Source organism: Cupressus sempervirens, chromosome 6 (assembly GCF_028749045.1).
Source record: "Cupressus sempervirens isolate cs-2001-9-10 chromosome 6, ASM2874904v1, whole genome shotgun sequence".
Lineage (NCBI taxonomy): Eukaryota > Viridiplantae > Streptophyta > Pinopsida > Cupressales > Cupressaceae > Cupressus > Cupressus sempervirens.
The window spans coordinates 429,034,958-429,179,136 of NC_143123.1; the positions used below are offsets into that span (position 1 = coordinate 429,034,958).

Here is a 144,179-nt window from a genome sequence, read left to right on the forward strand (position 1 = left end):
TCGGAGGGTTGGCAAACCACACGCTGAGAGAAATAGGCCAATCAAGGTAGTCATGCTCAGCATTAGCGACAAACAAAATCTACTTAACAAAAAACAGCTCTTGTGGGGTTCTCGCTTCGTTTTAGAGGAGGATTTAACTATGAGACAGCAAGTAGAAAGAAGGATGGAAATGGAAAAAATCAGAACAGCTAGAAATGAAGGCAAAAGAGCTTGGATGTTCAAGGGAAAAGCAGTTATTGCTCATTTTGGCCACCGCTACAATGAAGGGCAGCAAGAAGGCAACAAAGGTGCAACAACAAACACCTTAACAGGTAGCGATACAACAAGATCCATAATCACACCTAGCGATAATAACTCAACTTTGAGTCTTTCGCATCAAAATAAATAGCAATCAAGCTTAACCCAGGCGTCCTTAAGTTTCATTTGTTGGAATTGCAGAGGTTATCCGTGGAGACGTGGGCCTGGGTTAGGGCCTATTGCGGAAGGCAAAGACATTATTTGTCTCATAGACACACATGAGCATGAGGGATGTAAGACCCCATTGTTTGAAGGCTACTGGAAGATGGCAGTGTGGAATGAGGCAGCGGGAAATGGTAAAGGTCATGGAGGTATAATAGTTCTAGTAAAAGAAAGAGAAGGTCATGTCATTCAGCTGGAAAAGACTGATTCTAATAAACAATTTATATGGCTCAAAATCGTGGAAAATAACACTCTTCTCAGGATTGCAGCTTGTTACTTTGCTCCACAAGTATCTAAAATTTATAAAAAGTGTGGTTTAGATCACAATGACCCTTATGCTACATTAAAGAAAGATGATGTTGTTTTTTCACAAAGTGGGGATGTCCTTCTTTTTGGAGATTTCAATGCTAGGACAGCAAATTGGCAAGCAAGTATTTTCAGCTCCGAAGTAAATGATAACCCTATTTGGCTCACAGAAGAGAGAAATCATCAATGGGATAAAATATCCGAAGATGCTAAAGGCTGCAATCATTTTGGGGAAGAATTGATCACTTTGTGTGGCACATTTGATCTAATAATCTGTAATGGTTTGGCTAGATGGGCTAAGTCGGGCAATTTCACTTGCAACACATACAACGGGGCAAGTGTGGTAGATTATGTAATCTGTTCGCAGCATTTGTATAACAATATTGAAGAAGTTGAAATTGGAGAGCACATTTGGGATCTCAAATCAGATCATAGACCGTTGTACGTAAATTTGTATTGGGCAAAGGATAGGCGGATTGGGGTAAAAATCCAAGGCCCTCAACACCCACCTTCTCAGGGCAGAATTTTGTTAACTTCAGAAAATAGTAACACTTTCAAGGCTACTCTTGAGGAACTTTGTATGGGACACCCTATGTATAAGCATGGTGTTAACAGTCATGATTTATCAAATCTGATTCACGAGGCTCTTTCAAAATGCAAGAGAGCAAAAAATAGAAAATCTGAAACTAATTGTTTTCCAGCCAATGCATGGTTTGATAAGGAATGCAAGAGGGCTAGGAGAAATCTAAGGGAGTCAAATAAAACTAACCTTGACATTAAGACCTACAAACAGATCCTAAAGAAGAAAAAAATTGATTTTATGTCCACAAGGAGAGAGGAGCTAATTTTCTTGGGTAGAAATAACCCCAAATGTTTTTGGAAAGAACTCCAACCAAGGAGGAAGCAAATTGAAAATAATATTACTGCCACCCAATGGTTTGATTATGCTAAGAAACTTTATGAACAAGAGGGTGGAGTGGGACAGCCACCTTTGGTCAATGATACCACAAATATTTTTACTGTGCAAGAGATAGAGACAGGGATTAAGAAGTTGGGTGGAGGCAAAGCAAAAGACCTTGTTGCGCTTCAAGCTGAATATTTGAAGTGGGGTATGAAAACTCTTGCACCGCACATCACTGAAATCTTCAACAAAATCTACCAGGAATGGTTTCCGAAAGATTGGACAATCAGCCTTGCAATACCACTTTTTAAGAGTGGTGATGTTAACAATCCCTCCAACTACAGGACTATAATGATCAATCCCCTCTTTGCTAAACTTTTTGGCAGTATGATAGAAACTAGGATCAGCAAATGGGCAGAAAAAAATCATAAACGTGCTAAAGGCAAGCTGGTTTTAGGCCAAAGCACTCGACAGTGGATCACTGTGTCACTCTGAGACACATTATTGAAAAAGAGTGGGAGAAAAAGGAAGAGGTTTTTTGTTGCTTTGTTGACTTCAAAAAGGCTTTTGATACCGTTCCGAGAGACAAGCTTTGGTTGAGGGTGGAAGAATTGGGGATTCCTAGTCATCTCAGAGCTGCTGCTCATAGAATGTACGAAGAGGTGAAAGTCAAAATCAGAACTTCAGATGGCATTTCAGAATGTTTTAGGAGCGATATCAGGGTCAAACAGGGCTGCCCTTTATCCCCTACTTTATTTGGTTTATATATTGACAAACTGGAAGAGTGGTTAAACACGCAAGAGCGTGAAGGCATTCAGCTAGGGGAATTTGTTATAAAGCTACTCCTATATGCGGATGACCTCATTTTAATTGCCAAATCTGCTTGTGGTTTGCAAGACCATCTATCTTCTCTTGAGCGCTTTTGTAGAATGGTGGGGATGCAGGTCAATATCAGCAAAACCAAGGTTATGATTTTCTCTAATAATAAAAAACAGCATCAACATGAATTTTATTACAATGGAAGTGTTCTCGAAGAAGTTGCGGAATATAAATACCTTGGCATCGATTTCAACAAAAAACTAAGCTGGTCTAGCTGTAGGTATAAAAGGACATTAGGTGGATGGAAGGCTTTCTACGCTCTTTAGAATAGGTGCCATGAAGCGAAGTTGTGGGATTGGAAAACTATTCAAACCTTGTTCGGTCTTCTTGTGCTGCCAGTTGTTCTTTATGGGTGTGAATTATGAGCCAACAGCACTACTATAGCACAATGGAAACAAATCAAAGGAATCCAAAAGTGCTTGATTACAAGCAAGTTTAAAATTAAAAGCACTATTCCATATGACATCATGCTAAGTGAAATGGGGGTTGCGCCTATCAAGGCACTTGCTATGGTTCGCCTTTTAAGCTATCTAAAAATAATCGAAAAAATGGAAGAGGATAGATGGCCGAAAGTTGTCTTTAGGGACACACTATGTAAGCGAAAAAGGACATGGATGCAACAAAACATCAAGTGGATGAGTAAATAGAATATTCATTTCAATATGTGCCCCACAAATAATAATAAAATAAAGGTCTTTGTTATGGAGAAATTCTACAAGAGAAATTGGGGAAGTGAGATTGGGAGGAAGAAACTATATTATATAAATGAGTTCAACCCCACTTGTGATCAACTCGAAAAAGCGTACATAGGAGCCAACATTTCTTGGAGAGCTAAAATTCTTATTGCTCAGCTAAGAACCAACTCTCACCAACTTCGTTGTGAGACCGGGCGTTGGAAGAGGCCAAAGGAGGCTTGGGAAGAGAGAATTTGCAGATTTTGCAATTCTGGGAAAGTGAAAACTGAACAGCACTTTATTCTAGAATGTGAGGCCTACAAGGATAGCAGGGATAAGTTTGCGGATACTATATGTGACAGTTCTTGGCATAACCTGTTCAACGAGGAGTACATTGAGCAATTGGGGGGGCTCATCATTAGTCTACACAAGAGGCGAACAGCGCCACTTAAGTCTGCTTGAGTTGTCTTGCTGTCCCATAGGCTATTTTTAGCCTCGTGGACGTTAAAATTTTATCTATCTATCTTCATTTCACATCAGTGTGTCACATCAACTAATGATCTTCTTCTTATGAAGTAAGGACAATAGTTTTCAACGATGAAGCCAACTAATTCTGGTTATGTTGTGATATTGCTATCAAGATTTAATTCTGATTAGTTCATAATTGCTTAGGTAAATTTCATAATTGCTTGGGTAAATTTTGTGCGCGTGGGAAGTTGGAGAAGTTGACACCAAGACATCATTACAGGGTAGGGCACAAAGTTCTATTTATGATGGCCTCCAGTTATGGTTTTTTTGTGGGTGGAGTTAGTCTTGTTAATAGGAAGCCACGGAAGCCAATTTTACAGTTTCCACTGAGCTCCAACAAAAGTCTATGCTACGACCTGTTTCCAAAAGGAGACTAAAGGGTCTACTCAAAATCCGCACAAGGAAGATGGTGAACATAGTGATAGGTGTGTTGAGAAGTAAACTTCAGGAGCATTGGAAGTGGAAAATCAATTTGGATATTACTTCCATGGTTTTGGCTAGGGGGTTGCAGCTTGAAGAAGATGACACATTGAAATTGGTGATGTTTCGTTTATTTGATGAGGGAATGTTGTTGGAATGGATTATATCCTGGAGTGGATCATTCTTGGATGGTTAACTGATATTTCTGAATGCTATGCTTCTGAGGAAGATGTGAAGGATTTGGATATGTGCCCTTTGTGCGTTGGTGGGGCAAGAATGATGTGGATGCCTATCTGCAAGAACGTTGGAGTGCCTGGTTGGTGTTAAAAATGGAGTTGCAAGACTGAGAGGAAGGGGTGGCTCTGAAGTTTTCAACTCAAGTCCCAAGGAGAGGTCAGTCGGAGCGTCAAAGAGGACAAGTGCTAATGGCGATGTCAGGCCATCACCCAGTGCAGTAAACAGAAGAGGAAATGTTTCTGGGCAATTTTGGTGAGGTCTATGCCATTTTTGCTTCTTGTATTCGAGCTTGAAGATTGTTTTTCTGGAATGATGTGAACGTAAGAGTGTTTATGGATTCTTTTTGGGTCATCATGCATTACATGGATAGTTGTGGTCGATTGGGTGAATGATGATGGGCCTGTGATATGTGTGGTGAGGTTGTTTCTGCGTTGGTGGAGTTTTGTGCGAATATAGTTGGTTTTTGTGATTGTCAACAAAAATGTTGAAGGGAGGAGGGAAGAGCCTGAATTTTGGTTTGGAGGCCGTAGCCGCATTGATCGGTCTTTATTCTGGCCAAGAGGGTCTTTTGGGCTGAATTTGATATCAAGTTGTAGCAATATATCTATAGCCCCTGCAGTACCTCTCTGGGTAGGATAAATAGTTTTTGTTGGTAGGATGGGATTTGAAGCAATATGTTGTATATGCTTATGTAATTTCCTTTATATTAATAAAATATTATAATGTTATTGATTAAAATATATTTTATTTTATGCATGTATCATTTGGGGTTTGCATTAGTGTTTTTACCTCCTTTATTAAAGATTGATCTCGAGTACTTTAATTTTTATTTAGTCGTTCAATAACATTCATTTATATACTTTCTTATTTGTTGATTCTCTCTTATAGGTAGAAAGTTATTTGCATGCAGATAATATTGGGATAATATTGGGCTTATGGGAATTCACCAATCTTGAATTCTAACAATTGTAAGGCAGGAGCGATTATTCTTATGATATTACTATAAGAAGAAGAAACTAGGAGTCTCACATTTCAAATGAATGTTCCAATCAAAAATCTCCAATTTAAATAGTCTACTTTGAATAAATATGAATCTAATTTTTCAGAATTAGAAAGAACACCATCCAAAAATATATAAGCTTCAATTATAATGCGATCTAATTTTTCAGAATTAAAAAGAACACCATCCAAAAATATATATAAGCTTCAATTATAATGCGATCACATAAAATCAATTCCCTATTTCCAACACCATCCCAAAAGAAAATTAACTTCAACTATAATCCAATCACATAGAGCGAATTCCCTCTTTCCTTTTAATCTTCATTTTGCTAATTGAACCCACTGTAATAACACCACCGTGTTTTGGTACCGATTTTTGCCTTGTCCCATATGTATACTTTGGTCAAATAGTTTGCGTTCATTCATTGATAAATACCAATGACTTGCTAATCATGAGAACTCAGACTGCTGATTACTCTCTAATCATGAGAACTCAGACTGTTGATTGCATACTTGCAAAAAATTTCAGTCTGCAATATGTGTTTGAAGCATATCTATATTCAGTGCACATAAGAGATGGTATTCTTACAATATGAGTGAAAGAGCAAGAATTATTAAGCAATGAATGGCAATAAAGAATTAATGATCAATCTGACCTTGATTTGCCAAGCTCGGTGTATGGTTAAAATCATAATATCTGATAATGAATTTATAGAATCATCGAACATAAGAACTAGCATAGAAGATATGCATCTCAAAGTAGTCCACACCAAGGCATTAGGAAGCCAAGAGACCACTAATATTGCTTGGGATTTTTACTTGTTCAACTCAGAATTCAGAATTCATATAGCATATTGGAACCATATATGCAACACTAGTCTCTTGATTTCAAATGACAGAGTCTACGAGCCTAGGCTAGGAGTAAGGCTCTAGAATAAGACTTGTACTATTACAAAGAGAGCTCGTATAATTTTCTTGACAGAAACATTGCTTCAAATTCATCTTGCGCTCACAAGTGGCCTCTGACAAGAATATCAGGTGCCTCAATAGTTAGTGTAACTTCGTTTTAAATTCATCTAGTGGCCTATATATCAAGGGCTGCCACCTTTAAATATATCAAGGGCTTAAATAAGGCCATTTTTAAATATTTAAGCTTGAAAAAAAAAAAATCAATTTTGACTATTTAACAATTTTTATTTAAGAATCGATATTTATAAGGGAAAAGAGCAAAACTGGTAAGAAAACCAAAATTGTGTGAAAAAGTAAAATTAATGTGAGCATACAAATGACTAGATGACACAAAAAGAAGAGCAAAAATATTGTGTGTAAAGAGGAAGAGCAAAACTGTTAAAGAAACCAAAATTGTGGGAAAGTGGAAAAATTTATAGAGCAATATGGGTAAGGAAATCATAATTATGTGGACAGCTAAAATTGATGCGAAGGTATCAATTGTGTGAAGAATAATATTCAGTTGAAAATACTATAAATAATAATAATAACTTTCCATGTACATGACTCAAGGGAGAGAAAAGAATCTGTGAGATGACAAAATTGTTGAATTTCGCCAAACTCATTTTCGTTTTAGTTCTGATTTATGCAGAATGTGTTCATTTTTTGACATGTGGGAGAAGCGCATGTGAGGTACTCGTATGTCGATGAGGTGGGGGATTCATATTTTCAGACCCCCACCTCATCACATCCTCGCATGTGCTTCAAACCCCCAATGAACTTCTAATCATTATTCAAGATAGAAAGGAAGGAACATTAGCAAGATTGAAGCAAATGTAATCTTTGCACTTGGTTCTAGCATTGATGGAAAGCTTACAACAAGACATAAATGAATTGTCAAATCTAAGCAACCTCTGGTTAGGCCGCTTTCAAATGAACAAAGTTTTCAAAAGTGGCATAAAATTTAAAGCACGGACAATAAGATTCGACAAGTTTAATGAAATGGGTACCTGCTGAGGATGAATATACACCCTTTCCCCTGTTATAATAATATCCTCTGATTGCTCCAGAGAATTTACGATCTCTACACCTTGCTCGGCATGTTGGGCACAATTTGTGCAAAGTTCCAGCAATTTTTTGTACGAAATGCACGCCTCTGAGATTTTCTGCAGCTTTCTTTTCGCAGTCTCTGTTTGTACGAATCTCTGTGTTCTTGACGCCTCTTCTGTAGATAACAAGGGGCATTCTGATTTGGGGGAAATGTGGGCATTTTCATGGGGCAGATTCAGGGGCGGCTGGATGAAATGATCGGAGAAAACAATTGATTTGAGGAAAGAATGGAGATGGGAATGTGAGGAGAAAGAAGTGATTTGAGCTAATTGACGGTGGTGCAGGAAGTACGGAACGTGCTTCTGCATAAAGCAACTGTGTGGAGGCAGGATTGAATCTTGAGAATGGTGAATGAAGGGTATTATTCCGTGGAGGTTATTTGGGGATTTTCCAAAGACCAGGGTTCTTATTGCTCTTATTCCCTGCTTTTTGTTTAAAAAGAATGACAGATTTTCTCTTCGATTACAAATTTATTACCTTTTCTTATTGTATTTATGATTTTTTATTGATATTAACAAATGAATTAAATATCTAATATTTTATCAAATTTACTAATTTAATATTGAAAAAGATACCAGTTTGTATTATAAATTAATATTTCATCTTTTTATGCTTTGAAAAGTTATAGTAGTGTTCAAAGGAAAACATATATTTTTGTTTCTAGATTATTAGACATTAATTTATAAACATAATTTTGTAAATAGAAAATTGTGGAACTTTTTCTATCGATATTTAATATATTATAAAAGAATATAATCTCAAAATTGACGAGGTTACCAAGACTTTTATATATATATATATATATATATATATATATATATATATATATATATATATATATATATATATATATATTGGCGAACCTTTGTGATTTCTACTTGATAGCTATTAATAATATTGTGTTTAAGTAGTGAAGGCTTAGACCTCAAAATAATGCCCTCAATACAATTTAAACTTATTAACATGTAATCATTAAATTTATATTTCAACTAAAGAATTAAAAAGTACATATGAGAACTACTAGAATGATCCTAATCTAAAATTATGCATCCACCAAACTAAACAATTTTTTTAATTAAGTCTAAATACTTATAATAAAACAATTATGATAGATTTTGTCTTTAGACATTCTTTTCAAGGAATGAAAGCTATATGACTTGTACATGAAGAAAACATTCCTACATGGAACCAATTTTTTATTTTTTATTTATTTTTATGAATTAGATAAAGCTTATAGCCTATGTAAATAACATATCTCTATCACACAACAAATATTTTCTTTGTTTTTATATTGCTCACGTTGGTTTGTATTTCTAGAAAATAAATATGTCTTCCCCTTCATAACAAAATGATAGCACACAAGTACTTTTTGGGTAGACTTTTGTGAATCAGATATAGTATGCAATGTTTGAAATAATTGAATAAATTTATTATGTAAGATTGCTTATAAAAGAACTTTTAAAAAGTACTTAAATTTTAATTTTGTATGATAAATAATGCATTAGAAATAATGAATTCTTATTTAATATTTAATAATATTTTTTATTAAATTTTAAATATAAATAATTAAATAATTTTTAAGAAGCAATTTAAATAGAATTTAATTTTATAATTTTTTATATATCTCACAAAATAAATTTTAACTTAAAAATTTATTAATATAAATAATAAAAATATGAATAGAAAAAATAACAAGTTTGCTTTTAATCCAAACAAAATATTCATTAGCAAATGGTGGCCATGTGAGACAATAATAGACAGAAATGATTAAAAAGGTTTAGAAAATGAAACTCGTTGCATATCAAATCGATGAAATCTTAGTCAAATAGCATATTATATTTTATAATATAGTATATAATATAGTATATAATTTATATTTTATATGGTAGATCTATTTCTTGGAAACAAATCTAATCAAATTTTTTCTTTTTAAAAGAAATCAAATCTAATCTCTTAAAAGCCTTATTGCTACTGTAGAACACCAAAATCAAAATTTATGATAAAAATTTTTTGCTTTTTTTGCTTTTAACAAAATTTACTTATTGATATGATTTTAAAGGAAGAAACTAAAGAAATCAAATTTTAAAATGTTGTTTAAATCTAAATATTAGAATTGTCATTTACTTTTCAATTCAAATTCACCAATATCATTAATTACAATTGATTGCCAACAATATCATATCGTATTTAAAATAGAAATGAAAGTTAATTACTATTATCATTTTTAGGAACTCTGAAAAAAACATCATACCTGCTACAATTTGTAACAGTATAAACCTTTGAATGCTGAGCGGCAGAGACGAGAAATTCTTGATTTTGTGTGATTGATGAATACCTACATTCATTTAGATAGAAGAGTTAATGGAAAATTTATGTGTCTGAAAACTCTTCTTAGCCTATTAAATTTAATCTGCATTATAGATGATATTTATTGCCTTATTTATATTCTATGTTGACTTTGTAATTTCCCTGATATGAACTAGAGAATGCATGGGAATATTTGGAGATGAGAAAACTATTCACCATTATAGCATGAGAATATTTAAATTGTTCTTGCTACTTCCATTTCAATTATAATCTTCCAAATAAAAGGAAAAATATACATAAGATAAACAAAATTGCAATTCAAACCACTTAAGAATCCAAAAATGATTTTACCTTTCAAAAATCATAAGAAGTAAGCAACTTTTGTAATGTATGCTATGGATGAATTCCTTCTTTCCCCTTCTCATGGCTACAACGATTCCAGATTGGTTTGGAGATTCAATAGAATTTTAGTTTCAAGAATAGTTATGGCATCAATCTAAATTCAGTTCAAACATATATAAAATGAGCATTAAGAAAGTATACCTGCAAAAAAGAAGACATGCATTGTTTTAGAACTGTGATGTGTAAGATGTGGAAGCAACAATAAAACATGTGTCCTTGACTATGCACATGCAAATGACATCTATTTTTTTAACTTCGACACATGCCAATCATATAAACCTACCACTTTCCCAGCTCAATCTAATTTTTTGTTCAAATTTTCAATGAGAAAAATAAAAAGACCTCCAGAAAAAATGAAGACAGCCAATTAAAAAAGAGGAAAAGAAAATCATAAATTCAAAATTGTTTTTAGAACATAGGATAAAATAAGTTTGCACTATTTCCAACATACAAACTAATAGAAAAGAATGCTATGAAAACTATAGTCTCTACCTAACGACGGGACTAATAAACACAGTGCAAGCATTTGAATGAGAAAGCAAAATTATTAATACACACAATAAGCCTGGAAGCTAAGAAATTGAATCCAACCTAACTTACAAGTCACGTAATATAAATTGTAAAATCTGTAAACAAATTTGGATATAGCTCTTTCTGCCCGACACTATTGGCTTATTTGTGAAAAAACTAAAATAGACTTGAAAGAAATATGAAATTCATATTTAAACTAGCCTATCATAGTAGATTACAAAATTAGAAACATGTTTAGGTCCGCTCATAAGGTGCATTTTTCTGACTACACACACATTACCTTTCAAAATAACCATGACAAGGAAAAAAGAAGTTGCAAGAGGAGCATGCAACTCTAAGAAGTTTATGTATCCCCTTGAAAGAGTCAAGTGAGACAAATGAGAAATTTCAACAGAAATATCAAACCCAAAAACTCCCATTATGAACTTTTTGTCAACTCACATATGTACCAAACTCAAAAAACTTTGCGTGCTCTATGATCTTTGTGTGCAGTGACCAATATTGTTACTTCAATGAGACCAAAAGAAACTATCCACAACCTTAAGTCAACTCCAAACTTTCCAAATATTTAACACCGAAAAATTAATAAAAATCTAAATATCCCAATGACGGTTGCATGACAAAAATAGAAACTTTTGACACCTTGAAAATAATCAACTCTATTGGCCAAAAATATACAGGCTTATGTCCCTTATAATCCACAAACTATATGAATATGTGTTAATGTCACCTTCAAAGGTTTAATTCATAATTGTATTGTCCCTTAATACTCTTCCCATATAGAAGACACAACTTAACTTACCTTCAATTATTTAATGCTCAACCTAAAAATAGCAATTCACACAAGTATATGTAAGATGAACTATTTACCCAATTAGTATCATGTCTCCCTTTTAGTAAAACTTCTCCAAATATTTTGACAAAATCAAAAAATTACACAATATCTGTTACATCCCAAATTTTTGATCTTTTTAAATAATCTTACAGTTGCTGCAATGATTAGTCAAAACTACCAGATGTCATGATCTTGTGAAATTGAAGTTATGGTTAACAATTCCGTTGTGATACTTTTTAGTAATTGTTATTGTTGTTTTTTGATATTTTGATTTAAAATGGAGGTTCATGTTATTATTGTGGAAATGTGCATTTTGGTTGCAGAAGAAGACGAAGGGGGAAGCATTGCTAAACAGGATTCAGGGAATGGGGCACCAAAACGAAAATGTCCATCAACAAGTTATCAAGTATGAGTTCTAACCACCTTGATGAAGGATTTAACGACTAGACAACACAAAATGTACCTTGGACAATCATGAGCTACCCAGTCAATTCTTAAAACAAGTAAACATTTAAATAACTATTGGGAAGAGAGGTGTGACCTTCTTTTGATTTTGTTGTGACTTTAAGTTGTTGTCAGTATGTGAATCTATATATTGACACCATGGTATTTTAACACCTATAATTGCACCTACATGTATGGCATATATACGTACATGTGTGTTTATAAATAATATATAGTGAATTGCATGATTTTAATTACACACACATGTATATATACATAGGCATAGGTATACGTACAATCATAGGTGACATCGAATAACATGATGCCAATGTATAATTATATTTTGTATATGCATCAACCTTGAGTAATTATAGTTATTTGTCTCTCATCAATTCCATAATGTTGACATATTGCCACCACCATATCAGTCATAATCTTCTTTTAAAATTTATTTTAAAGATTCATGAGTTACTTTTGCTCAATGAAAGATCATGTCACATGCCTCCCCTTTCTTGTCATGGAGGGAGCGTGCAATATTATATGGGAGCATTCCGCAACCAAAGAGTGTTTCCTCGTTTTCGTACCTGTCTTTTTCATAATCATAAGTACTATGAATTCAAGCAGAGATACATATGTGACATTGATATACCATTCTTCTTGTTGCTTATGTGGCATTGATAAGCCTTCATTCTTGTTGCAGTTCAGCACCATCAAACTACAAGTAATCAACGTTTTCTCAAAGTCCAATAAGCAAGCTTAAGAGTGAGCTCTTGGTGATGTGCTACAATCACCATGTGAGAATCAATATCCAAGTCATGCTACCATCTGCCATTGTTCTACTTTTATATGCATCATGTCTTCTTTCAGACTTATTGATGTTAATGAATGTCCATACTAACATCCTAAATTCACAATACATGGATTCAAAAATGCCAGTATTATTCAAAGGCATGATTAATGAATTAGAGTGCGCTGTGTTATTTCTTTTCATGCTCTTTTTTTGTCTATTGGGTGATGGATGTGATACAGACCTGGTCAACTGTCTTTTTTTCCACCTTTATTATTTTTGTTTAGCAATGCGTGTGTGCGTGCGTGCGTGAGAGAGAGAGAGAGAGAGAGAGAGAGAGAGATTGTCCTAATATTACTCAGTAGGTCAGACTTATACAATGATATAGTCTAAATACCACAGAGATAAGAATCAGACTCGAGAAAGGAAATTGAGTTACTTAAAAGAGAGGCATTAGTATATGTTGAATACACCCTTGTGTGTGTGTGTGTCTGTGTGTGTCTGTGTGTGTGTGTGTGTGTGTGTGTGTGTGTGTGTGTGAGAGAGAGAGAGAGAGAGAGAGAGAGAGAGAGAGAGAGAGCTTGTCTTAATATTACTCAGTAGGTCAGACCTATACAGTGGTATAATCTAAATACTATAGAGATAAGAATCAAACTCGAGCAAGGAATTTGGGTTACTTAAAAGAGAGGCATTAGTATATGTTGAAACCTCCCAGGGTACACCCTAGACCAAGAAGATCAAGTACAAATGGATGTGGAGGAGAAGTACCCCTACAAAAATAATTTAAATGTTAGAATAAGCACCGTTAAACAAATCAAAACTATACAAGTTGGGTCAACTCGTGATTCTCCAAATGTGTGTATGTTCTGCTTATCAAGTCAAGCGGTGGGTAATCGAGCTTATACACTACCCATCTAAATCGTTGGCCAAAGGTTAAAGGCATGCTTACCAAATTTGATCACCAGAGGTCTAGGTGCTAGCTGAGAGAGGGGAGGTAAATGTAGGATATCCACTACCTTGTACGTTGCTTAGCTAACACTCTAGCATTGAGATGCTCAAATAGCTGGACCATGATGCCCCAAGCCTAACCTCAAGGTAGGGAGGGTCTTTCTTGTAAGAGATTGTGTGAGTATAAGTTAAGATCTGCAGTTGGGAGGCTAAGCCTATTTCACTGCTTCTCCTCTACACCAAATGTTGAGGCTGGCACAACACATTATCATATTCGATACTTGTATGATTCTTGAATTTGAGTATGTTCTCTCATCTTATTTTCATGTTATGCTTGTTGTAGTATTAAATGATTATGGTAATTATGGAAGTTATATTAGTTTATTTTCATGAAAGGAGGAAAATGATTGTTTCTTAACTATTGTTTACATTTCTTGTACATTGAACTCAATTATTAGTTTTCCTTTCTAAATGAAATAACAAATATAATTTTTTTATGCCATTCTATTATGAAGGATAGATTTATCTATAGAAATAATCTTTATTTTTTCTAGCATCTCAAAAATAGTATGTTACAATATCAAACCAGAAACAACAAAAATCTATATTTGTATCCCAATATATTGGTCCTAAAGTCAAACTATACATTGAAAACCATATTAAATATCAGTCCTAAAAAATAAAAATAAAAAAATCAAGCTATGAATTTTACTTAAAGATTACAATCTTGTTTTAGGAAACATATGAAATACCTTTATAGTTACGAGTAAGTCTTTAATGAGATCTTCACAATTTTGACCAACTATGAACTCCGTCATGAATCCGCCTTCAAAGATGTCATGAATCCACCTTCCAAGGATGATAGATTTACATCCAATCCACAAGAAATCTTGACAGTTTCCATCTTTTCCAAAACTGAAAGTCAAAGCTTCTTGAAATTCTCCAAGAGAAGTTTTCTCTTGGTATTTCTTATTTCATTTATTTCTCTTTATTATCCCATTTAATTAAAATAACTATTAATTATTCACTAAGCTTCATTAAGATCATTTTAAGAATATTAAATAATTAAAGTAGGTCATTATTAAATTTAATAAGTTTGACTACTTAAACTTTAATTATTTAACTGAATGCTAATGTCCCAAAAAGAGACATAACATGCGTGCCCGTTTGAAGATCTAAATTGGAAAATCAGAATTAATATTTGAGACATTGTAGTATGTGTTGTATTAATGATATGATATGATAGATTTTAATGATGTCCACAAGACTAAAGTAGCCTATGGGACCCACGCAATCACCCTCCCGAGATATGAGCGAAACTAGTCAGTTGCAAAGTTTTGGTTAACTTGTCTCTCCTCTGAAGTTTGATAATCAAATCCGCTGTTCTCTTCACTTGATCTTCCTCGAATAGATAGTTGAAGTCCTTGTTCTACAATATCTCTGAATAAACAGATCTGATGACGTTATATGCCAAGCACTCCTTGACAAAGTGCTGCTCTATCTCAACTGTTCCCATATTACAGAACAAACAAGTTCTATATGCTCACTTTTCTTTTGGAACTTGCCATCTACCAGTTTCACATCACAGCCGATGTGAACTAGTTCTAAGTTGTGCCATCAACATTTTTGCTTTCCAATTAATAAGTGCTCTTATATAAGCCTTTTCATCATGACTAGAAGTGGGATTAAATTCTTTAATGTAATAAGATTTTTTCCCCCATGTGTGTCTTGTCCATAGAATATTGCGAAATTTTTCATTGACACTTTTTTATTTCTTTAATGTTATCCGGGCAAGTTTGGATGTTGATATCCCATTTTCTATAATGTTAACATATTGATATATTTGTGAAGAATTACTGGAACTTACTGCTCTAAAATTAAGCTACGATAACTAAAACTCCGAACGATAATAATATCAAGTAAACTCCCTTGAGCGTTTATCGGAATAAATTCTCACTCTTTGATGAGGATATTTAGAGGGCAATTTATTAAAAAACAGAGACAAAAGTTGTTCCCTAGAAATTCCTTGTACATAAATAATGCGGCTCAACGCATCTGTGATGTAACCACCACACTATACCAGCTGTGTCTGCGTACAGCACATTTCCATGGAAATCTTTAAATACAAGCTTTAGTGATCCACGAGTAAGAACTCTCCATGTTACAACAACATATCCCTTGATTATTTGCTATCCGGACATGAATTCTACCATTACAGATGGGTTTACTAATTCAAGAGACTACTACTCTTACATAGAACTGACAAAATAAACTTGTAATTTATATATCAGCCTGAGAACCCAAACGAACCCAAACGAAGTCTATGCAATATATGTCTAGGTAGCTACTTATTGTTTATTTTATAAATGAATCTTATCAAACTAGTAAGACAGTCAGACACAAAAAAGTAGAATTTATTGTCATTCATTATTAAAAACCGCACAAAAAAATTCTTTTGTATTTTCATCTCCAGCATACACTTAATGGGGCTTCCTGATTGAAAGGTTCCTGTGAAAATTGCAAAAACGCAAAATACAAGAAAATAGAGCATTCTACTAGCTTATAGTTTTTCTTTGTAGTACAAAAATGCAAGACATGCAATTCAAAATTCCATAATGCATCTTAGTAAGGATAATCATAGAATTCTGAAAGATAGCAGTCCAGCGATAGTAGAAACACACTTCAACTACTACAATCTCAAGAAAAATAAATGATTTCATTGTAAGAAATTAAAATGATATAAAAAGCAGCTTCCTTGCCTGTTCCCATGCACATGACACGGCAACATAAACCTCATTATGGATTGTGGCAATTAAAACATAACTACTGAATATGGATCATGGAACCTATATTGTAGGAGTGTAGAAAAAAGCCTCCCATTAAACATACTGCATATTTGTCGCAATCTGGACTGCATAATATTGAAAACTCTAGCTCCACTCTCTTGAAAGTCCTCACTCGTCAAGAAGGCTTTAACTCATGCATGAACTACCATTACTTTGGAAGACATTTTCTGCTTGTGTCTTCCCACAGATATAAGTGAACTGTAAACCAATGATTTGTGCACATGCTGACACAACAGTTGGCATCTTGAGCAAATTCCAGTGCGCTACATCACATGATGTCAAACCAAAAAGACACATCTTTGACTACCAAAAAGTCCAGTTTGACATTAACAGCCATGACCGCGACAGATGGTAAACCCAGCATCTCCAGACTCATATTTAAGTTCTTATCAAAAATGTTCGCCACGTGGTACATGACATGCTTTGCCTGATGCCTATAAAATGCCTCCATTACTTGTTATGCTGTCTTCAGGTTTGACTCTTCTGTAGAAAAGCACATAAGCAGCCGACGACTTTATCCTATCTTCACTAACAGGAGAAACGTGGCTGTCGTCGAAATTATACCACCTGTTCTCTTCTATGAGCTAGCCATGTGCAAAGAACATCAGATCAAAAAGAAAAAAATAATTAATAATCTAATCAAAGAAAACTCGATTCAACTCAATTGGAATTTTTAATATTGTAAACAAAACCCAAACACAGAGATACTCTTAAAGAAACCTTTGCTTAGAAACAGTGCATAAAGAAACATGGAAAAGCATGCTAGCATTTTTTTTTAAATATCATGAAAATGGTAAAATACTTACCTTTGCATAAGCTGTGTAATGACCACCTCCCATACTTCCATAATGATTACTGACTGCATACAACTCATAAATATTTGACTGAGGCCCATTCTTGTAAGAAACATATCTTGTCAAATCAAGATCATGAGTAGGGAAGTTCACAAATGTATCCAATTTGTTTTTCAAAAACCGACTATATGAAAACCTTTTCAGATGAACAACCAGGATTTCAGGCAATCTCCACAAATCCAACTTTTTACTAGCCTGACGATGTTCTTTGCAACGAGGACAGTACCTAGATTACAAGCACAATAATCCAAATTTATAAATGGCACACAGACTATGGCTAAATCTCCAGGATCCTGATCCTTGAAAAAGAAGACTAATCCCAACTTTGGAATTTATAACAGAGCAACAGGAAAGCTATCAAAATTACAAATACCAATAGCAACAGTAAATAACAAAATGCAAATTACATTTAACTCACCACATGTCATCTGGTCCTAATGGCTCCTCATTTAAGAAAGCCTCCAAGCATGTATACAAAGAGATTGAATCCTGACTCACTCTCTTTGAGGAAAACCCAAACTTGAAAACTTCAGATAACATGTCAAGCTGGTGTGTATCATATTTCTCCAGCATTTGCTCGGACCAATGTACCAGGATTTGCAATCGCCTAGAATTTTTCCCCAATGGAATTGGCTCGTTTGCTTCAAGAGAAACCTCTTTCTTTATACCCTTCTCATCTGTCACGAAAAACCTGAACGAAGGTTCATTGGATAATGTACAACTAGTATGACCATTGGGTATGGTATTATCTACATCATTTAACAGACTTTCAAACTCATCATCAAGATTTCCATTGCTTGGACTCGGTTGATCACAAGATTCTTCCATCTGCACATCATCACTTGCTCCTGTTTTATATCCATTTTCCTTTTCTGGTACATTTTTCATTCTTGACATGGGAGTGAGTAAGGTCAGAAAAAGAGCCTGAATATCAGCTCCAATACGAACACCATCCAGAAGGCTTGTAATAAGTGGAGTGCCAAAAGGTTTCCAGGAACCAGTACTTTGACTACTGAAATATTCACTATCATAAAAAGATGCTAATTAGTAGCAATGGTGGTCACTTCTTGAAAGCATATTGACATTGATCATTATCAGAATACAACAATTGCCAGTAAACAACCAAATGCATGATGAATCCAGTAAAAATTCTAGAACTGCAAACCAGATCAAAAAGGCAAAACGACTACTTTGACATCTAAAAATAATTAATCATAAGATATCCGAGTAATAGATCCCAAACAGGCCATACAATATTAAGATTTAAAATGGAAACTTCAAGCTAATGTGAAATGGCTCACAACTTTATTCCCCTCGTCAAATTGTCATCAGAAAACTCCAACAGAAAAAGTAGTTACAGAGGTGTAATTTTCCTATTAATGATGTGGTTTGTTTTTATATTTATGACCCTAACATTAAAAAGTTTGCTTGAACACAATATGCGAATCAAAAGATTCAATTCAAGGTGTCTACATGTACTCAAAAAACATGAATTGGATGGTCACACAGTACATTTATAAAGAAAAATGTACACTGGGAAGGTAAACCCAAGCTAGCCCCTTTAAGTTTGAGCCCAAAAAGCAGAATTAACAAATATTGATCCTAAACTTGAGAGAACTCTGATTAAATGTGTCATAATTGAAAGCGAATTATGGAGTTCATAAAGGTAGGAGATGTTGCTTGGATGCCTCCCTAAAAGAGGGGTCATTTTTGGTGGCATCCACCCTGATGAAGACATTTAGGGGAGGGCTTCAAGAAACTTATCTCTTGAACACACCTGAAATACCCACATGTCTATCACATCAAACACCTTGAAGAACAAACACTTGTCTTGGAAAGTCAGACCATTAGCTTTAATCCTAATGATGTGCCCCACCCATACCCCAAGCACTAGAAAAAAACCATAAATAATAATATGGATCCCGCATTTACTTCGAACAAAAGTCAAAAGTCTTTTAAATCCTTAAGGCAGCCCTTGGCAACTTGGATCTACTGGAACTGCACATTTTAATTGCTCAAGCTACTGAAGATTTTGCCGAGGGTACTTTGACAAGAAATCTCCTTGAAGACAATTTGAAACCAAAATACAAGCAAAGCCCCATTGGATGGTTTGATTCGAGGGAGAACATTCTACAGCAATTTTGGACAGAGGAGCTTAGTAATTGTCATATGAGATGAAATATATCGTGACAACTTCAGTTCATATTCATGTATCAGAGATTAGACAAGAAAATATCAATACTTGCAAAGTAATATCATCCACCACATCTTGTCAAGGAACCGTCCAATCGCAGATACATTGACACTGTTTGCGTCAGTTATGAGGGTTTGGCATTATCATCTGAAGAAATACATCATTGTATACAGATTATGACTAGCATCGGATGCATAGAACTTATGTATATGACTCTATGGTGAGGTTTCATTTCTTTGACCGGCAACTGAGGTAACATACAATCCATCAATGCCCTGTTAGATGGATTCATTCAAGGGAGAACTTTCATACATCCTCATTTCAGCTGCCATCATCTCCTGCCTATTGGGAGTGTGTTCGTCCACAGAAGTCCTGTGCCATCAAATTCAATACTCTGTAGTTATTAGAAGAATTGCATTGACATTATAAAGTATTTTCAGATCCTTACCTGTGCTAATCAATGATAATGGTTAGTTTCATATGATTCAATGTAATTCACTAAGTTGGCCTTGAGCACAGACTGTGATAACGGCTTGCACATTTTTGAGATCTGTTGCAATTGTGATAAACAAACAAATAAACTATTTGGAGGATCGATTTGGCCAAATCCCATTGATAGGATATTATAGGAAGACTACAAAATATTTGGTGGCCCCTTGTTGCATACATGCTATGAACAATGCACTCTAAGCTCATGGGCAAGTTGGTTGGATCAAACAGGTTGATAGTACAAATCTGCATAATTTTCTCTAGAACTACCACTCCACATGCACTGCTCTTGACCTCCAAGAAGAAAATTTTTAAACCTATAGAGATCATATATGCATCATACTCATTCTCTTAAAGAGGATGCTTGAATTGCAGGAGGCATTGTAACTAATTATCATGACAGTAAGGTGGAAACAGTGGCCCCTTTCTAAGTCAAATAAAGGGAAAGAGGGCAAAGAAGATGGTAAACAGTGACATTTTTTGGATTGGTGTTATAAATCATAGTTCCAAGAATCACGGCGATTCATGCGATTCACGCGATTCGGCGATTCGATTCAAGCCAAACGATTTTTTGTGAATCGGTGAATCGAATCAGCGATAAAGAGTTTATGAAATAAGTTACTCACTAAATTTCAAGGGTTTTTTAAATTTTCCGATTCATGGCCGATTCGATTCCGATTCATGGCCGATTCACGATTTGATTCGGCCTTGCCGATTTCGATCCGATTCCGATTCTTGTTACTTTGTTATAAATACATGGTTTCTTATCATTTTCTTAAATCTTCAAAAGACATCAAATACGAGTAAACTAGTACACCTAGCCTTCAAGAGTTGTATAAGTATGTTAACAATATTCTTTGCCAAAACAAAAGCTGTACAAAAATTAGAACTAAATAAAGTACCCTACAAGGTGTGCAAAAATCAAAGTTAACACAGTTGCGTGGAAATAACCACTAAAGCAATATATTTGAACATAGTGGCTTACATGGGAAAAGCCTTTTGGGAAAAAAAAAACCCACACTCAAAAGCAAGCCAAGGCATTATTCTATAAGCAAAGGTTACAATACACTTGTAAAGTCTAAGCCTTTACAAAAGTATTGCTAACTAGAGAATCAGAATAGCTCCTATACAACAATACCTACAAAACCCACAATCAAACCTCTTTCTCAACCACCCAATAAAATAAGAGATGCAATACATGATGCCATTCAATATTATTATGAAACTATGGGCTAAAACCACCCAAAATGTGGTTCCCCACATTGTAGTTTTATCATCAACATATTTAGCCAATCATTCAATAGAGGTGGGTGAAGCTAAATGCTCCCTTGCACATGGTGTAATGTCCCCATTTGTTGCCAGCATCAAAATTTCAGGGATTAGCCTAATATTGGATCCTCGTAGGCTAATGAGGATGGTTAGAGGGTCTTCTAAGGATTGATTCATCTCCAACATTCAGGGATTTATGGATTTGGCCTTCGTTCGATATCATTTGGACTCCATTTGCCATACTTACTATGTATAGAAAGTCAGGAGTAATAGAGATGAACCCTTTCTATTTTTAGAAAGTGTATTTGATCACATGGGGAATTATGAGGAGAGATTCCTATTTCAGACGGCATGGCAATCAGACAAGTATTTCAAGATATAATAAAGTTGAAGTGACTTAAGTGATTTATTTAAATATTTTAATGTTATTATAAAGTTATAACGTAACTTAAGTGACTAAAAGACGAAATTGGCTTTTTATCCCACATTGCCTAGTTGTTTGTGTCTTCCCTCATATTGAGGTTATAAAAGAGTGGAGCTACATTGGGATGGACACCATGAGATATGTTATTATCCAAAATAACAAAGGTTGCTTAAATGTGACTGGATTACTCTCGAGGACGAAACCCCTTGGGATAATTGGAGAAGTTGGATGTAACCCCAGCCTCTTGTTGGAGTCTTTATTTTAGAAGTGGAGTGCAATACGAGAAATCACATCACGTGGAATTTGCTCCAAGTAGTAAGTTACTAGCAAATAGGAGCAGATGTGCATTCTGAAACTAATGGACATTAGCATAAGTTGATTCTCAGTATAGGGCAGACGTGAATAGTATAGAAGCAAGGAAATCACAGGGGTGTTAGTATCAACATGATTGACTGTCAGCAGCATGGAACTCGATAAAATATTATCCATCATTGTCACAACTTGAAGGAGATTGTAGCGTTAAGCGTTTGGGAGGAATGGCATTTGATTTATGAGAATGGATACTCCATTCAGCAGGTAGTGCATTATAAGCTGGGTGTATTAAGTTAATAGTAGGGTGCGGCATTGTTGAAGAAGGCTACAGTAGCTTACAGGGGTTCACAGTCATCATAAGGAGTGCTAGCAACTACCTTCAGCAGTCTGATAACACACAGCAGACAAGACTCCCTTGTACGTGCGTTACTGGCCACGACATCAGGCATTTAGTCCGGTCACAGCAATACCAGTATTGACTGCCGTAAGTGACAGGAAGGAGATCGCAGACCAAACACCTTTATTACCAGGTTCGGCTCCAACCATTAACGCAGGGGTAGCAGTGGTATTGGTGTGGAGTGTACCTGAAGTCATACTCACACAAGGGCAGACCCAATTGGAGGCATACTGGCAGCCACACCTCCATTATCATCCAGGTTCCATTTTGTTAGTTCTGTATGCATTAAGTAAACATCCATTCTCTGATTTGTGTAGACGTTCAGAATACTACGCTAACATCCTTCATATGTATGAAATTTGGGTAGTCTATTATTCATTGTTTACCTCTGAAACACATTATGAATGCTGAACCTTCTACCGTACATGTTACATTGTTAATTCTCTGTATCATGGTGGGATTGCATTAGCTGGGTAAATCAGTTGGTTATCAATTTCAATATATTCTGAAATAGAACAGCAGTTGCCCTTGCTGTACGTGTTAAGTTCCTTACAGTGGTATCAGAACTTTCATACCAGGCTGCACACAAACTGTTTGACAAAATTCTGCTAGTCCACAATAGGTAACTAGACTATTACACAAGGGGACCCAATTTTTAAGTTGACAACACAGACCTTGTTCCTTGACAAACCACATTAGCCATTCTTTTGTCCTAGGTCTCTATTCCTTCATACAATGTTAGTATTAGTTAAGTGAGGCTTGACCTAAAGGATCTAGTACTTAAGTGAGGAGAAGATTGATAGAGACTTTGGGGATGATTGGATGCAGCAATTGGTCAATTGTGTTTGAGTTTTGAATGTAATCATCACTTTATATATATATATATATATATATATATCCTATTCAGCATTTTCATTGTTCAATGCAATGTATTTACTATTTCAAAGATTCATTTGTTATTTCCAAGTCCTTATATATTTTCTTGCAACTAATTTTTGAAGTACTACATATATCTGTGCTGCTGTCCCCAAATCTAGGGACTTGATCCCCTCATTACTAAGAACCATTGCCCTATTTTGAGACTTCGTGGAACCATGCATTAAATAAGTGAGGACCAACAAACAGAGCACACCATGACAGAAGCATAAGTTGGATATTCATATTATGAGGTTACGAAAAATTGAATAAGTAAAATGTGTCAAGGTCTCTATCTATTGCAATATTGTTACTGAAAGACTAATCATGGTGCATTCAGATTGTTGAGTAACATGGATCAGTTTGTGCAAATGTAATTACACTGCCATTGTTATTTGTGTGTTCCAAATGCAGATCCCAATCTCTCATAAATATAAGAGTAGGTGACATGTCTCGTGAAGAGACGTGTCTCTATGATTAATTATTATTTAATATATATTAACAATATAAATCACAATATAACATATGTATTATATATAATATATTTGTATAATATATTATATATGTATATATATAATATAATGTATAATATAATATATAGAATATTATATATTTATAATATTATATATATATATATATAGTATAATAATATTATTATTATATTGACAGTGTATCTTACAATGAAATCAATCCAACTGTAGCTATAATCTTAACACTCCCTCTTAGCTAAGGAGGATTTGTTATGGAACACATTATGCTCTTAAGCACATGGAGATATATCATCTCAATGTGATATTCTTGGAATGGCATATTTAAGGATATCAACATAAATCCATCAACACACACACACACACATATATTAACATATATTACATATGGAATTGGCTTCAATTCACTATGAGGCTAAATTTATCAACACTCCTTTAACAAAGAGGGAATTGAAGCAATTTATTTTAACTTTAATATAAGTTTAAACACCACCTTAAGTGTGGTCTATGATAATAACTATGTCATGGTGTCTGACAAGATCCGACCCAAAGATCCATAACAAATTGATTTTCATGGTGTCAAGCAAAATCTGGCCCGAAGAACCATGATGAGTTGGCTAACAAGGTGTCTCGCAAGATCCGTCCCAAAAAACCATGATGAGTTGGTTATCAAGGCGTCCGGCAAGATCCGTCCCGAAGAACCATGACAAGTTGATTTTCATAGTGTTAGGCAAAATCTGGCCCGAAGAACCATGATAAGTTGGTTATCAAGGTGTCCGGCAAAATCCAGCCCTAAGAGCCATGATAAGACTTGCTCCAACACATTTGGTGTTAGGAGATAAATCAACTATTGATAAGGTCCTCACCTTACACTAGTGACCTCACACATATGAAAGGTCGTCACCTTTCATAACATATCATATGCAAAATAGTAACCCCCATAAACCAAGCCAAAGAGTGGTGCAAAGGCTTTCACCTCTATTGTCTCTCACACAGAAGAATGCATTACAAGGAATTTCACTTTGAACTTCTCATAAAGAAGATATCATTCACAACGGATTGCACATCAAGATTCTCCCTCTAAACAATGATCCTGAGAAGTCAAGTCCAATAGTTACTCCCTTAGAGGCTCTCTTCCCCCAAGGATTCTTGTCAAACTCACTCTGAATCTGATATCAATCTTCTAATAAGTCAATACTTCCCTGTGATGCACTCAAGAGTAGGCCCATCAAAATCATGCAGTCACACACATGTATTTCTAGACTCCCTTTGAGTATCAATCTTCTAAGCTCCTGTGTTGCCTTCGAAGAAGTGTCATACTCCCTCTTAATGTAGAAGGATACTCATAATCTAAATCATCAAAGATGTTTGCTTCAAGAGTTTGCACAATTCTGGTAGTATGTGTACCAACGTTTGTTTCCTACAAGAACATCTTCAGACATAAAGGGAAAAAAAACAAGGCAAATAACTCTTCTAGTATGTATAGAACTACAAATATGAGAGATACTACAAAGAGTAGATGAATGTAATACTCAAAGGTAAGAATACGTATCTTCCCATGAGGGTCATGTAACATCTCCTTTCTAAAGATGGTTCAAGTGGGAATGAAACATTGGTTATTATAACGGAACATTGGTTATTATTCCCCCACAATGTAAAACTCCCACTCTTATATCATTGAACACTTTTGCATCACATCAAACTTCAACTTGCTCTTTTCATCCATAAAAGGTCCAAACATTCACTAAGCTTAATAGTAGAAGCAAACATGTCCTTCCAATTTCTTAAACTCCTACACAATACGCCAATATCTTGATTGAGTATGATTGTGCCACATGAATGAATCTACCACTCATCCGTCGAGTTTCATTCATCAAAGATAGACTCGTATATGGTTCAAATGAATTCTTAAAAACTTCATCAACGCTTCACAATAACTCAACTCATTTGTTCTTGCAAAATATTTGTTTGATCTTTTCATTAAACCTATATTACGCACATCTTGCAATGTGTATTCCAAATTTATATCATTGATGAATCCATCACAACGTGGTTTTAATAGGATCACTACAGATGCAATTGAATTGCATTCTTGGTATATACATGGATAACAGTCCTCTTTAACATACTCCCACATTTTTGGTAAATCTCACATATATTTAATTTCCAATTTTAACTTCTGCATATGTAATTGTCCCAAACTAGAGCTCAACTGATATTCTCAAAGCTCAATATATCTGGTTACTTGTGACAATACCTCATTAGGTGTTTATACTTCTCGAGATATAACATTGTCATCTTCATGTTGTTCAGAAGTGACGACTTGCAGAGTTTTTAACTGCCACCAAGTGTAATCACTGGAAATATAGAAGGCACTCTAAGTACTGAAATGGATTACCAGACTCCTCCCGAATATAACTCTCCCACTTCGAAGAAACATTTCTAGCTACCAACTCAGTCTCATAATAGCAATTATCAAGTTCTTCTATTCTTATGCTTCCTGGTCCATCTTGAAAACAATAGGGAGATTGTCCAATGCAATTGAAGCATAATGATTTTCTATAGCATAACTATAAAAGTTCAAGTGCATTAATCAAGCATGGAATACTCATTTTTAATTTGGAGAGAACATGCAATCAAAAAAGAGTCCCAAATGACCAAATATGCACCAAACAAGAACCACAGATCCATGGACTTGGAATATGCTGGAATACAAATCACCGCTGTTGTTTCACCATCAAATGCCTTTTAAGCCTCTCCAAACTTTGCAGAATCAGTTCCAAGTATTTTGTAGTGATGTAAGAAATTGTGGTGTCTTGTTAATAATGCCTGCAGGAAACTTTGATGCCTTCAACTGACTATCACCTGCAAACTGTAATCACTACTAATGTAGATCCTTTCAAGAATAAAGATTGTGTGAAGTTTCCAATCATGTCTTCCATCACAAACATTTCATATTCCAACGCAAGAGGCATAAAATGAACTCCTCAATGAATACGATCAGTGCAAGTCTTGTGGAGAATTCCTTATCGTCTAATCTATGATTCTAATTGTATTGGACTCCTTAGATTAATCATATTACTTCAAGACAGACTTATCACTTGTGATGACTAATGAATAAGCTGTAGTCATTTCATATATACTCTTGCTCTTTATGATTGATTGTTACATTTACAATTTTCTGATCATCTCATTGACTATCACTTGCTTCATAACTAATAGTCTTTGCTCATAAAATATATATTTTGCATCATGTCTTCTCAATTTGTATTCTCAATTTGTATTCAATAATCTTTTACTATCGAGATGACGTTTTATCCAAACATTCCTTCCACAGTCCGTGTAAGTGCAGCCGATCTATTTTCGACATTATTGCCTGAACTGAGAAGTCATAGGACCTCTGCCTCCTCCTCCAGAAACATTTTGGATCACATCGTTCCAGCCCAATCCAATAGAAACATGCAGAGTATTCAACTGGCATTGTTCCCAAGATGGATGAATGTTGACTCAATACATCAACATCAACCATGATGAACTTTTGTTCTCGGCAGAGTTATCCCAGATGGTTTGAGTTTGAACACCAATTACATTTGGAATCAGGAGCTTATAAAGTTTACAACTCAAAATAACAGAAGCTCACAGTGAATAAGATTAAGTTATCTCTGGCAGAAATAAATGAATAATATCTAGAATAAACATGACAGTCCTTGACTGCTTGAAATCATTCTTGGTACTATATTTGTGCAGCAAGAAAGACTGACATATTTTAGAATCTCTATCCCTTTGGCTTTTGCCAATAATCATTACCATGGTTGTACAGGAATTGGCTATGTCACATGTTTGCAGAATTCATATCTACACAAGTTTACTTACCCAATAGTCTTAGTCGCATTCATGGAATACTTCCTGTATTAGGAATGCATCAAGTCACCGATACTAATATAATGATTTTGGCCCAATCAATGAAATGTTGCCACTATGCCACATACACGTGTCTCCAGAATTCTGTAGAGAAACAGATGTTTTATTTTCAACATTAGCTACAACTGAAGGAAAAAAAGGCGGTGAAATTCTTTTGTGTGCTCAATATGAATGCCACTTCTGGAGACCCAGGTTGGCAGTAGTTGAATCTCAGACTCAAGTATTTGTTCATGGTACCAATGGTCACCAATACTAATATAATGATTTTGGCCCAATCAATGAAATGTTGCCACTATGCCACAGACACCTGTCTCCAGAATTCTGTAGAGAAACAGATCTTTTATTTTCAACATTAGCTACAACTGAAGAAAAAAAAGGCGGTGAAATTCTTTTGTGTGCTCAATATGAATGCCACTTCTGGAGACCAGGTTGGCAGTAGTTGAATCTCAGACTCAAGTATTTGTTCATGGTACCATTGGTCAAACCTAATATTATATTACACTGCAAATTATTATTTGCATACTGTGATGAATATATTGCAGACAACAAAGAAGAACCCTTCATTAGTGTAAGGTTCAGCATCAACCAACAGGATCTCCCATTCATGTACTGAAATCTTAAGTGGTATTATCATTAATTGTATGCAAGTATCAGGTGTCCGCCTTCCATCAATAGGTGTCTCCATTTCCTACAGTACTCCCCCAAGTTGTTTAATTTATTCCTTTCACCTCTCTGAATTGGTTTTGACTACAAACTCTTATTTGACATATTATTATATCAACATTGTATCTTACGATTAAATCAATCCAACTGTAGCTATAATCTTAACAAAGATGAAAGTGTGGAAGACAAAGGGATTTCTTGGCAGTTATAAAAAGCACAACCAATTTCTAGAAATGTATCATAATAGCTATAAAAAATAGAATTGACGAAATCAAAGTTGTGCAACTTAATTGGAGAGGGGTTAGTACATCATGATATGTACATATGTTCCACAACACTCTAGTTAGCATAAATAGCTTTGTAATGTTTCATTAATTTATTTGAATCCAACTGTGTATTATTTATTCATCAACTTGTGGTTGCTTATTACAAGTTAGTTGTCAACCATTGTGTTTAACTTGGCAGTCATCAAGCACTATAAAAAGGTTTCCCATAAATCCTTTGCTAATTTTACTCCACTTTGTAAGAAATTTATGTGAATAAAGCATAGTTACACCACCCTGGGGGACGGGGGGGACGGCGAAACGGGGGGACAAGTTTCCGGGACGGGGGGACAGAGGGGCCTTAATTTGGGGACGGCGGGGGGACGGCGGGGGGACGGTGGCAGGGGACAAGAGGGGTGTATATATCTATGCATATGGTATTTAAAAATGTTTGTTATGAAAATATGTATTGCAATATAGGATGTAAAGATGTACAAGAGTGAATACTTGAAACATTGCATTGAATTGGAACAGCGAACATTAAACATAAATAGTCGAATTTGCAAATAGTGAATAGCAGGATGTCCCCCATCCTCGGTGGAGGTGGTGGAATCTAGTGGCACTGCTGGGGACGGGGAGACGGAGTCCCCAAGTCTCCGGTGCGTTGAAGTCTCCGAGACGTCAGGCAAAAAGGGGGGGGACGCGTCCCCGTGTTACTATGGAATAAAGATATACTTCAACTGCTATATCTGGCATCTGAGTCACAACCTTAGCACTATATGAAAAATACAAGAAAGCTCATAAATTGTGGACCTACACGGCAAGAATTATTTCGCTACAGAATCTTGCAATCAAAATTAAATTACAGATTGATAATTTTTTCTATATGCTTAAATTTTTTACCTGAACTCATGGTCAAGTTCAATGACATGAACCAGCCATGTTTGTACAAAATATTTGATGGCATTGACCCCATGAAAAAAAAAATCAAGGGACATAATAGTAGCTAAAAAGCAAGGCTCTTTTGAAACATTTCTCAAATAGGTACAATAAAGTAGAGTTGAATGATGGAGCAAGAAAACTATCCCATTGCATCTCCTAGCATTTACTGTGATGTGGAAGTCTTATAGCACAAAAATACTTCCTTTTCTTAAGGTTGTGCCACCATATAGAGACATCAAAGTTAGCTAGGGGTATAAGCATCCTTCACTACTCTTCCCTAATTCAAAAGTAGCAGGCAAACTCATGGACAAGTTTGGAAAGTTTCAAGATTCAATAAGTCACAGCCTTGGCACTATATGACAAGTACAAGAATGCTCACAAATTGTAGACCTACATAGCAAGAATTATTTCCCTATAGAATCTTGCAGTCAAAATTCAATCACATTCATAATTGTTTATATGCTTAATTTTATTTATCCCAAACTCATGGTCAAGTTCAAAGACATGAACCAGCCATGTTTGAACAAAAGATATGATGGCATTGACCCATGACAATCAAAAAATCAAGGGGCATAATAGTCGCTAAAAAGAAAGACTCTTTTGAAACATTTTTCAAGTAGGCACAAGAAATTAGAGTTGAATGATGCAACAAGACAACTATCCCATTTTATCTCCTAGCATTTTCTTTGATGTCAAGTCTTATAGCACAAAAATACTTCCTTTTCTCAAGGTTGTGCCACCATAGAGAGACATGGGAGTTAGCTAGGGGTACAGGCATCCTTCACTACTCATCCCTAATTCAAATGTAGAGGGAAAATGCATGGAAGAGTTTGGAAATTTTCAAAATTCATTAAGTCAACAACATACTACACGACATGTACATGAATGATCATAAACTGTGGACCTACATGGTAAGAATGATTCCCGACAGAATCTTGCAGTCAAAATAATCTTCAAATTTTTACCTTCTTTGGCAACAATAATTTTAAACATTGTGTTGAAATACTATTGAATTTCAATAGGTTGTAACATTCTCTCCAACAATGCAGGCTAGAGTATATAGTGCTCTATCCAATCAAATAAATGCAAATTATTGGCAGCAAAAATTGCAAAAGAGCTAGTGCAAGTGCAATTTGACTTGCATCTCCTCTCAAAGGAGGGACTGATGCATTAAAATGTAGCTCCTAAGCATCCCAACTTGGATGTTTTTGCTGGACAACTTCCTTGATTACCATAAAAAATGAGCGCATGGCAGCTACCACAAGACTTGGATAATGCAACTGGTGTGAGTGGCATTGGCACTGTTTGTAGTCTTAACAAACCAGCTAATTACATAGATGCTCTCAACCAAGAGAAACATCATGATTATTGGTTTATATTGATATTCCATGTACAACTTCACTAATATAAACCATTTTTGTTCAGCTTTAACATTGCTGGTTTGGCAATTAACAATGACTAATTATAATAGTTTGTACACTTGGGCACGCACGTGCCCACACACACACATAGTATGAAGCCTGGGATTAAACAATTTGGCAAACCACCAAATCTGAACCCGAACCAGCAACATGGGTTTGCAATCATCCCTGCTGATCAGTGTCTGCACAAAGTCTCTCATAAAAAGGGAAGGGATAAATACTCTACAACCAACTAGAATTCACGCTAAAAAAATTCTCAGGTTTGCAGAAATCTTCTTTTAATTGAAGTAGTCTTGGAGAAGTAAAAGTTTTAACTCATCAACCATCCATAAGCTGATGGAACACAGTTAAACAAAAACCTACAGCTATCAAACTGTTTACTCAAATTTCAGTCATCGGTGAAATTAGAACATCTAGGAGTGCACAAAATCCAAATAAATAAGGAAAAAAGGAAAAACCGCAATAAAAAAGGTTTGAAAATGCTCTTAAAAATATTCCTTCTAAGAAGCTCAGAGCACCATTCGTGTATAGTTCATCACCAAAAACAAATAGATGGAAAAATAGGATGGTCATGTAAATCTCACTCTTCCTTCCGATGATGTATAAATTCTATCAAGGGTGCTTCCTCTTGATCCTTTGGTAGCCTGTAAGCCACTAGGCGCTGGTCATCCCTGATCAGAGATAGTAATTCCAATGGCTTCATGTAATGAACTTCTCTATGACTGTGTATCTGCCAAAGGCATTCAATTTAAATTATCAGTTGAAATGAAAGAAGCTAAAAATGAAACAGAAACATCCTGTACAACATAATTCTGCAAATTGGTGACCACAAACCTCTGTAACTAAAAGAATCTCATCATTTCTCAATGAGCAGGCATTGCTTACTGCCTGCACCAGATCCTTGCATCTTCCCTGCTTTGGCACAGTCACAGTAAAAGGTGTAGGTGGAGCAACACCTTGTGTGCTAAATACTGTTACTGTCATTGTTCTTGTTGTGTTTGAAGGCAAAGGCAATGATAAGTGCATAAAGGGGTCAAATGTCACTGACACTTTGTTACATACTGGACAAACCAGTGTTGACTTGAATTGACCCTAGAAAAAAAAACAAAATTTATCCTCCATTAGAATAATATTTAAAAACCTAATAGCATGGTAATACAGAGTTGTATATATAACCAAAATGAAGCAAAAATTAAGAGTCAAACACAATTAAGCTACAAAAGAAATGATAACAATGGGCCAATGCTGAAAAAATAAATGTAATGCACTCCTTCATTTTGAGCATGAACCTTCATATATTTAACAAAGTAAAAGTATTCTCATTAATTGAAATGCGTTAATTTATCAGTTACAAAAAAATTATTAACCACAAGGACAATTTTATCAGTCCAGTGCTGCCTAACCACAAGACAAAATCCTAAATCATTCCAATCTATGCAGCACAGCTTCCACAATGTCAGCCTTGTTACAGCTATAGAGAAGAGTTTCCAGAAAATAACAAAACAGAGGTTAACAATTCTCAATAGGCAAACCATAGTGTTTCTTGTAACTACCTTGACACCTCTAGGTGTTCCACATTTTCAAATAGAAGCAACATAGGCATAGACATTTTGCAACATTAATGTGGGCTCTCACATATTCTATAGGACTTTACATGATACAATTTCGCAATTACATTTCTAGCTTGGTATATCATTGCCAGAATACTTCCTTGTTCAAGCACACTGATTTATTATACTGTATTTTCATCTGTTTCCTTTTGTTCCCTAGGCACTCCTGTCTGCACTTAGTGGTCTGACAGCCTACAACACTTACAAATTGTAATGGAAGATGTGTTTGTTGGTATTGATTTTTTAGTGTAGTTCAAATTCCTACTCCCATGAGGTAAGACTACAAGAAGCTTGGTTTCAAAAGTCATGACCACTTATCCTGCCTGTCTACATGATCTCAACAAATGGTAAACAAATCCATGTCCAAGATTAAGACTTGAGAAATATCCACAAGATGATAAACAAAGCTTTGTAACTGTAAGAAAATGATTTGAATCAATGATTTCGCTCAACTCCTGTAACAGGTCTGATCACTATTAGACTAGTCAAATTTGTCAACAAAATGATCATACGTAGATTAAACACTGTACAAGTATATTTGACTATCCCTATTTTGGAAGGTGAAATGAATGCTGATGCTCTAGAAAAGACTTAAAAATTAATTAATTAAAAATGTAACGAAATAAAAATAAAATATAACAGAATAAGATTTAGTGAAATTTAATGAATAGTCAAAGGAATGAAATAAAAAATTGTTATTCCCTCAAACACGGGATATATAAAGAAGACGTGAACTTCAATTAAAAAGATTAGAGGAAGGAACACAAAAGGGAAGGGGTGAATCAAAAGAGAAAGAATAGAGAAAAAAACAAGTGACTCTTTCAAAAGGCAGATGCTATGAAGGGCTGTGACTGTTTCAAAAGGTTGTGACTCTCGCAAAGGGCAGAAATGATGATGTGTCATAACTCTTTCAGAGGTAGTAATTGTTAAAAGTTGTGATCATTGCAAAGGGACAGACGTGATAGGGGAATTGACCACTCCTTACATTCAAAAATATTAAGGGGAGAAATAATTTATTACTCTCAAAGGGCAGCAATTGAGGGTGGTGACTCAGGTCTTATAGAAAGCGGTGACCCTTTCACCTATGAAATAGGATGACTTATCAATCATCATTCATGAATCCGCAAAAGCAACCATCTATTATCAAATCAAGAAAACAATCACCCAGCAAATGATTCTTATCAAATCGGTATCCATTAAATTAAATAATATATCAAAACTGCACTCATTACATCATCACTCGTCAATCTTCTAATCAACAATGTCATAATCATTACTTGCCAAAACCTCAAACAATAAAATCTAAGGGAAGAAACTCATTTTACAATGTTTTAGACAAATATCAATCATTCAACAAAATCAAATTATCAAGCCAGACATCAAACCAATCAGACTTGTCTTACAGCGATATCACTCAAACATAGAAAATCCATTTATTATCTGGATTAAGTATCAGTTCTAACTTCTTATAATAAGCAGCACAGTTCTTGAACATGGAAGCTCATATGCTAAACAATGTATATCGATTGAGTGACCAAATGAGACAACCCCAAGGGTCCTCCTTATTGTGGGCTTTCACTCAGTTTTAATGATGTGATATGTTGGTTATCACAAAGGGACTTACGTTGTTCTTTCAATGAACATTAACTACTTCAAATTCTTATAACCTAACAAACTGCAAAGGTAAGGGTTTAGGAAGATCCAATCTACTCCTAGAAAGCAAGAGACGATGAATACTTTTGTGACTCTACTAGAGTAGCCATTCACATCAACCAAGCTAGTGTGATCTCCTAAGGCAAAGGTGAGAGATAGTCAAACTACTGCCATTCCATTAACACCATCCACCAATGCATATCAATGTGCAAGCAATACTCAAAATAAAGCTCTTGAATATGTAATTTGACCGCACATGGCAAACTTGCAATCAGCAAGCAGCTAGTGGTTTGGTCTAAGCCAATTCACCAAAGATGCATCCAAAATATCTTCCATTCTACTAAACACTACTTCTAAACGTAAAGTAAAATCCTAATCTAAGTGAGAAAATTAGAAACCATACAAGACTCCAAAGCAGCACAAGTAATCCAAAATGAAGACCAACAATGAATTAATAATCACTTTGATAGCTTTGTGGAAACAATTTCAACCAGTCTCTCCCCACGAATGAGAGAAGTGTGGTTTATATAATATCCCCATATACAATAAACGACCAAGATTCATTTAAAATCAATAACCCAAATAAGTCCATGACAAACCCTAATTAGGGCAACCACAAATAGCAAATAAAACAAGCCACCCACATCGGGGCCAATGCGAGAATTACATTGATTTGAAATACATATCCACTTGAAAATGCATTCCACATTTATGCTTGAGAGTAATCTCACTGGGTGAGGGTGAGTGGATACCAACCTTAGCATGTTCACTCAATCCCCATCTCAATTTCATTTTTTAACTTCACCTCCTTTAGGAAACCTTCCCATTGAACTCATCCTTAAGAACTTGGTCTTGATATTTTGACTTCCTTGGAGAGATTAGATTCACCATCTTGATCATAGATTTGTAAATGTTTATGTTCTTAGAAGTTTGATTGTGACAATCTTTCTCATTTGTAGACCTTTCCTCCTTACATAATTTGATCATCCGTGTATGTTGAAGTCCTCTTCTCCCAATGTTAGGGACATCCCTGATACCTTTACCCATTACCTCCTTGGCTTGGAATCCTTTAGCCTTGATCTATTAATGCCTAGGGACTCCTTGAGGGGAAAATTGACCGTCATAGGTATTGCCAAGAGGCAATAGGATCTCCCTAACTTATATGGTTTCTCTTTGCTACTTGAGGTTTGGAAAACAAGTCCTTTATTCCCTCAACATCCACTTGCTTCTTTCTAATCCAAGTCCCTACAACCTCTCCACATTACAAGGATCTTCTAACCCCATTGACAAGCATATCAAGCTCTCAATTCTTCCTATTCCCTAAAGAAATAATCAATGTTGTGGATTCACAATATGACCTTGCACATGTTACACCTTAACCCTTCAAATGGTAAATTAGGCTTGCATTGAACATCTCATCATGTTTCCTTGAGATAGACCTCAACATAATCAAGGATCTTGGTTAAATCTGTTCTCCTCTGTTCATACCAAGATATTGCCCTATACCAATCCTAAAGTCAATTAGGCCTAGTTTACCTATTTTTCCCTTCTAACTCCACAATTCCCCAAATAACCCCTTGATCAAAATGGTGATCTAGATACTCATTTGGAACCCTTATAACATATTCAATTTGTGGGTTCCAACCCTCCTTCTAGAACACCAAACCCACTCAACCAGGTAGGCCTAATAGGGCTAATTAGGCATGTTTAACAAAGGAACCTTATTAAATTTAGCTTGTTTCTCAAAACAAATACTAAGAACACATTTGTCTCTATACCAAACCCCTATTCCACACTTACCAATACAAGCCTACACATTATTGTCATACCAATTTGCATAATTCCTTAACCAATCACATTCAAATGCCTAGCTAGGGCTTGAGCATTCTCCCAACTCCCTCAGTTTCGTGTCCCAAAACTAATTGCATTTTTTAATAGATCCAAGGGGGCTCACTTTTCACCAAAGGCCATGAATTTCCTACGGTGGAAAGTGAAGATATTCACATTTCAAACTCAAACCCTAGGTATGACAAGGTTCTGGAGTTGAAGTCACAAAAATCACTATAACTTGAAGCATAATTTGAATTAGACTTTGTAACCAAATACATTAGGAAGACAACTCACAGATCTAACATTCCATATTAGTTTGGTCTTGTGCAAATACATACAATTTCATACAAACACAAGATAGTACTCAGTGAACAGAATAAACTAAGTTTTCTTAGTACTTCCACAATCTTCAAAGGCTAAAATCCATCCCCAATGGCTTATATTCTGATTTCCTTACTATTACAACTAAAACCAACCAATGTCCAAGTGGTTAGCCTTTGGATTTCAAAACTGCAACTTTTGGACAATTTGTTTCTAAGCAACTTTTCGCAATTCTACAAAATTTCTAAGCAACTTTTTAGCAATGACCCATTCTTATTGTCCTAATGACCCAAACCACCCCAACATGATTATTAATGGCTGAATTGAATCTAAAAACATCAAAACTGTGATAATGACCCGTGCCCTTGACGCTTTGACCAATGTTGACCCAATGGCTTCTTATGGCCTATTGGGGACATTGACCTTACAAAATGGGTCATATTGCTTACAATGTATTGCCCTTATTAATTCTACCCACATAAGACCATATGGCCCAAGGTGACCCCGCACCAATGAGTACATATTGGAGTCCTTAACAACTTGCCTTGAATTAAGTCCTATTTGATCCCTAAGGAAAATTGATGTGAATAGGGATAAGTTGATCTCCCTATAAGATACAGTGGAGAATTGACTTCCACAAGGACATGTGAATGTACTAGTAGCCCAGAACCTATATTCCACACCTTAGTCTCTAAGTGGAAGATCGACTCATATAGGGACTTTGTGATACACTCAAGATTCTCTTGATTGTTCTAGCCTTGTCCTTCAAACCTTTCTTGCTTTTGACCTCACACTTACCCTTGGGTTCTTGTTCATGTTCCCATGCCAACCTTAGTGTTGAAATCATCCTTCCATAAGGAAAGACTTAACCTCAATTATCCCATGGTATACTTGTTTGATCATCATCATGTTGTATCTGTATTGTAGAAGACCTGGACCCCTTCTACTTTACAACTTCAATTCCCTCTTCCACTTGAGTTTCTTTACCCGTGTATCTTCGATATCACATTAGTTTGTTTTTGTCTGCAGACATCCTCCTCTTTTGGAACTTGTCCTCTTCACCGTCTTTGAAATCCTTATCCTTGAACTTGAACGAGTTCTATCTTGTCCCACATTTATTTCATCCCTACTTGATTGAGGCTTGATCTTGATATTATTACTTCAAGCTCGATCCTTAAAATTCTTTCCTTTATCCCAGCTGCGAAGTATTGTCCTACTTTGAACTTGATGCCCATGAACTTGCCCTCTTCACCTTTTGATCTTCCTTAATACAACCAACTCCAATTTTCTGAAGACATCCCTGCAATCAGCTCACCTGCTCACCTTTTTTCCCTTGAAATCAAAGAGTTCTTTGTAAAAACATTCCTCAGACACCCTGCAATGAATTCAGATAAGTATTATACTAATCACTTAAAAAAATTCAAAAAAATCTACAAAAATTGTACCTCTAGGGAATTCTCAGCCTCAAACCTGATCCTTGTGAAATTTCAGCCCTCTAATTCCTTGGACTTTGCTTCTAAGTAAAGCTTGAATTCAACTTTGCTCCTTGGACAGCCTTGCTATTTGTATACTGGAACTTCTGGTTTTTTTCTTGCAAATCAAAGCCTTTCTAAGGAAACTCAGTTCTAGGGTCTGCAAACTTCTTCCCTCACAATCACCTACGTGTTGATTGATATTGGATCAGTCTTGAGTTCTCTTCGCTTGCAACTATTTTCTTATGGCACCTTTGACTTCAAGACTGTCACCTTCAAGTATGGCTGCCTTTATAATGGTTTTAGTTGCATCTATATATGATTTGTATAAATCTGATCGCCCTTTGCCAGCTCTTCTTTCACTTCCTTTCAACCTTCTTTCCACAAACTTCTTAAATTGCCCAGCTCTTCCTTCACTTCCTTGAATTTGGACTTTGGTTAACTCTTCATATTGTACTATATAGTCGTTATTGGAAGGCTTTTTAAAGGAGTCTTCACCTTGGATTGCACCGACACAGCCAATGTGGGATAAATGTTTCGACTGAATTTTATTTCATATCTTCAACCTTTATGACATCCTTTGTTAATACGCATCCATTTGGTGGGGAATCAAACTATGCCAGATCACTTTTATGTAATTTTATTTCCAACCTAGTGGAAATTTGAACTTGCCAAGGCCATGTTGCTTTATTACTCCATCCATATCCTAAAGGGTCAATTTGATCTTGCTAAAGACAACTCAGATCCTATTAACTTGCTTTGTCTTCCACATTCTCCCCTCAAAAGGAAGATTCGATGCAAATAGAGACAGCTAGGATCCTTGTCAAGTCACTTAATCCATTGTATTGATACTCAAATAGGTAAAAATGATCTATATAGGCACTAGTCCTTGTCACTTAATCCTTATTGAATTTGCAGCCCTCTAATTCCTTGGACTTTGCTTCTAAGCTAAGCTTGAATTCAGCTTTACTCCTTGGAGAGCCTTGCTATTTGTATATTGGAATTTCTGATTTTTTTCTTGCAAATCACAGCCTTTCTATGGAAACTCAATCCTAGAGCCTGCAAACTTCTTCCCTCAGAATCACCTACGTGTTGATGGATATTGGATCAGTCTTGAGTTCTCTTTGCTTGAAACTATTTTCTTATGGCACCTTTGACTTCAGACTGTCACCTTCGATGATGGCTGCCTTTATAATGGCTTTAGTTGCATCTATATCTGACTTGTATAAATCTGATCACCCTATGCCAGCTCTTCTTTTACTTCCTTTCAACCTTCTTTCCACCACCTTCTCAAATTGCCCAGCTCTTCCTTCACTTCGTTGAATTTGGACTTTGGTCAACTCTTCATATTGTACTATATAGTTGCCATTGGAAGGCTTTTTAATGGATTTTTCACCTTGAATTGTGTAATGCCTACCCCTAGTTTACTTTTCATGATTATTTTGCCGAATTCTTTTAGGTCAGCTGTATCGTTACATTTTATGATTAGCGGTACATGGTTACCTAATTTGATTGGATGTTAATTTCATACTCAATTTATATATTTGATGAACTACTTGATACTCAGTTGTTTCATGTGGTTATGTTTATCCATTCGATGATGATGCTCCATATGTTCATATAGTGATCTCAATTATCTCATGATGATAGTTAGATGGATGATTTATATGCAATTTCTATCGATACTTACCCCATACTTGCATGTGTATAGTGTACATGTATGTTTTACTTTATGTTTGACATTTATGATGTGGTTGATGGAGTCGTAGTCACCTGCTAGTTGGGATCTACACGATGCACCACTCCCCGCCATTGCCTATTTAGATTAGATTTTTATATTTATGTACATGCTCGGCTTTTATGCAGAGTACAAGTACCGGGCATCAACTTCCTTGAATTGCCAGGATGAGCGTGCCCTATCGCAATATCTCAATAGTAAAGAGAGGAGACGTCCTTGAGTACAAATCCTAACCCTAAGCCAATTGTCATAGAAAATAGGACAAATATCTGAGTTATGTATCCTTCTGAATTCATCAAGTGACGAGAATTCATGATTTTGACCCTTGAGTTTGATAGTACTTTGTCTTTAAAAAGGGTTTTCTTATTTAGTTTTGTGGGTTTGTTCATGTTGTGATTTTCAATTATAATTAAATCAAATTAAGAGAATATTAATTAATTGAGAAATTAAAATAAAAGACTTAAATTTAAAAAATTTAATTAAAGGTTCAAATTTGGTGTAATTATATTTATTTAATATATTAATAATTTATTTAGGAGTTTCATTTTAATAATAAACTCTAAATATTATTATTAGTTAAATTAATAATATATTATTAAATACATCTTGTGATTTAATAAAGGAGAGAGAATAAATTAAATAAAGTTTCATAAAGCATTAGATTTGAAAACATACAAGTTCGATTTACAAACAAGGATCAAGTTTTTGTTTTTGTAGTGTCATATTTGACAAAGTTTTTGAGTTCACAAAAGTATTAAAGTTCCCTTAGTAATAAAAATTGTCTCATGTAAAATGTACCATTTGAAACAAAAAATTTGGGTCATATAAAAATGACCAGGCAATTTTCCCCCATTTAAAAAAATAATTTAATTCCAATCTCCAAATTAAAATATAAATAAATAAATCTTACTTTATTAAAACACCAAACTAATTTTTTTTTAATAAAAATATTTATTAAATTTTGATAAAAAATATTAATTTATTAATAATCGTAACTATTAATTTATTAATAACTAACATTTAGCAATTATTAATAATAATTGTTACAAATTAATAATAATCAATTAATAATTTATCAATGGCAAACCCAAGGATGCACAGTTCAAAATAGAGGGGGAGGGAGTACCTAGGTACATAAATTTGTTTATATATATAATTTAATATTTATAAAAGATCTGAAAATATGAGTCATGACAATGGTTTTTCAAAACAAGAGCAGTGATAAAGTTTGCAGATGTAATGTATTGTTTTCAGTTTCAGATTGCAATATGTTTGTAATAATAATATATGCTAAATGTTTAGATGCATAACAGAAAAGGAAGACATTAAACATCAACAAGAAAACCATCAATTATGTTGATTTTCCCGGATCGCTGCAAATGTAATAGCACTGCCATAGTGTTCAAATGTAATAGTACTGCCATAGTGTTTGGTATGTGCTTTTCAAATGGCAGCGATCTCTTTATATTTGTATGAGGAATAAACCAAGAGGAGACATGTCCCTTCATGGGACATGTCAATTCATTAATATTATTAATATAATGATAATCTTATTTATATATATAGTTATTATTATATTAATTAATCTCACAGATTTATATCAACACTCCCTCTTAACTAGGGAGGATAAACACATGTATTACCTCAAAGTAATATCAAGTTAGCAAAATTAAGAATATCTTTTAGCAAAATTAAGAATATCTTTGATCAGAAGATATCCATCATTTTGATATCACATTTGATATCATGAGTATTGGTCTTCCAGAATATCAACATATGATATTCACCATGTACTCAAATAAGATAATGGTCTGCAAAATATCAACATATGATATTCAACATTCTCATATCACATTTGATATCATGAGTATTGATCTTTCAAAATATCGACAAATGATATTCACCAAGTACTCAACAATGTTTGATATCATGAGTATTAGTCTTCTAGAAAATTGACACATGATATTCACCAGTTACTCAAAATGTTTATAAGGTATGTGCACACGCATTCTCATAATGTGTACCATATAAACATCCACCATGCAAAGTATAATCTATCATGATCTGTATAGACATTGTAAGATATCCATCATAATAGAAATTTAAGTTATTGTAACAGGGGGTAGGCCCCTTAAATCATGCAATCTTACGCATGATACCAATCCTTTACATAATTCAACACTCCCTCTAATTCCTATATGATCAAGATCTTCAAAGATCAACTGAAACATATCCTCTATCCACTCCTTCAAATGGATGTGTCAAACTCCCTCTAAACAATCTTCTAAGCTCTTTTATCATTGAAGAAGTGTCAAACTCCCTCTAAATTTGATATCAATCCTCCCTTTTCCTGCAAGAACATTCTCAGAGGAAAAGATCAAGGCAAATAGCTCTTATAAAAAATAAAAATAGGAGAGAGACTAATATAATACTCAAGTATAATAAATACGTATCTTTGCTTCAATGAATGTTCATATACATCACATCAAAACTCTTTAGATTCTATGAGAAATGTATCCTCTTTTGAATCATCTCCTCACTACAGATGGTTCAAATTTGGAACTCTGATTTACATCTCCCCTCTTTCTCGATGGTCAAAATTGGATATATATGTCTTTAATATTATTGTTTGAACTTGTATTGTTGACCATGTGACATTGATCAATGTCTTTTGTCGACGTGGCTTGCAAATTTCCCTACACTCATTATACATGCCCATTGGCACATGAGACCAAAGCATATGTAAACACGTGTGGAGCCATCACAGATTATATGAAGAAACTCCTAAGTCAGATATCTTGAGAAGTTCATATTATCTTCTATCCCGTCAATACAATGGTCGGCATTTCCATTCACAAGGCATGACCATCTTCTTAATTTGGGGACCCACAATGTCTTTATGGATGGTGAGCTAATCTCCCCTCCCCCAACATATACTATAAAAATGGTTACCTTATTAATTGTTCGATGGGGGCTTCTTTCTATTGTGCCTTCTTTTGCGGTTAACTTAATTTGTTTTCCACATATAATTCCTATCATGTTGATGTGGCCTTGACAAATTTAAAGTTGGCCTTTGTTGAAATTTCTCCACCAGTTGTGTAGCAGATGACCAGTTCAACACTCACATACTCTACAATATTGTTGTCTTGAATACATTTGCTATCACATCAATGACGGTAGTGTTCTTTCTATCTTCTAGTAGATGTTCTGTAATTCCATCTTTTCCCAATAGTTTAGTTCTATTTTGTGTAATGATCCTTTGTGTCATTATCCATAGGCTAATTTCTCTGTCATAGTTTTGACTTTGTTTCTTTGTCCAAAATTAAGCAAACACCTCCCTCTGTCAAATTGCATTGCCATCTAGTGTATGTAAGGATATTTTCTCAATTATATAGTTTCCTAAGCAAGATAGGGTTGATATTTCTATCAATGTCAAGACTTGATGGCTTAGATTTCCTCTCGCTTAATTTTTCTTGAAAAAGAATGTATTCCCAGAAATATTTGTCACGAGTCAACTCGGATGAACTTGGATTTTGTGGCGAATTCTTTGTAATTGCAATTCATAGTTCTGACTTTGATTCTTTGTCCAAAATTAAACAAATGCCTCCCTTTGTCAAACTGCATTGTCATCTAGTGTATGTAAGGATAATTGCTCAATTATATAGTTTCCTTACCAAGCAAGATAGGGATGATATGTCTATCAATGTGAAGACTCGATGGCTTAGATTTCCTCTTGCTTAATTTTTCTTGAAGAAGAATGTATTCCCAGAAATATTTGTAACAAGTCAACTCAGATGAACTTGGATTTTGTGGCGAGTTCTTCATAATTGCAATTTTCTAACCACTAAAACCTCTTCAGTAACATATTGAATCCACTTAGTTTTACAACTAATGACAATGTAGTTTTTGTGCATAGTTTTTTTCATATATTGTATCATCACAGTGACTTTTACTGATGTCTTATGCCCAAGCCTCTAGATTATTCACCTTTCTCACTGGTGTAACTCGTGACATTTTTCTCGACATATTGTTAGAGTTGTAACATACACTACCAAAGAGTCTAACTTTCTTTCATAGATTGTTAGTTGTTTGGTCTTTCGATGAAGTCCATTGCCATACCTTACATTGGAACCCCTCTTAGCTATTATTCTTCTTATATCAATACAACATACAAGGTGAGCCTTTTATCGATTCCAGCAAACAAAGTTTTCCACATAGACTCTTGATCAAAAGCTCCAACACGCATATGCATTAGGACTATGGGAACTCACATTAATTTTGCACAACACTTTATATTTCATTCTTTATCTCTTTCCATTGTATCTAAATATCTTTGGTATCTACTTGTAACCGTCATTTCATTACACAATCTTCACAGAAGTCAGCTTGTCCATTGAGTGCTGCCCAATGAAGAATGGTTCGTTCCCGTTTGTTTGGATTTCCTCCCTATGTTGATCCTCATATGCTTCAGCAAACAGTTTAAAGATTTCTCCATTTCATGAATGTGCTGCAGAATGGAAAAGTGTATTTCCAAGTGTCTTGTTGAAACACATTTTCAGCTTTTCGCTTAAACAAATGTAACATTGATGGCCATTGGTTTCTTCACTCCTACCTTGGAATCCATGTCCTCACAATGTAGAGATGTTAAATGCAACACAACATAAACAAGAAAGGGTAAACAGAGTTGGGTATATATAGTAAATACTCTACACTCACATTGGTCAATTACATGTCCCATGGATTGCCAAGCTGGACACATACTTGTCCCTTAGTTTACGGTTCCTTTTAATAATGGTGAAATATTTTATTCTTTAAATTCAATCATCGAAAAGTAATATAGGCTTTTTAGCTTTTTATTCATTAAAAAAAGTTTATCGTACAAAGTGGCATGTCTAACCTATCATAACATACATTTTACCATGCACAAGGGTTTATAATATACATTTTACCATACTTTTCCTTTTTTTACGCATATTTATTGCTTTAATGATTTTATATATATATATATATATATATATATATATATATATATATATTATACCTATAATATAATACTTTTATTTCTTATTTTTTTTTATAATAATAATATTTATTATTTTTAATTATATTTGATGTTTGTTGAATTTGATACCAATTGTTAGAAGTAGTCATTGTCATTACACTAAAAGATCAAAATGTTAATAATTGATTGAACCACTAGACTTATAGAAACATATTTCCAACTTTTCCCTTAAACAAATATAACATATGAGATAAGCATTGCGTGTAGTCTCTACGGAAAGCTATTGATGAAATCTTCAGGCAAACAATGGAATGAATGGATCCCTCTATTAACAAAGCTCTTGTCAACAACTCAACCTCCATTGGAAGACCAAGTTTCTCAGATTGAGGCTAGATTTGGAGACATTTTAATTGAGGCAGCGGAAAGAGGTATGCTTAACTTCTACAAGATTTGCTAAAATTGGAATATTGCATTGAATAGCTCACAATTGTAAAGTTTCTGCAAATTCTGTACTAAATATTCAGACTTGTATAATATCCTTTTATTGCTGAATAAGGAGTTATCACTTTTAACTCTGATCTGAATGTTATTTATATCTGCAATATATTTGAACTGGTATTATTGCTTGAGGGAGCATACTTGTAATTATTGTGTGTCCTCAAACTACAATAATACCTACCATTAATACCAAGACCAAAGGGACATGACCCACTCTAGGTCAGCCCATACCATACTTTTAGAAATCAGCGACCAATCTAGATAAACTAAATGTTAACTAACAAATCTGTTAAGTTAGTGTTTAAACATTGACATCTATCAAGAATCGCCGCCTATCATTTTAGGAACTATTAAGTATATAATGCCTTAACTGGTAGTAAAGGGAGAAGATTATGGTGTGGTCTGTACTCTCTCAAACCATTATGATATTGCAGTTATAAACTTAACACTCCCTCTTAACTTAATAATCATACTGAGAGATAAAATACCTAGCATCATCAATTACAATGAAAATCATAGATTGATACTCTATATATATCTGAATCTTCTTGAGAAAATGGCATCACATGATACTGAGTCATATAACCATCTTGTGAAATGACTCATCACTTATACTAATGATGTCAGTATTGCATATAATGCAATACATACAGGATAAAACCCGAAGAATGATTAAATTCTTCATTTATCTAGGTTGTGACTCATAGGAACTAGTAATCCTATATCACAACTTGATCTTGAGTTAAGATCTACTAGAAAACAAGATAAATTCTGAAGCATAAATTCTTCCTTTATCCAAGTTGTGATTAATAGGCAAAGAAATGCTTATGTCACAAATGATCTTGAACTCACCTAGATCTAACAGTAGTTCTTTACTATTCAATACATTATCTGAGGGATCATCATCTCTCATAATGTCCTTTATACAAGTATTCATTATCTTAGAGATCATCACCTCTTAAATATTGAATACAAATGGTGGAACCCATAACAATCAATAGCTTGACAAATAAAATTATTTTATTAATAATTTAAAGAATACAAATGGATTACAATTCAACCATACCAAGTCTTTTCCTGAAGTGATCTATCTTCACTCTAGATAGAGGTCTGGTGAGAATGTTTGTTGTCTGATCTGCAGTGCAAATGTATTCTAATTTTACAGTATTCCTGTCTACCATATCTCTTACATAATGATAAGGAATTTCGATATACTTGGACCTATCATGAAAAACTGGATTCACTGAAAGTTTGATGGAACTCTAATTATCACAATGAATAATCGTAGAATTCATGGCTTGCCCAAATAATCCCACAAGTAACTTCCTTAGCCAAACTGCTTCTTGAAAGGCCATCGCTGCTGCAATGTATTTTGCTTCTATGGAGCTTTGAACTACTGAAGACTACTTTCTGCATATCCAAGATATCATTGCTAATCCTAAACTAAAACAGCATCCTGAAGTACTTTTTCTTTCTTTAACACTTCCACCCCAATCTAAGTCAACAAATCCATATAAATCAAAGTCAACTTTCTCATATTTGAGCCCAAGATTAAGAGTGCCTTTAAGTATCTCATAATGTGTTTGACTGCAACTAGGTGAATCTCCTTTGGTTTACACATAAACTAACTTAAGGCATTAACAGCATAGCAAATATCAGGTCTTGTATTTACCAAGTACATAAGGGACCCAATCATATGTCTGTAAAGATTAGAATATATGGAAGGTGATCCTACTGCTTCTTCTTTAAGTTTATGTAGATTAGTCTCCATTGGAGAAGACACAGACTTGCAATTCCACATTCCAAATCTCTGATGTATACTTCCCTTGATTAAGTATAATGCTGTCTAAATTTTGTCGTACTTCCAATCCTAGGAAGTAATGAAGGAGTCTTAAGTCTTACATCTCGAATTCTCTAATTAGATGTTTCTTGCATTGATCTATGAGATGATCATCATCTGTTATTAGTAAATCATCAACATACAGTATCTAAATTACCATATCATCTTTATCTCTTTTATAGTATAAATTTGGATCGGCTTCATTTTAGGAGAATCCTAAGCCGGTGAGATACCTATCAATTCTTTCATACCAAGCTCTTGGAGCCTACTTAAGCCCACAGAGAGATTTCTTGAGCTTGCAAACAAAAATGTTAGGATCATGAGTTTCAAATCCTTTAGGTTGCTCCAAATATACTTCTTCTATAATCTTTCCATTTAGGAATGTTGTTTTACATCCATCTGATGTACTTTCCATCCCTTTGATGCAACAATGGCTAGGACTGCTCTTACAGAGGTGTATCTGGCAACAGGGGCAAAAGTTTCTTCATAGTCAATCCCTTCTTTCTAAGAGAATCCTCTGGCTACAAATCTGGCTTTATATTTTTCAATTCTATAGTCAACAACATGCTTTATTTTATATATCCACTTGAAAGAAACAACAGATTTTCCTTTAGGTCTTGGAACAATTTCCGAAACATCATTCTTCATTATAGATTAGTATTCTTCTATCATAGCTTCTTTCCAAGCTGTAAGTTTAATAGCATCTGAACGATTGGTTGGTTTTGTTTTGGACAAATCATTCATGTTTGTTGTATAACTAAAAAATCTTTTGGGTCTTTTGCTTTCTCTAACTGTTTTAGAAGGTGCAGTAAAGTCTTGTGCTTTCTCGACTATTTTAATGGCCCAAAGTGGTCTTTTCTTAGAATTTTGAGTTTCTCCAATATTAAGATTTTGAATTTCATCTTCAATTTCTTCTATGTTCTCCCTTTGAGACTCAAACATAGTATTTCTTTCAGAACTAGTTAAAGGAGAGGGTTCTTCAAAACTTAGGGCTCTTTTGAATGCTAGATCTTCTTCAAAAATTACATCCCTACTATGTTCAATACTTTTTTGTTCAGGTATGAAAATCCTATATGCTTTATATGTTTCACTATACCCTACAAAAATACCTTTGCTTCCAGAGGGTTCTAACTTAGTTCTCTTTTCTTTTAGAACATGGATATATACAGGGCACCCAAAAATCCTAAGATGACTTATATTGGGTTTATTCTTAGTAAAGACTTCTTCAGGAGTTTTATCTCTAAGGTAGGAGTGAGGGCTTCTGTTTTGAATATAGACAGCAGTATAGGAGGCTTTTGCCCAAAAATAATATTCTAGATTTTGATCAAATATCATAGCTCTAACAACTTCTATAATTGTTCTATTGTTTCTTTCTGCTACCCAATTTTATTTTGGATTATGAGGAATGGTGTACTCCCTCTTAATTCCTATTTCTTTGCAAAATCTTTTTAAAAAATCTGAGGTGTATTCCCCTCCATTATCAATTCTAAGAGTTTTAATTTTATGTCTTGATAAATTTTAAGTTAATGTTTTGAATTCTTTATATCTCTGTAGGATTTCTTCTAATTCTTTGCACTTTAAGAAGTAAATCCATGTTTTCCTAGAGAAGTCATCTATGAACAAAATATAGTACCAAAATCCTCCAATAGAAGGAACAGACATAGGACCACATAAATCTGAATGAATAAAATACCAAAACATTGTTGGTTTTTCTAGTGCTATCATGAAATGGACTTTTGGTGTTCTTACCCAGAGCACACACTTTGCCTATGCTTGAGTGGTCTTTATTTAGTTTAGGTAAACCAGTAACCATCTTCTCCATAGTTGATAAGGTTTTAAAATTTAAATGTCCTAACCTTCTGTGCCATATTTCATTTATTTCTGCAGCTTCATGAATTAAAGCTTGAATAGGTTGACTAGGTTCTATTGAATAGGTTGACTAGGTTCTAAATTTAATTCATACAAATACCCTTTTCACTGACCAATCAACTTCGTTTTCTTAATTGAGGAGTTCTTTGCCCAAGTTATTACTTTACTGTCCATAAAAGCACCATTATATCCATCATCTTCAAGTGTTGTAACCAAGATTAGATTTCTTTTTATTCGTGGTAGATAGAGTACTCCTTTGAGAAGAAGAGAATTTTTTTATTTTAGTTTCAAGTGCAGTTTCTAATTCCTTCGACGGAATGTGTTGAATTGTCACCAATGGTAACTTCGCCATTAACCTTTTCTACTATAGAGTCTAGTGCTTCTTTGTATCCTATTATATGTCTAGAAGATCCACTATCAATTACCCGTGCTTAACTTGAAATTTCATTTGATAGTGACAAATACAATACACGATTCTCGGGATCATGGTTATCTTCTTCCCTAGTAACATTTGTACAGTTCACTTGTTTAGAATTCTCAAGACAATTAGATCTGTAGTGTCCAAACTTTTCACATCTGAAACACTTTATTTTGGATAGATCTTTCTTGTGTTTGTCATTCTTTTGATTTCCCCTTTTCTTCTTGAAATGCTTCTTCTTGCCCTTATAGGAGTTTGTATTAAAAACATGAAGTTCTTTATCTTTTGTTTTCAATTTCCCTCCTTTCTTTAGTTTTCTGGATTCTTCTTGAAGACAATCTCCCTTAAGTCTGTTGAAGTTAGGAAGTTTATCTCCGGCACTTACTCCTTGTGCGAAAGTTTCACATGGATCTGGTAATCCATCTATAGCCATCAATGTTAGTTTCGTGTCACTAATGATGGTCCCTATACTTGAAAGTTCATCTCTTATGCTGACAACCCTTAGGAAGTGAGTATTCATTGATTCTCCTTTCTTTATTTGTATGTGATTTAGTTGTCTTTTCAGTGCGAGAACTCTAGTTGCATTGTTGACCTCATATGCATTTAGTAATGCATTCATCATATCAAATGTTGTCTGATGTCTTGTTAGCATAGGTACAATCTCATTTTTCACTCCATCTAATATGATCTGTATGGCTTTTCTATTTCCTTTACTCCAGAGAGTTTTCTGAGGTTCAACATTAGGTTGTTTGGATGCTGAATTAACAAATTGTTTTACATCATTTTCTTCAAGAATCGTCATGATTCTGAATTTCCAGGCATCAAAGTGTTTTTTCCCATCAAACCTGTCATCGAGTCTGATTCTATATGCCATTGAAGATAGGAGAATGATGCTAGCTATATATAAAGTCTGATTACTTAATTTGCAGAGCCTAGGTTCGACTACCAGAGCTCTAATACCATGTAAAGTTTCTGCAAATTCTGTACTAAATATTCAGACTTGTATAATATCCTTTTATTGCTGAATATGATCTTCTTAATATTCTTAAGTAAGGAGTTATCACCTTTAACTCTGATCTGAATGTTATTTATATCTGCAATATATTCGAACTGGTATTATTACTTGAGGGAGCAAACTTGTAATTATTGTTTGTCCTCAAACTACAATAATACCTACCTTTCATACCAAGACCAAAAGGCATGTCCCTCAAAGGGACATGACCCTCTCTAGGTCGGCCCATACCATACTTCTAGAAATCGGCGACCAATCTAAATTAACTAAATGTTAACTAACAAATCTGTTAAGTTAGTGTTTAAACATTGACATATATCAAGAATTGCCGCCTATCATTTCATGAACTGTTAAGAATATAATGCCTTAACCGGTAGTAAAGGGAGAAGATTATGGTGCAGTCTGCACTCTCTCAGACCAGTATGATATCGCAGTTATAAACTTAACAACAACAGAATTTGATTTATCAAATATAACTGTGCGTTTGCAATCCTTACATTTGGAACTTTGGAATTATATTCTATTTACATTTACAACCTGCTCTGTTACCATGTTGACTTTCCCGCTTCGCTGCAAATGTAATAATTTCATGGGTGAGTAAAGATATTTTACTCCTGTATCCTGTATGCATTTTCATCTTTATTATTGATTCATGCATTTGTTTAATTAGATATGGCCGTATACAAGGTCTCAAGCATTTTATGTGAAATTGTCAACTTGCCACAGTGGCAGTTCTATAATCATCTCAGTAGCTTCATCAAAAGAAGTGACAGTTTTATACAAGGCAGCACAGCAATTTTGCAATAAATAGCAATAGTTTCAGAATTGCCCCTACTGACAAGCAACAATTTTGTCTTGATTTCCAAAACGTCCCATATGTCTCTAAAACACTTATCCCCAGCTCTTCAACTTCCAATGCCTTTTGGTGTTCTTTAACTTTGAATTGCCACGGGGACTCAAGGAGCCTAGTGACCTAGACAAACCTAGGATTCTATAACATCCATGACATCAATGTCTTTAAACATGCAAAATATAAATTAGGGAAGTTACTGAGACTTGTAGTATTATTAAAGGGATTCCATTGTACATCACCAGTCCCAGTTCATGCCAAGACTCAGTTTCAAGGGTTCGATATGGGGGGTTGGGTTTGCTCAAACAACATATATTTATAGTCTCAAATAAGGAAAATATTAAAAACAAATAAGCCTGCCTGGTCAGCGGAGGAGGCTAAGGTTGTGAGTAGTTCCCGATGGTCTTGGATTCGAATCCGGTAGTCTGCTTCAATGATGCACTGGTTCTACAGGTGAGTAGATGCATCCCCAGGGGAATAGTCTCACCCCAGCTCGCCTCAGGCTTCTGGGCGTTGGTCTGGGTCGCGGGGATACCCCTGAGTCATAAAAAAAATATTCAATATAATTATATAACTAATATAATGCTATAGCATAATAATAAAAGTATAGAAATTAATAAAAAATAAATGATAAATATTAATCTATGATGTTATAAAATCTATTAATAAATGATAAATATTAATCTATATTAATCTATGATATATAAATTTTGATGGAACATCAAAGGGTAACCCGACCCATCTAGTGCAGGATTTATAATAAGGGATTGGATTAACAACGCAATTGCAATTGGTGGACAGCAATTGGAAGATGGCACCAATAATGTGGTAGAGGCATTAACAGCAATTAAGGTGGCAAAGATGTTGGGAGCGACAAATTTACATGTGGAGGGTGATATGCTAATTATAATGCAGGCAAACACTATAGGAAGAACAGAAGCTTGGCATCTTCAGAAGTACATCAACCTTATAACTGATGAATTATCTTACCTAGATGATTTTAAATTAACCCATGTAAAGAGAAATGGTAACAGACAGGCTGATAAACTATCTGAATGGGCCTTAACCTTTAATACAATAAATGCAATTCGAATTGAGGATCTTCAAAATTTAGCAGAGTTGAAATCTGTATCTTTTGAAAAGCAACATTTATTATGGTGGTGGATGAGGAATGGCGGCATAGGGGTTGGTGAACACAAGAATTAAAGCCTGCTAAAAAGACAGTGAGTCATGAGGATGAGACATCTAGGAGTGTTTCGAAATATTTGGTAAATCTCCTCCAGAAGCACATTAATCTACATTTTGGACGAAGCAAATTCATGCACAGTGGTGTTATAGGGTGAAAGTAGTCTTTGGTTTTAACAAGATGGAGACCTTGTTCACATTGAAAGCATCTAAGCAGCAGAATCTGCTCTTTGGCCCTGTTACAAAGAAGCAGTTTGATGGCATGCTTTTGGACTAAGATGAAAGGTTGACAAAGTGTGTGCTTCTGACTTTGGCGTGTTCTTTGATCAACTGAGGAACAGACATGGAACGTATATAGCTGTGTGCTCCATGATTTATGCATGGGGGTTACAGTTCGGAGAATCAACAGTGAACATGAGGAGAATAATGGAGGTAATAGTTCCTGCTGAACTTTTAGTTAGGTTGAAGACCATTCTCAGGTGGGTAGTTCCAGGAAAGGGGATGGATTACGGTGAAGGGGTAGATGATCAGGGATATGTGGGAGTCGATGGGTACATCCCATCCATATGGAGGCTTGAAGAATGATAGAGAGGTGACCGAATCGAGTAAGCAAAGCAGCAATGCGATCCACTTATATAGTTTCTGGAGCTGAAACAAGTTGAAGAAGAATTAAAGGAAATGAAGGCCAAGCCAGGGCTAACTGAGTTGCATGTTCCAAGGAGAAGGTGGTCGTTGAGGATAAGGCGCAGGGACACCAGAGCTTGTGGGTTGTGATCTTGATGGTTGGCCAGTGTTTTGATGATTATCTCATTCATCTGCAAGCATCCGAGTGACAAAATTTGTTGATGCTTTAGTAATCCTTGAAAATTGTCAATCTTAGGTGGTTTTTGGTATGCAATGTTTTAGAGGTAGTTACAGTAGCAAAGCTTATTTTGCAGTATTGAATTTCAACAGCTGGTGTAACTCTTGTAAATGGATCTTCGTGGATGGTTTAGGGTAGATGGCAGGGTGTTTAGTAGCTTTTTTTGGTGGTGGTTAGAAGCAACTTCAATGTTTACTATAAACATTCTATGCACATTTCTAGGTAATTAATTCAATAAATCATTATTACCAACCAAAATATTTACCTTTTTATTGCATTATCAGTTCCATTATTAATAATTTAATGCTATAGTATAATGTTATAACTAATAATGTTATAATATTAAATATTAATTCTAATATTACCTGCCATAGGGTACTTCATTTAATGGCAAAGTGAAAAAAGTCCATGTTGTAGGCACCTAGATGATGCCAAGTTTAAATCTTTCACGATAATATTAATAAATGATATATATATACATATATATATATATATATATATATATATATATATATATATAACAGTGTTCCTAGACTTGCAGCAAGTCACAAGAGTCATGTGGGTCTAGACATCGAGTCAAAAGGACCCTTACTCGAACCTGGCCAAGTCAAACACCTAACTCACCTACTCACCAAGTCAAGTGGCTGACTCACCAAGTCTGAGCCTCCTAACTTGGCCAACATCAATGTAGGGTAAATATAAAAAAAGAACTTTTTTTTAAAAACTTATTTCCCCTAAAAACATTGAATTTGAGATTTTAAAAAGTCCAACCTAGAAAGTGCAAATTTAGTCTTTATCAGTATTGTTTTTGGCATCTAAGATTTTAAGAAAATGAAGCATGTCTTGGAGTTTTTATGTGGTTCTCAAGGCACTCCTCACAACCTTGTTGGGGAGCATCCCCTAGATTCCGACAAGGGGTACCGCCCCTTGACCCCATGGAGGGCACTTCCCCAAGACCCCCACAAAGTGTGTTGCCCCTTAACCTTGCTGAGAATTTTGCCCCCAATCCCAATTTTATTTTTGAAATACACTACAACTTCAAGTTTGCGCATTATGAGTCATTATCTACACTCTTGTCATTAGTTTTCCTAGATATTACATGGTGTATACTTGTCTAGTGGAAGACGACTTTTTCTTTTAGGGGATGATGTAGTCGGCATAAAATGCCTATGTTGAATTTGATAATATTGGTCATCTATTAGTGTATTAATTGTCATTAATGTATTGCTTTGGGTTTGTATCTATGTGATCAATGTAAATTTATGTATTTGATCAAATTAGGTTCTTTTTTATGATGATATAGTGTCTTTAACCATTAATCAATAATGGGTGCATAAAACAAGTCTTAAATCCTTTAAAATCTCTTAATTTTAAGAGCTTTTTCATTTTGCCAAGTCATTGCCTAGTCGCCTAGTCATGAATTGAGTCATTCTTGGGAAGTCCGAGCCAAGTTCGAGTTTGAAAACTTTGTATTACTTTGGGTTTGTATCTATGTGATCAAAGTAGATTTATGTAATTGATCAAATTATGTTATTTTTTATGATGATATAGTGTCTTTAACCATTAATCAATAATGGGTGCATAAAACAAGTCTTGAATCCTTTAAAATCTCTTAATTTTAAGAGCTTTTTCATTTTGCCGAGTCATTGCCTAGTTTCCTAATTACGAGTTGAGTCATTCTTGGGAAGTCCAAGCCAAGTTCAAGTTTGGGAACTTTAATGTATGATTATTTTTATTATTTATTAATTACTAAACAATGCTATAACATAATAATTAAATTAAAATATATATATATTAATAGAAGATAAATAGTAATATATAATTAATTTTAAAAAATAAATTAATATTAGTTAAACAATATCATCATAGTATTGAAGATATTGCAAAGGCAGATGGCTCACAAAAGCTTAAAGTCAATAGTAACTTTCTCGTTATCTCTCACAACCTAGCACAATGGCAACTAATCTTGAAGGATCTGGCACTTCGTTCATGTTTTGTACAATAAGAAATTAACAGGCACACATGGTCATACAACAAAAACATATTTCCTCTTATTATATTTATTCTACCACACTCCAACAATGTCATCCCAATGCTGCATGGCTATAAGATATGAATTCCAAAAAAAATAGAGATTATAAATCATGGCATATCAGTTGTTAAATTTCTTGTTAATATCACAGTGCATGTCTTTGCCTTCAACATTTGCATATTAATGCCTTATAGGCATTGTTCAAGAAAGTTTGATATATCAACGGTACACACCGCATTTGAGATCTCCGTTCTTGTTTAGAAATTCACTGAGCGTAACTTTGTAATATTGCTTAATTTCTCTTATTCAGGCAATCTAATTTACAATTGCACTAACACCATTTTTTTATTCGCTTTCATTATAATACATCTGATTCCATTTGCTGTTCTCCTTTGGCAACACCAATGCACAAAAACAAAGTGTAAGGATAAATAAAATGCAATGTATGAGATAAGCGATACAATGTCCTCAAAAGAGGTTATCACCTCGCTTAAATAGTACAGATGCCCATATGAGTGTGTTATTTGTTGTGAGAAATCATCATGGCATTTTTTTAAGGAAACTTAGCCTGACTTTTTTCAAATTTTACTCCTATAATATGCTTAAGAATCTTTTCATGCAAACCCACATTTTCTAGGGTGCTATTTTGGTGCTTGTGAGGATTTACAGAAACAAAAAATAATAGACAAAAAGGAGTCAACGAATGTGCAACAATGAACTTTGTAGAGCTGTAAATTTAAACTCAATTTCGTGCAGATAACCAGGTAAATGGAATAATCCATACAGCATAATTCCTACCGAATCCAAGATCCTGTACATTCATTCATGAAGCAAATATATGGTAAGAGATTAAAAATAACTAGGATAAATGACTAAAACAGAAAAAACAACATTGCGCAAAGACCATAAATGCCCCATAAGAAAAGGCATTGCAAAATATGCTAAAGCTTAAATAAATGTAGCAAAAGCCCAAAATTTGAAACATTAGAACCATTCACAATATAAGAAAATATGTAACTACTCTTCTAGCAAATAAGCTTGAAGAGGCTGCCATTCCATGACACGTGGAAATTTTCATAAAGAACAACCATAAATGGTCATGGTGATTAATACATTCTTGCCAGCAGACAGTTCACACAAGATACTTACTTGACACAAATCTACAATTATGGAGTCATTTCGTGCTAGATGATTGGCCCAGTGTTCTTCAGCCACTTCTTCATCTGGTCTGCCATCTGCATCTTTCGACTCAATGTATGGCTTGTGTTTCACACGATTTAAATCTTCATGGAGCCCATCTAAGAGAAATGCTAGCAACTCCTGTAGAATGCATAACAAAATAGAGTAATCAACCCCACATTCACATCCCCATGGTTCACTTGCATGTCAAGAGAAGTTACCAAATGCCTTCAAGACCTTGGAAGAAAATTTATCTACTGCTTGTTTTTAAGTAAAATACTGTGACGAATACAGTTGCCTTTTCAAGGATCATAAGTACACTCGCAATAACAAAAACAGTAAAATGGATATTTACAAATTTCAAATTCTTGACTGTTTCTGACATAACCACATTTGAACCTTTCTACAAGATAACTGTGAGAAATGAATATGGTTGCCTGCAAACCGTTGTTTTACTTCTATTGTATCTTAACCACAATTGAAAACACTGCTAAAAAAGAATAAAATAAGATTATCAATTATATTTCATTATGCCTGGGACTACCAAGTGCATGCATGCCTGTGTGTAATAACCATTCCTAAGTTTGTAGACAAAGCTATACATGTTTCTTTTTTGCATTTCATCTCCCACTGCTTCAATTGGGATGCCACCAGGACTAATCCCGAAAGAAAGTATGTAGTACAATGGAAGAAACCAACTTATTTTATATCACTTAACCAATTTAATTATTATTGAAATTATTTTCATTGTAACATATCAACTAACAGTACTTTCCCATTCTATCCAACAAAAGCATTCAATTTTTACTAACTTGTGAATCATGCTGATTGTAGCCACTAAACTGAGGTGCGAAACGAGCAAGCTTTGATTTGAATAATCGAGGTGATATCGGTGTTCTTCCTGGTGCCCATAATTTCCTTAACAGTTCCCCAAATGCATTAGCAAGCTCTCCCTGCTCAAAGAGATAATGATTAAATGGACTGGGAATAGAAAAACTATCTTTCAGAGATGATTATGCTAAACAATTATTCAAGTTGTGGTATGCAGACTGCAAAAATCATAAAAATAGATAGAATTTACTGTCAGTGGCCTTTATTGTTTATGGCAGCTTCGAATAGTCTATACAATCTAATTGTATATTTAAAAATAAATAAAGTGTAGTGGGTAGAGCTCTATGATATACTTACCTCCATGCCCAATGGATTGTGTCGATTGATCTCCTTAGTATAATCATCGAGAAAGTACTCAACCAAACGTGGGGTGTGCACTAAGCACTGAAGAGCACTGTTCATGAAACAAGTGTTCCCAAGATTATTCAGCCCTATCAAACCTACCGGTCCAGTTCTATTGCCACTGCTACCAATTCCGTCCAGACTTCCATATGATGAACTCAGAGGGTGAGAAATGGATAATTCTGGGCTGGAACTTCTTGAAGTACTTTGGCTTAGGATTGAACCCCCTACAAGAGATGGTTCCTGCCTTGAAGATTCTACTGGGACTATAGCTAGATGATATCCTGCTGAGCCATTCAGGTATGATGGCTGTGGATTGCTAACAGTGTGGTGAGGCAAAATCCCATCCACTTGTAGCAAAAGTGTCTGCATATAAATGTACCAGTTAGACATAAATATCTTGACAATGCTACCAGACATGCTCTGTTGAATATTATTTATTGCATATTTATGACAATAAATAAATTTTAACCAATGAAGAAGACATGGTAGTCACAAGTTCATAGTATAACAATAACAAGATATAAATATTCTTTGGGTCAGAATGTAGGTCAAAGCACAACTAGTCTATGCAACAGTTCAAGTTGCAAAATGACAATAAAAATCAATTGATGGACTGTTAAATGATGTAATCAACTTATGAATTCTTGGAAAGTATTATGCCAAATTTGGATTAAGAACAGGAAATTAGGGCACTTTTACATAAATCACAAAATGTAGAAAAACAAAAAGAATATTCAATTATCAAAATTAAAATTAAAATAGCTTGCTAAAACAATAATTTTCAAGGCTGTTTTACATAGCAAGCTAACAATATCAGAAATAATCTAAAACAAAAAGGTACCTTGTGATGTCCCAATCTGGAATGAGAAATTAATAATAAATAATAAATAATACAAATAAAATTAAAATATAAGCTAGTTAATTAATATAAAATAAATTAAATGAAAGGTCAAAAGATATGTAATGAAGAGTTCTCAATCCCTCAATATATATCTATAAGATATATAAGGGAGGAGGTTCGTTGGAAAGGGGATATGGAGGAGGAAAGAAGAGGAGAGCAAGGAATAAAAGAAGGATTAATAGAAGAAGAAAGGAATGTGAGGAAATTAAGGAAGCGACTTTCAAAAGGTGAAGGGTAGTGACTATTCGTAAGAATTGTGACTCTTTGAAAGGGTTGTAATTATGAAGGTCTTAATTCAAAATAGTAATGATAGTGAAGGTTGTGACTCTTCGAAAGAGGGTCAAATGGTATTGATTGTATTTGGTCGTGAGTCTTGCTAAAAGGCATACATGATGAAGAGGTGTGACCTATCCCTCAAAAGGAAAGTTATAAAGAAGAAGAGAGATTAAATGAAAGGGGAAATAATAGAGGAGAGGAGATCTAGTGCAGGTTTAGAGCAGAAGTTATGGAGGGTTCTGAAATAAGACTTGAGGAGGAAGACGAGAATATTAAAAATAAATTTGATTAGTGAGAAATAGGTGAAGATTACATAAGGAGTGAATGGGGCAATATTTGTTGTCAAACAGATATATCTTTTCAAAAACGAAGGGTGTGACCCTTTCATAAGAGCATTAACAAATGCAACGGTGCGACTCCCTACACTCAAAGGAACATTTAAGGAGAAGGTTCCATTTGAAGAAGGGATTAAAAGGGGAAATCAATTGGGAGAATAATATATTATTCTCAAAGGCAACAATCAATAGTAGTATTAGTACCTTGCAAGATAGGTAAGTCCTATGGTGGAATGGGCACGAGTTACATCATACAAAGGCATAATTTGTGAATGACAAGTCCATAAGGATGAATTATTGTAAGAATCCATAACCATAAGGCAGATCTTGTTAAAAGGCTTTTAAATTAGTAAAGTTTATTTCTAACCATCTTACAAATCTTATTTTAATGGAATTTGTGATTCTAGAGCAAAACTTAGAGTAATCCAAAAAGGGGGCATTACAAGTGGCATCAAAGAATGATCATGGCATCCTACAAGGAAAAAGATGAAACAAGAAATCATTATATTCAATAAAAAGGGAATCTAACAATGTGTGTATTGTGTGTATACTTTGTGCATGCTATGTGTCTTCATGCATTAATGTGTATACTTTGTGTATGCTCCATGCTCCATGTTTTCATGCATCTATGAGTATGTTTCGTGTATGTGTGTCTTCCTATATGCATGCGCATACGTCATATTTTCAAGTGTATACTTTGTGTGTGGTTCTACTTTTGGGTTGATCTAAAGCGATCAAAAGATATGAATTTGAGTTTTAGACCATATCTGAAGACAAGCTATCATGCAAACATAGTGCCTTCTCCCATAGGGAAGAGATAAAACTTGTCAAAAATTACAAAACTTTGCCATTCATTTATCTAGGTTATTGCATTGAAATCTGCAAGCTAAGATGGTAGTCAAAATCATGTAGCAAAAGTTACTTACATTGAGAGATTTGTATAAATATGGCATTGCTTGAGGACAAGAAATTTTGGGGAAGAGTTGAGAATGATGTCCTTTGCGTGAAATGAGAAATTAACAATAAATTATAAATAATAAAAATATAAACTAACTAAATTTAATGAAAGGGCAAAAGGTATGTAATGAAAAGTTGTCGTTTCCTCAAGATAAGATATAAAAGAGAGGAGAGTTCATTTGAAAGATGATATAGAGGAAGAAAGAAGAGGAGAGCAAGGAATTAAAGGAGGATTACTAGCAAAAGTAAGGACTGTGAGGAAATTAAGGAAGTGACATTCATAAAATGAAGGGTTGTGACTATCGATAAGAATTGAGACTCTTTGCTAAGGTTGTGACTCTTCAAAAGGGTTATGGTTATGAAGGGTTGTGACTCTTCAAAAGAGAGTCAAATATAAATGGTCATGACTCTTGTCAAAAGGCACACATGATGAAAAGGTGTGACCTCTCCCTCGCAAGGGGAGATATAAAGGAGAAGGATCGAGTGAAATGGGGTAAAATGAGTAAAGGAGATCTAGGGCAGATTTAGAGCATAAATATATGGAAGGATCCAAAATAAGACTTGAGAAGGAAGAAGAAAATAAGAAGAGGATATGCAAATGTTAAATGAAATGAGTGTCGATTTAAAAAGTAGTTAAGACATTTGATTAGTGCGAGATAGGTAAAGATTAAATAAGGAGTTAAAGGGGCAATGGTCATGACTCTTGTCAAAGGGCACACATGATTAAGAGGTGTGACCTCTCCCTCGCAAGGGGAGATATAGGAGGATCAAGCAAAATGGGGAAAAAATGAGTATAGGAGACCTAGGGCAGATTTAGAGACTAAGTATATGAAAGGATCCAAAATAAGACTTGAGAAGGAAGAAGAGAATAAGAAGAGGATATGCAGATGTTAAATGAAATGTGCCAATTTAAAAAGTAGTAAAGACATATTTGATTAGTGAAAAATAGGTGAAGATTAAATAAGGAGTTAAAGGGGCAATAGTTATTGTCAAATAGATGTATCTTTTCATAACCAAAGGGTGTGGCCTTTTCATAAGGGCATTAACAAATGAAAGGGTGTGACTCCAAATCAAAATATTGAGGAGAAGGTTCCATTTGAAGAAGAAATTAAAAAGGGGGGGATCAGTTGGGAGAATAATATATTATTCTCAAAGGCAAGTATAAAGAGTAGTATTAAAACCTCACAAGATAGGTAGTCCTGCGGTAGAATGAACCATGCTACATCATACAAAGGCAAGAGTCCTGCAATAGAATGGGCATGAGCAACACCATTCAAAATTCAAGGGAATAAGGCTTGCGATGGAATAGGCATCAGTTACTTCATACAAAGGCACTATTTGTGAAACATAGTCCATATGGAAGAACTAATGTGAAAAAACCATAACTACATAAGCAGATTATATTACACTGACAATATAGTCAGTTTGCATATACTTGTTCCTTACTTGGTGAGGACCTAAATTGAGAATTTAAAGCATTTAAATTGGTGAAGTTCATTCCTAACTATCTTACAGATCTTATTTTAATGAAATTGGTGATTCTAAAGAAAACATAGGGTAGTCCTTGTTGAAGTTTGTAGCTGCAATAGCGATCTTCATCTCCAATTTTATGAGATAGAAATATGTTTGTTATGAACATTATGGTCATCTTCGTATCAAAGAGATATTTGTGATTATATTTAAGTTAATATTATGCACAAAGACACGTGTCATACGTCATTAGAAGAGGCATGTGTATGGAAATGTGAAGTGTTAAACATGTGGGAATATGGTGGGTCTTATTTTTGGGACTCAAAAAGACCTTCGTGTGAAAGATGAAGTCTTATGCAAACTATTTATATGATTGCTTGAAAGATTGTAAATCAATCAAGTGAAAGCCTTGTACTCATACATTTTATTATCAATAAAAGTGATATTTTGCTGGTGTGGCTAGGCTTCTTCCCTTCAAGTGGAAGGGTTTTCCCACGATAAATTCAATGAGTCTTTTGTGTATTATCTCTTTTATTGCTGTTTATCTAATTACTAAGCAAAAACTTAATAGTCCCAAAAAAAAGGGACATTACATACCTTACAAGCGATCTGTATATTTTCACAATTAAGTTTTAAACACAAGATAGAAGAGAAAACAAAATGATTAATAACAATTTTCTAAACTTAAAATAAAACATTTGTTAGAACAGTAACTTTGAAGCCTGTCATAGATAGCAAGATAACCAAATCAGAAATAATATGAAACAAAAGGGACCTTACAAACCAAAAACTTTCACATCTAGCCCAGAATTGACAAAATTTAAATCTGACAGGAGAATGGGTAAGGTGTCCTCGAGTGCAAATTGACGATCGCCAACCACCCATGGTGAAGTGCCCTCTTCCTCTCAATCCCCGTCATTGATTCAAGACCTTGAGAGCATGCAAAAGGACTCTACAAACCTAGCTTGGCAAAATCTAGATATGGTGGCAAAGATGGTGTAGGGGAGACATCCTTGAGACAAGATGTTGAGGGGCAGAATGGAGTCCCTAGAGATGCCAAATTTATCAGGTGTAAAGCATAATGGCTCAAAGAATATCATGTTACAGGAAATAGAGGTAAGATATCGACTTCCTCTGATTTTGTTATCAGACCTAATGAACAAATTTCTTTAGCCATAGAGAAGGAAATATGAAGACTCAGAGATAGTGCAATATTTTTTGTTGTTGTAGATGTTTCAAGTCTTTCGTCCCATAACTTTCTAAATGAGTGAGTGTACAATGCATGGGAACAAAAACACAAATTGTATTTTACCTACTATCAAATTGTGCAAAAAGGTCTTTTTATAATTTTCTTCTCCAACCCTGAGTCTTAAAGATTTGTGGTTGACAAACAATTTTGGAGGGTTGGCCAATGTTAGTTTTATGTCATTCCATGGTCCATGAATGTGGTTAACATTAAAGTTTTGGCCTTGTCCAACCCTAGAAGTCTCGTAGTGGGAAATCTTCGACCATTCCTTTGGAATTTCCTCTCACAAGTATTAGAACCTATTAGAAAAATCATGTGTATTGATAGTTCTAACACTCTCGTTCCCAACACAGATGCAAGGGTGTTAGTTTGCGTCGACTATAGATATCCCGAAGAACATCTAGTTTGACCTTAAAGAGCATCTTGTTTGTTGCCCTCTAACTTTTTTGGGCAGTGTCAACGCATGCTATCTTTGCAAAAGGGAGGGTCACAAGAGATAGAATTGCCATATCCTAAGAAACCATCTTCTTGTGCTACCCAAATTAGAAAATAACTTTGTTATTGCACCCAAAGGCTAGAATCTAATTGATGAGAAGGAAGCCCCCCCAGAAGTTTTATAACCCCCCAATTCCTCATTCCCCTATTTTCATTTGGAGAGCTTTGAGGTTATTAGAGCATCTGTAGATGCCTTAAAAACACAATTCATTCCCACTACTACTTCCCCGCTCCCTGATGTCCCTATTCAAGACAAACTCAAAGACCTTCCCCAAAAAAGCTCTCTTGATTTTGCTTAGGAAACTCAATCCTCAGAACCCTACACACAGAACCTTGAACGCCCAATAGATTGCTCTTGATAGGATCAACAAGAAAGGTCTTATCAAGAGAAAGGATCATTCATAGCTTGATTCCAATCAATGCCTCATTTCCTCTATCCAAGGATGCAAATTTGAGAACACCACCCAATCTTCTACTCCGGTCCAAGATGCCCAACCAAGCCATGATGAACCTATTGTTGACTTGGTAGATATCCCCAACCCTACCCCACAATTTGAGGTTGTAAACAATGCCTCCACCGATGATGGTGTAGAAGATGGAAGATAACCATGCTCAAAGAAGAAGTGGATGATGTGCTTGAAACTAACCCTGATTGTATGATGGTGGCAACACTGGATTGTTCAACCAACTCTAAAGCAAGATCCTTTTATCTTCAATGCTATTAAACATAATAAACAAAGTAAGAAGAAAAGCATGACTTAGGTGATTGGAGCAGAAGACCTTAGCATTTGAGAGGATGGTGACACCCCTAGGAGAAAGAGAGATAGATCCAAGCTATTAAGTGGGAATATTAATCCTTGTGGTCCAGGTCGCCAAGTCTTTTAGTAATAGCCCAAGATTGCTAGGAGTAAGCTCCCCAATTGTTTCAAAAGCTTCCAGACCCCCATGAATACTAAATAATTGTAAGTGTCCTCATGAATCTGAAATGTGCTACCTTTAATGTCAGGATTAGAGTCCCCTGAGAGAAAATACATTATCAAGAGATTTCTCAGAATGTATAAGGATGTGGATATTCTCATCTTGTAAGTAAAAGCTATTGGATTCATATTAGACAACACACTTAAGTGTATTTGGAAAGATGTCATATTCGTCTCTACATGACATCCCTTATAGGTCCGAAATGGAATAAATGTATCCAAGAGTGGGCAACTTCATCATGTAACAGAGCAATTTGGATCTCTCTAAAATACAATGGAGTTGAATTTGCCATTTTCTCAGTCTATGCACCTAATGATTTTACAAATAGAATTCAATTGTGGAAATGGTTGTCTAACTTAAAGGATATCTGGTGGATTCTAGCTCTTGATTTTAATATGATTGAGAGCACACAAGACAAGTCTAAGGGTATGAAATTTGAATGGAAAGGTAATGAACAATTTTTTTGGAATAAGATGATCGACAAGCTCAAACTTCTTGATCCACTAGTAAGGCCAAAAAAAGAATATAAAAGCATTTAGTTTACATTGTCTGATTGTCCCATTTTTAGATAATAAATGTCTTACATAAGCCGTAGAATTATAAGATTCAAGAGTCAAGATTAGAGTCAAAGCCAATTAGACTAATCTTGGAGATAGGGGCTCCAAATTTTTCTTACAAATCCTGAAAAATGAGGCAAAGGACGAATCCGATCGTCTCTCTAAAGAAGGGATATTGATCAAATCCCAAAATGATATCCTTAAAACCTTTGCATATATTTATAAGAAACTTTTCACTTCTGAAGAGAAAGATCACTCTATGGAAAATGCCAGAGATAAGATTAGAGGAATCATTCAAAAAAAAGCAGTCGCAGAGAATGCTTCTCTTGACAATCCTATTACTGTGGAGGAGATAAAGAAAGCCATCTTGAGCATGAATAATGACAAAGCCCCAGGAGTAGATGGGTTGCCAATGGAGTTCTATAAAGACAACATTTCATTGATAAGTAAAGAACTACTAGAGGTATACAAGGAAGCCCTAAAGCTTGGATCTCTTGGCTCATATATCAATGTTGGTCTCATCAAAATTATTCCTAAAGATGGACACAAAACATTGGTAAAAACACTGGTGACGCATAATCCTCCTTAACTCATACAAGATCCTCACTAAATCTTAAAAAATTAGAATTGAGAATATTCTTCCTAAAATTATGAACCCCTCTCAGACTGGACTTGTCAAAGGAAGGTATCTTTGGAGAATCTCCTAACATGTTGGGAAGCCTTAGAGTGGGCAAGGGTTCCTGGACAGCAAGTGGGTACACTTCGCATTGACTATGAAAAAGCTTATGACAGGATAGAGTGGAAGTTTATTGAGATCATGCTTGGTGCACTTGGATTCCCCCACGTTTTGTCATATGGTCTCTACCTTGATAAATGAAGCTTTGGCCTTGGTTGAAGTGAATGGATATAGATCAAAACAATTTGAACTGACTTGGTCAATCAATCAAACAAGGGTGCCCACGTTGCTCCAACCCTATTTGTTATTGCAACTAATTCATTACATTATTTACTTAAGAGATGACAACCTGTCTCCTAAGGTTCATTGAACCTATCTTCCTAACAATGAGGAAATATCTAACATACAATTTGCTAACGATACTGCTATTCTATTCTAGTTGAATGAGAATAATATGGCTAACCTCCTAAAGAAACTTCATATCTTGTATAATGCATTGGGTAGAAAGATCTCCTTATCCAAATCCATCCTTCTGGAATGAGAGGTAGCACCCCCATATTGGTGCAGCAAACTTTCCATCCATTGGGGAGGCCCTAACCAAGTAGTTAGGTACCTTGGCATTCCTTTTGTTGTTAATCCTAACCTAAAAGAAATGTAGGAATGTGTAATATCTAAGATTGAAGGAAAGCTGAGTAAATGGAATAACAAGTATCTATCTCTAGAAGGCAGAGTGCAAGTGTGACAAAAGATTCTTTCATCTTATTCTATTTAGTAATCCTCTGCTTGGCTTTTCAATTATGGATAGATTAACTACATCCATAAAACTATTAGAGACTGCTTATTGTTGTTGTATTAAAATCGTATTCTACAAATGTATTAACATTGTCATTGTTATAGATGATGTTCCAAATGCATATTCCAATCTCTTATAAATATAAGAGTAGGAAACATGTTTCATGAAGAGACATGTCTCTATGTTTAATCATTATTAGTTAATATATATTAACAATATAAATCACAATATAACATACGTATTATGTATAATATTTATGTATAATATATATAATATATAATTATAATATTATATACATATGACAAATATATATACTTTGTGTCTTACGATTGAATCAATCTGACTATAGCTATAATCTTAACACTCCGTCTTAGCTAGAGAGGATTTGTTATGGAACACAATATGCTCTCAAGCATAGATCATCTCAATGTGATATTCCTAGAATGACATATTTACAAATATCAACATAAATCTATCAACACACACACACACACACACACACACACATAAACATATATTACATATGGAATTTCTTTCAATTCACTATGAGGCTAAATTTCTCAACACTCCCTCTTTAACAAAGAGAGAATTAAAGCAGTTATAATACAAGATTTAAGCACCACCTTAAGTGTGGTCAATGATAGATTTAAGTTATGGTGTTTAGCAAGGTCTGGCCCGAAGAACCATAACAAATTGATTTTTATGGTGTTCAGCAAAATCCAGCCCGAAGGACCATGATGAGTTGATTATCAAGGTGTCTAACAAAATCCGGCCCAAAGAACCATGATAGCAGGTCTACCATTTATAAGTTCGTCACCTTTCAATGGTTACCTTATGTTTATATATGTCAATGAATGATCGTCACCTTTCATTACATATCATATGTGAAACAGTAACCACCATGAACCAAGTTAGAGGGTAGTACAAAAGCTTTCACCTCAATTCTATCTCATAGAGAAGAATACATTACAATAAATTTCACTTAGAACTTCTCCTCATAGAGAAGATATCATTTACAAAGGATTGTACCTCAAAATTCTCCCTCTAAACATCGATCCATTGAAGTCGGGTCCTCTAGTTACTCCCTTAGAGGCTCTCTTCGTCCAATGATGTCTGTCAAATTCTCTCTAAATCTAATATTGATCTTCCAACTTTCTAGTGATAAGTCATTACTTCTTCATGATGTACACAGGAGTAGGCCAATCAAAATCATGCAGTTACACACATGTATATCTAGACTCCCTCTAAGTATCAATCTTCTAAGCCCCTGTGTTGCCTTAGAAGAAGTGTCATACTCCCTCTTAATGTAGAAGAATCTCATAATCTCGATCATCAAAGATATTTGCTAAGAGCCTCATTTTATCCATTTTGATCATCAGGATCTTATCATTAGATTGAGTCTGCACAATATTAGGTAGCATATGTAAAGTACCAACCTTCTTTTCCTGTAAGAATATCCTCAACCATAAAGGAGAAAATCAAGGCAAATAACCCTTATAGTATGTATAGAATTACAAATAAGAGAGAGACTACAAAGAGTAAATAAATGTTAACGATAAGAATACTTATCTGCACATAAAGATTCAGAAATTGTCTTTTTAGTTATTTGAGAATAGAACATCTCCCTTCTAAATAAGGTTCAAGTGGGAATGGAACATTAACTACTATTCCCCCCACGATGTAATATTTATGCTCATTCTTATATTGTTGAGCAATTTTGTATCAATTATGACAACTTCTTTCTAAGTTCCAACTTGCTCTTTTCGTCCATTGAAGGTCCAACATTCATTTAGCTTAACGATAGAAGCGAACACGTCCTTCCATTATCTCAAACTCGTCCACAATACACTAATATCTACATTGAGTATGATTGTGCCACATGTATGAATCTACAACTCATACATCGAGTTTCATTCATCAAAGAGAGACTCATAGATGGTTCAAACAAATTCTTAAAAAATTCATTAATGTCTCACAACTTAGATTTCCTTTGTTAATGCAAAGGTATTTGTTTGATCTTTTTATTAAACCTATATTGCGCACATCTTGCAATCTGTGTATTCCAAATTTATATCATTAGTGAATCTCTCACAATGTGGTTTACTCCCTCTAAATTAATATGATCAAGATCACCAAAGGTTTGACTGGATCATATCCTCTATATGCTTCCTCTCTTTCAAGGTTGCCTAAAAAGTCAGTCTCCCTCTGAATCTCAATCTCCCTCTTTTTTTTGCAAGAACATTCTCGAAGGAAAGTATCAAGGCAAATAATTTGTATATTACATATAGAAACACAAATAAGAATATTTAACATTAATTAGAATGTTAGTAATTTAACTCATTCTTATTACTAGCAATAACATAAATAATTGTAACACAACTCTATATTTTCAATTTTAGAATTAACATACTTAATTTTTTAAATAAAAAAAGTATAGGAGTTAATATATAACTAACCTTAACTAGAATTAAGATTAAAAAAATTATATAAATGATGTATAGGAGTTAAAATATAACTAGCCTTAACTTCACCATTCATATATTATGGCAGATTTTATGTGTGTGTGTGTGTGTGTGTATAATCATGTAATTAATACCATAAGATAAATAAGGCTTAATGTATATATTTTCAATTATTTTAATAATGTCAAGGAAACTTAGATATACATTACCATATTTTACCTTATTATGTGTGGCACACGATACCTTGTTAGTAATCTCCGCTATCTCATCACCGGTTGTGGGATTCGTCAACCTCTTAATAAGTGTAGGGATGATTCCTATCTTGCAATGTTCATTCCCCAATTTTTTTATTCACAATTTAGGTAAGTGTGCTATTTGCTTCCACCGAATTTGCACAATTTGATTGCATATATTGAAATTGTCCCTCCTATATTACTGTCAAATGCAAAAGTACTATTTAACTTGATCTCTATCCATCACGTACGTCCGAAGTGTTCAATTGTCTTTAGACTTGTCTATCGATACACTTCTACGTTAATGCTCAATGATGCTCGTGTGCATGTGGAAATATAAACTTCATCCACCTTCCATTATATGTTATAGCTATTCCATGGTTTATTCTTTATATCTCCTTTTCGATAAGAATACTTGTCGATATTATTTAAGGCAACAACTTATACCGTTGTAATTCAAATTTATGATGCAATAGTTCGCATGGAAATATGAGGCACCTCCCCGAACTTTGAAAACGCTATATCAAAATAATTTTTCAGATCACAAAACATTAATAGTTTAATTATTTATTCGTACCTCCTGAAGTTCTACGATATTCAAATGCTCACGGCAATGCAGAAAGTCCTCACCAATTTCTACAGCAGCATGATAAATATGAAAACAACCTTGGCTGACAACAAATATAACACAGTGAGATGAAATATTATACGTATCTGAGAGTCTTCAATACTTCTTAAAGTAATGCTTTCAAACAAAGCAAAATAATAATTCACTAAAATCATATTATAACTTGATGTTCTACTTATCACCGACCGTATGAGCGCATGTCTATATGTTGGCTCCTGTACATAAGTCATCAACTTTGGTGCCGCTTAAGTCTTCTTTGTCTTTTCAAGTGATGGGGCATTGTTTCCTTAATTTCTCTATTGATGTGGATGTCGAATAAGTCCCTATCTCCTCTGCAATAGTAAAAAGAAAAATGTTGTATATATCCCTTCTACATATTTGTGTGCCATAATGAATAGATGGATACTCCTTCAAGCTCCCAAACAATTTACTATCCTTTGATGTTGGGTAACAGTGGTCCTTTTCATGATTAGCAATCGATGATGATGGATTGCCTTCGAGACCTTAATCTTAATTTTGACGCATATCGTTTATCATGGAAACACCAATTCCTTTTTGTATATCTTTTAAGGGTTGACCAATGATCGATCATTCTGTAATATTCATAAATGCCATGGCTAAATACGTATTAATACGTATGAGGGACCTTGAATATATTGCTTGAAATATATGTGATATATATGTTTCTGTGGTACTATCCTTCTACTTTGCAGGTTGTCTCCCTTATTCTTTCAATTTGATGCTTCCGTACAAACCGGCCTAGGGTTCGCCCGCTCTAATACCATGTTGTTGTATTAAAATTGTATTTTGCAAATGCACTAACATTGTCATTGTTATAGATGATGTTCCAAATGCAGATTCCAATCTCTTATAAATATAAGAATAGGAAACATGTCTCATGAAGAGACATGCATCTATGGTTAATCATTATTAGTTGATCTATATTAACAATATAACATATGTATTATGTATAATATTTTATATATATACATATATAATTATAATATTATATATATGACACATTTATCAACATTGTGTCTTACGATTGAATCAATCCAACTGTAGCTATAATCTTAACACTCACTCTTAGCTAGGGAGGATTTGTTATGGAACACAATATGCTCTCAAGAATATGGAGATAGATCATCTCAACATGATATTCCTGGAATGGCATATTTACAGATATCAACATAAATCCATCAACACAGACATATATATATATATATATGTGTGTGTGTGTGTGTGTGTGTGTGGTTAATCATTATTAGTTAATATATATTAACAATATAAATCACAATATAACATATGTATTATATATAATATATAATTATAATATTATATATATAATACATATATCAACATTGTGTCTTATGATTGAATCAATCCAACTGTAGCTATAATCTTAACACTAATGGTTTGACGATAAAGGATTTTAGAAGAGACATGTTCGCTGGGAATAATGTATAAGGAGTAAAGAGTTACAGGGTTTGGGTTTGAAGGATTTGAGGTTGCAAGGATTTGCCCTTGTTGCCAAATGCATGGCCTAAGCTACCCAAAGTGAAGAACCTTCGAAAGTGTTGATCAGAAATAACATCAAGAGAACGGTTCCCTCTAAAGCAAGATCATGGATTGGGTTATGCTTGGATGATTTGTTGACCATTTTAGATGATGTCAGTGTTGAAGGATCAAATGTGTTCAAGTCCATCTAGAAGGCTTGGAAGGCAGTTAAATGCCTGGTGACTAGAAATGGACTTATTGATCAAAATAATATTATCTATGGTGATAGATCCGTTTGGTGGAACCTCTTTCCTCCTCCAAATGTTTTGCCCTCATTCAAGGATGTCCTAAAAAAAAGTGGGCCTCTAAAGTTATCTATTCCTTCCAAGACATCATTTGTAATGACTCTCGGATTAGTTACGATGAGCTGGCTACCAAATTTGATATCCCCCCTACCTAGTGGAGAACCTACACCTATCTAAGAGATATTGTAATGTCCCCACTTCTTGGACTAGATAATGAGCTTATAAATTGTAATAATTTGTTAGTACATGATAAAATATATATGAATATGAAATCAAGTCCTTGAAGAACCTACAACAAATGTTAGTAAGTAAAAGATAAATAATCAATAAATTAACTATTCACTAACCCCATACTAAACCCACCTAATCCTTAGAAGGAACTCCTCAAGTTCGCCTAACCCTCTAGTGAGATTAGCTCTCGATTAGGTAACCATCATATGAAGAGAACCTTTCTAAGGCCTCTAGGATCTTTGTTAATGAACATATTCATTAATAATCACTACTCGGTAGAGATCCCACCTCTAACCAAGTCTCTAGTCTCTCTCATATGCATATGATTAACCACTACAATATATATTGTCTCTAAGAGATTCTCTACAAATCTCTCTCTCGGTTCCAACTTAGGATCCCAACATTCAATCACGACTGCCCTCTATTCTTTTAGTTCTCTTCTAGAGAAACTCAACACCCATAACAAGTGTCCTCTACCAAGATCTACTAAGTCTCTATAAATTCTCCTTTAATTATAAATTCTATATCATTTTAGAGGGTTATATATGGCATACCTCTTATAGCCTTAATTTTGCCATTATAATCTCTTTCTCTATTTTCTCACTGAATTTATTCTTCTTTTCCATTGAAATCTATATATATTATTAGAATGGAGATCTGATCAATACTCTACTTTTGATCACTGCCTACTGGTATCATTCCTTAATTATTTATTTGCAGAGGTTTTAATTGATTCCACGTTTAACGTTCTTCTTCATTGGCTTATAGAATATTATATAGTCGTGATAATGTCTGCAAGAATATTTGGCATTAGATATATAATATTGATTGAAATAATTTTTTCATGGTTCATTTGAGATTATTTGATTCTCTTCACCGAACCACTGCTCATTTCTTATATACCAGTTGGGCTATTTTTATAATTCATTGCTATATATTTGTGTTCACCATTAAATATATATAACGCTTGTGATTTATTATCGTCGTCTTCTATATGACTTATGGCTTGATCATGGAGACCCTTATTCATTATTACTCTTTGATTCGACTTCACTTCTCTATTTTGTTTGTTATGTTTTATGTCTTCTGGTCTCAATTTCCCCTTCTTATTTCTTCCTATTCGTTACCGTCAAAGGCTTCTACTGATAACTCGGTATTCTATGTAGCTATGGTTCTCGTCTAATTAGTTAGTGCTTGTTGGATTTCCTTTCTTGTTTACCTTATCTATTGATCGATGATGGGGAGTATTGTTCCTACTATTTGTCCTATTTCCATCTTATCCTTTTATCCATTGTTTTCTTGTTTATGTCTTCACCTTTGATGATAGGAATAATCAACTCTTGAATCCTGCAATAATCACAAATCTCGTTATATCTAATTGTGACTATCTACTGCAACTGTAATTCTATTTACAAATACATATTCTCCCATCTTCCATATTCGTTGGGTTTCCACTAGGTGTTATTTGCTTGTCCACGGTGGAAAGTTTTATCCCCTCAATTTTGTCCCCTTTTTCCATTAATTCTTCTTCTTATATGATGTATCTAGAATCGTGAGTCTCTTGAAAGAGACATGACCCATGCTCCTTAACTCTTATCTGATTATGGTAAATTATTGGTTCCTTACTAATTTAATAGTTATCATTTGTCTTCTCAACATTAGAAAGCTGAGTTGTTGTAAGCGATATCATGTCTACCTGATCATCATCTTATCATTTATGCAATCCTTGATTATCAATGATATTATTTGAGTGCTACTATTACTCATAATTAAAGTTGATTATCATAATTTGCTTGTATCTATATACGACCAATGGTTAGACTTGCAGTTCATATACTTACTAATTGTTTCCCAATTGTCTAAATATTTTGTATGTTGATTAAAGATTCTGATATGACTTCATAATGATGAGAGATATTAGTCTCAACTTCATTGTCTCTTTCTCTATATGAGATGATATAGATCAATGATCATAGCTTCACAAAATTATATCATTCCAAAATGGATTAGTTTCCCATCAATTATATTTGATATAAATTGATCATATCTATCATTGCTAATTTATCATATGATTAGGAATCAAGATAACTAAGAATTGATTTTAATTTATTTTTATTGATACTTAAATATCATCTTATTATTACTAAATAATATAATTAGGGTTTCATATACAGGATATGATAGATGCCTACTCTTTCCCTAACCTCCCTAAGTCGTGTTGTGACCCTACCAACTACTCCTCTATCCTCAGTCGGGTTGACTAGTAAATTGCACGTGGTCAAGCCAAAACTTTGTATTCCTTTCTCACTCATAAACTGGACATCCTTGAACACCTCAATGTGAAGTGGAACCTCAATCTAGATCATCACATCCGAAGTAAAACATATGTTTAACCTTTGGCACAGACCCATTGAACCCAAAATTAATTGCTTCCTCAGGCATCTTCTTCTACTTACTGCATCTTTGCCAAAGAAGTGTGGAAAACATTTGGCCTAGTTCTTAACGGTAACTTCCATTTGGAGCATGTGATCTCTAGAAATATTCTAAGGGGCAACAATTTTTGTAATATATTTTGGACCATTATTTCTTCCTTGGTGCTTTGGATGATTTGAAAATTTAGGAATGACGATATTTTCAAAAGATAATCTAGACATCTTACTGAGTCTCTAAGGAGACTCATATATTCTAACATTGTTTTGTAACGGAGGACAAATTCCTCAAACTACTAAGGGAAGGGAAAGTTGATGCGTGTAGGATAGAAGTAGCCTATGGATATACCACTGTCAAGGAAAAAGAAGAGTTTGACATCATCTTAGCTGAGTTTATACAGCAGCTGAAAAGAGATGGTAATTGGAAGGCTTCTGGATTTGGTACCAAATAGGATAGAACAGAGCACAGAGGACACTCCTTGGGCACTCAAAACAGATTTAAAACTCTGTTTGAACAACCAACAAAGAAGATTGTGCACCCTTGCCCCTATTTGCAGAATATACTTATGAGCACCCTATTGATCCTAGCAAGCCAAGAATTGTTCCTAATGTGATAGCAGAAGAGAATCTGGATGCAAGACTGTTTAATGCACCTATGGTGAGTAGACCCCCAACCACTAACAAGGGATGGTTCATTAAATTTTCAGATCTACATTTTATGAAGTCTCTTTTTTTGACTTTTGTTCTAAACTCTCAAATGTTATAACTTAACTCTCTATCAGCTTTGATGAGAGTCCTGCTACTCTAATTAACATATTGTTGAGTCTTTTGTTATAATTGTAACTCTGTATCATCTTTGATGGACCAAAGGGCTCAGTGAATTCAAATAATTATGTAAAAGTATGAAACCCTCCAAAGAATATGATCAAACTCAACTTTGTTAGAACTTTGATGAATGGCATAGGTCTCCAATCAATATATGTGTGTGTGTGTGTGTATCATGACCACAAAGGTGTCTGTGTAGATATGTATATCATAATCATTTACATATATCTAACTATTTGTCAAATAGAGCAATGAGATTGAAATTAATCTAAGTGATATAAATTATATATAAAATATTTCATTCTTATATAGAGAAGCATTAATTATCATTATTTTTATATGTATTTAGAGACTTTGTGGAGAGAAGTCTCTTGCAATCAAAGTTAGAAGTTAGTTGTCCCTATTTCTTGACATATGCAAAATAGGGTTTTACATCATGATAGGGCATTACAACACTATTGTTCCCTTTCACGTAATCGATGTCGAAGTCATAAGCTTGTAGTTAATTCACCATTTTGTTGTCTATCATTTAAATTTTTTGGTTAAGTTAGAATCTCAGGCTATATTTGTCAATTTTTACAATGAATCTCCAAGAAATTAGTTATTGTCTAAATTTTGCTAAGGCATGCATGCTTGCTAGCAGTTCCTATCATATCCTTTTCAGAATATTTTAGTTTATTACTTTCAAAACCTACAAGATGCTTGTTTTGCATTAATACTTCTCCAGCACCTTCTTTGAAAGCATCACATACTAACTCAAACAGCAACAAAAAGTTGGTTATGCCCAAAACTAGACAGAAGCTCATTATTCCCATTAGCTTTGCAAAGGCATATTAAGCCTATATATTCCATAAGAATGCACCTCCCTTGATCAAGTTTGTTAGGACAGCTAGCTTCAAGAAACCTTTAATGGAATCTTTTAGAGCAAGTGCAAAATCCCAAAAGGCTTCTAAGTTGTGTTAAAATCTTTGGCCTTGGCCAATCTCTTATGGATTTAATTTTTTCTTTGCCAACGTTAACCCCTTGGGCACTGACTTGGTGTCCTTGATATAAAACTTCCTCCAATTTGGACATTTTAGCAAATAGGAATTGTTGTCCAAGTATATACTTAACAACTCATCTAAGTGTGTTAGGCAGTCTTCACAGGTGCGACAAATTAGAATACGTTAAAAATTACCATGAGAAATTTTCTTCGTTGTATACTCAAAATACGATTCATGCAAGATTAGAAGGTGAAAAGGGCAGTGGTTAGTCCAAACAGCAAGACAAGGAACTCAAAGTGCCCAAAATAACACCTAAAAGCTTGTTTTGTCAACATCCTCCTTCATCACCCTAGTTTGGTGGTATCCTGAACATTGTCTATTTTTGAGAAGTACATTACCTTGTTAAGCTCATCAATTAGTTAATCTACACTATAATGGGCCAATAGTTCGGAACTATCATTTTATTAAGATCCCTATAATCAATGCACGTTCTCATGGAACCATATTTCTCTTTTACTAATACTATAGAGCTATGTTCCATGGAATTTCCAATGTTTCTAGTGCAGGTACAGCTAAAAGCCAAAATTTAAGAAATGGGATGTCACGGGACCACAGACATTTTAGAGGCTCAATACATAGCAAACTAACAAAATTCAAATACTTTCATGCATGAAATAATATAAAATGTTGAAATGTAAACAATGGGCATTCTATTATAACTAAAATACAAAATAGTAAACAATAACATAGAAGTCCAGCTCCATAATCAGCTATCCACAATAATATTAAAATGTAAATACTATAACTAAACTACTAAACAGTAAACATAGAAATTTGCAGTAATATGTAGTTGTATGCAATCAGTAGATGGTATGTCTAAGAGTCTAAATTAAGTAAATTTGATGCCATAACATCCTTTTTTAACTATTGTTCACTCCTTGACCAGCTGATGCTCCTCTTGCTGCTCTTCTCCTTTGCGAACATGAAAATGAATTTCTTTTTCATATTTTTGTTATCGTATGCTTAAAGTCCTAGTTGCCGATTCATGAAACGAATACAATTCGGGTACGCGAATCGGATCCGTGGATTCAGGATTTTTTTTTCCAATAATGATCCGTGGAGGATTCATGTGTGTGTGTGTGTGTGTGTGTATAGATATATGTATGTATATGTATATATATGTATGTATAAATATGTTTATATTTATATATACTAAAAACTAAGAGAAATCATTTCATAGTATGAATCTATGATTCTAGTATGCATCTATGAATTTAGTATACTTGATAACTGATCTATTTTCATGATTATAAAGAAATTCAAAACATTCACATTCATGATTTTATGTTTTTGTGCCCTGTATTGCCATGGATTCGTGTTGGATCCTCAGAATTCATGCTTGGACCCTCAAGATCCGTGCTTGGATCCTTGAGGATATCCTCAAGATTCGTGCTTGGATCCTTGAGGATCCCGACAGGTTCCTTGATTCTACCTGTGAATCCATCAGGATTCTTGGGCCACAGATCCTAACGGGTCCGCAAGCAGGATCGCGGACCCTGCCCGGATCCTCATGGATCCACGTGCGGATCCAGACCTAGATCGGACCCGAATCTGGATCCAAGGTCCGATTCGCGAATCCGGTAACTAAGCTTAAAGTAGGTTTTGGTATAGTATTAACTACATCCTAGAATTCATCCCATAATGTGCTAGTAAAGTTGTAGCATTGTTGATATTGCCACCAAACTAGGCTACTAAAGTGTTACCAAGAAACATGTTTCCACCCTAAATGCACCATTTTGGAAATGGAAATGGCTTCAGAGAAGTGGGAGCAAATTTTAAAAAATTCCAAGTCATCCCGGATGGCGCAAAATTTTTGGAAACCATCTTGGAAAGACTGGAACAGTTAACAGACATTTTGGAAATTGTTGACCGTACCAAGGATGGCTAGGGAAGGCCAAGCCATCCCCCTATCATCTCAAGGATAGACAGTCATTTCCGTCCATAGGAGGCAAAAAGTAAGATAGTTTTTTGCAATTTTTTATTATCTTGTGTGGGCCTAACACCTCAGGGAACTATAAATATTTAAATATGTTATTACCAATATCAAATCTTAAGCATATGATCTAAAATATTAAATTGTGTATTCCTTGCAAGTTGTGCACAGTTTAGCCCAAGTGAACAGAGATATACCAGCATGAATAATCCTTTGCTCTTGCTGCTCTTAGAATATGAACAGAGTTATTTGTGAATTCTAGAAGCTTTTGGTGAAAAACTGCAGATTGAAGAGTAAATCTGAGCAATATTTATTTCTCTGACCAAATCTTAGCAGCAGCAACATATTATCTTTGTTTTCATTTTTGACTTTGAAGTTTAAGACTTTGAGTCTTCTGACATTATATGATACATTGACGCAATGATAATTGAATCTTAATATATGATACGATACTTTATGTCTTTAACTTTCCATTTTTTTTGTAACTAGCAGTCTTTGCACACTTTGATATATGATATGATATTTCATTGTTTCAATGAATTATGCCATGAATGTATAAAACTGAAATTTGAACTCTCAATTGATTCATTTGATGCTCTACTACTGTTCTTATTCTATGATGGTTCAATTTGATATATATCTATATATATAGCCATCCCTGATGTCCCCTGCTCCAGGAAAACAAATGTCACAGAAACTCATTTCCCCATTCCCCCATCCCCGCATCCCAAAAACTCTGGGTAACATACAGCTAACATGATCACACGTCTGAGTCTGTGTTAATCCAGTGTACTCACCGTTGCAGTGTTTGTGCTGGTGATTCCATAGGTGTTCATGCTGAGTGAGACACTTGCTAGGCAAGCGTGCTCACAAGCTCTGTGCCCTTGCAGGTCTGGCTTGTGTCATGCATTTGTGCCTAGTCTAAACCCTTCCTGGGCTGATGCACTCAGATCCGTACCCTCCCAAGTCTGGGTTGTTGTATTGTGTGTTCGTGCCCAGCTTAAAAATCCTTGCATTTAACTAATTGAAGCAACAAAGTATAGACTACCTCCAAACAATCGACAAGCCTACACCCCTTAGTACTAATTCCCCGTGGACAACATTCTTAAGAGTTTTTATTGGCATTCCCACTGTGATTGAAGCATTTTGGTTTGTTTGGACAGTTGAGGACTTTGGTTCCTCATCTACATGTACTTCCATTTATTACCTGATGGGGTCTTCCTCATTTTTTTCTTTTATTATTGTACTTGCTTGGGGGTATGCCTTTTTGAGGCTAGTCCCCATGTGTCTTTGTCAGAGGTCTTCTTACATCGCCTGAGTCCTTTGTTACTGTACCTGCTATGTGTTCTGGTCCTGATGATCTATTTTAGGTCATTTATGAACGTCAATAATTTCATTCTCTCTCCTTCAATTCCATGATCATCCAAAAAAATACTATTGACATCTAAATATACTTCTTGTGACACTTCCCATTGTTTCAAGTGGTAACATAAAATAGTCATTTGTTCCAAAAATTTAAAGCTGGTCTATGAAAAACAAAGCTGGTCTATGAAAAACAAACCAGACAGCCACATGAGCAATTGTATCACTCACATCTTGATCCAGCTGTTTTTCACTGCCCTGGATGATTTCATTTTGGTTACCAATCAATGCAGATTTTGTCTGCCCAAAGAAATCCCAAATATGAACCTGATTCAATACAATGAAGTGATTAATACATTTTTTACTAAGTCTGTAAACTTACAAATTCTTAAATGCAAATAACACGTCACGTGATATAATAGAAACCATGCTTACTTGTTCAGAACCAACGTTGAAAAGTTTGCATGCTCTATTGTAACATTCCCCTTCATTCGCCTGGAGCAAATTGCATGTGTTTGTTAGGTAAATAGAAACAAAGCAATATGTAACACGAATGCCAAGATTACTTTAGAATTTTTAAAATTTGTACTAGTAAGCAAAATAAAACGGACATAAATAGTTGAGGAAGCTCCATCGTGTAATCAAACTATCAGCAAGTATAGTTTATTCTTCTATTCATCACCAAATAGTTTAACTCAATATGAGTAAAATTTACACACATTTAACTTCTACGAATAAAAAACTTACTTCTTTCTAGTAAATTGATGCTAGAAAATATACCCTTCTTTATTGAAAAAAAATCTTAATATATTAGAGAAAGGTTGAAATTATAATCACCAAAAACTCTAGTTCACTGTACACAAAGAATAGTGGATCTCATAAAGAGGTCCAATTAATACAAAAACTTGGATGCTATAGTTTAGCGTTTAACTCGAAACAAAATTGGTTTACCCATCCTCCGTTTCTTGTCTTTGCTTTATCCTTTGGTGTTTCATTATTTACTAACACAAACCTAAGGTCCTTTTACCCTGGTAATTCTCTACAATAAAATGGGTGTACTCTGAAGTTGCATGGATCTTATAGTCTAGTACCCAAAGAAAAATGGTTTATCCATCCTTTCTTTCTTGTCTTTGCTTTATCCCTTAGTGTTTAGTTATTTGCTAAAAACCTAAGATTATTTACCCTAGTAATTCTCTGCAGTAAAAGAGTGTACTTTCCAGTCATATGGATCCTATAGTTTATCATTAAACCAAATGTGGTTCACCCATCCTTCCTTTCTTGTCTTTGATTTATCCCAGTTATTTTCTGAAACCTAAGGTTCTTGTACCCTAGTAATCCTCTAGAGTAAATGAGTGCACATTAAAGTTGTGACCAGCCTTGAGCCTTTAGGGATGTGCTTTTAGTTTTGCTCTTTCTTCTTGCCAATCATGCTACTTTAAAAACAATTTTGGGCAAATTAAAGTGGTCTTTCTCCAATTTTCATGGGTAGAAAAATGAATTACAGGAACAGCAAAATACTTGCATATTTTTGGAATAACATGAGAACAGCTATTAGTACAATATAAAAAATTAAAAGTATAAATATAAACAATAGTTCCTCCAACCAAAGTTGTTTGTCAATATTTAATGTAAACATACAAAGCAACACCCAAAATCAAGCCACAAACAGCAGGATTTCGTATCTCTGTGAACAAATCTGCAGTCCCATTACCTACAAAGATACAACCACCCTGTACCAATGCCTTTCAGAATTACAAAGCTTTGAGCCCTAGACAGCAATGACCAACCATTTGGCATGTAGTTCTAACTTGTAAACAATGAATAGTCAAATTTCTTTCGCATTATCAGTGCAGTTGCACAGGATATCACTGCCAGAGACAACCCTACATGAAATTTCTGCAATTGATTTCTTCATTCCTTCCAATGGCTGCTTTTATCATTCTGATGCATTTGACTGCAAATTCCAGGCTATTTGCAGCAAGATCCCTCATTCAACCAATCCTCAACCCACGCAGTCCAGCAACAGCTCATTTTTGTGGCAATTTTAAGGTGTTCATGAGATATCCTGGGAGACCAATACTCCCATGCTTCAATTAACTCGATATTTTTTAGCCAATGGAGTACGGAAAAAAAAGGCATCAGGAACAAGAAAGGAGATGCTATGTAACAAGCATTGGCGGCTATGAAGCCTCTAGATTACATAGTTGTTTTATTTAATTTAATCAATTTAGGCCTTCTGTGAGTTAAAAAAGTCATAGGAAAGGGGGACAGCAAGCCTTATCTGAAAAGAGGTTAAAAGGAAGATAAGCAAACAAAAAAACTTTGCAGGGTAGAGGGGGAGGGAAAAGGGTGTATCGGCCACTCCAGACTGTATCTCCATATTCAGAACCTAACATACACAATATGCATCACCCCCTCACCTCCTTTATATAGAACTCCTACTGATGGAGGGGTAAACCACTAATCCCCAATAGTGTGCCACATGTATGCATCTCCATTAACCAATATACATTATACAAATTGTATCCCTGTGCACTTCACACTACTATACTATTTCAGATCAAATTTAAAAGAGTAAAGTCTTCAAAATGCTAAATTTTATTCCTTTAACAAAATTTTATAAAATTGCTAACTACAAAGGCCGACAATGGAACTCTATTTCAACCATAGTTCCCAGACTCTGACCCATCAAGGCCAACTCAACTCGTGACTCAGGCTACAACTCGGCAAAATGAAAAAACCCTTGCAATTTATAAATTTTTAACAATCTAAAAACTGTTTCAAGCACACCCTTTATTGAATATAACTTAACGACACTATAAAATCATCAAAAAGAAGCTGATTTGCCATCACACACATAAATGTTAAATCCATTATATACATTAAATGTAAATTGTAGCTAAGTCCGTCAGGAATACGGAATTGAAACAAAAGGGATTTTGGATGAAATGAGTTAGAAACTTAAAACCTTTAGACAATCCTTGTTCTAACTTTAGTTTGACCTTAGAAAGCAAGGATACGTTATGGGAGGTTAGAGTGCTGAAGGCATGATGAATCTTGAAATTTGGCTGAGTCTGGAATTTTTTGGAAAACCCCAAAATCTAGATTTTGCATCCTAACTCCTAGGTTTTGCATCCCAACTCCTATGAAGATCAAACATCCTAACAGTGAATTTTTTCTTATACTTAAATGTTATATTTGTATAAATCCTCTTGCGCCCTGAGCCAAGAATTGAATTGCAGAGTAAACTTGCAAGCGTATGCTCGGACCTGGCCACATTATGCATGCTCAGACTTGGCAAGTAGGGCAAGTTTTGCCCACTCGCCGAGTTAGGCGAGTCATGGGTCAAAACCCGGCAAGCCAAGCATCTAAGTTGACAAAACTCGACAGAGTTGACTCTGCTCGCCAACCCGCCTGACTCGCAGCAAGCTTGGGAGCACTGATTTTTTCAACTGCTCTATCATTATTGTCAAACCTTTTATTGGCCATTGATTCAACAAAATGCAAATACAGTGACAAAAAAGCATGGGAAACACTCTATTAAGTTCTCCTACTAAAGAATTCATGTGTTTAGTCATTTATTAGAGTAGCTAACATTTGAGCTGAGAAATACATTGTCTCTGGATATTTCTTTTGGCATAATCAAATTACTGGTCGTTTTTTACACTGATTCTTCAGAAATATAAAGACATAATTTTTACAAAACAGTTCAGACTATCATTATCAACTCATGAACTGTCACTTGGTGGGACTGAATTTTGTAAAAACATAGAACTAAATTTTTTAATTTTTACAATTATAATTGATTCCATATAATGCTGCTACAGTATGAACAAGACATATACAGACTGGCTTGGATAATTCTTTTGGCATAATCAAATCATTGGTTGTTCTGTGCAGACAGGATTTTTTACAGAATTGTTTATAGTATCATTATCCACGGAAGACCTGTCACTTGGTGGAGCTGATTTTTGTAAAAACATAGGACTAATTTTTTTAGATTTTACAATTTAGAAGATTCCATAGATTGCCCCTACAGTAAGAACAAAATATTTTCTCACACCAAGAAATATAGCATATTTCTTATTTGACATTCCAGCTTCCATTGGGTTACTAACTTACTACAAAACAAAATGCATATTCTGTACCATTAAAAAAAGAATCTTGATGATCCTTTTACATAGGATGTGGCAACACTTTTATTGTGAAGAATAAACAACCAAATTGACATATCTATAACATAGAAATTTATAGCACTATCTTGAAAAGCTATTATGTTGCTCATTGTTATGAGAAAACTTATGCAATGAGAAACAGCTACTATATAAAACCATAGTTATGTGATAATATAAAACCTCTTAGACTTCAATGATCGATCTTCTCAAATCAAGGCATTTCAGTTTAGCTATCATTTTCATGCATAACCTTGTTATTCAAAATCCATCCTAAAATACAATTGAAATGAGCTTAAATCACATGTTTGTTCTATACAGAAGGAATTTGGTAAAATATTGGAAGAATTAAAAAATGAGCAAGACACTCATTACATAGTTTACAAAGATAACATTATTAGAACATTCTAATAGAAAATAAATAAAAGAATATTAGTTTACAAAGATAACATTATTAGAACATTCTAATAGAAAATAAATAAAAGAATATTAGAAACATTCTAATATTTACAAGATACCCAATATTGACCATTAAAAGACAAATTTTGGAGAGTTTATTCTAATACCCTCCCTTAACGGTCAATCTATCAATTACACTAAGGAGCCCCCTGAACTTAACAGAAATATCTGGAAGGAATAACTTGGTGAGAATATCAGCAATCCAGTCCACTACAGGAACACACCGCAAATCCACTAGGATGAAGTGACAATGTATGTCAATATGCTTGGATCACTCATGGAAGCCTAGATTTTTGGCAATTTTAAGCACCCTTTGATTATTGCAGACGAGGGGTGACATGCCTTCCTGAAACATATGGATGTCAGAAAGCATTTTGAGAAGCAAAACTTCCTCACAACCTGCTTTGACGATTCCCTGATATTCAACTTTCGAGGAAAGAGATGTTGCCAATTGCTTCTTACTAGCCCAAGTGATAGCACTGGTGCCCAAACTGAAGACATACCAGGAAGTGGGATTTTTGAAATCAACGAGTCAAAAAACTTTGGTTGACCCATAGAAGATACAAAAGTCTAGTGTGCCATTAACATAGCTCAAGATGCATTTCATTGCATCCCAATGATCTGAAATAAGAGTTATAATGAAGCGAGACATGCAACTTACTACAAAACTGAGATCAGGTCTAGTGGCAGTGAGATAGATCAAACTGCATACTAGTTGTCTAAATATGGATTCATTCTCAACAAGAGAACGAAATTGGGTTGACAGCAATCAACCCTCAATGAGTTCATCATCATGAAGTTCACCAATCATCTTAGCCCACCATAAAAGTGCCAACACCAAAAGCAAGAGGTGCATCAAAATCAAAACAAAGATCAAATGAATCCTAATTTGCCGAATTTGCTCAATAAAGATCAAAAAAATAAAATAAAAGGATGATGTACACACAACACAAAAAGCATTGATTCTCACACAATAGGCAGAACGAAGGCACAAATTTCAACAGCTCGTTGATAGGCACTAAAATGGTGAAGGAGTACATTCACCTAAGAGACCAAGGAGTGTGGAGGACTTGCTTGAGGAGACGCGGCAAAGACTGAATTTAGTAGAAGAGACAAGGGAGGAGTTCCTAAACTTGTATACACCAAAGGTAGAGAATCCGGATGGAAGAGAAGGAACCTGCATGGCTCGAGGTGTCAAAGGAGCACGAGCATGGGGTGAACTCTTCATTCCCGATACACCAAACAAACGGATAAAAGTTGAGAATCGAACAACTTTGCTTGTAGAAGACCTCTTCAAACCACAAAGTAATGCAGTTATCTAGAGTAACGCAGTTGTCCGAAGTAGCACGGTTGTGCAGAGCAACATGGGTACGCAGAACAACGCAAGTACTCACAACAACGCGGGTGCACAGAACAGCATAGGTACACAACAAGTACAACAAATACAAAAGAAGTTAACAATGGCAAGGCCAAAGGAAAAACTCCCAAAATTTAATGGCGATGAGACGGTCAATCCAATTCAACATTGCAAAATGTGTGAAACGATATGACTGCAAATGGCATAACGGACCAAGATGACTGGATCCGTCAATTTCCAGCTACCCAATAGGGTGTAGCAATCGATTGGTTTTCAAACACCAACCCAAAGAAGCTAACTATATGACTAAACGTCAAGAAGGAATTTACAGCAAAGTTCCAACTACTCCGAAATGACAATGAGATCGTAGTGGAAATTTAAAAAACAAAACAGAGAAAGAATGAAATAGTCCGTGTATACGTGAGGAGACTAAAGGAGCTGGTAGGAAAGATGGAAAGCCCACCAACGGACAGGTTGAAGAAAAGATGGTTCGTCGAAGGGCTACGACCAACACTGAGGAGAAAGATGAAAATAGTAACCCCAGCATCATACATTGAGGCATATAACCGAGCGATGGACTTAGAAAGCGAACACAAAACCGGCAAAAAGAAGAAAGATAGATCGTCGGATTCAGAAGACTCATCCTCCAAAAGCAGCAATAAGGAATCAAGTAAAAAGTTCTGGGCATTACAAAAGGATATGCTACATATGATGAAAGAGTTTTAAAACATGAAAAAGAACCCTGGCCAAACTAGAGAAGAGGACCTATGGTGTACAGATTGCAAGGAGGAAGGCCACACAAAGGGCTCTTGCCCTAAGAACCAATTTTCTGATATCTACCAAATTACAAGACATTCCACCAAGGAATGCTTGTTCAATATTAAAACAAACGGACACCAACAAGTGCTACTAACGCAAGAAGTGTCCACCTCAAGAGCAGGAACATAATACAAACAATTATGTATCAACCTTAGGAAGGTATCGAAACAACAACCGACACGGACGAGACAGCAACAACAATAACAATAATGGAGCCATAGCCGGATACAGTACGATCCAACTGGACAGCCAATGATTCAATGTCTTACGTACAACCTCTGGGGCCACTTCGCCAGAGACTATACTACGAAGGGAACACCGCAACTGTTGTGCAAATGGTGTGGTCCTAGAGACTACGATGACTCAAAATGCCCTAAACCCGGGGTGAACCTATTGACTATAGAAAGATGTGAAAAAGAAACATTAGCAATCACTCGCGCACAAGCGAAGAAGGCAACATACCCAGATCTAGAAGAGGAAAAGAAAAGGATGCAGCAAGTGAAAGCAAAAATAGAAAAAAAGATGGAGGCCGAAAAAATGCAAGTGAAGGAAATTGTCGACACCTTAAGGAAGAACCAAGCAGAACAAAACATCATACGACAAGTAATGCAAGCTGAGGTTCCTATGAAATTGAACGACCTTCTTCTTGCAATGCCTCAATTACAAACACTCAATGACGAGAAGCCTATTAAATACGAAGAACCCACAATGAAGACAGTGAACTTAGGGGATGAGGCTAATCCAAAAAACATATTTGTGGGAGACGACTAGAATCTAGTTTTGAAAGCAGCAACATTTAAGATATTCATGGAGTATAAGGATGTTTTCGCGTGGACATACAAAGACCTAAAGGGGGTACAGCCAAAATTGTGTGTCCACCGCATCCCACTAATACAGTGAGCAGTACCTGTATGGAAGCGACCATACCACATGAAAAAACTATGTCGCACGGGTCAGATGAAATTAACCGAATGCTTGAGGCAGGCATTATTTTTCAAGTACAGACAAGTGAGTGGGTATTCCCAATTGTGATATCACTGGAAAAGGATACCACTCAAATAAGTATGTGTAGACTTTCTTTCGCTATCTGAACGTAGTAACAATTAAGGATCCATTCCCGATACAATTTACTGACAGTATTTTGGAGGCAGTTGTGGGGCATGAAATATATTCATTCATGGATGGATTTTCCAATTACAAACAGCTATCCATCATAGAGGAAGATAAGCTCAAAACAACCTTCGTGGTAGAAGATGGAGTGTACACCTACGACAAGATGTCATTTGGTCTATACAATGCCCCGACAACGTTCCAAAGAATCATCCTGCACATCTTTGACAAGATGTCAGTAGGACACTTCAAAGCGATCTTGGACGATTTGTCAGTTTTCAGTGCGGAGGGCAAGCATATGACCGCACTCAAGGAATGTATGGAAAGATGCAGACAAACATGACTAGCACTAAACCCTAAGAAGTGCACATTTATGGTACCTCATGGAAAATTGTTGGGACACATCGTGTGAAAGGCAAGATTAAAGACAAATCCGGACAAGGTCCGAATGATTCTGGAAATGCCACCCTCGACAAATGTGACTGAAGTAAAATCATTTCTAGGACACAAGGTATTATCGAAGGTTTATTAAAAACTTCGCCAAAATATCTTACCCTCTCGACAAGCTAACTTGCAAAGGAGAACCCTACAAATGGGAAGCAAAACAGGATGAAGCCTTACAGGGATTGAAAACACCACTAGCCACAACACCTATTTTGGCTTATCCAAATTGGGACAAGGAGTTCCATGTACATGTCAATGCATCAAACTACGCAATCGGAGCAATGTTGACACAAATAAGTGATCGCAGATTGGACCACCCGGTGTACTTCGCAAGTAGACTCCTATCGAAAGCAGAAAAGAATTATAGCACGACGGAGCGAGAGGCTCTCGGAATGGTGTACATCGTACAGAAGTTCAAATACTACTTATCGGCGACCCCATTCGTGTTCTACATAGACCATCAGGCATTACTATATCTCGTAAATAAACCCATCATTCAAGGATGGATCAATAGTTGGTTACTGCTCTTGCAGGAATTCACATTAAAAATTGTGGTACGGCCCAAGATCATCTATCCAAGATCAAGTCCGGAGAACCTCCTAAGGGAGTCAATAATGACTTTCCGAATGGTCGACTATTTCAAATCATCGTACTACCATCTTGGTATACGAGTATCGGGGAGTATCTTTCCACAGGGCAATTTCTAAGAGAAATGCCACCAAACCAGAGGAGGAAACTCATGCTAAGAAGTCGAATGCTCAAGTTCAAGAACGAGTTGCTATACAAGATGGGACCCAACCAGATTTTACGACAATGTGTTCTGGAAGAAGAAATACCGAAAGTCTTGAAAGAAGCACACGAAGGGCCTGCAAGAGGACATATGGGGCATGACACAACTGCGCGTAAGATACTTCTTGTAAGATTGTGGTGGCCAATCGTGCACGACGCCAGGGAGTGGGTCGTTGCAAGTGATACATGCCAGAGTGTCGGGAAGCCACTAAAGCGGGATTTTATGACCTGAACCCCTCACATGCATAGGAACTATTCGAATGGTGGGGGTTGGACTTTGTCAAGCCACTAAAGGTAAGCAAAGCCCAAAGATGCAGATATATTGTAGTAGCAACCGAGTACCTTACAAAGTGGGTAGAAGCACGAACCCTACCAGACAACTCTACACTGAGCACGACAAGATTTATCTACGAGAAGATCATTACAAGGTATGGAATCCCAATACAACTAACAAGCGACCGTGGGGGACATTTTGTCAATCATGTCATTCGATTACTCACCAAGAAATTCAAAATATAACATTCCCTATCAGGCTCGTACTACCCGAGAGCAAATGGACTGGCAAAATCGACAAATAAAATCTTGGTTGCAATAATTTATAAGTCTTGTACAGTTGAAGGTGAAGATTGGAAGGAAAAGTTACCATCGGCATTATGGGCATACCATACCTCTTACAAAGTTACCACGGGACACACTCTGTTCCAACTAATTATGGTCAGGAGGTCGTAGTACCAATAAGTTCATGGTACCAAGCTTAAGAATAGCCATCGAAAACAAGTTGGGAGATATGGGGTGTCTCAGGGAGATGTATAACCTGAATAAGCTAGATGAGCAAAGATTACAAGCACAATGGACCACCGAGGTTTCAAAGTGTAGGCACAACGTTTGGCACGACAAGCACTTGAAACTGAACAAGTTCCAACCAAGTCAATTAGTATTAAAATATAATGGACGTAATGAAATCAAACCGGGCAAATTCAAGGTGAAGTGGGTCGAGCCATACAAAATTCGTGAAGTAGGCAATATGGAAGCAATTAAATTATGGGTACTGGGCGAAAAGGAAGTGAATGATCCCATAAATGGTTTGAAGTTAAAAATCTACCATGAGCGGAGTGGAGTCTGGGGAGATAAGGAGACTCGGACGTACGATTCAAATGGAATATAAATATTTAATAAATAGTAAATAAATAAATGATAATAATAATATTAAAAGTAATAAACTATAGGCAATTATTGGCATAAGGATTTTGATATTGGCAAGCAATAGAATTATGATTTGGATGCAAAGATAGTAATACCATACCAAGCACCAAACAACCTATATATGAGACCATCCGTGCGACTCGGAAAAGACCATATGGCACATAGGGACACCAACTTACACCGTACGGCACACATGCCATACGAAGTTATGTAGAGGAGACCAGACATCAACCATACGGCTTCCAAAATGGCACCGTACGACTTCCAAAGTGACATCAAACAGACATGAGATAGGCACAAAGCAAGACAGTCACACCGTAAAAACACCTATAAGGTAGAAGAAATGGTATTCGAAGGCACCACATCACACAAGCACTATACCACACCTAATCAAAAGATATCGTACAGCAAAGACAAGAAAGGGCTCACCGTATGGTAGGAGAATGCAGAAGCACTAAGGCAAAGGAGAAATAGAAAGTGTTCGTCGTACAATGTGGACATTTCAAATCTGTAAGTACCGTACGATCCGCACAAAAACAATTCTAGATCACATGTACCCATACAAACTTGGCAGAAATGCACCTCGTTATTAATACTTGTGCATGGTTTTATGAAACCCTTCAAAACATGTGTCATACGAACTTAACAATTACAAGGAAGTGAGGTACGAACTGTACAGACAACAATGTAAGGACTGAGTAAGATAAAAATAATTTATGGGCACCTAATTTGCCAAGAGAAAACACCGTACATAGTGTAGTGATTGGGCAAGGAGGAATATAGAGCTACCATTACACAATACAGACTTGATGAAAATGAAGTAAGGAGTAAAGGAGGCGTACAAAAGAGTGCTAACCTAACTGGTTTTTGCACACAAAGGGACAAAAGAGAAGACCGTTATGCAGTCAACAGGGCAGGGAGCCTAGAAGAAAAAATTGGAAGATCTAGCTATGAATTGAAATGTGAAGACATTGCCCTTAGATGTCTATGTTGCAAGAGGTACAAGCACAAGCACAAGCACAAACAAAAAGAAGGGCAAATAGGAAGAACAGTCAGCGGCTACACCAGAGCACCTCACACCACGAAACATTTCTTTCGAAGGCTTGAGTGGAATTGATTGCAAGAAATGGTGGCATGATACTCCTATGGACCATCCGGTGAAGAATAGCATCAAAAAGGTGAAAGTAAAGTGGGCGATATTAATGCCAAATTTTTGCACTCGTGATTGCAAAGGTTTTTTGTGCACGATGATAGACCTACGATCAATTCTCCAAAACCAGTTTGTTTTCCTATCTCGGGCGTGACTTGGTAATCTCATTCAGGGCACCAGACTTCACGCAGGTATTTGGAATACTCGGCCATGCACAGGGAGGCAAGAAAATTAATAACAAGCGGAAGAAGTTAAGTCAAGAAGTGAAAGCACAACTAATAGATCTTGTATGTGGTGAAATATCGCAGGCAGAAATCAAGGCCCTAATGGACACTTTGAAGGGCAAGGAACTGAAGAAATCTAACATCTAGGAAGGACATTGTAGGATTAGTCTCAATGTCAACCAAGCAATAGGCTTCGTGATTATCATTGTAGCCATTTAGCATGAGTTTCTAGCTCTCAACATCTAACTTTATGCATCTATCATTAGGGATCCAAACAAAGGCATTGGAGCCAAAAACTTTGAAATGACTGATTTTGAGCTTATGGCTTGACAAAGTCTCTTCTAGAATTTGATCCTTAACAGCCACTACAAAAGAGCATTTGAGAAGATAGACGACAATGTGAGCAGCTTCAACCAAAATTCTCTTTGGAACATTCTTGTGTTCAAGTATAAATCGAGCCATTTTGGTGATCATGCAATTCCGACCCTCAACAACACTGTTTCACTAAGGGGTGTACAATGCTGTTAATTGGTGTTTTATGTCATGTTGCTCATAGAAATGGGAGAAGGCAGAGGAACAAAATTCTACCCACAGTCAATTCTAAGAATAATAACATGTTGACTAGACTCTTTTTCTACAAATCGACAACAAAATGTAAAAAATACTTGGACCCAGTAACAAAGGGAGTAGTCATAATTACACAAGCATCAGCATGGACTCATTGTAATACCTTAAAAGCTCTCCAGTATTCACCATCTCAAAAAAGGAGTACAATGTTGCTTCCCAGCCTGACATGCTCCACGAACTCCAAGATTGTAGGTCTGAATCTCCAACACTCCAACAATAAGAACTCCCAAAAAAGATGAGAAAGATAGTGCACATTCAAGTGCCTATACCCTTGATGCCAAAGTGTGCTAATAGAGGAGTGGTGGGCTACCATAGCAAACTCATGAGAATCTCCAGTGTCAACGAGTCTGAAAAGAAAATGATCCTCGACACCTACGACAACCGTAGACTAAGTTTCCCGATCAATAATACTACACTGATTGAACCCAAAGTCACATCTAGCCAAGGATAATGTCTCAGAATTTGGGTAATTGAGAGAAGGTCAGTTCCATTCCTGGAACATAATACATGTCAAAGAAAACAATTTCCCTCCACCAGATTATATCTGTATATTGCCTTTTCCAACAACAATTTACTCTTCTCCTTTGAAAATGAGTGAATCTAAGAATGTTTGGAAGTCTATGAATCAATCTTGGCAATGAGTGAAGTGGCAGGAGGCATCTGAATCAATGTACTAGGGAAAAGATTAACATGATCTGCAAGTCTTTTTAGCCATGAAGGCGTAAAGGAAGACTTACCCTGCTCAGTTTGCTTCAAGCTACGAACCAGATTGCTTAACATGAGCAGCTAAGCATTTACGACACTCCAACTTCATATGACCAAACCTATGGCAGTCATTGCATTGAATATTTTCCTTTTGCGGTCCTTTTGAAGACAAAGCAGAGAGATTTTGCTAAAAAGAAGAGAGAACTGATAATTCTTGTCTCCTTATGAACAAAGTTAGCTGAGAAAGCTTGGGTGTTAGAGGATGAGCTCGTAATACTGTCAAATTGTAGATTCCAATGATCTTGTTGTAGAAGGATTATCTGAAGATTGGAAAACAAAACATCAGATTGAGTGGAAGCAATATTGAGAGTTTCAACAAAGTGCTCATAGGAAGACAGAAGACTCTTCAAGGTGATCACTGCCATGCCTTCTTCAATTTTATGTCCAATGGCATCCAATTGATCTCAAATATCCTCGATTTATTGGGATGACCTATAGGGATACCTAGTCATCCATTATGGTCAAAAAGAACATGTTCTTCAAAAAGAATGCATGGCTCTCAGCCAATGTTTCACGCAAACCTTTCAAAACACTCCAAATTTCTACAATTGTTTACCAAATGAAACCTGCAGGAGTTGATCATCAATCACTGATAGTTTGATGAGCATAACAGCTCGTTAAGTTTGCTCATCAAATTTATCTTGCTCTCACCTACTTAAGACAATTAGTCTTGCCCAAAACAATTTGGTTAAGACATTTGTATTCTATAATCCTCATCATACGTTCTTCGAAGTATTGCAGTTTTTGTCATTGAATTTATGACTAACCTCAAGCAGAATATTCGTCAGAGATGCCATTATAAAAGATTGAGATGAAAGGTGGTAAACCAAATGGTGACATGAATCATGAATGTCAAAGCAAAATATGTACAACACACACAAGTCACATTGTGAATAAGACCCATGGAGAAAAACAAGCACAGATCTTGAGATTCCACCACAAAAATTTCAGACAAGCAAAATTCATGCAAGACCAAAAAATTTGGTAAGAGACCCAAAAAAGCTTCTGAAAAATCTACCAATAATCTCCAACCTGAGTTAGAATCCAACAAGAAAATTTGATAATTTTGAAAAAAACCTGCTGGTTGGCTAAGGGTTGTCCAGATGAAAAAAAAATGGTGAACAAAATAAAGTCTAGGTCACAGAAGAAAGACAAGAGGTTTGCAGAAACCCTAGGCAGCATAGAGGAGCTTTCATTTTGTACAAAAACAACCAGACTAGTCAAAAATGGTCAAAGAATCCCATGAAGTAGAGACTGATTGGCAAACAAAGAGGGCCCGAAATTAGTTGCAAAGACCACAAAGGAGGTCGTCAATGGATAACAAAGGCAGCAGGCGGAGAGAGCTTTCCACTAAAGCTCATGTTCTTGTAAAATATGGGTTGTTGTGAGCATAGGTTACATATCGGCAACAGTCAGGAGACAAAAATGTAGCCCAATGAAAGACACGTGTTGTTTTGCGAACTAGACCAAACAAAGCAACCAAAAATTGCACAAAAAATGGTGTTTGAAGCAAAAACAATCAAGGGTTTAGGTCATTTTTAGCTTGAAAAATAAAACTCCAAATAGCTCCAAAGACTCAAAGAAAACAATCCAAGAGAAATTTGGAGAGGAACCCTAATCATGAGGAGATGCTTCACGATTTGCAGATTTGGCAAAAGAAAATCTAAAATGTTAGATAAATTAAAGAATTAGCATGACGCTCATTATATAGTTTACAAAGATCATGTTATTAGAAACACTCCAAAACTGAAAAAATAAAAGAATATTCAAAACATTCTAATATTCACAAGATACACAATATTGACTTTTAAAAGACAAAAATATAAGATACTTATTATTCTAATATGCTCCACAACAGATACTCCAACAAATTGGAATGTGTAAATGCTTATGGATATCACTTCCAAGATTTCAATTGGGCATTCAAGATTAGTTACTTCTACCTCTTTACCCAGATAAAACATTAGGTACATTGAATTTACTAGTTTATTAAAGTTTTATGAAAGGATAAAATGTAACAAAGGTGTTCCCCTACACTCAAATTTCAATTTGGGAGATCTTTGGAAATATTTCAATCATGACCAAGAAGAGGCCTCTAGAAAATCATTCAACAAAACATTCTTGACTCTGAATTGTAAAGTCTAGATCATTCACCATATGGCATCATGGAAAAACATTTGCTGCTGAGGTGCTGACACTACATTAAATCAAGATATAAAACATTTCAATATTAAATGTTTCACAAATACCATGTATGCAAACAAAATAAATAAATGCAAGTCCATGTTAAGAAAAGCTAGAACCTTTTTGCTTATTCTAACAGTTATTTGACTTCCATCTGAAGAGGGACTCAGTTGAAGCCGTAAAGTATACACATCTCTCATCATATCATTTTGAGAAGAAGAAGCTAATAAGCTCCCATTGTTTGCAGATGTCTGTTCACTATACCTGCAACAAAACAAAAGAGTAAACCTCAACAAATAATGGAACTCTTCCAAACTCCATAAGACACTTTTGTGCAATTTAACCATTCATGAGAATGGTCAACTAATCTGCATAGGAAAAAGTAATTGAGGTAAATAATCTTAGTTTATATGTAAGTTACTTCTAAACTAGACATATTTGAAGACCATGCTGCAGGATTCAATTAATTTACAACTTAAATTTTCATTTCTTAACAGATCTACCAGGACAGTCTCCTAATGTGAATGTTGAAACAAAAGGTAAGGGGAGAAACAAAACACAACCTTATAATATATGATAAAGACCATAGACACCAGATTCATACATATGATGAACTTAATACACAAAAGATTCATACATATGATAAAGATAAATTATTAAAGTTATGTTTATGACTGAAACAGAAATGAGCTCTATTATGTTGAATATTGTAGCTGCAATAGAGATCTTTATCTCTGGAAATATGGACGTTTTTACCAATATTGTCAACTTCAGCTGAAAAGGACACTGATGTTTAAATTTTAATATTAAATGTAATGACATGTGTCATTCGACGTGCGTTGAGGCTTGGAAAATTCAAAGAGCTGTAATTGTAATTGTAATAAAGAATCATGTTTTGGGAAATTGGAGAGACCTTCGGTTGGAATATAAAGAGTCTCTCCTTCTGTTATATATATCGCATAAAGCGATAGGCATTGTACATTGGAACTTATATGATCAATAAAATTATATTTTCTATTGTGTGGCTGGGTTTTTCCCTTCATTCTAGAAGGGTTTTCCCAAGGTATTTCTGGTGTTCATTGTTTCAGTTTTGGCTCTTTCTTATTGTTGTTTGTCATCATTGATTTCTGGGCTAAAAATTTAACATCGCATCAGAGACACACTTTGATAACAGCAATCGAAGGAATCTATGTATTGGTTATTCTCCCTCTGGTTGTGTGACATTCTGTTGCATGCATAAATTGTGATAAGGATTTAATCACTATTGAGTATCTTGTTTATCAGTTTGTGATTGGTGATTTTGAATGCATTTTGTTCTATATGTTAGGTTTTTTAAATCTGATACTGGGCGTTTCCAGATTTAAAATTTGATATCTGCATTAATTTATATCTCATTGTATATTTTTGCCTTTCTTGAGCATCAGTTTTTTGATATTGGGATTGTGCTTCTTCTTTTTTTTAAATGATTGTTGAAATTTCTTCCAAGTATTCAATATCCAGGATCATGTGATTTGCTGGGATAGAGAATCTGGAAATGCTTTATTGTCTTGCATCATGTCTGCAAGAGCATTACTGTTTTCCATCATTCGTGACTTTGTGGCGCATTAATTTATATCTCATTGTATATTTTTGCCTTTCTTGAGCATTGGTTTTTCGATATTTGGGATTGTGCCCTTTTTTTGTTTTTTGGTTTTTTAATGATTGTTGAAATTTCTTCCAAGTATTCAATATCCAGGATCATGTGATTTGCTGGTATAGAGAATCTGGAAATGCTTTATTGCCTTGCATCATGTCTGCAAGAGCATACCTGTTTTCTATCATTCGTGACTTTGTGGCACACATGGGTTGTGGGCTCTGTGTTATGCCTCGAATTAATGAGGGATGCTGCAGATGAGATTGGATCATTCAACCTCTGCAAGAACTCTCTCTAGATCACCACACTCTGCCAGATTGGAGATATTTGCATAGCTGGTGATGTGAGTAGGAATAAGGATGTTACGAAAGCTCTGCAAAGATCGGACTGTGTTTTACAACTTGACTCCTATGGCATGTCAGGTAACGTATCGCTTCAAGAAAGTTGAATTGATCAGGTAAATGTTATCGAAACTTATATTACATTATATACGGTGGATATATTCATGGTTTGCATTTAGTCTTATTTCAGGATTTACCATTTTCAAGTGTATTGCATCAGATCTCTTTTAATTTGAGATCATCGTTTTTCATTAATCTTTTTTATTTAAGTTGTATCTTACCTTGCAAGCGTCAAGTGAGAACCAAGCTTCAATTTTGTTTGAATATTTTGCACGGCTTGGTTATTCAGGAGTATTGGATTTGTGTCTTCGGTGATTGTTCCTTCTTGACATTTCTTCTTTAATGCTCGTGAGGTAGCATGTTCTCGAGTATTTTTTTATTTGTTCCTCTATGATGCTGCTGCTCTCAGTTGTCTCTTTCCTTGATCCTGTTGTTTTATTGAGCACTAGTATCACATATCGTTTGAGTCTTTGTATTTCTTTTTTTTTATTGTGAGGCTTCGTATGGTTCATAGGATCTCATTCCTACTATTTTTGTGGTGCTAACCTGTTGCTTTAGAAGCCTTATGCTCCATTTAATTTTCGAGCTTTTAAGTAGAGTTTATCGTTTCAATTTTTTTTGTGCTTTTTCCATCGGAGTTTCTTCCCCTTCTTGTATCCGTGTCATTTTAATGTTGTTGTGTGCCGGGTTGGAATTGTCTTTGTGATTATATTCTTGTCATTGAACTTATTTGGCTGGATTCTAGTCATCTTACCCTTCTTATGTGGCATCATGATGCTGCCGGTGAATACTTTTAAGTCACCTTTATTTATTTTTTCTTGCTCTTTTGGTCTTGACATCGCTTCACTTCCCCTTGTCAGACATTGAGCATCAAATTTTCAGAGTTCATAATGATCTCAATCGATAGACATTTATCTTGAGTTTCAAGAGTTAGGAAAACCTTCAATGGCAGGGGCAGGAGTAGGGCCAGGAACAGGTGGAGATGGCAAGAATAACAGATACCCAGGGCATAATGTTGTGTAGAGGAAATCACAAACTTTGATCAGAACACGAGTTTTATTCCGTTCGGGATTCAGGTCATTAGCATGGATCGGTTTTGTTGGAAATGGGTCATGCACGATAAGACCAGCTCTGCTACAGATATAAGACTCAGAGGGAGATTATGATTTTAGAGGGAGGTTTCTTTAGCTATATTCTTATGATAACCAAAGTTATTTTTTTGTTAAGAGGATATTTCAATCATTGAATGCATGTTATTAATAAGGTTCCTTATTTGTGACAAGCTATTGGTATTGTAGAATTTTAGACTCTAGTTAGAAAAGAGTTTCAGATGTGATTGCATTCTTCAACTACAAAGTGGGACTTTGTTGTGAAATAGTATTGTGTGAGGTTGCAGAGATAAGTGTTGCATGGAATTGAAGAGATAAGTATTATTGTGATGTTAAAATTATATTGATGCTATGAGATTTACAGGCATTATTCTGAATCTCTATGTTTATGTGTGTTTATTGAGATTAGACACAAAGAGATGATTATTTATGGTTATATTGCTTGAAAGAGATTTTTTTAGCATTGATAGTTGATTTTCATAATCTCTCTTAGTTGCAGGATGCAACAACATAAGGATTATAGCTCCAAAGGGAGATGTTGAGAGCTTAAGAGGGAGATTTTAGCTTCAAAGGGAGGCTTCATAATTAAGAGGGAGTGCTTATGGAATCCCCTTCGTTCTCATTTATGATTGTGATGCTTGTGGTATTTGTAAAATTTGAGACTTAAATGGAACTAACTCTTGCTTTTATTACACCTATTTCTATTCTTATGAGATTGTGAGATCAGCTATGATAACTCTTTCACTATGCAATAGTGAACATCATGTTGAGAGAATCTTTGATGTCATCGGGTTGAGAGATTCCGTGATGGGAAATGGATGTCATGTTGAGAGATTCCATGACAGTTCACATTGAGAGAGTCTGTGATTAAAGGCTTCGCTGTGAGTCTTACAAATCTGTCATGTTGAGTGATTCCATGATTATTAACAATGAGTAAATTGTTCTCTTAGTGTCATGTTGAGAGATTCCATGAAAACTTTTCATGTTGAGTGATTCCATGGATTTTATAGGATCTATGTGATGAGATTTTATCATTCACATTTTGGTTGCAGTCTTGCTTAATTGTTTAGCTAAAGATCTCTCTCTAGCTAAGAGGGAGTGTTGAAGATTGTAACTGCAATAGAGATCTTTATCTCTCAAAATATGGACATTTCTACCGTTATTGTCACCTTCAGCTGAAAAGGACAAAGATGTTTAAATTAAAATATTAAATGTAATGACATGTGTCATTCGACGTGCGTTGAGGCTTGGAAATTCGAAGAGTTGTAATTGTAATTGTAATAAAAAATCACGTTTTGGGAAATTGGAGAGACCTTCGGTTGCAATATGAATAGTCTCTCCTTATATATATCGCAGCAATGGTGAGTGTAAAGCCTCACTCTATTATAGAAGAAATGGGTTGATTCCATGGGGGTGTTGGTCTATACTAAAGCCAAAAGTAGTATGAAGGATAACTTACGAACCAAGTACTAAATGATCAAAACTAGCTAACCTGCATGTTATGTTTAACATGCAAATAAAAATATATATAACACATGCATAAGCACCATTACATATTCAATCAAAACACAGGATAGTGGTAAAAGTTGATCTACTCATCGCAGACAAGATAAGATACATGTTTGCCCAACGCTGGACTAATAACCGAAGTTATGTATTCCCAGATCCAAAGATGGATCAAGAAGCATGATTTGTTTAAATTCCCCAACCAAATCTTGATCTGCAGCTTCTGGTATCATGAAGTCTCCAAGCATTGGAGAGACCGATTGTTCTCACCGGTTCCACAAGGTCCTTCAGTGTCTCAACCTAGTTTTGTGGCATTTGCAGGACATGAAGATGTGATGTGGACTGATACACTGTGAACGGTGAATAGAATTTGCAAGGAGCAGCAAATCCAGCTTGAAAATGCTCTGATCAAGAGTTGTGTTTGTCTATCACTCCATTGGAGCCATGTTCACATTCTGATTGTTTTTAACTTGCTATTACCAAGCTCAATAGGATGTATAGTGTATACAGAATATTCCACATTGGAGTTTCTTCATATGCTTTGATCAAGGAAAAATAATTTCATTATGGGTTTTCTTGTATAGAAGCATGTATAAGCTCATTTTCTTTCCTATTCTTCATAATAATTGCCATGAAATCAATGATCTTTGGAATGTAAAAGTACCTTCAGCATTTTTTATTTAAGTAATGATAGTGCTTGTTCTACATATAGGTGTACTAAATTTATGAATACATTTACGCATTCTATTTCCATACAGAGGATGAATGTCGTAAATTTATAATAGCAAAGACTTAACAATCTTTATTGTTTCACAGAATCAAATATGTCTAATACCTCAAAAACAAATTCCCAAAAAAAAAAGATTCAATCTAATTCAATAAAGACACTAAAAAAAAATTCAAAGCATATACTAACCATTGATGGATCCGCCTCCAGACATCCTCTGGAAGCAAAACATAGCAACGACCATCTAGTACCATTTCCTGGAGTTCAGGTGCAGGTGACAATTCCTCGGGAATTAGATCAAACGACAAATCTGAATCGTCAATGCTTATGAAGTTGTTTGGCATGCTTGAAGTTTCCTCATAGAGCTTCAAACGGAATAGAGTAGAATCTTTGCTTGGGGCAGTTCTCTTGTCTTCACAGACTGATTCTTCCCAGTCTCTCCACCATCTAGAAGCCAAAAAAAAAAAAGGCAAAACCACATTCACAGATGCAGATAATATATATCAGAAAAGTTTCTATTTTGAAAAGTATCCATTTTAAAATACTAAAATCTAATGTCAGGCCAGTTTAAAACAGGTTATATATCATTTATACATTAAAAAGATGAAAAATCCATGTATCTTTTCTTGACTAAGCATGGCTAGGCAATTCCAAAAGCAAAATGAAAACATTCAAAGGCTGCACTTTGGTAGATATGTTACAAAGAAAAATCTATCTCAATTCTTCAGATGCATCTATCTGCAATCATAAACCCATAGTTCACTGACATTAATTTGTTTGGGACCTCTGGACGAATAAAATAGAACTAACTGATTAAGGTTTTCAACTAGGATGACTCAAATAAAATCCATAATTAATCTACGAAGTATATTTAATTCTATGTACTTTTCCCATTGAAGCAAAATTATATATGAATCTATATAAACATAAAGGGAGCTGCCCACCCTGCCCCAACCACACACACATATATATGACAAGTATTATGTTCATTATCTCCAGATAAATAACAACCTAACCATGTTTTATGCAACTCTAGTCCTTGGAATATTTTATAAATAGACTACAAACAGGAGATACTAGATTAGAACAGGCATTCATCATGTAAGGTGTTGTCAATGGGATATTGCACTGGGCATATGTCAAACATTAGGTACAAAATGTTTCAACACATTGGAAAAATGATTAGAAAAAAATTATTCTATGTTTCATGGTATTTCCAGGACAGTGATTGCAAAAAACATGGAAACACATTTCCACAACAGCAGGCATTGTGTGGTCTCTCTGGGAGGGACGGTAACTACTAGGGAAAATTTTGAAATATCACAGCCACAATAGAGCCATATCATGTAACTTCCAATTTAAGGAAGGATTGCTGGTGCACAAATCAATCAAGAGTTGAGACTTTGTTTGTCTGGGCCAAGGATCACCATGGTATTCACGGAGACCCATAAGACCCAAGTGATCTTCCTAGCTTCCCAAGGATGTCTCCCATTTCTATGTACTGCCTGATTTACAGGAGCAGCAGATGTCCGTTTCCTTCTAATTTCAGTTTACTGATTGATATTTAGCAAAGTTGTCAAAAGACCAGTATTGGCACTGGTACAGGAGACTATTACAGATTGGTACTGGTACAGGAGACTAGTTCAGGTACTGGTACATTTATTTTTGAAAATATGAAAGAGGGGCATCTATAGGAGACGGGGTAATAAGAGACACTAATTTTATAAATATAATTTAATAGTCTAAAGAAAATATCATGAGATCGGATTTTTTATGCAGAAAATCCTATGGCAAGGGTATGCCCAAATGATATATAGACAATGAAAACCGTGCAGGAGAAAAAGGAAGTATCAAACACCCAATAACAATCAAGATCTAGCCCATCAATGGGTTTTACGGAGCTAAAAGTAAATAGAGAAGTGAGTTAGGATCCTCTAGAGGAAGAATGGATTAAGGTTAATTTTGATGGGGCATCAAAGGGAAACCCGAGTCCCTCTGGTGCAGGTGTTGTGGCAAGGGATTCAAGTAGTAATATTATTGCAATTGTAACCAAAAAACATATGACAGAAGTGCAAGCAGCATTTAAAGGTATGTATATGGTAAAAATGCTTGGTTTCAAAAAGATCTGTCCGTAAGGGAATTCATTGATTATTTTAAATGCTCTTAAACAAAAGAATGCCTTGGCATGGAATGTTGATAAATACATCTTATCAACAAGTAAAATGTTAAGCTCATTTTAGGACTTCAAAATCACACATGTATACCGATCTGATAATGGGGTGTCGGATATTTTATCTAAACAGGCAGTATCTTTTAATGAAGAAAAACATTGTACCCATGGGTATGAGATGATAATTTTGAGAGGGAAGCAATCCTGTAAAGTACACCCTAGATACAAGTGAATCATCATTTGTTTGCAAGGCAGAAATCACTATATCCTGTGTTCCATGGAAACGCATCCCCTGGACGTTTTGAACCACTCCCATCTCAAGTACAGTGTGGGGACGCAGCGAGAGAAGAAGCATTTGGTCAAGGAGTGAACAACAGTTGAAAGGGAAGGTTAGGGCATCAAATCTACTTGATTTAGACTCGTAGACCTACCATCTACCGATAATGGACAGTAATGTATAATTACAGACTTCTATGTTTACTGCTTAAAAGTTTAGTTACAGTACTTACATTTGAATATTTTATGTCATTTCATTGTTGAAATTTGGAGCCTTTGGGCATTTTTGCTATATGTATGCTATATATTTGACAGAGAAAGCATTCAAAATTTGTTAATTTGCTTATTGATTCATATGTGAAATCCAAATTCAAGTCTAATGTATGTATTAAGCTTCTAAAATGTCTATGATGAATGCTCTATTAATATTACGATATGCATATTGGACATTCTCTCTATAAATTTCTCTACTTTTTTTTCTGTCCCCTGAAATTTCGCCCTAAACAGTACACATACTGGAAACATGTCCCTGTCCCTGAAACTTGTGGAACCTAGGATGTGACATATGCTAAAGAATGCATTTATTTTGGTATATGTACTCCCAAGTTTCCCGTCTTAAAAGAAACGATGGAGGGCACAATATTTCCAGAGTGTTATGCAAGTTGAGAAGTGTGTGTTATAAGAAAGAGAGTAAAATAAAAGCGAATTTCACTGTCTTAAGAGCAAAGCAACCACTGGCTTTCATAGAGGAAATCAATGAGAAGAAACTGAAATTTGTCTGTAAAATTCAAGACTGTTTTTACAGATTGTGGATTTAATCCTGGGAGAGAATTTATGAAAACAGATATCAGGTTAATGCCAATATTCTGGCAATGTTTCTTGCCTGGGGCTTTGAATTGGGCTCCAAGACAGAGGTAAAATGGGTGGTGCAAGAGTGGAAGGATTGAATGCTTTAATGGAGTTTGTTATCCTAGGGAAAGGAATTCAAGACAACGTGGGTTTCTGGCAGGTAGTGGAGCCAAGGGAGGATGGACTGAATTACTTCATTATTTGGAGTGCAAAGGGCTTGAGAGAGGACATCAGATCAGAAACGGAGGTTGGGGAGTGCTTGTTGACGTACTTGCAAGAATGAGAAGCTATGGTGTGGTTGTGGCAGAAGGAAAGAAACACAAAGGAACATAGGCACTGTCCTTCAGGCTCCTGAACTTTTGGATCAATGAACCAGTGAAGGCACAGGTAGCTGATGCGAAGGGCAAGGCCCAAGCCTTTCAGGACCAGACACCCTTTTCTTTAGAACTTACTGAAAGATGGTTTAGTTACAGCAGTAATGCATGTAAGTTTAAAACCTCCAACTGCCATATATAATGGCATTTTGATATTTTGTACCTGGAATGATTTGGGCTGTTAAATGCCCAATTTTGGGATAATTTGGGGATAGTGGTCTTGCAGGAAGGGGATGGGCTGGGACATTTTGGCATGCCAGGGAAAGGTAAATTTTGTAATGGCTGGGTGTAGGGCTGACAGTGCTGTTACAATGCAGGAAGGCTGGTTTATATGACAAAATTTATGTAAAATCATTTTACTGTAGATTAATAAAACCAATGGTTTCACTGATTGAAACAAAATAACAATCAAGATCTATAGGAAAAAGTAGCACTGATTTAATCTAGAACAACAACATCCATCAAAAGCAAAGGAAACTTCATACAAATCAATCAAACTCGACAAGGCCTACAAGGCTGAAAGCAAGGTCCCAAACCAACACTGCAAATCCATTTGCTATTCTGTGTAATTAAATATATGAGAATGTGAACATAGAATATATATGAGAACATGAATATAAGCACACTCACAAGAATGAAGAAAGAAAATGTATTATCAAAGGGATATTCTTGATTCTCAAGGATCTAGTAGAATTCACCCACACCTGCATAAAGGAATGGAAAGAACAGTAGCAAGAATATAGAAAATATGCATATCTTTTGAATTTTACATCGAACTGCAAATAGCAAAATGGCAAAGACTTGTGGTCCCGTTGGCTTGTGTTGGCTCCTAGCCAGCATTGGCTCTGGTTTTCATTTCTGCACTGTGTTTATTGTCCAGCTTTCTGGTGGGATTAATTTTCAGTGTTTAGGTTTTTTGGTTTATTTGTGTGGGAAATAGCACCTTTTGCATAGGCAGCAGGAATCTTCAGGAGACCCAATTCATGATCTCCTGTGATTGAAGACCAAGGCATATGGTGCCAGGGGTGCATCCAGGGGATTGCAGACATGTCTCCATGCAACAGTGATATTTCACCTACATTAGCCCTTTCATATTTATTCTTCATTATCGTATTTGAAAGAAACTGTTCAATTTTATGATATTTCAGCATTTTTCAGATTTTACATTTTTTTTTAAGATTTCTGCTTTCATTTTTGACAGGTTCCAAAGTTTACAGCTTCGGTTTCATATTTTTCAATAGTTTCGGTCTTCAAATCTTTCCAAGGTTTTCTCAAGTTAAAGTGGATATAACCAGGTTTGTAACAAAGGTGCTAATGCACTTTCTGAACTTAACAAATGATCTAGCAATGGATTCAATTGTACACACCCATCCTAGTAATAATTCATAAAGGAAGCGACAAGAAGCCCCTTCGGTAGGAAAGACACAACATGAAAGAAATTAGATAAGACATACATTTATTGATGGACAGTGACCAAAGACATCTTATATCTTGTAGTTATGTACATCATTTTAAGTATCCTAAAGTACAGTTGACTCAGTTCATTGGCCACATTCACAAGAAGAAAATTACAAAACCTGAAGGGGGTTTCAATTCATTGGAGCCTCTGACATTCACATGGTGTAATGATCAAATTGTAGCATTGTTCTTGCCAGCAAGATTCAAATTCCACTAGGGTGTAACTGTTGAATGCTTGTATTGGGGGTGAGGTCCCTTGTTTGGGACCTCGCCAGTTCACAGGTCCAGATCAAAAGAGTTTACAACCTTTAAAAAAAACATTGAAACCTCACTGACAGCATGGACATTATTAAAATATGTGGTGATTTTGTGAGCTCAGTTCTAGGAAAGTTTACCTGTTATCGGCTTTATCCAGTCAACACACATACAAGTCCATATAAACCAACTTAACAAATTATTTAAAGTGCGTACATCAGTTTTAATAATAATCATCACATTTATCATTTGCGTGTGCCCTTCTGTACTGTTTGTCTACCTTCATCTGTACACTCATTATGTCAGCATTGAGGCCAAGATCAGCCACTTCTTGCATTGCTTTTCTGCATTTTTTGCATATACCATATGTGCCTCTCACTCAAGAAGAGAGATCAAGGCCAATTTCTTGAGTTTTAAGTAAGGATTTTCATCCTTCTCATGACCTGTCTCTGCATATTCACCCTCCAGCAAGGTTCCTCTGTTGCTACTGAAACTGCCTCAATTCTAACTTCTGCTTGCTGTATTTCTTACTTTCTTGCTATTCATTGGCATTTTTTTTGGTTCACAGGAGGCCTTGTAATCCTGGAATGTGTGGCTGTCTCCGTCATGTTTTCAGCCCAGAATGTAGAATTTACTGTAGCTCGGTCATATCCAGTATAGCACAACAAATAACATGCTGTAATAGCAAACTCAACGATGCACTAAACGGAAAACACTAAAATAGCTGGGTCGCTGAAATATTATTGAATGTATCCAAAAGCTGAAATTTGCTATTGACAAGAGTTGGCCTAAACCTGATTTTCCCAGATAAATTCATAATTCATGATTAAACGTCAAGTTGAAGAATACACTATAAAATTACCTAGTTCCGTAAATTGAAATTGACAAATACAAATTCCAGTTATTCATACTGAACACAAATTAGTCACCATTGCTCGCTAACTGGTGAATAAGGGTAAATTAAAGGAAAACAGGTCATGGAAGATATTTCATAGTAAAGAAATATAGTTTGTACAAAGTTTTTTGGAATGTAGATAATTTCTAGAAAGTTTTTCGATGCAGGATTTGTAGATAGTTTGATAGATTGTGCAACCTTACTTCCCTCCAACCATAGCATTTAACAGTACGGTGCGCAAGAATTGCTCTTATGTTAATTTTTAAGAATCAGTTTTAATTCACTGTATGTACAAGATGGGCAATACGTCAAACACATATCAACATGATTCCCATTGGCATTAATCTTGTACCAAAAGATACAAAACTCTCTTCACTTAAAAAATGCGCTGCAAGTGGTTTAAAAAAGTAATAGCATAAACTGTACAATTACTGGAATTATTTTATCCTGATAAATAAGACATCCTTTCAAAAAAAAAAAAGATAAATTGGAGAGCGAATCTAAATAGATCTACTCTAATAATTTATCCATTTCCCGTTGACATCGATAATCACAGGACGAATCCAGCATGGCAACGATTAAGAGAGGCATAATTGAAGGCCCTTGTCAGACAATATTGATCACCAAAACAACATATGGGCCAGAAATAAGACTTATCAGATTACTCAATTTTCAGTCTAACTAATCTTAATCTGGTGTCTAGCAAATAACAACTGCCAAAACAAAATGTGAAAGAATTGAGACGTGGCTTCTGGTTTCTAGGTTATTTCACAGGGTACAAATTTTCGAAATAACGAAAGAAAACTACCGAATTCCGGTCAATGATTAAGAAGAGACCATTAGAAAGAACGAAATTGAGAAAACGAAAACGGGAGGGCGCACCTGTAATTAACAATGTAAACCCCAGCGGCCTCCTTCATGGCTCCACCTGCAAATTGTTCCTCCATTCCACTAGACCTTCCTAGGTAGCCGGCATCAAATATATAAGCAGATCTCGGCACCTGTCCAGTGAAATGAATTGTATAGCTTTTTGGCGTCCACACGAGCCGAGGAGGAGGAGAAGAACCGTCTATGAGAATGATAGGTAAGTTATATTTGTTGATTTGGAATGGACGGCTACCGTTGCTCGAAATGGACGGCCTAGATTTCTCCTCTGCAGTCCTCCCCGACAAAGCTTAATGATTTTCCAAGGGCCAACAATGGAGGCTGCTTTTTCCTGAAATAAGTAGTTGCTTCGTGATGTTTTGTTTCTCTTGCGGTAAGTTCCGCGCTGTTTTCGTTAATCTAACGGTTGGGAATGACCTCTTCGCGATCACGTGGCAATGAAAGTGATGTGTGGACATCTCATTTGTAGCGCAGGCTGTCACTGACTCTAATTTTATGTACGTGTGTCTATTGTTTTATTTTTTGCTATTTCTTTCAGTTTAAATTTTCTTATTATGATTTTGATGTTCGTCTATTTAACGGACATATAGATTTTAGTTTGTGTGATGATAAATATCTGAATAATTTAGTTTCTTCTGATTTTGATGAGGAAGTTTGGGGATTTAATTTTTAAATGTTTCTCTAGTTTTTACGTTGGGAGATAATTATAATGGCAGTGTGGTGATTTCATTACGCTTACATAAATTATTGAAAAGTTCACCAATTAATGTTTCCAAATAAAGTTATAAGAAAAAAAAAAATTAATGTTTCCAAATAAAATTATAAGAAAAAAAAAAATTTAGTAAATTAGATATGCATGTGTATGTATGTATTTATGTGTATTTTTAATTGAATTTTATGAATAATTGAAATACAATAATAATAATATATGATAGCTTATTTTATAGTTCATTTTGTATGTTTTGAATGTTTATTTGTGAATTGTTAGTGTATAAATTCAAGATGGTCATGATGTTTTGTTGGGTACAAGGAAGATGATTGTCATAATATCCCAATCACTTAATCTAGGGTTCATTACTAATGGTGTTCAACAATGAGAGGCTTACATCCCAACCCATGTTGTTTGGTGTGTCTCTGCCAAACAGTAACCTACATGTTTAGTCTAATGCGACAAGGAATTTGTTGATCAAATGCCACAAAAATTTCAAGAATGTGTTGTGTCATGGTTTATGGGTCGTAAACAAGGGCTTCAAGGGTTTCTCTGGTGAGTGAAACTCCTCAGGTTTTAGTAGTGTTGTTCAACAAGACTCGCCACTTACAGTTGGCCCCTCAAATATGATTCTTAAAATTTGTTTGGATGATTTTGCAAACGGTGAGAAAGGTCATCTATAGGATAATGCCCTAATTTGTCAATTAACAGAGATTTGGTTATTGTTATGTGATTTGTACTCTTAGGTTTCAAAGGAATGGAAAGAATATATGGAGGGAGAAATATGTACTACCCTTGTGCTAAGGGGTTCTTCATCCAAGAATTGTATTCTCATAAAGATAAGAAGTTGATGTTGGAAAACAAACCATGGATAGTTGCTTACTATAAAAGCTTGGCTTCCCTCTTTTGAATTGTGAATAGGATTGTCCCTAAAACCTATTTATGGGTGTGCTTGCATTATCTTTCCAAATAATTATGGGAACTAAATTGCTTGTGAGCCATTGGGAATGGGACAAGAAAGTATTATTGCAATTCAAAGGAATTGTCAATTATCAAAATTACATTTGTGCTTGAATATGGATTGAGATGGATTTATCCAATGGGCTTCTTGCACAATTTTTTGGTCGAGGTGGAAAACAAATTGAGGGAGGCAACCTGTAGATTATGGCAAAAACATATTTTATACTCTTGTTTTGAATGCTTGCTCACTAACTATTATTGTAAAGACTTAACTTACTCTAGTGGTTTGTTGGGTGCAAGGGAGATGGATGTATATGACTACAACTTGCTTGGTCAAGAGCATGCTATCAATGATGTTCAACAACAATAACAATTATTCACATGTGTTATTTGTTGCACATCCACCAAAAATTATGACATGCATCTTTCATCTATTGAGGCAAGACATTTATCATTTAGAGGCCAAAGAAACATCAAGGAGGTGTTGCAATAAAGCTTCTAGGTTGTCAATAATAGCTACGAGGGCTCCTCGACCATGAGCATATCTCCCAAAAATTTGGTAATTTTGATTGATATAACTACTTGCTTCTAGTGTAACCCTTATTATGATTCTCAAAGTTTATTAGATGATTTTGCTCGCAACGGGGAGGGTTTATTACATGATCATACCCTAACTTGCAGATTCTCAAAGATTTAGCCAAAATTGTGTGCCTTACATACTTGGGTTTCAAAGAAATAAAATATATATTGCCTCTATGCCAATGTGTTCTTCATCTAGAATTTGATTCTCAAGAAGATAAGGAGTTGGTGTTGGAAGGCAAGCCATAGATCTTTCAAGGATATTTTCTATTAATGAAATCCTAGTTCACCTCTTACAATATGTGAATAGAAATCTTCACTACAATCAATTTATGGTTGCATTTACCTTATCATCCCATACAATTTTTGAAACTAGATTTCTTACGGCCATTAGATTGGCATGGAAAGTATTATTGCACTTCTAAGGAACTATCGATTATTATAATTTTTATTGTACTTGAATATGTGTCAAGATGGATTTATCTAATGGCCTCTCTATAGAGATTTTGTTGAAGGTGGTAAATAAATTTAAGGGGCAACTATAAAATATTTTTAAATTGCCTTATGATGAAAGAGACGTTTTAAATCAAACCACTTCACATCCCAATGTAAAAAATTGCATACCCATGAGAAGGGGATTCATCCATCATCAAGTAAACCTTTTGTAAGGAAATTAGCAAGCAAAATATAACCATTGCCACGTAACCCATAATAGAATCTCACATCATCAACATGTCCAATTTGTAACCTGCAATCACAAGCCTCAAGAGCAATGCCTACCACATATACACCTAGAAGCTCCCACTACAAAAGATAATGTCAAAACTATAACCAATTCACTCACGACATATTATAGAAGTGAATCCATGTAGCATCAAGGACATCTACAATACATAAACAATCAATAATATGCAAGATCAACTCTCGTAACAAGTCTCCAACAATCTCCCAAGTTCTCCACGACCAACAAAGGAAAGAGATAAAGAAATAACCATGTTATCTCTCACATGACATACATGAACACAAACTACTGATCACAAGTTCTAAACAATCTCTCAAATCTAATATAAGTGAAACTAAACATCTAGGAAGACAACCAATACCAAAGAGAAACCATGTAGATCATAATTTGTATCATGTCCTTCTACGCACACCTCTAGATGTAAAGTATGCAAGTATGATCTCCTCCATTAAACCCCAACCAAGAAGCCACAACAACATCCAAACCATACCATATAACTAATCATGGATGTAAGTCTCTCACAAGAAGATCAAACTCGTAAACCATTCCTAAACCTAGGAATAATCGTTCCTAATACACGGAATATGCCTAATATAAAACCATCTCCCAAACTGCACAAAGAGATAACCAGTGCTAAACCATCTCTCAAATCAACCCTCCATAACTAACTCATGTATCATGGCTCAAGATCCATATCCATGAAAGACAAGCATAAACATACTGCACCTGAGAGAAACAATGGGCTATACCTCTCAAGTAGTAAACTGTCAAGTAGACCAAGAGTGGGGAATGAGAATGCTCATCAAGATATCTAAGTCTCCAACCAAGACTCATCTAAGAACAATCTCCTCTCAAGTCCATATCAGGCGAGTGTCCCTCAGACTTAATGTTGAAACCATGATCTATCCCAACAAATACTTCTTTAATCCAAGAGAAATCAACATCATCACCATCTCTAAGCATCCATGATCACCTATAACCAATCAATCCATGCCAACTCCAAATGCAACATAGCAATATCATGAAGTATCCAACAAATGATTAATGTACTCAATACCAAGAAAATAAACCAAGATCAATGTCAAAGTTCCAACCATGGCCACAGGAACATAAACATGTCAACATGACCTAAACCATCTCAACCAAAAATATAACATGCTCCATATGAATATACCATAAAATGTCAAAACTCTAAACATGTATCAAGAGTTTACCATGACATAATAATGAAACCATCGTAACACCAAGGATAACATGTCAAAAGAAAGCATAAACCACACCTTTACCAAGAACCCTGTGAGTCCTCAAAATGTAACCTTCTTCAGACACCATGAAGAACCATCTCCACACACCATGAAGATAACAAGTACACCATGCAAATGTTAAACATTTGCAAACACTCAATAAATATATCAATGTCAACAACTTCCACTCAATCGTGGTACCAAGTCACCAATGACATCATAAAATTCACCTCCTGTATGAAGATCCTTCAAATCTACACACACAACCAAATTGTCAAGTGCAAGTAAGAGCAAGATCTCCAAACCAAGAAGATACAAACCAAACCAGGAATTAATCCTGCATTACCACCTCATCACTCTCACAAGCTCCCATGAAACTATGTATCCAAGCTATCCATGACATCATGATGAAAAACCATCCTCTAAGCATGAGAATTAACCAAGGCATCAAACCATCAAAGAAATCAAAGTGCACATCCTAAGCTCCTCAAAAGAAACCAAATAACCATAATCCTCAACCGAGAATATATACTTCCATAACCAAATTAAGAATCTAAGAAAATAAACACCAATTAATTACTTGTATATCCAATCATGGCATGCCAAAAAACATGTCACCATGATCACATCTATGAATTGAGCATATAACTCTCAACGTGTCCAACTTGTCAGCATGAAATATTCAACCACAATCCTCCACCATAACTGTACATGGTAATAACATCTCATCCCTTTTACATGTAGATAAATCATAAAATCATGTGACTAAGGGCATAGACAACCCAAAACCAAGTCACGAATCTGAATATGCATCAATAATAAAAGATCAATGGGCAAATACAACCCATATCCAAGCCATAAATACAAATTTTAAGTACTTACCATTTACAACACTACACAACTTGTAGACCCAAGAAGTCATCATACATATCCAAAATAAACACTGATAACCATATCATCATGAGACCAATCTGAAATATAACTTGAGTATACAATGACATCAAATCTCAAATCTGCAAAACATACAATGTCATAAACTCACAATGTTACCATGGGTAATATATATCATAAACCATTCAGGTCAATATATTACCTAATAAACCATGTCAAACCTACACCAAATCTAAACCAATGTGTAGAGCTCTCCAAGAGCTTTATGTTGACTATTCAAAGTCCAAAATCTGACTTTGTATGCCCAAGTTATGCTCTAATTTATACTCAAAATAAATAAAATCCAACTTTTGGGCTCTTAAAACCTAAAAAACTGTAAAATTCATAAAATAAAACCTGTAGCAAGTTGTAGTGCTCTAAATTAGCTTTTCAACAACTATAAGAAGTCCAAAATCTGATATCTTGAGCAAACCTTATGGTCATTTTACCTAGGCAGACTTTTTACCGTTATCACTACAATTTATTTTATTTATTTATTTTTAGACAAAATTTTTGATGGGATTAAATTTGACGGTTGTCATGGGCTAAAACTAAAAAACTCTTGCATTTTATCTCAACATGGCCAAAATAGGGCATATTATATATTGATATTTATGGAAAAACCAACCTGGATTCAATGGTGAGATCTATTTTTGCCTAAGAGGTCATTTTTGCAAGATCCCCCCCCCCCCCCCCCCCTAAAAACCCCATTTAAATGAAACATCCAAAAAAACCTTTAGACCAACAATTTCACATGCTCAAAATTTGCCAACATCCCATCATAAAAGCAAATCCAAAACCATTAGATCTGCAATAAACAACCTATGAAACTCATATATCCTGATCTTTCTTTTATCCTCTCATACATCACCATGGATTCAGTCTACAATTACAACAATAAAATCATAGCTCTAATACCACTTGTAAGGAAACTAGCAAGGAAAATATATGCTTTCAAGTTTCTAGATTTGATTGTGTATAGTTTTTTTACATCAATGTTTCGGATCATACTACATGATCCATCATTAGGATGCTAGAGAAAAAAGAATATCCTGATGATGGATCATGTAGTATGATCTAAAATGTTGATGTAGAAAAAACTATACACAATCAAATCTAGAAACTTGAAATCATTAGCATGGATTGTGGAAATCTAATAGATCTCAAGGAAAATTTAACTATTTCCACATAATCCATAATAGACCTGAAATAAATATGTAATTTAAATCCACATGCAAGAGAATAGACAATGTACCCACAAAAATGTGACACAAGATATACTCTGGGAAACCCTCATTGAGGGAAAAAACCCAACCTTCAAAAGCATCCATCACCATGCACTATTCAACAAAAAATCATTGCAATACAACCGTGGAAGCCTTCAAAGCCATAGCCACAACCAAACAATCTATGCGAATAAGCACAAATCTACACATCCCATGTCATGCTTCCAATCTTCACAAATGCTCTCTTGACTAACCTGTCAAGTCTAGTCTTTCTCGACTTTCCTTTTTCCCTTTTTCCCTTTTTGTCTTGTCTTTACAACTACCCTTGCGGCTTCTTATATAGTTGTAAGTCCCACAAAATCACCAAGTGGTATTAGATAAACCATGTGCTACCTAACCCATTGACCCCACATTTGATATTGGACATTAAATTTATTTTCCCCAACATTAAAAAATTACATCAAATATTATCACAATGTTACAATACAACTCATCAAGTATATCCCAGGGGAATCTTTACATGTTGCACATCCATGTAGGTGATCCTAGGTGCAACATTACATAATAAAATAATACAATATAACAATATTATGCAATGTGTGCAACACCCATTATTTCAACACCTTTTTGGTGGGTTGTGGTTGAGTTGCAACACTACATCATTCATCTTGATATGCCTGATGACATGGATCAAATCCACACCCATCCAATAGATACAAAGACAATTCATTTCCCTTCACCTAGTGTGAAGGAACCAATATTACTTATTTCTACCAGCACTATGTCATCTCAGCAAACTCCTCATGCTTCCATTGGGACATAATTCCAAACAGAACTCTCAAAGTGAAGGGGTATTTTATGGTGAAAAAGTGTGGGAAAAGTCCATAAGATGATAGCAACCTTTAAATAAATAAGGATAGAAAAAAGTCAAGAGAAAGAAACAAAACCCACAACATCAAATAACAATAAGGTCCTCCAAAGACAAAATTGTGGAAACAAGTAAAATTTGTATGGTCATATCGGTTACAAAGTAGGACTCCCTTTTCCTAAAAGGGGGCTTCAAGTGAACCCTCCCAAGCAAAAATCAATAAGCTTTAATGTGACTAGTTTTTGGTCAGTGGGTATTTGCTCAACCCCTAGTCAGGGCTTTTATTTCTTTTATTTTATTTTTAAAATTAAGAGTTGTTTGTTTATTTTTAAAAACAATTCAAAATTGCTTTAATCCATTATTTTAGAAGAGAAAAATCTAGACAATAATTTTATGAGGGAAGCAAGTGTACATTGTATTCGATAATTTTTTCAAAAGAGGTTTTTTGAAGCACGACGATGAGACATCAAAAGGGAAGATATACTGAATTTACAAGAAAAAGTTCACCTGATGGAGAGCAAATAAATTGTGAAGCATCATTAGCATACAAACACTGATAAAAAGAAGGTATGCATCTATAAATACATATGCCCCATCATTATGTTCGAACGGATTACACGCTTTATTTTTCTTTAGTTTGTTCTAATTTGATTTAGTTTCATGCATGTAAATCACAACTAATAATTACAAGATGAAGCAAAAGCCTAGGCAAGAGGGTCAAACCAAGTCGAACAAATGGATTTTGGAGAATGTTTGAGATAAGATGGTACAAAAGCTTAAGTGATGGAAGTTGGAGAAGAGTCAAGACTGGTTGCTCTTATAGGTATCGATAAACATGTAAAATAGCTCAAATTATAAAGAAAAAAATCACTTATAAAAACTTAGATCATTTACTTATAATGGATGTAGAGAAATTGAGATCACTTGATATTAAACCCTTAAGTCTTCCTAAGAAGAGGTATTGAATAGATAGAAAGAGAAATAATGACAAAAAATGATAATCTTGAAACACTTGAATAAGCCCAATTACTTTCTCTTATTCTCATAGGAAAAAAGTTGCAAGAGACATTAAAATTGTTGGGTGTAGACACAATATCAAAAAAAGAAAAATTTCTAACATGCAAAGTAATATTATTGAAAATCTTAGGAAATGTTTCGGCTCTATAGGGAAGAAATCACAAATTAAAGATAAAACTATCATAAGAAGAGTTATGTTGACATCCATTGTTGGTATCATTATACCTCAAAACAAAAAGAAAAAAAACTTAAATTTCAACTCAGATTGGTTTTAGTTTAAAAATAATATCAAAAGATGTTAAGAGAAGAATGTTTTTAGATGATAGCACGTTTGAAGGAAACTGAGAAATTATGTACAAAGCTCCTCATTTAGATAGTATTGAGGATAAAATCAAGAATTTGGTAATATCATTTTGGAATGATAATACTTGTCCTTCATAAAACACTAAAGATGTTATCAGATGCAAGGTTGGAGACAATGACTATGAACATCATACAAAACATTGGTTGGACACAATATAACATGAAATGTTTGTCTCATTTTGTAGTTCAAATCGTACTATAAAGATTGGGCAAACACTGTTTTAAAGATTGAAGCTGTATTATGTGAGGTTAAACAAAGCTTTTAAAATTTGTTGTTGTCATAATGATATCAAATTTGATCTCCACTATCAGTTTTTAAAAAAAATTAAAGAACATACTTTAAGTTTTCAAAATGTTCCTCCTAATAGATGAAGTGGGTTCATCTCATCCATTTTATGTGACCAAATAGATGATGCAGTTGGTGAAACATTTGTTGATTTGACTCTTTTCCCTTTGAAAAATGAAGATATTGATGTGACAAAAGTGAATCTCACATCGTCACATCTATTGATTCGACTCTTTTCCTAATTTTGCACTCAGGTATCTTCAAGAAATGAATCGGAATCCCTTTTGACCACTTATGATGCATACAACCCCTTAAGGTATTCTAGGACCCTTATCCATCCCTTACAACATGTTGGACCCCCTAGGACCCATCAAACCCATTAATGTACCTTAACATATCTTAGGACCCATCCATGTTATATATTTGGTTTCATTAATACATACGAGAACCCATTGTAGAACTCAAGTAACCTTTAAGCATACGAGGATCCCTTTCAACTACTTATGACACCTACTACCCCTTAAGGCATTCTAAGACATGTATGGTCCACTTATGACACATGTGACACATATGACATAGATGACCCTTATGAAACACATATGTCACATATCATAGACATATACATGACCCTTAGGCCCACTTATGACACATATGATCCCTAAAGAACCCTAAGACCCATAAATACATCCTTAGATTGTCCTAGCATATTTAAAAATAAATAAATGTGTACTTGTAAATTAAAAATACATAAAACTTTAGATTTTAATATCAATTTTCATAGTACATGCACTTCTAATTTGTACTCGAGTACTTATTTTTAACATTTGGGTCACATGTTACCCCTAAATGGCCACACACAATAGAGATTATGTAACTCAAGATGTACATGAGGATGAAGTACCTGGGGATCAAAGTCAAGGTCAAGGTCAGGATCGAGGTTAGGGACCACACGTCATTGCACCGCATATTGATCCTCACACTCCTAATTTAGTAAGTACATTTCAGTTCTCTACAACAAAGATGTATAAACTTAGAGAGTCCATTATGAGATATGAGGAGGGGTTGTATAGAGGTTGTATAGAGATATATATACTAGTGTTTTGAGCAGTCTTGATGACCTTACAAGGCATTTCAAATCACATTTATCATTTTCTTCACAAGTGTAATACCCTGCCAAGGAACCCAGAAGAAATTAACCTAAAGTTTTACTAAGTTTGCCAAACTTTTTTTTTTATAAAGATAACAACAACAAGGGATAAAATAGTAGAAGCAATAACTCACATACATATAACCATCATAAACAAATTACATCTCTTAAGGGTCCCATGACATTAAATCACATATATAATTAAGTTTTATTAATACTAAATCTGATACACAACAAATTCACATCAAAGAATTATTACAAGTACAATTCCAATAATATCTTTTACATAATATGCCACTTGGCATAACCAGAATGCATAATCATCCACTGTACAAGTCACAGGGTATGAAAAGCTCAAAGAATATACATCAAGGATAAAATGCATCATCTCATAGTAACTCTAAAAATCGGATACAATACAACATAATATAACTATACATCATAATACATGATCACAAAGATAGTACTAACTACATAAGGACATCCATCATTGACATCAAATTGTCGGATCTCAATGGTATAAGTAAAAAGCACTACCACCCAACCTCGTGGAACCTAAATGGCCCACTCCCTCCATGTTGAGGAGATAATCTCAAGTCTCACACGTATATCAATCCCAAAAGTCAAATCCAACATCTAGGTCAAGGAAAAACCTGATAGCAATCTATCTCAAAGGTACCAAGACACAAATGACATCTAAACCCAGAGACAACAAAGACACGTAGGAAATCTACTATGTAAGTGGGCATGTGTCATCACATGAGTAAACTCTAAGGTTACCTTGACAACCTCTCTAGACTCTGACCCCCTAGTGAATCTATGTGGCATCAGTCTCCTTTCGTATAAATAAGGAATACTAACAAGGAAAGGTCACAACTAAACATCCTCTCTACTCTCATCCTAGCTTGTACTAGCACTCGAGGCATGGGCAAGGAAAAAGCACCAAGTCTTTTTAATTCATTTTAATACTCATTTAATGAAATATTATCACTTATTAAAATAACCTACAATGGGTTACCCAGTCAGCCTCTTTAGGGCTTCGACCTCCATTGCAAGCCACTTCCCAAAAAACATAATGACAACCTACCCCAAGTTAAAAATAACAAAAGGTCTCATAAGATCATAATACACACATCAATTCTTAAACAAGCAACTGGAAGGCACATAAATATATCTAAATGAAACTCACAAATTTCACCAATACAATCACCATATAGAAATTGACTCCTAACTCAAAGATCACATTACAAAACCATGACATCATATGACATCACGAAGAAAATAGTAACTCTCAGGCCTCTGGTAGACATCCAAAACTAGTCAATACTCTAAGTCAACCCCAAACCCAACACAAAAGAAAACATACATCATTGCAATGTAGTTTCATAGATTTTGTTTGGTTTTGAAAACAAACTTTTTTTATTAAACAACGAGGTTCAAGTTTTTGTACTTCATTTTAAAATGTATCTCTAAAAGTTCATAATGATCATTTAATCAAATCAATATTAGATTTAACAATAAAAATCTAATTATAACTTATTTGTTTAAAACAAAAATCCATTCTCCAAAACTTGTAATTTATTAAATAAATATTATTTTAAATAAATATTATTAAAATTAGAAAAATGGTAGGCAGCGAAAAAAGGGCAACAAAGTGTATTCGAACACTCATAATTCTAGCAAGCGTTTGGCAAAATGAAATTTAAAGTGGAGAAAACAAGGATTTTTTCCATTGCAGAATAGGAATGGCTCAGATACATAGATCCAGAGCTTCAAGTCTAGGTTTACAGGGCATTCTAGGGTCGTATTGTCAAATACATTTGCCCTGCTGGCAGACCAACATGCTGAGAAGATTGAAAATTTGGTCACTCGATGCCCTAAACAACTTCCACTATGCCAAACATTAGACTCCCAGAGGAAAATCAAGCCAAGTATTCATATAATAGAGAGCTTAGACAGACAAATCTATGTTTATAATGCTACCAAATACGCATATCAAAACTTGAATTCCTTTTATTTAAGGCAGAAGGGTTTTGAATTCCTCCCAAGCGATGCTTCACCAACAACTCAGTTAGATATTGCTTATCTGCATTCACCGTCTATTTATATGTCGCTGCACAGAAGGGAGCCTTTACATCTCTAGACAAATCAAGCTTACACTAAGCTTTCTCAACCTTTCTACGAAGACAACAGAGAAAATGTTCTCATTATTAGTAATAAAGAGAGTGAGGAATGTTGGCATGATTGTCAGGATTTTGACCTCTTTGCTTATTGGAACGACCCTAAAGCAGAGCTTTATTAGCTAGTTGATTGGTTGGAGGCTCTCTATGGTCGCCAGGTAAGTATTTCACACTATTCTGATAGATTCATTTTTTTGCTTTTCCGGGATGCTGAATTAAAACAAGAATATTTTAGAATCTCTGAATGTCTGTTCAATGGTTTTGTGATCAAATTCTTCAATTGGATTCCTAATTGTCGAGAGGATAGTTCAAACCTAAGTATATCTATATGGTTTGTTCTAAATTCATTTCCCCCAGAGCTCAATCATATTAGCATTATTAGACATATTGGTAGAGCAGTTGGGGAACTAATAGGTCTAGATGCTACTTTTGAAAGCTGTAACAATCTAAAACTACTTATTAAACAAAATGTAAACAACTCAAACCCTAAACACTTGAAATTAATCACAAACAAATCCACATATGAGCTAAAATTCCAGAAGTATGAGGGCAGAATTTCAGAGATTATCAGGCTTGATGATTGTAGAAGCTCTTCTTTCAGATTTTTCCCCAGAACTTTCGATCTTGATCTCTATTTGTCAGAGGTTTATAAAAAGAAACTAGACTCAAAATAAGAAAAGCACAATTTAAGAAAGTCAGGATTTTCAAGTAGTTCAGATTATGCATCATGTTAGAGGACCACAGATCGAGAGGGCAAGCATAGTAGAACAATGAATGAAGCAGGATACGTTGATAAGGCAGATCAATTGGTCAGAAGTGATAAAGATGTTTCTCAGTAAGACTTAAATAAGGTGTTAGACTCAGACAAGGCTTTGGAATTCAGAGGGCAGCCAAAACAAAAAGAAGACTACAACACATTTAAGGAATCTCCTAAAATTTCAAACAGATAGAGATTATGGAGTATTATTGTGGATGAAAGGAAGCACAAGGAAAAAGACAAGAAGTTCAAGAAAAGGAAGGCAAATCAGAAGGCAATTAGGGAAGCAAAGACATAACTGAAAATTAACATAAAGGAACAAGTTGTTTCTCCAAGTTGTTTAGAGGATAAGGAACATGCACTACTTTTTGAAGTTGCAGCAGAGTATGGCAATCGATCAAAAGATAAAGTTGAGGATTGTAAAGGGGTATAAAATTCACTGGTAAATGACATCAATGATAAGGTACCCATTAAGAGGCTAACCAAATTTTGGCAAACCCCATCTCTAAAGAAAGTTTATTTAGACAATTCAAAAGATTCCACAGAATTGACTCATAAAGATATTCCCATTCAAGATTTTCAAAACTTTTTAAATCAAAAAGAGGATATGCAGAAAGAATTAGAAACGAGATATTTTAAAAAGGAAGATATTGATTATATAGAAAAATTATCAGAAGAACTCAATAGAGTCTTTGATTTTGAGGATAAAGATGATGAGATCTTGGCACAAAAAGAAGAACTCTTAAAGAAAGTGTTAAAGCTGGGAGGTGAGAACTATACTTTCAGAGACCTTAAGAGGGATTTGCAATCATTTGATATGGAGGCTAATCTAGTTTATCATCCAGAGATAGTACATACTCTGTAAGAACAGGTAGATAAAGATTCAGTTTTACCAGATCAGTTATTATTAGAGATAGAATATGAGGACAAGGGGAAAGAGTTAAATAAGGAAGATAGTTCTAAGAATGGAACAGTCAAGTGTGCTCAGGAAAACCTAGATCAGTTGGGTATTTCCATGCATATGGAAGGGAATAAAGTACCAAACTGTGGAAAAATATCTACAAAGAGAGGCAGGAAATCACTAAAGGAGCTCAGAGAAGCAGATGGCAAGGCCTGGGAACAACAAAAAATCAGCTCTCTTTTTAATAAAGGGAAGGAGAAGAGCCTTCCCACATAGCCATGAGGGTCACAACATGGAATGTTAGGGGCTTAAATGCCCCTAACAAGAAAAGAATTTTAAAAAAAAATCTTAATAAATTTGAATCAGACATAATTTTAATACAAGAAACTAAGTTAAATAAGCCTACAAGTTTAAATTTAGGTAAAAAATTGGGTAATTGGAGTTGTAGCATGCACGAGTCAATAGGTGCTTCAGGGGGTTTAGGAGTTATATGGAATCATAGGAATATATCTTTAGACATACTGTCTTCTAACAATAATTAGATGTGTGGTTTAGTTAATAGCATTAAATCTAATATTAAACTGATTTTATTTAATTTTTTTGGCCTTGTCAATACTCCAGATAAAAAATCAGTTTGGAATGAAATCAGTAGCTATATGGAAAATTTTGAAAATATTTCCATTATTCTAGGAGGAGACTTCAATACAATCTTAAAACTAAATGAAAAAACTAGAGGTATTTCACGTATCTCCCAATCCATAAAAGATTTTAATGAATGGTTCTCAGAGCAAAACTTGGTCAATATCCCATGCTCTAATGGAATTCACACATGGAACAATAGGCAAAAGGATTTTGCATATGTCACGGAGAAACTAGATAGATTTATCATTAAAGGAAATCTAGAAATTGACAACTATAATATTTAGTCTATGATTTTGCCTTTTGTTGGTTCAAATCATTTCCCGATTAGATTGGAAATGACTGAACCACACAAGCCCATTAGATGTGCATTTAAATGCGAAAAAAATGTGGTTTTTGGATCCTAGTTTCTTAGAGAATATTAAAGCGTAGTGGTCTCAAGGTGAATTTGAGGGTTCTAAAATGTTTGTTTTTGTCTCTAAGATGAAGATGCTCAAAGAGTCAATTCTTAGATGGAACAAAGAACACTTCAAAAACATTTTAAAAGAAAAATTAGATATCAAAGACAGACTAAAAAAATTGAATTTAGAAATTATCAAATATGGCATGAATAATGACAGTTATGAGCTAGAAAAGGAATTACTAGCTAAGCAAGAAGAAATTTTATCTAAGGAAGAAGTTTTTTGGAAACAAAAATCTAGGGAAATGTGGCTTGAAGAAGGTGATAGGAACACCAAATACTTTCATAATTCAACTATTTACAATAGAGCTAGGAATACAATTAATAGGATCAGAACTCAGGATGGTACGGTAACAGATACTACATCCGAAATTGTTGATACTTTTGTCAATCACTTTCAACAACTTTTGAACAATTTGGAGGGGTCTAATAAAATAGAGAAAAATAGAATATTGGAAGTTATCCCCAAACTGGTCTCCCCAGAAGATAATAAAGCTTTAAACCAACCTATATCCCTAGAAGAAGTTAGAAGCATAGTCTTCACTATGAACCCAGAGAAATCCCCTGGCCCAGACGGATTTCAGGTCTTCTTCTATAAAAAATGTTGGGATATTCTTGGGAGAGATCTATGGGAGGCATTAGAGGCTTCTAGAAAGGGGGATCCCTACTATCCAAAATTAACCACTCTTTTATTACTTTAATAGCTAAAAAATCTGAGCTTGAGAGTCTTAGTGACTTTAGGCCGATTGCTCTCTGCAATACCATATACAAAATCTATTCTAAAATTTTAGCTAATAGACTAAAATTAATCCTTCCTAAGATCATTTCATAAGAGCAGATATGCTTTGTGCCTAGTAGATCTATTCTAGACGACATTATTATTTTTCAAGAGGCCATACATTCAGTGCTCAAGAATAATTAAGCCTACATGTTTATGAAATTGGACATTCATAAATCATATGATATGGTGGATTGGTAGTTTCTATGCAAAACGTTAGAAGCCTTTGGTTTTTCACATCAATGGATCAACCTTATCTTTAAGTGTATCTCCACAACTAGGATCTCGGTTCTTGTCAATGGCTTGCTTGAAGGTTTTTTTGAAGTCTCCAGGGGTATAAGACAAGGGGACCCGCTGTCCCTGTCTCTTTTCATTATAATGGTTGAAGCTTTTAGAAGAGCTATCTCTAAAGCTTATAAAAAAAATGATATTAAAGGAGTAATTGTTACTCGAAATATGCCTAATATGACCCACCAACAATATGTTGATGATACGATTTTGCCAGGAGAAAGTTCACAAAAGGAGGCAATTAATCACAAGTCCATCATTGATGGTTTCATGAAAGCCTCTGGACAAAAAGTCAACGAAGGCAAATCTGAAATATTCTTCCTAAACATAGAAGAAAACACGAAAAACCAATTTTGTCAAATCATGGGATATAGAAAAGGTTCCTTCCCATTTAAGTACCTAGGTATAGATTTGGAAAGAAGTTCGAAATCTAGCAAGGTATGGTATAATACTATTGACAAAATGGAAGCAAGGATAGGCATTTGGAAAGATAAATGGCTCACAAAAGTAGGCAAAAGAATAAAGATAAACTCAGTCTTATCGGCAATTTTAACTTACCCGCTCTCATGTTTGCCCCTTCCTAAATATCTTCTTCATGAGTTTGAAGCCAAGATGAGAGACTTTTTGTGGAATGATTGCGAGGAAACCAAAAAATTGGCGCTTGTTAAATGGGAAAAAGTTTGTAAAGCAAAGGAGCTTGGTGGTTTAGGTATTAAAAACCTATCTTTGCAAAATGAAGCGCTAGGAGCTAAATTGGTTTGGCACCTGTATTATGAAAGAGAGCAAAAATGGGCAAAAATCATGTACAACAAGTATCTTAATATAAATGACCCAAGCTCGCTTTTTAGGATGAAGACACTTCTAAAGGGTTTAGAGAGTTGGAACTTTATGTCTAAATGTCGACGTCTAGCAAGTAAATTTTTAACTTGGGATGTCGAAATGGGGAAGATGCTCTCTTTTGGGATGATTCCTAGAATGGACTTCCTCCAATTGACAACAATCTCATTCCTGCCAGTCTCAAACAAAACTTAGCTATTTATGGGGTAGGAGAGTTAGAGAATATAAGATGAAGTCATGCGTAGATAACAATTCCACCTGGAGCTAGAAATTTGTGAATGGAATTAACCTGGACCATGAGGAGGTTATGACTTATAATAAGATTATATCAACAAGGGTGATTAAACAATCAGAGAGGGAGGATAAATTGATTTGGGTTGCATCTAATGATGGCATATATATTGTCAAAAATGGTTATAAAGCTCTAATCAACTCCAAAAGGTGGGAGGAAGTGGAAATCCCCCCTTCGTCTGTGTTGGGATTCTGCCTGTTTATTGAAAGTTGATTTTTTCTTATGGCTAGAATCCCAAAATAAAATTCTCACGGCAGACAGACTTAACAAAATTAGTATAATAGGACCTTCTAGATGTTTTCTTTGTAAGAGCGATAACAAGGATGTAGAACATCTTTTCTATAAGTGCTCCTACTTGCATAAATGTTGGGAATGACTCATTAATAATCTTGGATGGTCCTCTCCGTTCCCTGGGAATTTTAAGGAATTTCTTTTTGGATGGCCTACAAACATTTGTAATGGAGTTTATAATAAAATCTAGAATATAAGCCCGTCAGTTCTCATGTGCGAGATTTGGAAAGAGAGGAATAAAAGAATTTTTTGTGATAAAGAGTTGAAAGGTGAAGAATTGATCCCTAAGATAGAAGCCAACATTATTGAGAATGTTAACTCCTTCCTTAAGAAATCAAGGATGGTAGAAGGATCCTTTTCCTGCTGGGATGGTTTCATTAAGAAGCTTTGGCCTAAATTGATTAATCCTCTGCTTATATACTCTATAGAAAATAAGGAGGCTCAAAGAAACTGCAAGTTGTCGCCACCTCCGAAAGGATGGACTAAGCTAAATTTTGACAGAGCTGCTAGAGGCAATCTAGGGAAGGTTGGCATTGGATGTATTGTTAACAATGATTCAGGATACTGGTTAGCTAAGAAGGCTAAACCCATTAGCCCTACCTCAAACAACTTATTATTGAAGGTGATTCACAAATTGTTCTTAATGCTATCAGGAAGCGTTCTACGCCTAATTGAATTCTTAATTCTAGATTACAAGAAGTAATCCTCCTGCTTGACAAATTCGAAGAGTTAAGATTTTGTCACATTTTTAGATAAGGTAACTCGAAGGCTGATTCTTTAGCTAATCATGGGGTTCATGGTTTTTATTTATCTAAATTTTGTTCTTAGGTTTTATTTCTTTTAAGCTTTTATTTTTTATTATTTTAAACAAATATCTGAAGGGGGATCATAGCATCTCTTATATTCTAATTTTGATTTCTTAATCCTTTTGGAGTTTTAGTTTAGTCATGTGCTTGGGTTTTTATATATATTTGGTGATAGGATTGGTGGGTGTCAGAGGCGTTTTGCTTTAAGTATGGTATTGGAAATTCACACACTCCTCATTAATCTACATTAAATAGACTCTCATCTGTGACCCAGGATAGAGTACTCATTAGTTGGAGTGCACTTTAATTTCTAGTTATTTATAGCTCGTCTTTGCATTAGTGGAAAGTATTCTATTAACCTAGCTTCAACTGTGTTTGAGAGACTTCTAATCTAGTTTCTTTTGGTCTCTTCTATTCGCTCAACCTTCGATTGGTAGGGTTTGATTCGGGGATTATGGACACTAATATTAGCATTTTTCACACCTTGAATCATTGGGAATGTTAAGCCAGAACAATGGAATAACATTCTCAAAAAGGTTGATGGCATAACAAAAATTGTTGTCAGTTGTGTATTTGGAGAAGGAATTTTTAATATGATCATTCCTAGTGCACTAATAGTGATGTCATTGGAATTTGTATAGGTTGTATGGCTAGAACTGATTTTAAGAAGTGGGCGATGATTAGACTATGCTTGAAAATCTTCCAATCAACATGGTGCAAGGGCATTGAGGAGGCTATCATAGGGATGGATGAGAACTTGTGTTTGTCACTCCCTGAAATGTACATGGAGTATGCACCGGGGAGTTTGAGCATTGCAAACATTCTTAGGTGTTTGGCCTTGGTCATTCGGGATAGGTTTGCCTTTAATATGGCCTAGCCTAAAATGGAACCTTGCTTCCATTTTCTGATGGGATGGAGGAAAATTGCTCTGATTATAGGGCAAGGGTGGCTGACTAACTACCTTAAAATCCATAAGGCATATGTCCACCCTAGGGTTACCTTTGAAGACATTGATAAAGTGAATTTCAACGCTCTGAACATTGAGAAGACCAGCAGGGAGAAGTCTTCCTTTGCATTGCCCCCATTCTTCCAGGCAGAAAAGCCTAGTGATGTCGCAGAGGTAATCATGATTTACTAGAAAAAATGAAGATTGTTCCAGCAAGGATGGTTAGTTAGCAGTAATCTCTTGTGTTGTTTACTATCGCACCTCCGGAGGAATGGGAAAGTTATGTTGTTTTGGGTCATGGCTTATCTACTATAAGCCTATGTATATAGGGTTTGAAGTTTATCTTCTATAGTTTTAGTATAATGTATAATCTGTATATAGAGGATATCAGGGTTGTATAATGTAAATTTTGATTATACACTTGACATATAGGTAGAATCGGGTTTGATAAAGTACTCTTTAGTTTTTGTAAGTTTGAACTATAACTTACTCTGTTCTAGCCACAATGATATCTCAATATTATATTACATGATGAGTTATTAAACGATTCTAGTTTTGAATGGTCTGATTATGCTTATATTTATCATGTATTTTTTATAAGTTGGTATGACAAGGTAGATTGTGCATGGATCAGGGTAGTTTATTTTAATATAGACTTGTTTATGTTATTAGGTTTTATTGAATTAGTTCTCTATATAGATGAATTGTGGTTACTACTTCCCTTTTATGAAAGACTAAAGCAATATTGGATCAAGATTGATTTTTGCGAGAATGGGGTTTTGATGTTATATGGCACTGAGTCTTTAAAGGTTTTCTCGTTGTTCAGTTAGCACAGGGATGTTGATTAAGTAGCATAGCTGTGTAGTTTTCAGTAGTTAATTTTATTTAGAATTTCTTTCGGGGTCTATTAAAGTTTTTACAGCAGAGTGATGATGTTGGAATGGTATTATTGGGAAATTACTCTATCAATTCTAATTACTTGATGTCAATTTCCTTGTTTTCGGATCTTCAGCAAGCTAGTATAAATCGTGTTATTAATATCTTATACATGTTCATTTTAATACTAGAAAAATTTTAATGAAGGTATTTTAGTTTATTTTAGTTGGCACTTTCCTTTGTTCTTCTAAGGTTTATTTTAGATTTTCTATCATTTTAGTTTAATTCATTTGGATTTCATTAATATTATTTCTTTTAATTATCTAGAATGGTATTATAATCATTCTGAACTCCATGGTGGGATGATCTATGCTCTTGTTTCCTTTATGTCTACTAACTTCTTTGAGTGATTAGCTTGTTGGATGGTAATCTTTAGCAAGGAAGAATTGTCAGCCAGTCAATGATTTCTTCGACCTTCGATCAAGTATCATTGGGTTGAGGTTTTGAAATTTATTGAAATGATGTAATAATCAGGGGTATGCCCCTATTTTGAATGTAATAATACTAACTTAATGAGTTCATTGGGTTATGCCCTTATTAAAATGTAATAATATAAGACATTTGTCCCAGGCAAGACTGGAGGTTTTCTTCTCCGTTCTTTCCTACTAGTGCCTGTTTGAACAGAGGAAAACTTATGTAATTTATTCTTTTATTAATAAAATTCATCAAGGCCTTGGCCGTTTATCGATAATAATATTTTTTTTATTAAAATTAAATAATTATGATTAACTATTTAAGTAATAACTATTAACTATTAGGCAAGAGCCTACAACACAACAGTAACTTGTGAGCCTCTCATCGGGGAGGTATTGGGTTCAAAACTTCTCAAGCTTAATGAATGATAATAATTAATATTCACAAATAATAAAAAATAAATGATAAATAAACAAGGCTTCAGCCGATTACCTATAAAAAAAATAAAAACTATTAAGTATTAATAAATAATATTAATTTATTACTAATCACAATTACTATTACTAATAATATAATATTAACTATTTAATATTATAATATATTTTAATTTAATTTATTTATTTTTAATTAAAAACAAACTATATTTAATAGTTTATTAAATTAAAATTTAATAAATTAATTATTATTTTTTAATATATCAAATAAAGTTTAAGGCTCATCAACAAATAAAGGGTTGTTGCGGTAGTGTCACTACTACAGGAACAACAATGTATAGCCTTATGGTAGTACCTACTACTATGACAACGGATGTTATCATGTGGCAATTTGAAGGCAGCCGCAAGTGGGTGGGGGGTTGGTGGCCCCGCCCACCTTTTTTTATATACATACATACATACATACATACATACATACATACATACATACATATATATATATATAATTTTTTTTTATTTTTTTATAAAAACATAAAAAACACAGCCCCATTTTATTAAATAAAAGAAATTTGCCAATTCCCAATTATAATATGTGATAAAATTATCACAGTAAAATTATTTACTATGGTAATTTTTATTAACATAATTTTTAATAAAATTTACATAGTAGATTTGATAGGAAAAACATGAACAACCAATTGAATTTGTATATCAGATTTTGATCTCTTTTCCAAACCCTACCCAAATTGTAATCAATTAAATTATGAATCTATAAAATTTACCAAACAAGGGTTTCTATAAGAAAGAACGATAAATTTATCAATGAGGGTTTCAACCCAAAAATATTCTGAAAACAATCCCATTTAGACATGGAGAAGACAGAGATTTCAAAAAAAGAAACTACTATGCAAAATTCACAAGATCCTACCTAGATTTGATGTTAAACAATTGAATGCACAAAAATTGCAAGCAATTTCCTTTTCTTTTGAAACCCTTTTCTTAGAAATTGGCTCCTCCTGTAATGCCTTGCCAGGGAACCAAAATAAATTAGCCTAATGTTTCACTAAGTTTGTCAAACTTTTTTTTTTGAAAGAAAATAAACAATAAAAAAAAATATAGTGGAAGCAATAACTCAAATACGTACAACCATCATAAATAGATTACATCTCCTAAGGGTTTCATGACGTTGAATCACATGTATAATTTTATTAATATTAAATGTAACACATAACCAAAATCCACATCATGGAATAACCACAACTACGAATTCAATTAAATAATATACAATTACATATGATGCCACTTGGCATAACCATAATGCATAATCATCAATTGTACAAGTCACAGGGTATGAAAAGCTCAAAGAATATACATCATAAATAAATACATCATATAATAAGATCACTGATAAATCAAGTACAATATAATAGACTATAACCATCCAACAAAATTACAAGTTCAAAGAGAAAGGAACAACTACACAAGTACATCCAATAATGATATCCAGTTGTCAGATCTTAACAGTATAAGTAAAAAAGCGCTACCACCCAACCTCATGGAACCTAAATAACCCACTCCCACCGTGTTGAGGAGATAATCTCAACTCCCATATAGATATCAATCCACAAGTCATAACCAACATCTAGGTCAAGGAAACACCTAAAAGAAAACTATCTTAAAGGGTACCAAGAAACAAGTATCATATAATCTCAGAGGCAACAAAGACACGTAGGGAATATACTATGCAAGTGGGCAAGTGTCATCATATGAGCCAACTCCAAGGTTACCCTAGCAACGTCTTTGGACTCTGGCCCTTAGTGTCTCTATGTGGCATCAGTATCATTTCGTACATACAAGACATACTAATGAGGCAAGGTTGCAACCAAGCATCCTCTCTACTCCTATCCTAGCTTGTACTAACACTCAAGGCATGGGCGAGGAAAAATACTAACTCTTATTAATTTTTTTACTCTCATTTATTGAAATGTTATCACTTGTTGAAATAATTTACAATGGGTTACCCAGGCAACCACTTAGGAATCTGGCCTCCACTGCAAACCACTTCCCAATATAGACATAGATCACCCACCCTAGGCTCATAAAAGGTACAACTCATAAAATCACAATTTTCACCTCAGTCCTTTACAAGCAACTGGAAAGACCCATAGATAAAACACAATATTCACCTCAGTCTTATGCAAGCAACTGGAAAACACTTATAGATAAATCACAATAATCACATTAGTCCTATACAAGCACCTAGAAAGCACTAAAAGACAAATCATAATATTCACCTTAGTCCTTTACAAGCAACTAGAAAATACCTAAAGACAAATCATAATATTCACCTCAATCCTATGCAAGCAATTGGAAAGCACCACAAGACAAATCTTAATAATCACCTTAGTCCCATACAAGCAACTGGAAAGCACCAGAAGAAAACTAATCAAAAGCTCAAAGGTTACAACAAGAAAGTCACAATTATCACCTCAGTTCTATATAAGCAATTGGAAAACACTAATAAGCACTGATCAAAAACTCATTATAGAAACATGTGACACATCACCATGGTCGAGTATAAAAGATTATATACATAACATCATCATAGAATAAAACCCCAAGCCGTTGGTAAACATCTTGATAGGTCAAAGTACTAAGCAAACCCAAACCCCAAATCATACGATACAACATACATCTCATCAAGTATTTAAACAAGTGTTTTCATAGTTCATTTTATTTTGAAAACACAAAGGTTTGATAGACAATCAGGGTTTCGATTTTCATTTCCATAGTATCAAAGTTATTAAGATTTTCGAATTATCAAAAGATGCAATAAATTTTTCCTAATAATAGAAATTATTTCATATAAAATTAAACCATCAAGTAAAATCGAGTTTATTAAAATAATCATTTTCTCAATTGCAATTCTCAAATTTACTTTCCAAATATATTTTGTTAATTAGCAATCTTCCATTTAAATATTATTAAAATTTAACAATAATCAATTAATTTATAATGTTCATAATTATTTAATTATTAATAATCTATACTAAATCATTAATAAAGTAATTACAAGTTTATTAATAAAATACTAATTATTATTATTATTAATATTTATAATATATAATATTTATTAACAATATATTTAACATTTAATATATATAAAATAAAACTATTTTAATATTTATATATTAAAATATTAATAAAAATTAAAACTCAACAAAAACCTCACTTTAAAACTTTAAAGCCTGTAGACTGCTACCATGTATATGTATACATATATATGTGTGTGTGTGTGTGTGTGTGTGTGTGTGTGTGTGTGTGTACATATATGTATATAAGATATATACATATACATATATATATGTATACACGTGTATATACATATGTATACACACATATATATGTGTATACATATGTGTATATACATGTGTATACACATATATATGTGTATACATATGTATATACACATGTGTATGCATATATATGTATATGTGTATATACATATGTATACACACACACACATACATATGTATATACACATGTGTATACATATATATGTATATGTGTATATACATATGTACACACACACACATGTATGTATGTATGTATATACATATGTGTATACATATATATATGTATATACACATATACATATATCTATATGTATACATATATATGTATACACACATATGTATATGTATACGCATATGTATATACACACATATGTATATACACATATACATATATGTATATGTATACACATATGTATATACATATGTGTATATATGTATATGAATATATGTATACATGTATACACATATGTGTATACATGTATACTCATATACATGTATACAATATGTGTATACATGTATACACATATGTATACACATATATGTATATATGTATACATATATACATATACATATGTGTATATATATATATACATATATGTATATATATAGTATAATAATTGGATATATGTATATTTATATATTGGATATATATACATGTATATATGTATATGTATACACATGTATTTACATGTATGTATATATAGAGTGAACCCACAATAGTGGGTTACACTTTTTTGGAGGAAGAAATTCTTCCAAAATCGCGAAGGACGATTTTTTTGCCTAAAAATTTTTGATAGAAAGTACGATAGAAAGTACTCATATATATATATATGTATATACATATGTGTATACATATATACATGTGTATACATATATACATATATGTATATATGTATATGTATATATCTATATATATGTGTGTATATATATGTATATCTATATGTATATATCTATGTATATATATACATATACATATATATATATATAATATGTATATGTATATGTATATATGTATATGTATATATACATACATATATACATATACATATACATATATATACACACACACATATATATATATAGATATATATAGATATATGCATATACATATATATACATTTGATATAGAAACTTGTGGTAAACAACTAAAATTAATTAAAAAATTTGGGTTTTCTTTTCTAAACCCACATCTCGATTTTAACAATCCAAATGCAAATCCTCAAATTCATTGAACAAGGTTTTCAATCTCAAATTTGTTTATAGATGTTTTCGAAATGAGAAACAATAAATACACAAACAAGGGTTTCAATCCAAATTAAATTCTGAATACAAATCCACGAACATGGAGAAGACAGAGAATTAAATGAACGAAAACTATTGTGCAAAACTCAGAAGATCCTACCTGGATCTGATGTTAAACAACCAAATGCACAAAACTTGCAAGTAATTCCTTTTTTTTCTTTTGAAACCCTCTTCTCGAAAATTGCCTCCTCCAAACCTGTGTGTGGAGAAAAGAGCTCTAATTTCTTAATAAAATGCTTTCTTCAATTAGGACTTTGGTTTTGCAATCATGCAAAACCTTTTCTTTTGTTATTTTGTTATATTTCAATTTTCATGTGTAACCTTTTTGCAATTTAATTTAAATAACTTTATTAAATCAATTCCTTTCTCTCTCTTATTAAATCACAAGACGTCTTTAATGAAATATTTATTAATTTAACTAATAATAATATTTAGAGCTTATTATAAAATTGAAACTCCTAAATAAATTATTACTAAATTAAATAAATATAATTATGCCAAAAATTATAACTTTAATTAAATCTTTTAAATTTAATTCTTTTATTTAATTAGTTTCAAAATTAATTAAATATCATTTTTTCTTTATAAAATTTTCATTAAATTATCTTTGAATTTGATTTAATTATAATTGGAAATCACAATAGACCCACAAGACTATATACGAAAACCCATTACAAAGTACAGAATACTAGATCAAACTCAAGGTCAAAATCATGAATTCACATCACTAGATGAATTCACAAGGTAAAACTTAGATACTTATCCTACTTTCTAGGACAATTGGCTTAGGGTTAGGATATGGACTCAAAAATTATCTCCCCTCTTTTATGATTGAGATACTACGATAGGACATGCTCATCTTGGCAATTCAGGGAAGTCAATGCCCGGTACTTGCAATCTACTTAAAATTTGAGCATGTACATACACATATAATTCTAAACTAAACAAACAATGGTGGGAAGTGGTGCATCGTGTAGATCCTGACTAGCAGGTGACTACAACTCCCTCCCTCAACCACATCAAAAACATCAAACATTAAGTAAAATATACAAGTACACCATACACATGCAAGTATGAGGCAAGTATCCATATAACTACATATAAATCATCCATCTAACTATCATCATGAAATAACTGAAATCACTATATGAACATACATATATCATCATCGAAATGATCATGAAGTAGCTCATCAAATATATCAACTGAATATGAAATAACATCTAATCAAATTCGGTAACCAAGTACCACTAATCATAAAACTAGCCTAAAATAATCTAACAATCCAACATGAAAAGTAAACTAGGGGTAGGCATTACACCTCCAAACCTGTGTGTGGAAAAATGAGCTCTAATTTCTTAATAAAAAACATTTTCCAATTAGAGTTTTAGTTTTGTAATCAGACGAAACTTTTTTCTTAATTATTTTATTGTATTTTAATTTCATGTGCAACCTTTTTACAAATTAATTAAAATAAACTTTATTAAATTAATTATTTCTCTCTCTTATTAAATCATAAGACGTCTTTAATAAAATATTTATTAATTTAACCAATAATAATATTTAGAGTTATTATAAAAATGAAACTCTTAAATATATTATTATTACATTAAATAAATATGATTACACCAAAATTAGAACTTTAATGAAATCTTTAAATTTAATTCTTTTATTTAATTAATTTCTTAATTAATTAAATATATAATTTTATTTATAAATTTTTTATTAAATTATCTTTTAATTTGATTTAATTATAACTGAAAATCACAACAAACCCACAAGACTAAATATGAAAACCCATTATAAAGTACAAAATACTAAATCAAACTCAAAAGTTAAAATCACAAATTCACGTCACTTGACGAATTTGGAAAGGCAAAACTCAAACACTTGTCCTACTTTCTAGGACAATTAGCTTAAGGTTAGGATCTAGACTCAAGAATTATCTCTCCTCTTTTACCATTGAGATATTGAGATAGGGCACGCTCATCCTAGCAATTCAAGGAAGTCAATGCCTGGTACCTGCAATCTACATAAAATCTGAGCATGTACATACACATATAATCTAAACTAAATAGACAGTGGCAGGGAGTGGTGCATTGTGTAGATCCTGACTAGCAGGTAACTACGACTTCCTCCCTCAACCACATCATAAACATCATACATAAAGAAAAACATACATGTACACCATACACACGCAAGTATGGGATAAGTATCCAAGGAACTACATATAAATCATCCATCTAACTATCATTATGAAATAACTAAAATCACTATATATAAGCACCATCATTGAAGAATAATCATGCACACATGAAATAACGAGTACTAAGTAACTCATCACATAATCAACTGAGTTTGAAATAATATCCAACAAATTGGGTAAGTCAAACACCACCAATCATCAAACATAATCATAAAGTTGGCCTAAAAGAATTTTACAATATAATATAAAAAGTAAACTAGGGGTAGGCACTACAACAAGTTATTGATAAGATTTTTGTAGAGTCAAGAGCTTAGGTCTCAATTGATATATCCTTATAGCGAGTTCAGAGGTGTGTCTCTAAGGATGCCATCAAATAAGAGCACTCCCATATTGTGAGGGGAGGGCCAAGGTGAGGGCATATTAGGTTACTCGATGTGTGATTCTACATATTGCATGTATGATATAAATTCCTTGTAATGCATGGTTGTTATTCAAACAATGACCAAATTCCATTATATTCTACCCAACAGTTGTATGTTGAGTTCTATTTAAGGCTCAACATTAACTATTTGGATCTTCCAACATATTTTTGTCAGGGATGTCACATAGTTTCTAATTGTGATCAATATTATAGGTTTTATCAAGTTCCACCTACTCATCGACAATTGGTGGGCTAGAGGACTCAACCAGTAACATTAGTGATGGTTTCTACTATTAAGAGGGTTATCATTGCTTCTTAGAGGGAAACAATTGACATGATAGGACATATTGTATCTCTATCCACCAACACTACTTTTGACATACTAGGAAAATATATAATGAGTTCTACAATGGGTTCTTGTATGTATTAACAAAATTGAAGATACATGGATGAGTCCTAAGACATGTTAAGATACATTAATGGGTTCAATTGGTCCTAGGGGTCCTAACATGTCATAAAGGGATGGATAAGGGTCCTAGAATGCTTTAAGGGGTTGTATGCATCATAAGTGGTCAAAAGAGATCCCAATACATTTATTGAAGGTACCTAAGTGCAAAATTGGGTCCTCGTACATATTAATGAAATCTAAGATACATGAATGGGCCCTAGAACATGTTAAGATACATTAATGGGTCCTAAGGGTCTTAGTGGGTCCTAAGGGGTCTTAAAATGTCTTAAGAGATGGATAAGGGTCTTAAAATGCCTTAAGGTGATCCAAGAGCATCCCGAGTGTGAGGGTAATCTTGCATCACCCAAAAAAATTTATGCTTTTGTCTTTTCAATAAGGGTTTTTTTTTACAAAGTAACTATTTGTGGAAGCTTACTATTTTTGGTAAGTGGTCATACGAGCTCAAAATGTTCTAATTTCATAAGTTGAGGTTCATCTTAGATATATAAACCCTCTAGTTAAGTTTCGTTGCCATATCATATGTATTAGTGAAGTTATTAAGGATTTTCATTATAATTTTTTTGTATAAAAACTTTGAGCTCAATTTTGAAAGCTTTGGAGGCTTCAAAACATTGCCAAACATTGGTTGACTGGAGCTTGCACGAAACAAGTGCTAAAGATCAAAAGTTGTCATTTATGAAAAGTGGTTATGATAGCCAATTGGGTCTATAGTTTAAAAGTTATGGCCTCCAAAATTTGGGCTACCTAAAAATATTATAATTGTCTTAAGTCAATTATATGTAATAAAAATGTGAAAAATAATATAAAGGGTTAGGGCTAAATGTCTAGAACCTTCTAAGGTGGTGGAAAATTGGCTATATAAGGAAGGCCCATAAGGTTGTCTAGGTTAGTTTTGGGTGGTTGTTTGCAACTTTGTCTTGGAGAATATAGTGAAGAAGGTGCCCATGTGGCTTTGCATATCGCATTTCTAAAATTCATAATTCCATTCTTTTGGAGATAATAAGAAGCCTATTTTATGTTCTTGCAAATTTTTGTTGTGTCTCTATTTTTATTATGCGTTTGTGGTATTAAGGGGAGTATCCTTCATCAAGTGCTATCAAAGGAGGAGTTCTTGAGTGTATAGATAAATCACTAACTATGAGGCAATTTTTACCAAGACCATAGTTTAGGATTTCAATACTAAGCGCAAAATGGCTCTACAAAGAGAACATGGTGGAAGATCTCGGGGCATGCCACTCGAGGTTAGAGCCCTCTAGAGACAAGTGCGAGCATTGTAAAAAGAGATTTACAAATAGATGAATCTTATTGTAAGAGATGAAAGTGAGGATGAAATTAAACAAGGAAATATTGACATGGAAGGAGAAGGCAAAAATATGAACTAAGAGGAAGTAAGGCTTTTCAGGGCTATTTTGAAGATTGGGAAAAAACCTAAGATTGAGGTCCCCACATTTTAAAAAAATTAACCTAGAGGAATCGATTGACTGGATTAATAAATTAGAAGAATATTTTGAGCATGAAGATGTCAAGAATCCTGATAGGGTTAAGTTTGTGAAGGCCAAACAAAAGGGTCATGCAAAGATTTGATGGTAGGAGATTCAATTGGAGTGAAATAGAAGAGGAAAGGAGAAAATCACAAAATATGATCAAATGGTGGATAAATTGAAGCAACAATTCATTTATGTTTATTATAAGCTTGATCTATTGAAGAAAATACATGTTTTGAATAAAAAAGGAAGATATGTTTAGGAGTATATAGAGAAATTCTATCAAGTCATCATTAAGAAAAAGTCATGAAAAAGTTGCTAAGGAGAAATTTGTGTTTTACCTTAATGGGTTGAGGTCAAGCATTTAGGAGGAGTTGAGCCTGGTTTGAATGAACAATATTGAAGAGGCATACTAGTTTGCATTGAAAGCAGAGAAAAAGGTGAACAAGAAGTTGAGAGTAGTCAAAGCAGAAGAGGTCACGATGGAAGACCTAGCAGATAGTCTTATGGAGGCTGAAATAAAGATCATAAAAAGAAGGATGAGGCAAATAGAAGGCATAATTAGAGGGGAAATAATTTCAATTATTTCTATGATCATAATTGTAGAGATCATAGAGGAAGAGGAAGAGGAGGCTTCTGTGGAACATGTTTTCAGTATGGAAAAGAAGTTTATAGGGAATATGAATGTCCTCAATGCTAAGAAATGGTAGATAAGATAACTAAAGGCCATGCCAGAGTTGCACATGTGAATGAAGATGCTAGGTCATCACATTCTAAAGATGTTAAAAGAGGAGAAGTTCTAGTTAACAAAAGGGTCCTACTAAGTAGTGATAATGAACTTGAGAAAAGGAGGAGCTCGTTTCACAACAGTTGCAAATATGAGGGTAAATGTTGTGATGTGATTATCAATAGTGGGAGAATTGTTAATTTTGTGTCAGAGGAGACGATCACAAATTTAAAGCTCAAGAGGTAGAAACACCCACATCCATACCAAATTGTCTAGGTACAGGATGACCACAAGGTCATGTTTAATGAGAAATGCCTAGTGAAGTTCAAGATAGGGAGCTACCATGATGAGGTAATATGTGACATCATTCCCATGGATGCATGTCATATGTTTCTAGGAAGGTCGTAGTAGTTTGGAAGACATGTTGTACATGATGGTTTTGTGAATACATATTCCTTAACAAAGGATAAAGTGAGGAATAAGCTAAAGGCATTCAAAGGCATAAACAAAAAAGGTATATAGTAATTACGAAATAATTTTTATTGATGGAAGATAGTTCCTAGAGGGTATGAGACATGAGCATATTTTTTTTCCTATAATTACGAAAGTTAACAAATAAGAAGTAGAAGATGTACTTGTAGAAGTTGCAGATTATGAAATGAATTTTAGGATATTGTATCTGATAAAGTTCATAGTGGATTACCACCAATAAGGAAGATTATTCATCAAATAGACTTGATTCTAAGAGCCAATTTTCCAAATAAGGCACTGTATAGAAATGCACCAACATAAAGTGAAGAGTTGAACAAACAAGTACATGAGTTTTTGTAGAAGGGGTATTATGGTCTGTTTGAGTGGAATTGTGTATTTCACAAAGATAGATTTGAAGAGTGAATATTTCTAGATTCAGATTAGAGAAGGAGATGAATGAAAGACTACCTTTAAGACAAAGGAATAGTTGTATGAGTGGTTAGTCGTGCCTTTTGGGCTAACCAACTCACCAAGCACTTTTATATAGCTCGTGAATAAGGTACTAAAATAATTTATGGGTAAGCTTTTCATTGTTTACCTAGATGATGTTTTGATCTTTAGTAAGACATAGGAGGAGTATATAATGCATATCCATAGGGAGCTTGAGAAGTTAAGTAAAGAGAAATTATTGATTAATTTGAAGAAGTGTAATTTTGTAAGGAAGGAGTTTGTGTATCTGGGATTCATAGTTTAGCAAAAGGGGTAAACATAGACCTAGAGAAAGTGAAGTCTATCCTCAAATGGCCTATGACAAGGAGTGTTGCTTTGGGGTGGGTGGGTGGGGGGGGGGGGGGGTGGGGGTGGGGTGGTGAATCAATTATCCTCAAGTCCATATGCACCAACTCAACTTTTAACAGCTTCAAACAACTCAAACAATCTCATTAAATAACTTGGTCCATATAACATATCATCAACAATATAACATTATTTGACTCTCTATTTTGTCTATGTGTGTCAACTAATCATAAAATAAACAACTGAAAAATAACATGCATAAAGTAACATCCACATGTGTAAATAAAGCTTTGATGCTAGGATTTAATGTAGAAACCCAATTCGGGGAAAACCACCAAGTAACATGCTACCATTTTTTCACTCTTTTGAAGTGAGCTTGGTTAAGAGCCAACCCTATTAAAGGTTATACAACACATTGTTAAATGTGACCTTGATAAAGGATTTAATCACCATGTTAGGAGTGGCCTTGTTAGAGGTATTTGGATCATTCCATTAGAATGTCACATTGATTAAAGGATTTGCAAAATGATTGTTAGGTCAACCTTGATTAAAGGATTTTAACTGCCACAATGGTTAGAATATAACCATAGGTTTGGTCTGTAAAGTACAACTCACTTTGAAAGTTTAAATCTTCATTCACTCATTGATTGATTCATTGAATGACCTCCATTTACATCCCCAGACCCCATCACTGATATGCTTGGCATCCCTTTAAGAAATCACACTTCACCAAACTCTTCACACTTCCCCTATGTTGCTTTGCTCTTCACAAATCCTCCTTAATATAACTAATCAACAATGAACCAACCCTAGAAATAATCTCTTATGCCTCCTTAGATAGGTAATTTTTATCTTTTGTCTCTTAAACATCACTATAAATCTCAGGGTTAGGTCATATTCATCAAATCCTTCCATCATTTTGTTTTCCTTCTCCTTCTAGAAACTCATGATCAAATACTTGCCTTTGATTGTATAACAAACTCTCTTTGTGTTAGATACTCCACCTCATCAATCCTTATCATCCACATGCTTTTACTAATCCAAAATTCCAATAGTGTTAGCCTCAATTTTGATTCTTTCACAAGATGTAATATTTTTTGTCACTCAAAAATCATTGTGTTCTTTTGCTCAGTCATCACTATGTATCTTGGCATACACTACTCTGTCTCACTCGGCATAAACTAGCTCACTCAGCCATTACTACACTCGGCCATTACTTAAGTTCCCTAATATTATGCTTCATTAACCAATCAATATTGATACTCAGTCATGCTTAGAGTTTAACTCAACTCTTGTCATTTCACTTGAATACATCTACTTCAATTGTCCTCTTCACTTCATGTATTGATTAAAAAACAAATTATCTTTCCAATGACTAACTTATCAAGTACTCATTGTAATTTCATAATACTTAACTTCGCATCACTCATCAACATCACTAGCTCACCTTTTTATTTCTTCTTTTTAAATCCTCTTCATCAATCAAATAATATGGCACTCTACACTGTTAGCAAATGTCTCTCTAGTAGGTTTGACAATTGGTCTTACATTAGGTTTGACATCAATGACAACCAAATAATTGTTCCAAATCTACTATCCAACAATATCCCTCTTTATTGATGAAAACACCACTAGTTACCATGCAATCCAAAATCTTCAAAGTTGTACTATAAGCTGCCTCTATGTTTGTGTTCTTTATTTCTTAGTTTCATTATGATTCTCATCCATGCAATCTCAGGATGCTCCCTATTTTATCAATATCTATTTATGATCTTTGGATGACAACACCTCTAGCAACATATGTCTCCCTCTTACTGATAGGAATGGTAAATACACATCTCTCCCTTTATATATGAATGGTAACTTAATATCATATATCTCCCTCTTTGATAGTAATTCCAAAGACATCAACCATTCACATACATCTATTGCCTTTGCTCTATCATGCATTTACATGTCACTATTTTGACTAATATAGAAATGTCACTTTAACATTCATCTTTCTTCATATCTCCTTGCAGCTTCATCTTCTCATAGTTTAGTGTCTTGCTTTTTATACATGTAGGCAGCTCCCAAAGTGTGACCTCCTGCATTAATGTGTAAGATATTTTGATTAAAACAATTGATGCAATGCACCATCTCTTCTCATTTTTCTTCAGGTAAGGGAATAACCCCTAAGTTACCTCTTAGATACTCAAAAGCATCATTAAATAATGCCTTAGTAAATAATACAACTAACTATTCTTTCATGTTCACATATTCCAATCTTACCTCTTTGTCTTGTACCAACTCACTCAAGTAATAATACTTGATCTCAATATGCTTATTCTTTGTGTGCATCATAAGGTTCTTTGATATATTTATAGCACTTGTGTTATAACAATAAATAACAAGAGGTCTAGTGATCTCTTCCTTCATTCCTTTCAACAATTGCTTGATCCACACAATATTTGAATAATTTACTGCTACAACAACATATATAGTCTTGTTTTTACTCAAATATTTCAGCTAGCAATATCTGACTTTCAGATTCTCTTTTCAGGTATAAATTGTTGTTGTCATTTGTTCTTGTAAAACTATTTTTCACCAAATAATTGTGTAACCTTTCAAACCATGCTCTAGGGGCTTGATTCAAACCATATAAAGCATTTTTTAACTTACATGCCATATTCTTTTTGCTTGGATCAATAGATCCTTTAGGTTGTTCAATGTAGACTTCTTCTTCCAAGATTCCATTCAGAAATACAGATTTGACATCCATTTGGTAAACTTGGAATCCTTTGCAAGCAACATATGTAAGAAAAGTTCTTGCTCATTCCAATCTTGTAACTAGGGAAAAAATTTCATCATAATCATTTCCTTCTTCTTGTGCATATCCCTAAAAACTACTCCTACCTTGTTTCTTGTGACTTCACCTTTCTCATTCAACTTATTTATGAAAATTCACCCAGTACCAATCACATTCTTATCCTTTGGTCTAGGGACCAATGTCCAAGTCTTGTTTTTACTCAAATTTTTCAATCTCTTCATTCATTTCTCCCTTTCATTAAAGCATATTTAACTGTTTTGGGCTCAAACTCACATAATAAGAATGTTTCATTCTTCAATTTCTTCTTGTCATGACTCCTAAATCTTTATCTCCAATGATTTTATTTGGTGCATGATGTCCTCTCACATACTTTGCCAATACATGCTTAGGTCTTCTTTCTTCTTGTCATGGTTCACTAGATTCTACTTGTTCAACTTTTTAAATTATCTATGGTTGCATCATAGCCTCCTTTGTCTGATGGTCGACAATCTCTATATGTAACTCACCTCCTATAACTTGATGTTTGATAGTCTGTTAATGCTCGACAAAACTCTTCTGCAAAACCTCAACAGTGCACGTCTGCTAATGCTTGGCAGCTTCTTTCTCAGGTTCAAGTAAGGTGCTAGGTTCACCTTCATAAATATAGATAAATCTTCTATAATCTTTAGGTTCTTTCTTACATTCTTCTTCATTCTTCTCTACAAATTCATCAACTCTAACATTTTCACTTTCGACACTTTTGTTAGTATTAAAATTCAAACACTTACAAGCTTTGCTTTTAGTGGAATATCCTAGGAAAATACCTTCATCATTTTTTGCATCAAGTTTTCCTTTTCTTGCATCTTTCAATAGGTAAGATTTGCTTCCAAAAAATTTAAATAATTCACATTAGGTGCATAACTATACCAAATTTTAAAAAGTGTTTTGTTTGTTCCTTTCTCCACTTGAACTCGGTTCAGAGTCTAGACTGCAATACTTATAACCCCTCTCGAGTATTTTTGTGAAACACCCTTTACCATCATCATTGTTCTTGCACAATCCATAATTGATCTATTCCTTCTTTTAGCTATACCATTATGTGGCAGTATTTTGGTGCATTCATTTGTCTCTTAATTCATTTTTCATTGCAAAATATGTTGAACTCATCATATATGAATTCACCTCCTCTATCTGATCTTAAACAATTCAAATTCTTTCTTGTTTCCTTTTCAACTCTAGTCAAATACCACTTAAACATTTGAAATTCATCAGATTTTTCTTTAAGAAAGATTATAGTCACCATTCTAGAAAATTCATCAACAAATAAAATGAAATATTTCTGACCATAATAACTTTGCACTCCAATAGAACCACATAAGTTAATATGAACCAACTCCAAAATATCATCAAAAGAATAGGTCTTGCACTTGAAACTAGACTTTGTAACTTTACCTATTTGCTAATCTTCGTAACCCTCTAACTATTTTCATCTTACTAATGCTTACCAAATGATCAAAGTTCACATGGCATAGCCTCTTATGCCATAGCTAATTTGTTGGATACAATTGGTTAATTGTGTGTTGTCTTTTATGTTACACAAATGTCATATCATTATCAGACAGTATATGTTGAGCTCACTTGGGTAGTGAAGATAGTTCTCAATGTCTACGGAGCATTCCTGTGTTTGCCTAATTTATAAGGCAATGTCTATCAAGCTCACTCATGCGTCAAAGAAAAAGTTGCAAAAATAAAGTGTTAATTGAGCTCACTCGGGTAACAAAGGAAAGTTAGATGGAACTAGTGCTAACCAAGCTCACTCAGTTGATAAATGATTTTTGTAAGTTTGTAGTTTTAACTGAAGGAAATCATTTCTGAGTCAGTTTCTACTAAGTTGGGTCAGCTAACGAAGGATTTTCTTATTTTATTGTACTAAG

The 144,179-nt window shown here is 34.6% G+C and overlaps 2 protein-coding genes across 4 annotated transcripts; both read right to left on the reverse strand.

The window, feature by feature from the left end:
• Positions 1-5,549: 5,549 nt before the first annotated feature.
• LOC149552875 (calcium uniporter protein 5, mitochondrial-like) lies at positions 5,550-7,914 on the reverse strand. Of its 2 annotated transcripts, none has more exons than XM_089789820.1 (2): positions 7,365-7,914; positions 5,550-5,936 (listed from the first exon to the last, which is right to left on the reverse strand). In XM_089789820.1, the coding sequence occupies exons 1-2, from the start codon at positions 7,770-7,772 to the stop codon at positions 5,886-5,888; spliced, it is 459 nt and encodes a 152-aa protein (XP_089645946.1). In that variant the 5' UTR covers positions 7,773-7,914; the 3' UTR covers positions 5,550-5,885. The 2 variants fall into 2 exon arrangements, with proteins under 2 accessions (XP_089645946.1, XP_089645947.1); XM_089789821.1 differs by lacking the exon at positions 5,550-5,936 and adding an exon at positions 6,086-6,428.
• Positions 7,915-16,251: 8,337 nt separating this feature from the next.
• On the reverse strand, positions 16,252-107,509 carry LOC149552876 (ubiquitin carboxyl-terminal hydrolase 9-like). 2 transcript variants are annotated; one of them, XM_089788415.1, is made up of 13 exons: positions 107,194-107,509; positions 100,224-100,481; positions 94,778-94,922; positions 79,791-79,850; positions 79,587-79,682; positions 57,676-58,086; positions 57,300-57,440; positions 56,458-56,628; positions 31,951-32,208; positions 31,701-31,846; positions 17,837-18,430; positions 17,371-17,644; positions 16,252-17,148 (listed from the first exon to the last, which is right to left on the reverse strand). In XM_089788415.1, the coding sequence occupies exons 1-13, from the start codon at positions 107,256-107,258 to the stop codon at positions 16,999-17,001; spliced, it is 2,769 nt and encodes a 922-aa protein (XP_089644541.1). In that variant the 5' UTR covers positions 107,259-107,509; the 3' UTR covers positions 16,252-16,998. The 2 variants fall into 2 exon arrangements, with proteins under 2 accessions (XP_089644541.1, XP_089644540.1); XM_089788414.1 differs by having other exon boundaries at positions 16,416-17,148; positions 17,837-18,442.
• Positions 107,510-144,179: the final 36,670 nt, after the last annotated feature.

Coding starts and splice junctions, on each gene's coding strand:
- LOC149552876 (XM_089788414.1), bottom strand. CDS start 107,258: ATGGAGGAACAATTTGCAGGTGGAGCCATGAAGGAGGCCGCTGGGGTT. Junction 31,847..31,950: donor AGATTCTTTTAGTTACAGAG/GTTTGTGGTCAC, acceptor TGCCTTTGGCAG/ATACACAGTCATAGAGAAGT. Junction 17,149..17,370: donor ATTACACAGCTTATGCAAAG/GTAAGTATTTTA, acceptor GCACATGGCTAG/CTCATAGAAGAGAACAGGTG.
- LOC149552875 (XM_089789820.1), bottom strand. CDS start 7,772: ATGCAGAAGCACGTTCCGTACTTCCTGCACCACCGTCAATTAGCTCAA. Junction 5,937..7,364: donor TGTATATTCATCCTCAGCAG/GTACCCATTTCA, acceptor CACATATTGCAG/ACTGAAATTTTTTGCAAGTA.